The 144,179-nt window shown below is 40.2% G+C and overlaps 7 protein-coding genes across 9 annotated transcripts in view; 3 read left to right on the top strand and 4 right to left on the bottom strand.

Annotated features, from left to right (window-relative positions):
• Window positions 1-7,830, bottom strand: part of LOC124138031 — a 12,800-nt gene extending 4,970 nt beyond the window's left edge. Inside the window, exons 1-3 of the mRNA XM_048397650.1 lie at window positions 7,737-7,830; window positions 5,568-6,821; window positions 4,847-5,043 (exon numbers count right to left, since the gene is read on the bottom strand). Coding sequence (XP_048253607.1) covers window positions 4,847-5,043; window positions 5,568-6,821; window positions 7,737-7,785 — 1,500 coding nt within the window. The 5' untranslated portion in view covers window positions 7,786-7,830. The remainder of the gene's footprint in view (window positions 1-4,846; window positions 5,044-5,567; window positions 6,822-7,736) is intronic.
• A 15,972-nt stretch (window positions 7,831-23,802) lies between these two features.
• On the bottom strand, window positions 23,803-29,017 carry LOC124137955. Its single transcript, XM_046504417.2, has 3 exons — window positions 28,953-29,017; window positions 26,267-26,282; window positions 23,803-24,232 (listed from the first exon to the last, which is right to left on the bottom strand). The coding sequence occupies exons 1-3, from the start codon at window positions 28,955-28,957 to the stop codon at window positions 23,882-23,884; spliced, it is 372 nt and encodes a 123-aa protein (XP_046360373.2). The 5' UTR covers window positions 28,958-29,017; the 3' UTR covers window positions 23,803-23,881.
• A 5,743-nt stretch (window positions 29,018-34,760) lies between these two features.
• On the top strand, window positions 34,761-47,286 carry LOC124137954 (acyl-coenzyme A thioesterase 8-like). The gene is made up of 6 exons (XM_046504416.2): window positions 34,761-34,887; window positions 36,791-36,930; window positions 38,609-38,834; window positions 40,710-40,867; window positions 44,450-44,638; window positions 46,329-47,286. The coding sequence occupies exons 1-6, from the start codon at window positions 34,766-34,768 to the stop codon at window positions 46,436-46,438; spliced, it is 945 nt and encodes a 314-aa protein (XP_046360372.2). The 5' UTR covers window positions 34,761-34,765; the 3' UTR covers window positions 46,439-47,286.
• A 3,675-nt stretch (window positions 47,287-50,961) lies between these two features.
• LOC124137953 (gamma-soluble NSF attachment protein-like) lies at window positions 50,962-62,742 on the bottom strand. The gene is made up of 10 exons (XM_046504415.2): window positions 62,640-62,742; window positions 61,217-61,284; window positions 61,009-61,093; window positions 59,983-60,000; window positions 59,164-59,304; window positions 58,239-58,305; window positions 57,164-57,234; window positions 56,456-56,614; window positions 54,561-54,690; window positions 50,962-54,095 (listed from the first exon to the last, which is right to left on the bottom strand). Exons 1-10 carry the CDS (start codon window positions 62,726-62,728, stop codon window positions 53,970-53,972), a joined length of 954 nt encoding a protein of 317 aa, XP_046360371.2. The 5' UTR covers window positions 62,729-62,742; the 3' UTR covers window positions 50,962-53,969.
• Window positions 62,743-65,121: 2,379 nt separating this feature from the next.
• Window positions 65,122-105,631, top strand: LOC124137951 (importin-4-like). Of its 2 annotated transcripts, XM_046504409.2 has the most exons (30): window positions 65,122-65,194; window positions 67,371-67,457; window positions 68,337-68,422; window positions 68,732-68,773; window positions 69,080-69,212; window positions 70,632-70,768; window positions 72,337-72,379; window positions 73,365-73,430; window positions 74,735-74,836; window positions 75,905-75,988; window positions 78,134-78,268; window positions 79,053-79,094; window positions 80,642-80,695; window positions 81,409-81,518; window positions 82,550-82,658; window positions 83,501-83,639; window positions 84,375-84,488; window positions 84,798-84,914; window positions 86,526-86,649; window positions 86,884-86,995; window positions 87,820-87,935; window positions 89,270-89,347; window positions 90,439-90,602; window positions 91,516-91,709; window positions 92,348-92,518; window positions 93,361-93,569; window positions 94,713-94,845; window positions 95,992-96,096; window positions 96,989-97,058; window positions 98,352-105,631. In XM_046504409.2, the coding sequence occupies exons 1-30, from the start codon at window positions 65,129-65,131 to the stop codon at window positions 98,498-98,500; spliced, it is 3,291 nt and encodes a 1,096-aa protein (XP_046360365.2). In that variant the 5' UTR covers window positions 65,122-65,128; the 3' UTR covers window positions 98,501-105,631. The 2 variants fall into 2 exon arrangements, with proteins under 2 accessions (XP_046360365.2, XP_046360367.2); XM_046504411.2 differs by lacking the exon at window positions 79,053-79,094.
• Window positions 105,632-111,603: 5,972 nt separating this feature from the next.
• Window positions 111,604-124,928, bottom strand: LOC124137952 (F-box/LRR-repeat protein 2-like). 2 transcript variants are annotated; one of them, XM_046504413.2, is made up of 2 exons: window positions 124,787-124,928; window positions 111,604-117,826 (listed from the first exon to the last, which is right to left on the bottom strand). In XM_046504413.2, exons 1-2 carry the CDS (start codon window positions 124,808-124,810, stop codon window positions 115,928-115,930), a joined length of 1,923 nt encoding a protein of 640 aa, XP_046360369.1. In that variant the 5' UTR covers window positions 124,811-124,928; the 3' UTR covers window positions 111,604-115,927. The 2 variants fall into 2 exon arrangements, with proteins under 2 accessions (XP_046360369.1, XP_046360370.1); XM_046504414.2 differs by lacking the exon at window positions 124,787-124,928 and adding an exon at window positions 121,180-121,276.
• A 177-nt stretch (window positions 124,929-125,105) lies between these two features.
• On the top strand, window positions 125,106-143,664 carry LOC124137950 (lon protease homolog 2, peroxisomal-like). The gene is made up of 17 exons (XM_046504408.2): window positions 125,106-125,218; window positions 126,517-126,610; window positions 127,218-127,416; window positions 128,092-128,204; window positions 128,430-128,582; window positions 129,524-129,696; window positions 130,764-130,862; window positions 131,173-131,247; window positions 131,924-132,109; window positions 132,707-132,854; window positions 136,124-136,203; window positions 136,537-136,769; window positions 138,805-139,061; window positions 140,675-140,887; window positions 141,451-141,642; window positions 141,944-142,054; window positions 142,765-143,664. Exons 1-17 carry the CDS (start codon window positions 125,112-125,114, stop codon window positions 142,873-142,875), a joined length of 2,544 nt encoding a protein of 847 aa, XP_046360364.2. The 5' UTR covers window positions 125,106-125,111; the 3' UTR covers window positions 142,876-143,664.
• Window positions 143,665-144,179: the final 515 nt, after the last annotated feature.

Here is a 144,179-nt window from a genome sequence, read left to right as displayed (position 1 = left end):
GGTAAATATGAGAAAATATTAACGGCGTGTAACATTACAGTAACATCATATTCCGATGTACGTTTTATGTACTGCTGCCTGGTTTTCGCCATTCAACTCCACTTCTTAGTAAAAGAAATTATTGTTCGCTTTCTTCTTGCAAGGAACGACCCGACATTGTAAATGTCTTTCAGTATATTTCTATATGATTTAAAACGTGGTCTTATTCCTTTAATATGTGTAAATGCGTCTTTTTGCTTATATCAATAACTGATTAAACAAGCAGTTGTTTCTACCTCCAAAATAGATATGTTGTTTTGTAATAATAACATGTTCGAAAATAACATTTTAAAAAACATTAAAAGTTCTAAAAGCATTAAATCCCAGAACTCTTTAACATAAGAAGATACTAAATATATGTGAGCAATGTTTTTATCGTCTGAATTGCAAAATGAACATAAGTTTCTGTCCATCAAGTTCAACTTTAACACTCCTTTTTTAGTGAATATAATTTTGTGTAGGAATTTGAAAGAAAAATAGTATCTTTTGTTGATTTTCTATATTGTAAAAATGCATATTTCCAATAAACTTGATTGTTAAATCAATAACAAATTTCTGGAAGATTAGATAATGAAACAAGGTTATCATAAAATATCGTTGAACCTTTGCTTGTCTTTGAATAAATCATACCACGGAGGAAAAATGTTTAATTGCATTGTGTTCATATTTTTAGCAATATGTTTCCATGGCCTAGTGATGTTTAAGAGCAAACGGTTCTTGTCTAGTAAAGTTCCTTTTATGCCACACATTACTTTCAGCTCAGATATGGCATAAAGCCTTTAGAGGCACATAAATCTTTTGCATGGCAAATACCCCTTGTATACCAGTTACAAATAATAAAATCCGGAAAGTTACATTTATGATTGTACCACAATGGTTCCATTAAACTGGTCGTTATGTTTATTACGTAGGTTTTTATTAATGTGATCAAATAGTCTAATGTGTCTTTCCAAAATGGGTTGGTGATATGGATTTTTTTGGAATATTAACGCCCAAACGGAAAATATTTTTTAAGGGAAAGCCAGGAAGATGGTAACCTTTTGGTTTAAAGACATATCGTCTTTATATTTTCTAACTAGGTATATTCTTTTTCTTTTGTTTTTCTTTCGTTTTCCTATAAAGCTAAAATTTTCATTACAGTTACTTTCCCTATTAATGCCACTGCTTACTGCTTCATTGGAGACGGTGCTGAGCCGTCTAGAAAGAGTTCGGTGTCATCTGCGTATTGACCTATTCCGCGCTCACTTTCTCCAAGAACTATACATTTTATATTTGTAATATATCTTGTCATTATCCCAAGGATTTCTGCAACAAAATGAAACAAATATGGGGAAATCGGATCCCCTTGTCTACATCCTCCCTCGTCGAAAAATGATGACGTTTTGTATGACACAAGAGGTATAGTTTGAGATACCTGTACATTACTCCCAACACAAACATCAACATCATACCTGTACATTACTCCCCACACAAACATCCACATCATACCTGGAAAGTACTCCCCACACAAACATCCACATCATACCTGTAAAGTACTCCCCACACAAACATCCACATCATACCTGTAAAGTACTCCCCACACAAACATCCACATCATACCTGTAAAGTACTCCCCACACAAACTTCCAGATCATACCTGTAAAGTACTCCCCACACGAACATCCACATCATACCTGTATATTACTCCCAACACAAACATCCACATCATACCTGTAAAGTACTCCCCACACAAACATCCACATCATACCTGTATATTACTCCCCACACGAACATCCACATCACACCTGTATATTTCTCCCCACACGAACATCCACATCATACCTGTATATTCCTCCCAACACAAACATCCACATCATACCTGTACATTACTCCCCACACAAACATCCACATCATACCTGTACATTACTCCCCACACAAACATCCACATCATACCTGTACATTACTCCCCACACAAACATCCACATCATACCTGTACATTACTCCCCACACAAACATCAACATCATACCTGTATATTCCTCCCCACACAAACATCCACATCATACCTGTACATTACTCCCAACACAAACATCCACATCATACCTGTATATTACTCCCCACACAAACATCCACATCATACCTGTATATTACTCCCCACACAAACATCCACATCATACCTGTAAAGTACTCCCCACACAAACATCCACATCATACCTGTAAAGTACTCTCCACACAAACATCCACATCATACCTGTAAATTACTCCCCACACAAACATCCACATCATACCTGTAAAGTACTCCCCACACAAACATCCACATCATACCTGTACATTACTCCCAACACAAACATCCACATCATACCTGTAAAGTACTCCCCACACAAACATCCACATAATACCTGTATATTACTCCCCACACAAACATCCACATCATACCTGTATATTACTCCCCACACAAACATCCACATCATACATGTATAGTACTCCCCACACGAACATCCACATCATACCTGTACATTACTCCCCACACAAACATCCACATCATACCTGTATAGTACTCCCCACACAAACATCCACATCATACCTGTACATTACTCCCCACACGAACATCCACATCATACCTGTACATTACTCCCCACACAAACATCCACATCATACCTGTATATTACTCCCCACACAAACATCCACATCATACCTGTAAAGTACTCCCAACACAAACATCCACATCATACCTGTAAAGTACTCTCCACACAAACATCCACATCATACCTGTAAATTACTCCCCACACAAACATCCACATCATACCTGTACATTACTCCCCACACAAACATCCACATCATACCTGTATATTACTCCCCACACAAACATCCACATCATACCTGTAAAGTACTCCCCACACAAACATCCACATCATACCTGTACATTACTCCCAACACAAACATCCACATCATACCTGTAAAGTACTCCCCACACAAACATCCACATAATACCTGTATATTACTCCCCACACAAACATCCACATCATACCTGTATATTACTCCCCACACAAACATCCACATCATACATGTATAGTACTCCCCACACGAACATCCACATCATACCTGTACATTACTCCCCACACAAACATCCACATCATACCTGTATAGTACTCCCCACACAAACATCCACATCATACCTGTATATTACTCCCCACACAAACATCCACATCATACCTGTATATTACTCCCAACACAAACATCCACATCATACCTGTATATTACTCCCAACACAAACATCCACATCATACCTGTACATTACTCCCCACACGAACATCCACATCACACCTGTATATTACTCCCCACACGAACATCCACATCATACCTGTATATTCCTCCCAACACAAACATCCACATCATACCTGTACATTACTCCCCACACAAACATCCACATCATACCTGTACATTACTCCCCACACAAACATCCACATCATACCTGTACATTACTCCCAACACAAACATCCACATCATACCTGTATAGTACTCCCCACACAAACATCCACATCATACCTGTATATTCCTCCCCACACAAACATCCACATCATACCTGTATATTACTCCCAACACAAACATCCACATCATACATGTATAGTACTCCCCACACGAACATCCACATCATACCTGTACATTACTCCCCACACAAACATCCACATCATACCTGTATATACTCCCCACACAAACATCCACATCATACCTGTAAAGTACTCCCCACACAAACATCCACATCATACCTGTAAAGTACTCTCCACACAAACATCCACATCATACCTGCATATTACTCCCCACACAAACATCCACATCATACCTGTAAAGTACTCCCCACACAAACATCCACATCATACCTGTACATTACTCCCAACACAAACATCCACATCATACCTGTACATTACTCCCCACACAAACATCCACATCATACCTGTATAGTACTCCCAACACAAACATCCACATCATACCTGTATATTACTCCCAACACAAACATCAACATCATACCTGTAAAGTACTCCCAACACAAACATCCACATCATACCTGTAAAGTACTCCCCACACAAACATCCACATCATACCTGTAAAGTACTCCCCACACAAAAATCCACATCATACCTGTATATTACTCACCACACAAACATCCACATCATACCTGTACATTACTCCCCACACAAACATCAACATCATACCTGTAAAGTACTCCCCACACGAACATCTACATCATACCTGTATATTACTCCCAACACAAACATCCACATCATACCTGTAAAGTACTCCCCACACAAACATCCACATCATACCTGTATATTCCTCCCCACACAAACATCCACATCATACCTGTAAAGTACTCCCCACACAAACATCCACATCATACCTGTAAAGTACTCCCCACACAAACATCCACATCATACCTGTAAAGTACTCCCCACACAAACATCCACATCATACCTGTAAATACTCCCCACACAAACATCCACATCATACCTGTAAAGTACTCCCCACACAAACATCCACATCATACCTGTATATTACTCCCCACACAAACATCCACATCATACCTGTAAAGTACTCCCCACACGAACATCCACATCATACCTGTATATTACTCCCTACACAAACATCCACATCATACCTGTACATTACTCCCCACACGAACATCCACATCATACCTGTACATTACTCCCCACACAAACATCCACATCATACCTGTATATTCCTCCCCCCAACAAACATCCACAACATAGCTCTATAGTACTCCCAACACTAAAGATACCACCTGCATGTTACTCCCAACGCTAACACACTCACCTGCATATGCGTATTACAATCAGTGTAGGTGTAGTTGAACACTAGACTATTGCCACTGGACACACCATGACAGATTTGAGTAGACATATAGATGTTTGAGAACGAGTGTCTGCCAAACTTGTCCACAAATGTGTCCTTGTTCACTTCCACCATCCAGCTGTTAGTCTCACAGACCAAAGTAAACGCATCCAGTAGATCTAGATGAGATACAAGACAGGTCTTTGTTAGTTAAAGGGGTATTAATTATTAAGAATATTGTACACAAATATGTAACAGTTATAATTAAAAAATCGGGGGAAATCGGATCAAGATTTGAAGTAGCGAGGATAATTTAAAATTATATAGTCGGATATGCACCTGTAGCAGCCACAACATAATTTTAGAATAAGTATATCACAAATTGGTTTGCATATCTAAAAACAGAATTTGTACTATCATCATATAGTTTATATATCTTCTTGTTTAATGATATGCGTATTTGAATTTGTGATATCATTTATGACTTCATTCATGAATTCTTAATAAAAAAGTATGTGTTGTCAAGTTCTACTTTGCCATATATGGCGGTTTTGTTTGGCGTTTAACACCACATTCAGTAATATTCCAGCTATATGACAGCCTGCCTGTAGATAATCGAGTTTGGAACAGAAAATCCAATGGAATACTTGCGCATAAGCTACGAGAAAATGAAATGAATTGGTTACAGGATTTATTCACTTACTGTTTTCATTAGAGGTACCAGCTGATATTGGGACAGCAAAATATCCATAGCCTTCAGCTGACCCGAGTCCATACACCTGGACGACGAACCTGCACTCAGGTGTAGTATTCAGATGGTTCAGAGAAGCCGGAGCCAGTAATGTTGTAACCGAATACTGATGACCACGAACAGATATGTTCCGCCAGCCACTGTTAATGCTAATTTGATTTATACAGTTGCTGTCTATTATAATACTCAGGCAACGGACGAAGGCGCCATTATAACCTTGGACATCTGGAATTGTATATGCATGTCCGTATCTATTGATGGGTGGTACTATTGAAGAGAAAACTGTATAAGTTGCATCAGATCCTGCGATTCTTTGTACAATAATAGGCTGTGAACTTGTCAGGACAACCACAGCATCAGGATTATAGTCTGTGACATGTGTCTGTCCAGATTGTAGTGAGAATGAATAACTGCTGTTGCCATCAGTCAGAGTAATGGATGTGTTACTCACTGGCGCAATTATTCGAACCTGATACGAGTCGGTGTGATCAAGTGGAGGAATTACATAATCATTTCCTAGAGAACTTACAGGCGGTACTTGGTCTAATACCTTGTCACCATGGTGTTGAGGATAACCAAGGACACCCGAGCCAGAAAATACCGCCACCGGACTTGTACTTAGGACACGTGTTCCATGGTAATCACAGAGATTGCTTGCATTAGCGTTTGGGAAGGCGGCATCGGGTGCAATGTGAAAGACATCCCGCTTGTTTAACAATACTGAAATGTTGTCTCTATTAGCATATATGTTGTTCTCATAACTGAAGAAACAGTTGGATGAGAAGAGCACTGTCACGGCCGTGTTGTCAGAGGCTGCAGCTATGGACAGAGTCGGGTTAAGAGTCACAGAAGGCACGATGTAATCAGTGGAAAGTGATGACACCGGCATGACACCAAAAGCTTCTGAATAACCACTTTCTGTCTTGAACAATACATACAGTTGAACAAAACCTGTACAACTAATTTCAACTGCACTTTTCTGTTTGATCCCAGCTGTACTAACGTTGTTTGTTTCGGGTAATATATAACGGGACCAGCTATTATCAACCTGTATGGTGCTTGAACTTGTGCCAGATGTCACGTTGCAGCTAGTGCCATTATGATTGGCCGTCACATATAGATACCCTCTTTCCAGTCCTGTTGTAGGATTAGTCTGAACTGGGGTGTAACTCAGCAAAAAGGATGTTCCTTCAAATTGTCCTGAGCCTAAAACGGAACAAAGTAGTCAGTACGTTACATGAAACCATTATATAATGATGCATTAACACATACCGATTCCGTTTGAAACCCGATTGTCTTTTATTTATTTTAAAACACGTGTGGTCTCAAATCATATATTTGTATAGTTTGTTCAAATTTAATATGCATACGGTTCTAGTTCTACAATCACAGGGGGCACGGGTGGCCCAGTCGTCTAAGGCGCCGAGAATTCGGTCTGCAGAGTTGCGTTCCCTGGGCACGCCAGTATGATTGTGGGTTCGAATCCCGGTTTGCCCCGATTATGTTTCTAGGTTTGTCAGCACCATACCCGTGCTCGTGGGTTTCACCGAAGTGGTAAACGTCTGAGACCTGCATCACTTCGGGCTTTCCTCCCACATTAAGCTGACACGCCGTGATATAACTGGAATACTGTTAAAAGCGGCGTTAAACACAACTCACTCACTCTAAGATCACACAATACACAATATTCCCAAATCAACCTTTGGATGACCTCGTTAATACATACACGTCAATAAAACATTAAATATTTAGATTGGTAGAGCGTCCGCCTGGACGGGGTTCGATCCCCGACCGCGTCATACCAAAAGTACTTGTTGTTGCCCTGTCTGGCGCTCGGCATTAAGGGGCTAAAACAAGGACTGATCGGCTCGGAGTCAGTATACTGTGTCTGAGTGGTGTATTCATGTTAAACTGCGGCATGGTATCTCAGTGAGCCAGCACTATCAATCGACATCAGTCCGGACTAGTACAAGCAGCCACACAAACACACACACACACACACACACACGTAGATGCACGTGGCTATATAAGTGCAATAATCTTGGACGCGACGTTAAACCCCATTTCACCTCACCTCACCTTTGAGGTTAGTTCCCAAGTCTCAGTACAGTAGACACTCACCTGATGTTACCCCAAAAGCCCCAAACGTAAGCAAAAGTAAAACCAACATGGCTACGTCCTCTGGCGAGACAGACTTAGTGGCAGCTGTACACCTCCGCACCAAACATTTCTATTTGATTAAAATTCTTATCAGAACACATATGTTATTGTCACATTAGAAAACGAGCATCCAAGCACTTTTAGGTGCAAAGGTGATCACGAATAGCATCGTCAAGATTTCTATATATACACGTGATAAAAAACTGTAAATTGTAACCCACAGTTCGGAAAGCTGTAGAAACTCACTTTTAAAGGATCGTGTACCCACTGCTTGGACTGCAAATACTACCTGCCTTCTTCTCTACAGTGATTTCGCAAACTGTTCATAACCAGTCATTTCTTTTGGCAGAGTGAAAGATCGTGATGTGTATAGTCAGCACGTGAAATATAGCAATAATAAGTCGAATTCTTTGCATTCAACACTGATATGATCAACAGTATGGTAGATAACGGTTCCTGTGCCCCATGCCCGTGATCTTATCTTCTGACTTCACGATTGCCCAAATGGATGAAGCAGTATCGGTGAAAAGGTTATCAGACACTTTTCTAATTCACTTCAATGTATATATTTGAAATTAAATTTCAATATATGTTTGATTTTCACTTATATAACCTATGTTACAATTTGCTTGAGTGAAATTGAGCTGTTCAATGATGCTATTTAACGATATAGTTCCTACTGATAATCTGTAAGACATATCCCCGTGTAAAATATTAATTAGGGCTAAAAACGTACCTAAGTCATGCTCCATTTCAGGGACCAGCCGTTTGATATTCGGGTGTGGGGGCTGGTATTTTGTATCGAGGTTTACTAACGTTTCAACTACAGCAACAAAACCAGAAGTCCAAAATACCATTGCCAAAGCAGCAATCAAACCTGAAAGCATGTCTGTCAATCAAAGCGTCACAATGGGTGTGAACGTGACCATGGTAACACAAATTACTTCATCAGAAATCAGCGGCGCACGTGGTCAGTTTCAAAGATATTTGCGAGTTTTTATGTCTGTGAACGGAGATTTCCTTACACTGATTGTGATCACCCGTGAAAATCCGGGCTAGAATATATCTGCAGCAACCCATGCTTGCCATAAGAGGCGACTAACGGGATCAGATGGTCAGGCATGTTGATACAAGTCATCAGATGCAATTGCGTGGATCGATGCTCAATCACTGTATTTTCTGATTTAGACTCGATTATGTACAGACGGATACAGCTGGATAATGATGATCAGTGCGGCGTTAAACAACAAACACACAAACAATCAAACTAATATTTATGGATAAAGCTGACAGTTTGATGTCTCAAGCAAATATTCGGCTTTATTTTTAGATCTATGCATAAAGATTCAGCGTTTCAAAAAACTATCCCCAAGACATCAGGGATGACTTCATGTCAAGGAAGTAATGGCGTAACAAGGCCACAGACTGGCAAAATGGGATCAAACATGAGTCGTATTGTACATAGATCCTTTATAGTGGACACTGGTAGGCGTCGACCAAGAGTGTGACCGTGGGTCTCGAGTCTCGTGAGTCGACTGTCCACCCTTGGTTCCATAATGTGCCTTCCCTTGGCCTTAGTCCCCTTGGTTAACGCCTGTGGCATCGCCATTTCGGCGACCAAGAAGCTTAACTTCTTCACCTGGAGGAAATATATCAAAGTGGCGCGCACCTGACACAAGCGACAGTAACTTTGGTGCAGAACGGTATTCTGTCCCTCTGAGTAAATTAATGTCTTGAGATTGCTTATTAAGACTTCTTCGACCTACGAACTGAAGATACAGCACATGCTGCACATCTCACGGAATTCCGAGTGTATTTCGGGTGTAGTGCAATACTGTTTTCACTTTTCAGTGTGATATATTTGCCAAGATAGCGGATACTCGTTCAATTTTTCTATGACATGACCTGGCCTAATTAAACTGCAAATGAATATGGCAAGCTTGAACCTCTTTGTGAAAAGAAAACAATCCATGAGATAAATCATCGTCTAATATCAATTCTGTATGTATACATTTGGGAAAAATTAAATACAAGTATTGGAAATGGTGCCAAGGTGATTTTTAAGAAATATAACAAAACAAACACACAGTCAAGCATTCAAAATATTATTCGAACACTGATACTGGCCGGAAACAAATATGAGAAAGAGATACATATGTTATTGCTGTTCTGCTTCTTCAAACAATATGTGATAAAAGATCCATGATTTATAAAATGTTGCTACATTACCATTTGTAAAGGCTATATTCTTCTCAATTTTGTATCTCAGACAAACATCTTTTTGAAATATTGCAAAGCAAAGATTTGGTGTGTTTTTTAATCTACAGAAATATATAAAAGATTTAGCTATTAGAATAAGAAGATCAAAAACTTTGTCAGTAACAATATTTTCTTTAACACCAAATAATCCAAGTTCAGCACTTAATTTCATATGATGTACATGGTTACATTTATTTATCCTATCTAAGAAGGTTTTCCTAAATACTTGTACAAGTTCACATTCCAAAAAAAGGTGTACAATAGTTTCATCATAACATTTGCAAAAAGAACAAAGCGTGGTATCAGAAATATTCATTTTAAACATCAAAGAATTAGTTTCAAGTATGCTATGTATGATTCGATACTGAAACCAACGCAATTTCACCTCTTGTGTTGCTTTAAAAGGCTTAATTGAATATTCCATTCAAATTTCCAAACTGTAACTCACACTTTTCCTGGCCTCTTGTTTATATCAACAAATACAAGAATATTATAAATATATTTAGAGCCTGTACTTTTTAATAGCACAGCGATGTTCTTCTACAGATTCAGTAGGGAGTTTAGTCAAATTCAAACTGGTCAAATATCTCTTAATACCACAAACATTACCATAAAAAGCCAAGAAAGATGATTTTATCTTTTACATGTCTTTGAATTCTTCAAAAATTATGAAGTCATGATTATGATTTACAATGTCTGCTATTTGGGTGATACCTTTATCAACCCAATCTTTCAAGAATATTGGTAATTTATTAACTTTGATGTTGCGATTGAGAAAAATAGGTTCAGCTAAAAAACTACTGAAAGTATCTGGTACAATCTTCTTATCAAAATCTACAAAAGCTTCATAACAGTTTTTCCAAAATATATTATAAAACAAACACAGCTTCTTTTCTATAAAACAAGATCCAAACTCTTCGAGGTCATTAACAAAAGGAAATACAGCCTTGTGGCTGTCTTTCCATTTTTTGGTATCTCCACATAATAATCGCCTTATCCAAGTAATCTTAATAGATTTTGTGTTAAAAAATATATTAATCATACCTAACCCTCCCTGTTCAACAGGTTGACAGACCTTTAGTCGTTTAACTATATAAGTTTTTCCGTTCCACGGAAACTTAAATAGCATGTCATTTAATGTTTTGAGAAATATTTGGGAGGGATCTGGGAATGATGATAACAAATAGGTAAGCTTGGATACAAGTAGAGATTTTATAATTACAATTCTGCAAATTGGTGTAATAATTATTTTCATCCATTTCTGAATTATTACTTTCAATTCATACAAGTTATCTTTAAAATTTAAGTCTGACATTTTTTTCAAATCAACTGAGAATTTAATACCTAAAATTCTAAATACTTCTGGGTTCCAGCTTATTGGACAATTCTCCATGTACTTATCTTTACAACCTCTTTTGGAACCAATCCAAATTGCCTGAGATTTATCATAATTAATTTTCAGACGAGAAATATTTGCAAAATAATTAAGTGTTTCAATACTAGCTTCAAAGGAGAACTGACTACCATCTAAATGTAATTCAGTATCATCAGCATATTGATACATAAAAAAATCTTTGTCTTCAATAAAAATACCTTTGATATTAGCATTAGAGCGAATCAAATTCGTCAATATTTCTGCACATAAAATAAATATTAAGGAGACAGTGGGTCACTCTGTCTGCAACCTCTCTGAATATTAAACCAAGAGGACATGTTACCATTTATAGACATAGCACTCTTAATATACACATAAAAAGTAGAAATATATTTTCTTAAATTATCAATGAAAGACCAAGCAATAGAATCAAAGGCTTTTTCAAAGTCAATCAAAAGAAGTAAGCCAGGTATTTTTTTCTTTTCAGTATACGATAACATATCATATATCAAACGAATGTTATCCCCAATATATCGGCCAGACATAAAGCCAGTTTGGTCTTCATTGATAATAAATGGAAGTTTTGCTTTAATTCTATTTGCAATACATGATGAGGCTAATTTATAAGAAACATTAAGTTATGAAATAGGTCTCCAATTTGTCAAAAAACGTTTTGGTTTGTCACCCTTTGGGAAACAAACAACGACCCCCTGTTTTTGAGTAACTGACAATTCTCCTGTCTTTAAGCCATAATTTAGAGATCTCAATAAAATAATTGTCCTATATCTTTCCGAAAGAACTTGAAGAATACTGAAGGAAATCCATCTGAACCTGGGCTTTTTTATTTGGCATGTTTTTTAATGCTATAGCTAATTCTTCTAAAGTAATCATATTCTCCAAATCTTTATTAGCCAATTTGTCTAAAATTGGTAAAGTATTTTTGTCAAGAATAGAGTCTAGATCAAGATCATGTATGCAATCTTCTCTGCTACTATATAAATTTTCATAAAAGTTTGCAGCTTCCGTAATTATTTCAGTACTATCCCTACTAGTAGAGCCAATTTTTAGTTCCAGATTAGTCATTGATTTGCTTACAAAATTCCTTTTTGTCCAAATTACAAAAATAACTACTAATTTTTTCACCTTCCATTATCCATTTAGTTGTAGATCTAATAGCTATACCTGCCATTTTATGTTTCCTTATATCTTCTAACTCATTTCTTTTTTCCTCTAACAATTCATAGGTAATAGTGTGCGAGTTCTCAACAGATTCAATTTCCTCTAATAAATTCTTTTCTTTTTCAATTCTTTCCTTTTTCTTGAAAGTTGAATAGGAAATTGTTTTACCTCGCAATTCCATTAAAAATGTTGAAAAAGATAATTGATCATTAATGTTAAATTGAAGTAAGTGGTTTTCTATATCAACAATATCATCTTGATAGTCCAGAGCATATTGAGTTTTTATTTTCAAAATAGTTTCTTTGACTTCCTTTACATAGTTTTTGTCCGTCAGTAATGATGTATTAAATTTCCAATAAGTAGAACGTTTTGGTTTTTTTTATCTTTGAATGAAATGTCAATATCAATAATAGAGTGATCAGTTCTACATCCTGGTTTAATCCTAGCATTTGTTATAAAAGGGTATAAAGTTTCAGAAATAAAAAAAAATAATCCAATCTTGCTTGCTTTAGTGGTGACATTTTGTGCCAAGTAATTTTCTTACTGTCAGGGTTGAAATCTCGCCAGACATAAAATTTAAGTCTCCAATAAGTTCAGGGTAATCTGTATTTGGGCCATACATATTCACTAATGTTAAACGTCTTTCACAAATTGTAATATCTAAATTCCATATTTCTATTGAATAAAAATGCCACTCATCTAGATTGACTATTTTTAGAGTTAAAAATACAGTCATAACCCCATTGTGCCCTTATAATGGGTTCTTGCTCCTTGGAAAAAGGTGTATCTTGTAAAAGATACAGTGATTATAATTTTGATCGTAAAAAAATGAAGAGATCTTTTCTTTTCTCAGTCTCCTGTCGTCCTCTACAATTTACAGAACAGCAACTAAAACCAATACTAGCCATCATTGAAGGGAAACACTAATTTCCATATCATCAGGACCAGTGAGAGTATTTCACTAAAAATTCTGAAACACACAAACAACATAAAAATAAAATAAAAGGTTAAAAAAAAGGTCCTTTGCAATTCGCCTTGCACACAGTTGTATACTTCAGGTAAGGCAAATTCCCCTCACATTCTGGGGGCTCTGTTTAAGTCTTTAAACATGTGCTTAGTGTGCATGAAGAGGGTGATAAAACTTTCATCACAAAAAACAAAAAAAGACATATTCGACAAACTCGCCTGGTGTCGACAGTTTCCAATCAATGAAATAAAAAAGAATCAGCAGCTGATCAGTGGATTCTTTGACATTTAGGCTCGGTGGTGAAATGTATTCAATATATCCACATATCCTTTGTCAGAATTTTAACATCTTAGAGAGATGCAATTAGACATCAGGTCATGAAATCCGTGTCCTAACATGTAAACACGAGGAAATAAACATATGTCCGCCATTTTGAAGCACATAATGCGCCACGTGATGTGTCACGTGATATGATGTCGCTAAAGTTTCTCGTGGTCTGTCGATAAACATGGGTAGATCATAAGAAATAGTTACAATAAAGTAATAAAGTATTGGCGCACTTACCTAATAACATATGAATTCCCCGAATTGTTCTTGAATGAAACATAAGACATAATCCATACTATGTGAAAGTTGTTGAAGAAGAATCTTTTGAACGAGTGGAATGTAGGTCAAATAGAATAACACATAAAACCTTTTCGCAATCACTGAATATTCTTAGAATCCCCAAAGTCCCATAGATTAATATTCATTTGGCAGGCATGTTGTGTTAACGTTGATATGAGAACAGGATCCTGATCTTCCCCTAGAGTTTTCCAATCTGACCTGATATCTTTTCTGTAGTAAAGAATAACATCCGTCCCCTTCTCGCGAACACGAGTCTGTAGATTGTAGTTTTTACGAGTGATCGCTGATTTTTGTAGTAATCTTCCTCGCAGTTTATTCAAGTCTAACGGTAGATCCGTTCTGATCGAAAGGCAAGCCTCTGATAGGTGTTTTCCTCTGGCGAAAGTAGCCTTGATAATAGCTTCCCTATCCTGCATAAGAACAAACTTAATAATGATTGGATTTGGTTTGTCACTTTCGTGGAATCTCGGTAGAGGATGTATGTTCACAAACTTCATGTTTTCTACAGTCTGTTCATCCAAGTCTAGTTTATCTTTGAATATCCCCCGACAATGCGAATCTAGTGTAGTGATTGTATTTGGCACTCAGTATACTAGAAGATTAGATTTTCTCGAGTAAATTTCTGCTTCTAAAAGTTTCCTTTTCAGCATGTTGATTTGGTGTTTCATACTAACTTCTGTCAAGTCGACTTGTTGTGCGAAGTCATCGATGTGTTTTGACTGAAAATCTGTCGCCGATTCCACACCATCAACTCTTTTCGATAATTCAGATAATTCCGCCGTGGCGGTATCAACTCTACAGCATATTTTATCCGTAATGAGTTTCAGTTCACTTCGAATGAAATCCTTCCATTCGTTATCTACACGTGGTGTGGGCGATGATGGAGCTGAAGCTGGCATCGAAACAGTGTCTTAGCTCTCCAGAATTGCTGACTGTAAATACTGGCTAATAGTGCCCCCAACAGATTCTTCACTCTTAGTTTTTGGTGATCCCTTCTTTGATTTGCCCTTTGAGACCATGATGTTTTGGATAATGTCGGATTTTGACTAGAGCCCCCGCCGATTGCGTCCTCACGCCGCCATTGCCAAACCGGAAGTAGCAACCCGATTCTTTATCTGTCCTCTTAAGACCAGCATAGATTAACTAGGGATCTGTTCAAACCTGGAATCCGAATTGGGACTAGGATTTGGGGTTGTGGGCTCTTTGAGAAACATTATATATATTGTTCCAGGCTGAATAACACTTTTCTATCTGCCATATATGTTATCTACCATATACACCATTCATTTAAACCACTGTGTGGACTTTTTGGCTGTCGTCTTTATTTGTACGCCATTGCTATAAATATTTGAAAAAGAAATGAGTTCATGAACTGTTTTCATTAGAGGTACCAGCTGATATTGGGACAGCAAAATATCCATAGCCTTCAGATAACCCGAGTCCAAATACCTGGACGGCGAACCTGCACTCAGGTGTAGTATTCAGACGGTTCAGAGAAGCCGGAGCCAGTAATGTTGTAACCGAATACTGATGACCACGAACAGATATGTTCCGCCAGGCGCTGCTAATGCTAATTTGATTTGTACAGTTGCTGTCTATTATAATACTCAGGTAGCGGACGAAGGTGCCATTATAACCTTTGACATCTGGAATTGTATATGCATGTCCGTATCTATTGATGGGTGGTACTATTGAAGAGAAAACTGTATAAGTTGCATCAGATCCTGCGATTCTTTGTACAATAATAGGCTGTGAACAACTACAGCATCAGGATTATAGTCTGTGACATGTGTCTGTCCAGATTGTAGTTAGAATGAATAACTGATGTTGCCATCAGTCTGAGTAATTGATGTGTTACTCACTGGCGCAATTATTCGAACCTGATACGAGTCAGTGTGATCAAGTGGAGGAATTACATAATCATTTCCTAGAGAACTTACAGGCGGTACTTGGTTTAATACCTTGTCACCATGGTTTTTAGGATAAGCAATGATACCCAAGCCAGAAAATACAGCCACCGGACTTGTACTTAGGACACGTGTACCATGATAATCACAGTTGTCTGCATATGGGTTTGGGAAGGCTCCATCGGGTGCAAAGACATCCCGCTTGTTTAACAATACTGAAATGTTGTCTCTATTAGCATATATGTTGTTCTCATAACTGAAGGAACAGTTTGATGAGAAGAGCACTGTCACGGCCGGGTTGTCAGAGGCTGCAGCTATCGACAGAGTGGGGTTAAGAGTCACAGAGGGCACGATGTAATCAGTGGACAGTGATGACACCGGCATTACACCAAAGGCGTCTGTAAGACCCCCTCCTACAGTCCTGAACAATACATACAGTTGAACAAAACCTGTACAACTAATGTCAACTGCACTTTCCCTGTCGATACCAGCTGTACTAACGTTGTTTGTTTCCCAGAGTTTATATCGGTACCAAGTACTATCAACCAATAGTGTGCTTGATCCTCAGCCAGATGTCACGTTGCAGCTTGTGCCATTGTGATCGGCTGCCATATATAAATTCCCTTTTTCCAGTCCTTTTGTCGAAGCTGGGGTGTAACTCAGCAAGAAGGATGTTCCTTCAAATTGCCCTCCGCCTTAATAGGAAAAGAAAGAATTAATCAAACATTCAGCTTTCAATGCGACAATTATATATAGATGCATTAACACAATTATAATAAAAATACTATTGTGGAACGAGTTGCAGGCTAGTAGTGGCTACAACCTATTGTTAGCACAATAACCTGGCAGCAGCATGAGGATAGGTCTCAGCACTGGCTGACAAGAGTTTTCTTGTTTCTTTGCAATTTCATCCATGCGGTGAGGTGAAATGCGGTTTAACGTCGCGTTCAAGATAATTTCACTTACATAGCAATAGCCAGGAAGGGTAACAACAAGAGGCATCTTTTAACGTCTTTTGGTATGACACGGCCGGGGATCGAACCCCCGACCTTCCGCTCTCCGGATGTTTCCATCTTATTAGAAAAGGAGACCTACAAGGATCGCCGGCATTATTTGTGAAGAGTCTCCTACTAATTTAAGTTCATTGTCTACTATCAATCCTTTCGACAATCCTGAGTTGGTGTCACTATACATAGCTACTGCTGCGGCCACTCCATACATCACTTCTGACCTGCTGAAGGCACAAGAAATAGGAGAACAATCTTTCAGTGGCTTTCATTCAAGACGTCTTCTTACCATCCCTCCATTTCGGAAACGTCATAATCGGTTGCCAAGAAACAACTTGAAGACCTTCACCAATCAGTCAAAGAAGAAGCGAAAGGTTCAAACTTGTGAAGCTGAAGTAGTGCTCACAGCAGATAGAAATATGTTTGCAGATATGATCATCATAGCACTGAGCTGGCAACTTGATATGAAATCTGTATACAGCCACCCCCTTTGACCTTTATCACTGACACTTGCATGCACTGATGGATCAGTCAGAAAGACAAGTAAATCAACTTGACGAGGTAACAACTGGTGAAAACTGCACCCTTATCAGAAGCTACTACTGAATCATCTTGTACTATGATTGATATAATGGCAATTGTAGAGGGAAATCAAGGGTGACAACAAGACGTTGCAATCAGTTGATGATGACATGTTTGTACAGATTTTGTATGGAGGGGGACAAAAGTCAGCGAACTGATGCAGTGTTGATGTGTACAAAGATGTGTCCATCAAGAATGCAAAGTAAGTCACCGTGGAGCTCGTACATGACCACAGTTTAAGAACATCACACCTTAATTGTCACACGTGAGTAAATGGTAAAAGTTTCTGTCTAGCTCAAGCAACTAGCAGAGTCTAATCAAGTTTCTCGCCATGGAATGGAAGAAATGTACTTGGTTGTTCGTCACATGTGGAGAGGATTGCTTTCAGTTTAGTCCCGAGAGTTGTGACAAAATGTGGGAATTCATCTCAACAATTGAAGAATGCATCAACTGAAGGTTACAAAATCATTATGGTATGTTCTGAGGATACAGATGCATTTCTTCAGAGCCAGAAACAGAGCAAGATTCGTCAGCAATGTGAGGAGGGCACTGGGACAAAACGTATATGAAGCCATGTTTGGACGCCATGCTTTCACAGAATGTGACACCATAAGCTCCTTTGCTGGGAGAGGTAAACAGTCTGCCTTGACATTACTTAAAGATAAAACAAAGTATCAAAGCCTGTTGACCCGTGATGATCCGGGATAGAATAGGTCTTCAGCAACCCATTCTTGCCGTAAAAGGTGACTATGCTTGGCGTAAGAGGCGACTAACGGGATCGGGTCTTTAGGCTCGCTGACTTGGTTGATGTATGTCATCGTGTCCCAACTGCGCGGATCGATGCTCATGATGTCAATCACTGGATCGTCTGGTTTACTGAGAGTCAACTAAGAAACAGCTATATGAAAGAAAGCTGCAGAGATCAGGCCCAACATCCCATCACCTGATGGATTTGGATGGCCTACAGAAAAATACAGAAGATGTATACAACCTCTCAATTGACTGGATGAGTGGTTTTCCCATCACCCATCCAATCCCCTGATGGCTTTGGGTGGACAATACAACAGACAGAAGCTGGATGCAGACTCTCAGTTTGTTAGAAGAGTGGAATTCCATTATCATGAGTGCAAATGATTTCTATTTTCGACTATTGGCGTTTTGATGCGTTGTAGTGGACAAGATCGTGTCCAGACCTTACAAAAAAGGTCTAAACTATATGTTATAATTCCTCAAGCCAAATGAGCATACATATAGCTATACAATCTTCAATTATGTATAAGACATGCAGATGTATGCTTTAATGGACAAAATGGCCGGAGGACTTTCATTTCCAAAGTTTTATATTTGTTACTATTTTTTTACACCCTCAAAGGTCACAGGTCAACCTGTAATTAAACTTCTTTGATAGGCATTTAGAAGTTGGAGTACAAAGTGAGGATAAGAATTTATGGATGAACAACTTGTTTATACAATTTAATATCACTTGCTTGATAATGGTGTTAGAATCGACTCCGAAACGTCGAAATAATAAAGAAGTGGTTTTATGTAATTAAGCTGCCGCAAAAACCTTACTGTCATACCGTAACATGACATTACATGTCTACATTTAAACAATACACTTGGCATATTTTGACAACGTACCTAATTTGGGCCTGACAACATTTCAAGCTAACATACTTGACCTATTGAACGCTCTTCTCCAATAAGAATACAGATTCTTTATCTTTTTAATAAGGATATTTAGAGGATGTAATTATCGTCCCGTGTTGTTGCTTCTATTCGCAATGAAGTATTCAGAAACTTACACTTGTTTAAACACAGTAAAATATAGTCTTTAACAAATGCCATTCATTGGAATTTTTTGTATATATGCACAGGCCGATCAATATGTCAGATATGTTGTAGAAAAGCAATTAAACTACCCCGACAGATCACACCCGATCAACCTTTGAATGACCCCTAATAAATAAAATTTTCGATTTAAGAATGTAGGTTATCACTTCATTCACAGTACAGTAGACTCTCACCGAGACGATTAAGTGGCAACTGTACTACCCCACAAGAAACATGTCTATTTTCTCAACATTCTTATCGGGACACATATGGTATGATCACATGAGAAAACGAGAACGCAGTTTTCGTCTATGCAGTTTCAGATGCATAGGTTATCGCAAATGGAAATGTAAAAGTTGTCTTCATATACACGTGGCATAATTTCGTAAAATGTGAGCCGTCGTCCAAAATTGTATCGAAGATCATCTTTTTTGTGATTATGTGCATCCACTGTTTGGACTGCAAATATTAGCTGTCCTAATGCAGTATGGTGAATTCGCCAAATATTCATAACCAACCTCTTTTCTGCCAGAGTGAAGATCATGATGTGTATAGAGAACATGTGAAATGTTCAGTCAATTTCCTTGCATTCTGCACTGATATGGTCAACACCATGGTAGATAACGGTGCCCATGCACGTTTTCTTCTGACTTCACGATGAAGAAAAATTACCTGGAGCGGTTGCAACCTGATCTCAACCTGATCATTCCAACATCCATCAACTTTGTCCCTTGCTCCTTAACCTACAACCACCGAAAAACAGGCTGTCACTGTCATCAGTGGATGATGATACCCATGCTCGGGTTAGAACATTTAGGCATGAAACTTTATGGATTTAACTTCTTTATCGTGGTAACGACGCTTAGGGCTACTACCAGTCCCGTACAGATCCGGGTTAGAACTTCTCGTATGCTTAAGAGGCGATGAACGGGATCGGGTGGTCAGGCTCGCTGACTTGGTTGATGCATGTCATGTATCCCAATTGCAAAGATCGATGCTCATGATGTCAATAACTGGATTGTCTGGTCCAAATTCGATTTAGTTACAGACCGCCGTCATATAGCTGGAATATTGCTGATTGCGGCGTTAAACAACAAACACAATTACCAGTCGTATGCATTACATCCGCCACATTGGTCAACACCTGACTGGATTAAACCCAGCTCACTCAGCCACACCAACTTAAAATCCTTCTTTGAAAAGCAGACATTCTTTTTCAGATAGTTGAAAGGTTTTGAAGTGTTAAACTGCAAATGTTAATTCAACGGTTTCGAAGTATCCGATAACGAGCTGCAAAGAATTATAATTAGAATCATGATAAGTATTTATATCTTTTACTTATTCAAAAAGAGCTGAGCAACTATCGATTTGTGTTTGCTGTAGCTTACATGGTAAATCTCCAACCCAATTTCATGAGAGACAAAACAGCAAACATTTTTCTCGGAAATCTCCTACAAGACCAGCGTTTGACCAGATGACCTTACGTCATCACTAATTTTCAATGATCCATTCATATAATATTTCACTATTTTGCCTTTTACACTCTATAGAATCTGATTGGGCAGATCGTCAAGATTGAGTATTCTCTGACGTTGATGTGTCGATTTTGATGTATCTGAAGAGACAGCGTTATAATCGACACAGATACTGCCACGCTACATGAACAATATTGTGCAGAAGAGAACTAAATTCATCATTGGAACTAAATATATATCATTGTGGAAGATCGCCTACACATATTTTTAGCAACCCATGTTTGCCGTAAAAGGCGACTATGCTTGTCGTAAGCGGCGACTAACGGGATCGGGTGGTCAGGCTCGCCGACTTGGTTGATGCATGTCATCGTATCCTAATTGCGCGGTTCGATGCTCATGATGTCAATCACTGGATTGTGTGAACCAGACTCGATTATTTACAGATCGTCGTCATATAGCTGGAATATTACTGAGTGCGGCGTTAAACAACAAACAAACTTTATTGCCCCGGTTTGAGAAAGTCTATACAATACATGTGCAGTGCATGTAGGACATGTGCACAGGATGGGAAGGAGGCATCCGGAGAGCCCATGAAGTGTCTACAAATACCCACGATGCCGTGGCAACTGATTCCGTGTGCGACATACGCTTGCGGTCGGAAAGCTCACGTTCAATCTCTAATAAAAGTGAGTAAGTAAGTAAGTAAGGCAACTTATAAGCGGGACTAATTTACCCTGGAACACAAGAACTTCCTGGTGACTGTGTGTGATTTTTCAGATTGATGTAAATCGATCAGTTAGAGGACACTTTCCACCGACTGTGACAGATGAAACAAAGGCTCACTTTGCCAGTTATCGCATACCTAGAGTCTGCCACACAGACAATGGACCCAAATTTATCAGTAAAGACAATGAATGAGTGAGTGAGTGAGTTGGGTTTAACGCCGCTTTTAACAGTATTCCAGTTATATCGCGGCGTGTGGGAAGAAAGCTCGAACTGATGCAGGTCTCAGGCGTTTACCTATTCGATGAAACCCACGAGCACGGGTATGGTGCTGACTAGCCTAGAAACATAATCGGGCGAACCGGGATTCGAACCCAGTTCATAGGTTTCTGGCGTGCCCAGGGGACGCAATCTTGCACTTCGAATTGCGGCGCCTTAGACGACTGGGCCTCCCGTAAGTATGAAGCATTTGCATTGGAATATACCTTCAACACACAAACTCTTTGCCTTATCATTCAAAATGAAACGGGGAAAGCCGGGGCAGCTGTCAAGGTGGCAAAGTCATGATGAAGAAGTCTATTGACAGGGACTTGGCACTTGTGAAGTGTTGGAATACTCCTCCTTCAGGCCACACCCATTTACCTGGTCAACACATGATGAATCGCACAACCAGGACATTACTTTCTACACCAGACCAACTGCTACAGACCCTCACAGTTGACAGTGGAGTGCCTTGCTTAAATCTGCTGTCTGGTTATAAGTGTGTTCAAAGTGAACCGGGGGCTACAGCTGGCCCAGTCGTCTAAGGCGCCGCGATTCGGTGTGCAGAGTTGCGTCTCTTGGGCACGCCAGAAACCTATGATTGTGGGTTCGAATCCTGGTTCGCCCCGAATATGTTTCTAGGTTTGTCAGCACCATACCCGTGCTCGTGGGTTTCGCCGAAGTGGTAAACGTCTGAGACCTGCTTCACTTCGAGCTTTCCTCCCACATTAAGCTGACACGCCGCGATAACTGGAATAATGTTAAAAGCGGCGTTAAACCTAACTCACTCACTCACTGAAAGCGAACCACATCTCCTGCACTGCACATGATTAAGTGCACTTGTGTGTGTAGACGTAGCGCCATGGGCGAACACTTGGTGATTGGGTATGAGGCGCATTATGAATTGATTTACAGTAAACTACGGTTATAACGAACTCAAGGGGACCACCAAGTTTAATTTGTTAACCGTAGTTTGTTATAAGCCTATGTACGGCATATATACAGCACCTGGACAGGACCAAGAAACAGTTATTTATATCCGTCATTTCGTAATAAGCGTGTTCGTTATTAACGTAGTTTACTGTATTGATATGACAAAGTTTGAGCTGGAGTCGTTTCTGTGTAGAAAGGTTATGTTCGATTGTACCAAAGGCCGGGGCTGCTTAAATATTGCTCGACACAGAGGGGAAGTTGACTATTTGTAAGTTCAAGTCATCCCTCTTGTCATACAGTCTTATTGATACTTTATCGTTAATTTTATGCACAAGTTTAAATATAAAAAATGGCTCGGTTTAAATGGTGTCTTTTATTTCCAGGCAAGGTGGGTAAATGAGTGGAAGGGAATTGGCTATTTGACAATTATTGAATTATGTCAGATCATCGATATAGAAACCTAAGTTAAACGTCATTCATATTCAAATACAGAAAGATACAAATCAGCAGAAGGAAAAGGCAGTTGGTGCCCATGAGGATGCCTACGTCTTCCCTAATCCCCCTAATCTAAGATAAGTGTTATCTATAAAACACATGCCCAACACTGTTTTGAGTTCAGAAATAGTATTGTCCGTACGTGAACTACAGCTGTGCAAATATATGACCGTATTAGCAACATGGCGTACATCCTGGACACTTTGAAGTTCTAATCCATGGTTATGGATCCGAGTTATTTGTAGTTCCAAACAGGAGGCGTGTCCATAAAAGTGCCAAAGGCGGTAATTCTTAGAGAAAAGCAGAACACAAAATTGACTAGTTATATAAGTTTACTTCATTTAAACATCTTGTATGTAATTCAAGCATTATTTTTGTTAACGAATAATAACTAGACACAGAAGTAATCACATAATTTTAATTATACTTAAGAACAATGAATTCATGAACAGTTTTAGATTGTTAGTTCTGTTTTTCTTAACTTTAGCATGAACTTCCAGGTTTCATATTGTACACAGGGTGCTTTTTCTGCAGTTGTTTTACACCCTTAATGTAGCGATGTTCATTGCATCTCTGTTTCTTGTTTTTCACCCAGGCCAATTTAATGTATTGTTTCTTGTATCGTTTCGACTTCCCTCTAAGGAACTTGTCAACAGGTTGGGACTTGCCCGAGAAGTGCTGTGTCAGGCGTTTGCGAATGTTTTTCGATCTTCCGACATATATCACTGTTTTGCCCCTCTTAATGGCGTAGATACCCGGCACACGAGAAGGGGGTCGAGACGTCCATGGCAAAGATGTCATCAACAGCTTCAAGCTTCCTTGCAGAATGTTTATCTACAACAAATATATTCATTTTCATGCATAAAACAATTAACTAAAGTGAGTGTGTGAGTGAGTGAGTGAGTGAGTGTGTGTGTGTGTGTGTGTGTGTGTGTGTGTGTGTGTGTGTGTGTGTGTGTGTGTGTGTGTGTGTGTGTGTGTGTGTGTGTGTGTGTGTGTGTGTGTGTGTGTGAACCTAGTAACTAGTTTGATCTTCCAAACGGATCTCCTCCAAACCTGAGTTTTGAAAATTGGTCACTTCTGAACCAAGGTTTTACAGTTTACGTTTTATAAACTTGCTCTTGACATGTGTTTGATGATTGGTTAAAAGTCACATTTTCTTTTACATGAAAATTTCATGATGTCAATCGAACCTGCAACCTCACATATGATGTTAAGTTTCTTAACCACTGTTTACCCACTGAGCTACTGGGGCATGTGATGAGAAGTTGTTCAATTTTTCATGTCATGACTCCGGCTGGTCCATGCTGCACGTGTTTTTATACCGCGACACACTGTATTGTTTCACTATAAGGTATCTAGATGTTTTCTTGTATTTTCTGGTATGTCTTGCATTTAGACGTTTCATAAGTTGGATAAAACACGCCTCCTCGTTTGGGGTGAAAATGTAAAACCTAGCTTGATCTTGGGAAAAGCCGGAGACGTGTTTTGTCCTGTACATTAGAACTGAGTTTGCTCATCCTGAAACTGAACAATTGATAATCAAAACTACGAATTCGTTTCATGTCATGAAGGAGATGTACCAATGCAAAGCATTGCTTGTACATTGAATGTATCAGTTGCCTTTCACTGACAGTTTTTGACACTCCCGCAGCAGTGTGTTTTTCTTACACATAATATAAAAGTGAATACAGTTTTGGTTTCAAACCGCAGAACTCTTCCATCACATTCCCACCAAACTGCCATTTATTATATGTTTGTTTGTTTTTGACGCCGCACTAAGCAATATTCCAGCTATATGACGGCGGTCTGTAAATATTCCAGTGATTGACATCATGAGCATCGATCCACGCAATTGGGATACGATGACCACTTATTATGGAGGGGTGGGGGCAAGGAGGGGTGGTTTTAGCACTGTATCATATTTTGCGTAACATGTTTTCATTCACCCAATACATGCAAGATGTTTCTGAATAGCATCCGACCTCGACAATGTCGGACAACTCTATTTTATGTACGGGGGGTAGTCTCCCAATTTTTACGTCGATTATCTGCACCTTTTCTCCCAATACAGATTGTCTCCCACATTTGGGTGCCGCCATTGCGTTCATCTGCGCCGTCGAGGGGAACAACTCGCAAGACATTTCCCTCTCAAAAACAACATCGTCCAATTTATGACGTCATCAACTTTCGAGTGTAAGTTCGAATCTTCAGCACTGACGTCATGGTAGAACAATGTTTTATCGTGAAATAAACCACGCTTCGTTCTTCATTGTTCTATGCGATTTATCGCGTAGCTATCTTATACATAGTAATATTGGCCAGTGGCACAAAATACAAAACTGTCTGTTTGTCTACCACTAAGGCTACTTAACCACCCCCAGTGGCACATACTTCAAACCGAAGTGACTTTAATATACTATAATCTACAAAATATTGCCAAACAATGACCTTCATAAAAATGAATATACCAAGAAATAATTACCGCAGCATGTATATAAAGTTACATAAAACATTTTTCTTTCACTTTCATTTTGTACAAGAATTATCAACAGCATAACATATTTACGAATAACTGTTTCTAAAATATTTAATTCTAGGATTGCAGGATCAATAATATTATTTGCATAATACATAATTTTCTATTCAAGATTGTTAGGCAGTATAGCGAACTTCAAGCAATTACATCAAGCCAGAAAAGATGTATTATAAAAGCAATTACTATTTCGTTATTTATATATTACATATTTCTTGTCGCTATATGGCTGAAATAATGATGATGCGACGTTAAATTTAACTCACTCACATATTTCTATATTACTCAAACATCGCTGTAAGAAAATGAAATGTTTTAAAATTAAAACTTACCGGAAAACTTGTTTTCCTGTTGAAATAATGAAAGCAGCTCATAAATCATCTTAAATTATTATTATTATTATGTACAGATAAAAATAAAATAATGCATAATAGTGATCCTGGCACAGTCAGGCTTCTTAGGCTCATCATCAGCTCAGGGTCCTTGCCCTCTCTACACGCAGCCCAGACAGCGAATGGGACTTCTCCCAGGAAGCGCTGCCTAGTCAAACCCACCCAGAACTTTTGGGAGAATGTGAAGACTCCCCAACACTGCAGCCTTCTGCATTACCCAGATTGTCAGAAGGGCTGGTAGCAAACCCGTGTACTCGCCCAATGTCTGTCAACAGATTGGGAGGTACCAAACCTAAGGCACCGAGAACAATGGGGAGTCGGACAACTTGGTACTTGGAATGCAAGCGTGACATTACGAAAGCGAGGTCCGCATATTTGCCCTGTTTTTCCCGAATCTTGTAAGTCTTATTAGTGTCAAAAGGGACAGAAAGTTCAATGATATGAGTGATTTCATAGGATCTATAAAAAAGGACAAGATCGTGTGTGTTGGTCTGGATACGTCTGAGGCTGTAAACTGGCCTATTCCAAAGAATTTTGTATTTATCATTTTCGATGACGTCCTCTACATATTCCGTGTCGTACCATGGATGGACCTCTGTGTTAAAACCACAGGCATGGTGAAGGCGGTAATAAAATGATCGAGCCACACCATCATGTCGTTTTTGATACTGTGTTTGTGCCAAAGCTGGGCATCCACTGAAAATGTGTTTAGGAGATTGTGAAGACTCCCCAACAATGCAGCCTTCTGCATTATCCAGATTATCAGAAGGGCTGTATTCCTGGTAGCAAACCCGGGTACTCTCCCAATGTCTGTCAACAGACATTTCGAAAGGAAAGTTTTTCCTGAATCGTGTCAATCAGATTCGGGTCAAACGGGACAGAATTCAATGATAGAAAGGATTTCATAACAATAGAAAAGCGATGAATCGACAAATACAATTCGGAAACATAAGAAATCTCTGCTACAAAACTACAAAGAACAGTTCCTACTATATATACTCTTCAACAAAAAAAGAAACGCAATACGGATATTTTTGGCCATAAAAGCAAAATTAGCGGACCAAGAGGTGTAAATGAAGAGGTTTAATGTGTTAAAGTGTCAGTGACAAATTTTCCGGAACAAAATTATAACAATAAGGATATGCAAACCATTAGTCGGGAAACACGTACGATTCGGAAAAACGCACCCAGTGCATTAACAAAAGGGCCCTGGAGCTGCACGCAGTGCACGTGCAGCAGCACTATGAACGGCATTAAAGTGCAGGGTTTTTGATTACCTGGCATCTGCGTCAGTGACGGTTCAACAACATGCCAAGATTAACAGAAGTACAAAGAAACAAAGTCATAGGTCGGTTGCAGGCTGGGGAATCCCGATCAGCTGTAGCCAGGGTTTTCAATGTAACGCTATGCACCATCACAAGGCTATGGGATTGGTTTCAACAGCATGGGTCAACACGTGATCGGCCAAGGTCGGGACGACAAAGAGTAACCAGCCCCGCCCAAAATCGCTACATCCGACTGCGCCACCTACGCAAAAGGACGACCACAGCCATTTAAACCGCATCCCAAATACCCGGAGTGCGCAGAATCTCCTACCAGGCCCAACCGTTTAAGAGGAGCAGATCTCCGAGCAAGACGTCCTGTTCGACGCGTCATATTGAGTCGACAACATCGTCAACAACGACTGCATTGATGTCGTCAACACAGGGTATGGCCTCAATTGTGATGGAGAGATGTCTGGTTCAGCGACGAATCAAGATTTCTCCTCCGTCGAGGGGATAGAAGAGCACGGGTCTACAGACGTCGGGGAGAACGTTACGCCGGAAACTGCGCACAGGAAGTAGGGGTAGCGTTACGACGTGGGCGGCTATCCCTCATCATGGCATGACAGGTTTGATCCATATCCAGGGCAATCTTACGGCTAAACGATACATCAACGAAATTCTCCTACCACACGTCCTCCCAATTACAGTCAAAACGGTGTATTCAGCGGGACAACGCTCGACCGCATACAGCACGGATCACAAGAGCCTGTCTACACAACAACAACGTTCATGTTCTCCCCAGGCCCTCCAGATCCCCGGATTTGAACCTGATAGAGCACCTGTGGGATGAATTGGATAGATGGCTACGCCGACGTCAACCACAACCCCAGACGTTGCAGCATTTGGCATTTGCGTTGCAGGCCGAGTGGGCTACCATTCCCCAGGATTTGATTCGCATAGCCGTCTCTTCCATGGGCAGGAGATGTCAGGCCGCTATCGATTCCAACAGGGGACATACATGTAAGCGTTATTGATGGTAGCTGACCTTCACCTTGTACTTTTCCTATTTAACGATAACTGAGACGACTACAATCACCAAGTATTTTCTCCACAACATTTTGGCTCAATACCTTTTACAGTTCCTCGTATACATGTATTGTCCTACCTCACACACATCTGGCTTTGCGTTTCTTTTTTTGAAGAGTATATCATGAGCACCTGTTAATACATCAAATCGTGATGATACCAAAAATGAATTAAGAAATGTAATGCCATTGAAACGCATAAAATATAGTCGTTACATGAAACTATTACAAACTGTTTTTGAATAGTCCCTGCTAACAGCGTAAATCAATGCTTACCCCATACTTTCCTGTCTGATGCAAATGTAACGGATTCTCGATACCCTTCAGTATTTATAAAATACTGATATATACTTCTTCGTGATTGGTAGATATTTTAGGCAATTACCTAATCATGGTTTTTCCAGGTTATTTTGGAGTATGAGTCATGAAACTAACCTGGGAAATTCCAGGACCTATACGAAGGTCACAACGACCTGACATGTTATCTCTCTATATTCAATGGTTTAGAAAAATACTGATATATACTTCTTCGTGATTGGTAGATATTTTAGGCAATTACTTAATCATTGTTTTTCCAGGTTATTTTGGAGTATGAGTCATGAAATTAACCTGGGAAATTCAAGGACCTATACGAAGGTCACAACGACCTGACATGTTATCTCTCTATATTCAATGGTTTAGAAAAATACTGATATATACTTCTTCGTGATTTGTAGATATGTTAGGCAATTACTTAATCATGGTTTTCCAGGTTATTTTGGAGTATGAGTCATGAAATTAACCTGGGAAATTCCAGGACCAATACGAAGGTCACAGCGACCTGACATGTTATCTCTCTATATTCAATGGTTTAGGTGTATTGTCCACATACTGATATAAGAGACAGCCATTGGACGTTAATGACTATGAAGAAATGTAGGCAACGTTTTAAATTAGAAGCATGAATTATGCACATAGAGTACTAACCAGTGAGCGAACGACTATTTGATATTCTGGAGAGGGGGGGCTGTGGTCTCGGGGTTTACACAAAAAACGTAGGTCATGGGACAATGGGCTCCTCCTGCCGTATGTCTTCAGGCATAAAAACCCAAATAATCTCTAATGATATATCACTCCTCTTGTATCTGCTTAAATGTACCCAGTGGTTTATTGAAGTAATCACAAACGCAGGTTGACGTTCTAAAGATTGATGAAAGGCCCGGTGGAAATAAATACACAGTTAAGATATGCAATATACCTACAAATACAAATAAAACATTAGCATTATTAACTTATCAGCAAATATCCCAATCGTATGATATGATACTGTGATCAGTAGTAATTAATTAGTTACCTTTAAATATCCAAGGAACCGCCTATTAACATGATTCATTAATAAAGTGCCACATTTGATAGACAAGAAGACTTGTCTTCATGTCAGTTAAGTAAGGGTAAGAATTTATGGATGAACAACTTTTTTATTACAATTAAGAAGATCGACGTTTCGATGTAGGTTCTAACACCGTTATCAAGCAAGTGATATACAGAGTGTGGTTGGCAAGTATATATATACAAGTAGGAGGCAATGTTTATACAGTAGAGTAGATATTGTTATACTGGAGTAGAGAAGCCTGTTATGTACACACAAGGGTAGTGATGACAATCATCGGTGAAGTCAGTGACATATACAAAGGATGAAGCCAGTAATATAAACAACGGGATTGGGGCTGATTATGGCCGGGGGTATGTAATGTCAGTTGACAAACGCAAGTTCTATATAGTGGTGATAATTACATGTATCCATGGTACATTATTTTTGTTTATAACAACAAGAATATATACAATAAAATATAGAAAAATACCACTCAAATGTATTTGACACTGAGCTATTTGTATATAATTTGCCGTGGTGACTTAATTGAACATTAATATACATAATGTCAGCATAATGTAACATTTTACATAACTATGTTAACATTCTTATGTATTTACAATAATCCCTCACCACATCATACATTCATTCATGTATGCTTGGTTAAGTACAAAACTTAGTTAAAGGTAAATAGCTAGCTATAATATGGATACGCATAATAGTATTTACTTACAAAATATGATAAGTAACACATGCACATGAGAATGCTATTTAGAATTAGCTGAGTTTATTTATTTCTACTACACATACCGTTATACACAGTAATAAAGATGAATGGCTAAAAAAGAACACATAAATATACAATTCATAAATGAACTAGCCTGTGATAAATAGAAATATATCCACTGAATATAACACTGACTTACACTCAAGGGAGACTCCATTGAAAATGTGAAAGTGAACTGACGAGTCACATAAGGCACCATGTCACTGAATATACGGAGTTGGGGCAAGACGGTTATATCCCATTAGTTAGACGTCCCATTAGTTAGACGTCCCAATTGTTAGACATTTGTAATAAGGCAAAGAGGGAATATACCTACAGGTGTAATGGATCAGTCCTAATTAGATTAAAGTACTGAGTAGGGATAGGGGACTCACAGTTTAGGGAGTATATATGTTATAATTTCGTTTAATTAACCTAAATTACCTTACTCTCAGCACAGGTTCAATAGGCATGATATTAACTATGTAAACTATGGAGAAGCTTAATTGTCTTACTGTATGATCAGTTGAAGGAGTTGAGTTTAGATTATCTACTCGTCCAACAAATAAAAATGATCTTGGGGTACGTATCATTATCAGTATCGATATGGCTGGTTTAAGGAAAGTAGAGTACATCACCTCTCGGCGTGGAAGTGAGCAGTTGATATTAGATGGATATATTTACAACAGAAACCGCGAGAGGCAAACCTGCACACATTGGAGAAATGTCGTCAAGATGTGCAATGGGAAATGTATGACTGTCGGTGACTTTCTTTGCAATCAGTCGGAACATAACCATCCGCCTGAAGATGAAACCAGAGTGAACTTTGTCAGCAATCTTCGTAAAAGAGCGCGAGAAGAAACCACACAGATGCAGGCATTGTACGAGGAGCAAGATACTCAAGTAGATGAAGCCAACATGCCAGCGATGCCGTCATTTCAGAGCGTGAAAAGTGCACTTTACAGGTAAATATCATCCCGTATTTTTGACTTGGTTAGAATTTACTTTTTTTTTAGGTCCCACATAACTTGTTTTGCTCTTAAACATTTCAAGTTAATGAAATCGTTATCAATATATCATGTAACATATGTGTAACTGTTCCTTTGCTCTTGTTCAGGCGTTACATTCCAGCGTTACCCAGGTCGCGGTCAGCAGTAGACATTGAAGACAAATGGTCAGAGACAACAGATGGACGTTCCTTTCTACTGTTCAGCGACGGCGACGAGATCCTGGCTTTCTTCACTGCAGAACCGATACAAGCCCTCCAGGAAGCTGACACCCTTTACATGGATGGTACCTTCACAGCATGTCCAGGTTTATGGGATTAAGTATACATCATTCATGCCAGAGTTGGCCCCAACACCTTCCCTCTAGTGTTCGCCCTTTTGCCAGATCGCCAATCAACAACCCATGGCCGGCTTTTTCGACAACTGAAGACAGAAGTTCAAGAGCGACTCAACAGACCTCTGTCACCTAGCACACTTGCTCCGTCTGGGATAAATAAACTGTAAAAGTTATTAAATGTAAAGTGTACATTACCAAAAACTGGCACAAAGTGTTGTTACAAACTGTACAAAATTTATCAAATGTAAAGTGTCATTAAATGTTAAGTATAATATTAAAGTATCTATTTAAAGCTGCTTTGCTTTGTTTGTCAGATCTTATCTAGACTATTCCATTTTAAAGTCTGAGGTAACAAGCATAAGGATTAGTGTTGTTATAAGCTGTCTAACTATTGGGACGTCTAACTAATGGGAGGACACCGGCAAGACAATAGAACTCCAGAGAAACAACAGAGCAAGCAATGCGCAATGGTTGCTGTGCTATGATGCATTCATGATGCTCGGGGTGGTCTATTCAAATATTCCAGTGATGGTTAAATGCTCCAGGCGGCGACCTTCGCCAGTCAGCAAGCCCTCCATCCTTGCATATTGCCCCTAACTCACCCAACCATGAGGCTGTTGGTGATGTGTTGAATGTCGTGGAACATCACTTCCATCAGTAGCTGGAACAGCGTCACTGTGACATCCATCTCTTCAACATTGTCTGCTTCAGCTTGGGGGACTAGATCTGGAACAGTGCAATCGTCATTAGTTTCTTGGTCATGGCCTTTGCACATACTTAGGTCTGGGTGATGGAGGCTCCGCTTCGGAAGATGAGTCACTCGATCCTGTCAGGGTCATGAAGAGCGCCGATGGGCAAGAGAAGATTCGTGTGTAAAGTCCGCTGTCGACCTTCACCATTTCTTTTTCCGCACTACAAAGACGGGCATATTTTGACTGGGCTTTCGTATGATGATGTAAAGATCTTCCCATTTATTCGATAGCCTGTGGTCACCTGTGACAATATCTTCTCCAGGACGCGGTCTCCAGTCTGTAGCGTGGCTCCCCTCACTCTGTTGTAGTAGCCTTTTTTTCTGGTGTGAAATCACAGAAATCCTGTCTTCTTTGTCTTCTTGCCAGACTGTAAACATCGTGTCCATTGTCATAAGATAGAATCTTGGTGCTGTGTATCCTCCAATCCTTGTGCGTCAAGGTTCTCTTCCTGGGTAACGTTGGGTGTCCACTTGCCTGTTGTCTCGGGCTGGGATTTTATCGAAAAAGCTAAATTGTACCCGAAAATTCTTGTAAGAATAATTGTGCCTCAGTATATAAAAAGAAATTGCCTTCCACAAATATTACATTGTTGCGAGGTGTTTTTCTTCTAATCTCAATAAAAGAAATCTCAGCCCTCCTTCGGTCCCCTCCCTCGCGCTACGGCAGTTGGCTGTTATTGATATATCATCAGTGACCTAACTAAAATTACCAATTGTGTAATATTTCATGTCCAGTTACAAAATATTTTCTTCATTGTTATCACGTATTTTTTGTGACCCCTATCATGATCTTGTAATTGGGGTCGGGATGGTTAGTTTAAGAATGAACGATTTAACGTTTCATGACGTGAAATATGATTTAAACATCCTCAGTATATGAAAATTTATAATATTATAGAATCGACTAGAATTATTGACTAAACACTTTCCAAGTAGCTGAAAGTCAGGACATTAGATAAGATCCTAGTCATCGGAAAATTCGAGTTCAATGCCTGTGTCATTGTAGTACATGTATTTAAATCAATAACGATAGGTGGAATGACATCCATCAAAACTGTCCAGCTTTTCTTTTGGGGGTTTGGAGAAGGCCCCATTTGGTTAGCCATCTGCAGGTTTTAACGCTTATCAGAGGAGGGAATTCGGAATTAAGTCCTCTGATATCTGTTAGTTGCATGCAACTCTCTTTGTGTAAGAACGAAGAGATATAGAGTGTGTTTCTCTCTATGATTCACGTTTAAGAAAACAATTAATGTACCTAACGAATAATACAACGCGCATCCTGTGTCAACATCTCTCCACGTAACAAAAGATTTCTCGCCTATACCGGCACTGTTGGTATAACCAGAAGTATAGGGTGACCTTGGAGGTGTCATGCATGCAGCAACCATGTCACTGCTGTGAGAGGTAAATCGTCCGTACTTACATTATATACTTTCTACTCCAGGATCATGTCAAGGTTCACATTACATGGTAACAATGAAGAACATATTTTTAATCGGACATTAAATATGACAAAACTGGTATTTTAATTTCGGTTACTGATTATTATTCAATAACAACCAACTATTGTCACGTGATTGTGTTTAATGGAAAATAGTTGTGAACAACCGGGCTCCTGTAGAGGACCAATTTGACTAGCCGGACGGCGCCAACATGATGGTTGACGGCCGGAATGAAAGTAGAAGGGACTGGTAGTTATCAGAGGGTCGGTGGGGTGAGGCTGGTCTTGGGACTGTATCATAATTTGCTGACCCCCAAATACATGTAACATTTTTCATTTTTTCCTGCATCTATGACGCGCAGTGGTACTGACCCATTCCTACTGTATCATACCATGTATCAAACTGGGACGGGTTCTCTACCAGAATGTTAATGTCATGTCCCGTAAATTAGAGTTATTTGCCCTTGATAGCAGAATGGAGGACTCTGAACCCGATTTAGACGATTTCTTAAAGAAATCATTCCTGAACTTGGATAAGATTGACGAAAATATATACAGGTTTGTTTTTAAAAGCTACGCAGCTCTTACGATTTGCTACCTTGGGGGTACGTCTTATATCGGATGTCATTGTCGGATAATCTACCTGGAAATCAGGCCGTCCGTCTTATTTACGAAGTAACCGGTATAATATATAATCAGTGATTAATAGGCGATGTATCAACCTCAGCTGTAAACAACCCAGGATAGCAGTGCAGTGACTAAGTATGAGAGGTGGGTGTGGGTGGGGTGAGGGGAGGTGTGGGTGTGTGCTGATTGCGCCGTTTTCAGTAGATACCGTATTTCCTCGATTAGACGCCTGGATTTCCACTACACGACTCAAATATTGAATTCAGGTCATACATTCTGTCCATTAAAAAGAAGCTGGGGCTCTTTTATAGGCAGGTCTCTAGTAGAGGCTGTGTCCATTATTTGATAAAATTAATTATCCCTTTCACATTCATTAATGATGATCTGGTCGTTCCTGACCAGGGTACCACCAATATTCAGCTGGATCCTTTCATATAATGAATTGTACCCAGATCTTTATGTTTGTACATTTTAATGCCAGATTCTCTCTTTTATTACAAAGGCTCACAGTTTTGTGACATTTCCTGTTCAGTCCAGACAATGATATGGATGACATCCAGTCACGTGATGTGGACTGAACAGGAATTGTTTATTTATTTAATTGTACCTCAGATAGCCTACAATTTGACAGTATACTCGGACCCCATGGTACCGCGGCATTCATCGTATCGCGGCATTTGTGATTTCCGATAGTTCACGCGGGACACGCCTCTTGGCAGCTGTCTATTAATGCTAATCAGTAACCAGGAAGTGCACACTTCGTAAACAATTTCAATTTCCTCTAAATGTTCCGTCTGCTGTAAGTTAGGAGTTATTAATGCGTTGATACATATTTCTGGCATCTTTTGTAATATTGCCTTACCCCCATCTATCAATGGCCAATGATATAACCCGTAGTTCCCCAAGTAAACTTTCTCGATCGACCTGAACTAGATCATCTGCATATTCATGGCGACTAATGAGGTAACGGAAGTTACGTAGTCCGCACATTTTTCCCCGCTCTGTGCCCAGAATCTATTGGGATATCATAAGGGCCATAATTTTAAACTTAGAAATACGTTCTTCACTAGTAACCAAAAGATAAATACATACTTTGGCCATACTAGGAGTGCTTTTTATATATTTATTGTTGACTTTTAACATTTTTCCATTTTGTGACAAATTATTGCCATCTAATTTTTTTTAAACAATCTTAAAATATCATTTCTGATATTTTGATGTTGACTTTTCGGTAAATATGCATTGAATACCTATTGCTGATAACACATTTAGAATTTTACTTGTGCTGTCTTTGCACTTGTCTGGGCAAATCACTGATGTCTGGCAGGATCGTACCAAGTAATTGGTAGAATTATGTCCTCTTTTTGTCCAATTCGGACCTCAATACACAACTTTTCTCTGTACCGCGATACGATGGAGTTCTCTCCCTTGTCAAACAGAGCTCGAGGCCCGGCTTTTACTCGGAGCTACTAATGTAAATAATGAACTTTTATCAGTAAAATATGCATTGTTAGATAAAATAAATGACATCTGATATAGAGAACACGAATAATCATAAAGGTTAGTGAGTGCAATTTGTTCCGTTTAGCGTACATGACAAGTACCGCGATACCCCGAGGTTGCAGGCTACCCAGGTCGAGAATCAACAAGCTACCTGCTCTATGTGTGAAGCCCATTTCTAGTGTCCCCTGCCATATTTCTAAAGGCAGCGTACAACCATACTCACTCACATCATCAAAAGTCATTGCTGGATCCATATTTTGCTTGGTTGTTGCACTGCTGTGACATTATTGACAACATTAACTCACATTGATTCCTTGATTATCTTCAACAGGAGTACGTATCTATTGCACCCCAAGTACACAAAGTCGGTGTTCGGTGGTCAGCTGATTGGTCAAGCGTTGGTAGCGGCTGCTAAGACAGTTCCAGAGTCCCAGTTTGCGCACAGCCTACACTGCTATTTCCTGCAAGGAGGTAATGACCATGGTGATTCTGGGTCAGAAGTGGTCCCCAGCAAGCTATGCTGGTCGTAAGAGGGGACTTTGGATTGGGTGATCAGGCTCAGTGACTTGGCTAATAACATGTCAGTGTACCTCAATGGGGTGGATCGTTGCTCACAATATCAATCACTGGATAGACTGGTTCAGATCTGATTATTAACAGCCTGCTGTAGCTGAGTGTGATGTTAAACAACACGCACACACACACACACACACACACACACACACACACACACACACACATGCACACACACACAGACACACACACACACGTGTCAGGCTGGGGGACGTAGTTGATCAAACACTGTGCTCATGGTATCAGTCATTGTTTTGGGGGGTCCAGACTTGATTATTTATAGGCCACCATCACATATCTGAAATACTCGCTGTATTCAGTTTTAGAATGGGTCCCCAGCAACTAGCAGTATCATAGATTTGGACATTTTAGTGTTGATATTTCGACTCAAAAGTGTCACAATATATCACAACATCGATTAATAAAAAACTTACTGATTCTGTATACATGTGTCGAGATAAAAATGACCTATGTAGACCTATATTAATGAAGTTCATGTTAAATAAGCTTATCCAATAAATGTTGAAGATTTGTTGAATTTTCTGCCTCCTCATCACCATTGTAATCTTAATAAATATAAACATTTCTGTGGCAGTGAAATATTTATTTAGAATCAATATTTTTACATTTGTATCGATACAGTATTGACATTAAGTTTTATTTATCAACATCATGATATTTGGTGACATCCCTACAAAATATGTAAAGCAACTAATAAAGAAAGTAAGAAAACGTACCATTTCGATGTAGTTTCTTCATTATCCATTCTAGCTTGATAGTGCAAGATTCTACATCGAAATGTCACTATATGCAATAAACCAGAAGTTGTTATCCATCAAGTTGTAGGTACCGTATTCGACATAATAAGCGCCCAGGGCGCTCTCAAGGTTAGAAATAGGTGGCTCTTATTAAAATATTATTTTGGTGAAAAACAACAGAGTTGAAAGATCGTAAATTTCGTGGTTTATGCTAACAGCCTGAAATGTTTATATACGACAGATATATTTTTTCCAGAATTTAATTTCCCATAACTATGAATGCATATAACATGCGTATTATACACGAATAAATAAGTCCTGTGTACATTGATCAATCGGAAGGGGTGCTAATTGGGATTGTACGCTAGCCAATATATTAGAAAATATCGCAGTGGGCGCTTATTAGAGCGGGGCGCTTATTACGTCGAATACGGTATTCTTAGTTACTTCTCAACTTCTGGGGGGTACAGGTGGCCCAGTCGTATAAGGCACTGCTATTTGCTGTGCAGAGTTGCGTCCCTTGGGCACACAAGAAACCTATGGTCATGGGTTCGAATCCTGGTTCGCCCCGATTATGTTTCTAGGTTTGTCAGCAGCATACATGTGCTCGTGGCTTCACCAAAGTGGTAAACTTCTGAGACCTGCATCACTTCGGGCTTTCCTCACGCATTAAGCTGACACGCTTTGATATAACTGGAATACTGTTAAAAACTCACTGACTCACTCGTCAACTTCTGGAATGCCAATCAAACAGTTAATAAAGAAAGCATGACATTGGTTGTCTTATCCAGCTGATGTAAACTTTTGATTGACTGTAGGTAGTGGTGATCGCCCTGTTGTGTACTATGTGGACCGTACGCGGGATGGCAAGACATATTGCAGCCGCACAGTGAAGGCCATCCAGAGGGGAAAGGCAGTGCTGACGATGCAGACCTCTTTCAAGAAGGAAGAAACTGACCCCTATCGACATCAGTTCAAGATGCCCAAGACTGTAGGACCCGACAACCTCCTCAACACAATGGACTTGGCCAAGATAGCACTAGAGTAAGTGACATTAAGCAGAACCACTATTTAACTCATAATGATCATTATTTGTAGAACACCTGTCTCCAGTTAGAGTCACTTAGTGATAACTACTGAAAGGCGCTAAGGAAAGAACAGGTCTAACATGTCCTTCAGGTATGTCTGTCTTAAGAAGTCAGTCTTCAGCAGAGCTTTAAAGGAAGATAGTTCTTGAATACATCAGAGATAATTTGGAAGATTGTTCCCCAGTACTGGTCCAGCTTTGGCAAAGGCTTCATCCCCAAAGGTGCTGGTGTGTGATATTGGCACGGACAACACATACTGGCTACCTGATCTTCATGATTAGAATGTGCTCTTTTATGAGGTCAGTGATATATTTGGATGCTAGTGCATGCTGTGCCCATCTTCCCGAGGCAATGAGTTAACTGACTTTTTAAGTCCAGTTTCAACCCTTGCTGAACTGGGCTGGAATTATGGAGTTATGTTTTGGCTCAACTAACAAGTCTATGCATAGTTTAATTAAAATCATGTAACGAAATCAATATCGATTCGTAAACTGCCATGCAGATTTTGGTCAATTGCAGGATTTGCAAAGTATGTGTACTGTCAACTTTGCGTCAACATGTAATTTTTCGAATCTCGTGAAATAAGACCTGTTTTTTTACAATATAGATCTTGATTATCGATCTGATCATCTTCACTGTTAGCTGTCATTTTCTTTGAAGCAAATGCAAGTGATATCAGAAGTGGAACCTGATTGGTCAATAAGAGGGACAGAGAAGGGGAATAACTTGTAATAGCCACTGGTGAAGCTACAATCGAATCCAGAAATTCCGGCCAAGTTCGGCAAAGGTGGAAACTGGACTTTTGTAGTCAGTTATTTTGCCTCTGGAAAATGTGCAGTGCCTGAATCTGAACTGGATTATGCCACCACTTAATGTCGGAGGAAAGCTTGAGCTGACACAAGTCGGATATTTATAACTTTGTTAACTCATGAGCATAAGTTTTGTGGAGACTGACAAAGATTCAAATCCATGCCCTGGAGAGACAATTCTGTTACCCATGCGCCCCATGGCGCTAGCATTAAAAGGTGTGAACATTTTGTCAGTCTCACGTTGGTAGGGATGATGATTCTTTTGAGTAACTGCTGTGATGTGGAACTTTCACACCAATGTTTTTCTTAACAAGTTTCTGTAGCTACCCTTGTGACAAGACCTTCATTTTCCACGTACTCTACCCAAAGATTGATAGGTTATGCAGAGCTCCATATAAGCTTTTGGTGTTTTTTAAATCATTGGGTATCAGTAATTCTATCTGGGTATTCAAATTTCTGTTACCCACTAGTTTTTACACATGTAGGTATTTAAGTTAAATATTTAACAACACTATTCATCTAGTCCCTGGAAACTGGTTTCGTGTGGGTTCGAGAGCTTCATAGGAATCAAAAATACCACGGTACTTCCACAAGAAAGTGTGATGGCAAATGATCATGATGTAACTGTCATCGTGGAGTTTGGCAAGGTTGACAGAATGCGCGTTTATAATTTCAAAATAAGTTGCTGATTTTCTAATTGAATACGCAGGGTTACTTCACAATATTTTGATGATACGCACAAGTTTTATTTTTGTAGCGTATCTGTAATGTTTGTTGTGTATTTGATACGCTTGGATTTTATTTTACTGCATATTTCTGCATTTCTGATGCATATTTTACGCAGATACGCAGCTTATCTGGTTATGTTCAAATATTGAAGAGAAGCTCTCCCCAGCTCCCACTGGGATATTTGTACAAACTGAGTGTTAGATTTTGTCATGGTTCTGCCACATAGCACTATCAGTGGGGATGGGATATCATTGATCTTGTGTTTTTAAATCTATCCATTGTGTTTTCTTCAGGAGCAGAAATTTGCCTGAAAAAAGGAAAACAATGCTAGGCATGTTTCTTGATGAGCCAATGAATGTGGAGGTCAGACCCATCGACCCGATGCACCTGGCCAGGGTCAAGCCTCATGCTCCTCACAGACAGGTCTGGATGCGAGCGTGTGGACATATAGGTAAGGACAGACAAGACTATCATCCATGCTCCTCACAGAAAGGTCTGGATGGGAGTGTGCAGACATATAGGTAAGGACAGACAAGACATCCAAGCTCCTCACAGAAAGGTGTGGATGGGAGTGTGCAGACATATAGGTAAGGACAGACAAGACATCCAAGCTCCTCACAGGTAGGTCTGGATGGGAGGGTGCAGACATATAGGTAAGGACAGACAAGACTATCATCCATGCTCCTCACAGAAAGGTCTGGATGGGAGTGTGCAGACATATAGGTAAGGACAGACAAGACATCCAAGCTCCTCACAGAAAGGTGTGGATGGGAGTGTGCAGACATATAGGTAAGGACAGACAAGACATCCAAGCTCCTCACAGAGAGATCTGGATGGGAGCGTGCAGACATATAGGTAAGGACAGACAAGACATCCAAGCTCCTCACAGAGAGATCTGGATGCGAGTGTGCAAACATATAGGTAAGGATAGACAAGACATCCAAGCTCCTCACAGAGAGGTCTGGATGGGAGTGTGCAGACATATAGGTAAGGACGGACAAGACATCCAAGCTCCTCACAGAGAGGTCTGGATGGGAGTGTGCAGACATATAGGTAAGGACAGACAAGACATCCAAGCTCCTCACAGAGAGATCTGGATGGGAGTGTGCAGACATATAGGTAAGGACAGACAAGACATCCAAGCTCCTCACAGAGAGGTCTGCATGGGAGTGTGCAGACATATAGGTAAGGTCAGACAAGACATCCAAGCTCCTCACAGAGAGGTCTGGATGGGAGTGTGCAAACATATAGGTAAGGACAGACAAGACATCCAAGCTCCTCACAGAAAGGTCTGGATGGGAGTGTGCAGACATATAGGTAAGGACAGACAAGACATCCAAGCTCCTCACAGAGAGATCTGGATGGGAGTGTGCAGACATATAGGTAAGGACAGACAAGACATCCAAGCTCCTCACAGAGAGATCTGGATGGGAGTGTGCAGACATATAGGTAAGGACAGACAAGACATCCAAGCTCCTCACAGAAAGGTCTGGATGGGAGTGTGCAGACATATAGGTAAGGACAGACAAGACATCCAAGCTTCTCACAGAGAGGTCTGGATGGGAGTGTGCAAACATATAGGTAAGGACAGACAAGACATCCAAGCTCCTCACAGAAAGGTCTGGATGGGAGTGTGCAGACATATAGGTAAGGACAGACAAGACATCCAAGCTCCTCACAGAGAGATCTGGATGGGAGTTTGCAGACATATAGGTAAGGACAGACAAGACATCCAAGCTCCTCACAGAGAGGTCTGCATGGGAGTGTGCAGACATATAGGTAAGGTCAGACAAGACATCCAAGCTCCTCACAGAGAGGTCTGGATGGGAGTGTGCAAACATATAGGTAAGGACAGACAAGACATCCAAGCTCCTCACAGAAAGGTCTGGATGGGAGTGTGCAGACATATAGGTAAGGACAGACAAGACATCCAAGCTCCTCACAGAGAGGTCTGGATGGGAGTGTGCAGACATATAGGTAAGGACAGACAAGACATCCAAGCTCCTCACAGAAAGGTCTGGATGGGAGTGTGCAGACATATAGGTAAGGACAGACAAGACATCCAAGCTCCTCACAGAGAGGTCTGGATGGGAGTGTGCAAACATATAGGTAAGGACAGACAAGACATCCAAGCTCCTCACAGAGAGGTCTGGATGGGAGTGTGCAGACATATAGGTAAGGACAGACAAGACATCCAAGCTCCTCACAGAGAGATCTGGATGCGAGTGTGCAAACATATAGGTAAGGACAGACAAGACATCCAAGCTCCTCACAGAGAGGTCTGGATGGGAGTGTGCAAAAATATAGGTAAGGACAGACAAGACATCCAAGCTCCTCACAGAGAGGTCTGGATGGGAGTGTGCAGACATATAGGTAAGGACAGACAAGACATCCAAGCTTCTCACAGAGAGGTCTGGATGGGAGTGTGCAGACATATAGGTAAGGACAGACAAGACATCCAAGCTCCTCACAGAAAGGTCTGGATGGGAGTGTGCAGACATATAGGTAAGGACAGACAAGACATCCAAGCTCCTCACAGAGAGATCTGGATGGGAGTGTGCAGACATATAGGTAAGGACAGACAAGACATCCAAGCTCCTCACAGAGAGATCTGGATGGGAGTGTGCAGACATATAGGTAAGGACGGACAAGACATCCAAGATCCTCACAGAGAGGTCTGGATGGGAGTGTGCAGACATATAGGTAAGGACAGACAAGACATCCAAGCTCCTCAAAGAGAGGTCTGGATGGGAGTGTGCAGACATATAGGTAAGGACAGATAAGACATCCAAGCTCCTCACAGAGAGGTCTGGATGGGAGTGTGCAGACATATAGGTAAGGACAGACAAGACATCCAAGTTTCTCACAGAGAGATCTGGATGCGAGTGTGCAGACATATAGGTAAGGACAGACAAGACATCCAAGCTCCTCACAGAAAGGTCTGGATGGGAGTGTGCAGACATATAGGTAAGGACAGACAAGACATCCAAGCTCCTCACAGAGAGATCTGGATGGGAGTGTGCAGACATATAGGTAAGGACGGACAAGACATCCAAGCTCCTAACAGAGAGATCTGGATGGGAGTGTGCAGACATATAGGTAAGGACAGACAAGACATCCAAACTCCTCACAGAGAGGTCTGGATGGGAGTGTGCAGACATATAGGTAAGGACGGACAAGACATCCAAGCTCCTCACAGAGAGGTCTGGATGCGAGTGTGCAGACATATAGGTAAGGACAGACAAGACATCCAAGCTCCTCACAGAAAGGTCTGGATGGGAGTGTGCAGACATATAGGTAAGGACAGACAAGACATCCAAGCTCCTCACAGAGAGATCTGGATGGGAGTGTGCAGACATATAGGTAAGGACGGACAAGACATCCAAGCTCCTAACAGAGAGATCTGGATGGGAGTGTGCAGACATATAGGTAAGGACGGACAAGACATCCAAGCTCCTAACAGAGAGATCTGGATGGGAGTGTGCAGACATATAGGTAAGGACAGACAAGACATCCAAACTCCTCACAGAGAGGTCTGGATGGGAGTGTGCAGACATATAGGTAAGGACGGACAAGACATCCAAGCTCCTCACAGAGAGGTCTGGATGGGAGTGTGCAGACATATAGGTAAGGACAGACAAGACATCCAAGCTCCTCACAGAGAGATCTGGATGGGAGTGTGCAGACATATAGGTGAGGGCAGACAAGACATCCAAGCTCCTCACAGAGAGGTCTGGATGGGAGTGTGCAGACATATAGGTAAGGACGGACAAGACATCCAAGCTCCTCACAGAGAGGTCTGGATGGGAGTGTGCAGACATATAGGTAAGGACGGACAAGACATCCAAGCTCCTCACAGAGAGGTCTGGATGGGAGTGTGCAGACATATAGGTAAGGACAGACAAGACATCCAAGCTTCTCACAGAGAGATCTGGATGGGAGTGTGCAGACATATAGGTGAGGGCAGATAATTTAACTGTAACTAAGTTCTTTGTTCCGTTCAGTGACATCAGTATATTTCTGTTTATTCCAGGTGATGACATCAACATGCACAAGTGTGCCGCCGCCTACATGTCGGACCTCATGTTGCTAGATGTAGCCCTGATGCCCGCGGAGACGGGAACATCGTTCAGCATTACCTCCCTTGATCACTCCATGTGGTTCCACAACCCCTTCCATGCCAATGAATGGATGCTGTATGAAATGGAGAGTCCTCACTGTGGTAAGGTTAGACAAGGTGGTTACACTTGTCAGTAGGCTCAAGGAAGGCAGTCTCAAAATCCACCAATACTTTTGTAGTGGGTTTTTGATTACCTATTCCACAAATTTTAGGCTGAAAAAAAATAAGTCTTGGTTCTCAGGCACTGCCAACATCATCATAAAGTTCATTGCATGTTTCGTTTTTGTTTCTGTAGCATGGCGTAGAGTCATCCCACAGATGACATCCTTACCTTGTCAGCTTGCTGACGGGGTTAACCTCTCTGGTCATGTGGACAAGGCGTCTGACCTCGGATCAGAAGGTCCGTGGTTCGAATCCCATCACGGGACTCGGAAATTTTATGGCCGCTACATTTCCATTTTCATTTTTTTTTGTGCATTGTGTTTAAGTATTAGGATTTTTATATTTTTTGGAAAATGGAAATGAAAACAAAACGTGCGGCAGACTTTATGATGATGCAGGTAATGCCTGAGAACCAAGACTATTATTTTTTTTTAGCCTTAGATTATTTCTGAAAATATCCTTCTATTTTCGATCCTTTAACACAATGGTTGGGTTCAGTTCTGTTGCTGTGTCTCAAACACTTCAACACACATTATTCTATTAATAGTCATTTGAAAGGTGAGGGGGGTTTTCAAAGCCATTTTACTTTCATTAAGGTGTATCAATTACATAGGCCAAACCCTTTGTACATGATCTTTTTTCTGGTCCTCAAAATTGGCTTTATCTACAGTCATGAGACTACGATCATGAAGCTTTGCAGGAACCATGGGCGTTACCTAAGATGGTTCCTTTCAGATTAAAATTAGTTTCAGGTTCACATTTTTCATAAGAATGATGCCATTGTTTGACAGGTATTTTGAGTTATTTTGTTAACCTGATCACTTAAGAAATTAAAGACCAAGTGCATTTTGTACCAGGGTGCGGATGTACAAAAGTTATCTTTGCGGTAAGGCGATCAAAACTCTTCTACCTTAACATAGACTTACAACAGTGGTAGCGCTAAGGTTGCTTTTCAGAGTGAGTGAGTGAGTGAGTTGGGTTTAACGCCACTTTTAACAGTATTCCAGTTATATCACGGCATGTCAGCTTAATGTGGGAGCTTAAAGTGATGCAGGTCTCAGACGTTTACCACTTTGGTGAAACCCATGAGCATAGGTAAGGTGCTGACAAACCTAGAAACATAATCGGGGTGAACCGGGATTCGAATCCACAATCAGAGATTTCTGGCGTCCCCAAGGGACGCAACTCTGCACAGCGAATCGCGGCGCCTTAGACGACTTGGCCACCCGTGCCCCCTGTTTTTCAGAACAGCACCCATGCAGGGTTGTTGTAACTTGACTTAAAAATAGTGGTGGTACAGGGGACCCCAAATAATAATTAGAGTACCTTGCAGGCAATATGAGGGTTCTGTAAAGTAATGAAATGATGTAGTGTACTTTTCATTTAGATAATTACTTTAGAGCCTGGAATGAATCAATTATCATATGGACAGTGCTCATGATTGATGGATGAAATAAGAGACACCCTTAACTGTGCTGTAGGTACAACGAATATTATTGTGCGTCCCTGGGGATGCAGCATGTTTTGTTTCTACATCCATTCTCTACATTTGTGAGTACTGGATGAACATTTGTGCATTGATAGTTCCTTCTCCACATCATCCAGCATTACATGGCTGTTTGTTCCTCAGGTTCTGGACGATCGCTGTCCCTAGGCAGACTGTGGAGGTCTGACGGGGTGTTGGCCATGTCTATATCCCAAGAAGGTGTAATCAGGACAGTTGCAGATTCCAAACTCTGATTGACCTCAGGATGTGCCAGATATCGCCATCAATGTACAAGTTTTTTTCGTTTCTTGGTTTTCAAGACTGTTCAAGGTCAAATCTAAGGTCACAGTGAAAGGTATCATGGTCACATTTCAAGCAGGTACCTGTCCTTTGATATCGGAATTTATCAGTTTTATTTTTTGTACATACATATACATGTATATATAAACATATGGAGAACAGAACACAGAAGTCCTTTTCATTTAATTTGAGAATTGTTTGTAACATCCTTCACAAAATAATATACATCATGTGAAGCCAGAGATGTTGGTTTCTGTAGCACATCTCCATAAGGGTCGAGAATTATGTTAACTGTACATAATTATAGTATACAGTTTCTGAGTATCCCTGTCATAAGTTACCGGTGGTATAGATGGTGTGTATCTTACCGGTGGTATAGATGGTGTGTATCAGTATGCATGGTATGATGGAAATGTGAAAACTAACGTTGCCATGCCCGGTTGTGTCTGGAAAATGTACGCATGTTTTATTCTGTTGTTGAGTTTAACCATGTTTGTGTACTTATTTTACATGAAGCTGAGCTAGTGTATTGCAAATCAGTGTTTTCTAGATCATGGTACAACAATTTTGGATTGCATTGTTGAATTTGACAAGAAAAGTATAAATATATATATATTATATCAAGTATTAAAAGGGATTATGATGAAATACAGTTATGTTTTTTATGTAGTTGGAATATATATGTATTGTCATAAATAAAAGATATTAACACTGGTAACAAAAATTGAGGGATTTTCAAAAGTAAAAACACCATCATTTTTATGTTTTAATTCAACCAAGATATAAACAAGGTTTATCATGACAAGAGTGAGTGAATGAGTTGATTTTTTACCGCTTTGACCATTATTCCAGTTATATCATGGCATGTCAGCTTAATGTGAGAGCCAAGCCCGAACTAGGCCTCTGGTGAAACCTATGATCCAGGTATGGTGCTGACAAGCCAAGAAACATAATCAGGATCAAATCGTCATTGGTTTCTGGGATGCTCAAGGGACGCAACTCTGCACAACGAACTGCAACGCCTTAAACGACTTGGCCACCTGTGCCCTAAACATAACAAGAACTATTTCAGGTGCAACTACCATGCACTGTTCAATTACTGATGTCAGTTTCTTGTACAACCTCGATTGATTACAGCCTGCTGTCATACAGCTTGAATATTGCTGACTGCGGCTTAATAAAAGAAAAATCCAAGAAACAATTTACACAATAGATTTTGAAAATGATTTATTGATACTACTTTGCAAAATACAAAGTAAAAAGGTTCCATCATTATTATATACAAAACAGTCATAACATGCATATGATGAAAGATGTAATTGACCACTATCGTGGAACATGACGAATCCAGACCACACTATTTCAGGAATACCACCTTGTGTATGTTTACACTTTGGAACATTATCAACTTCGATCTTCCAGGGTGATTCTGGGTTTCCAACAAACTATGCTTGTCATATGAGGTGACGAAGGATTGGATGGTCAGACTCGGTGATTTGTTTGACATGTCCATGTACCCTGACAGTACCTGTTCATATCAATCACAGGTTTGTCTGATCAAGACATGATTATAACAGACCATGTTATATTGAATAACCTGCTCAATGCATCATTATACAATGAACAAATACATTCTAACTTACACAATACAATAAGGGTGCGTGGTATATCGGTAAATTGAGCTTCGTTCTTACCATGATACGTATCACAATATCATTTTTCAATGCTCGGTATACTGGGTGATTTCAAATAGCGATTTTTATCATGTGTTTAGTGTTAACACTTGCCAAATACCCGAAGCGTGCATCAATGCGTATCTATTAACTGAGTAAACATTATGTTGTACCAGTATCTTGTTTTGTTCCATTTATAAACTTCAATTCATACACCGATGTTTCAAATTGCTTCTGAATTCAAAATTTTGAATTATACAGTATATCATGATACACATTGCAATTCGCCCTTGTGCATCGTTAAATATTGTGATGAACTTCAAACCTCCAATACCCATCCCTACTAAACAAGCTAATTAAAATTAGTCCAAGTCTTGAACTTGGTAAGGCCCAAACCAAATTAATTCATGAAGGAAAGATAATTGTCATCAATATATGGAATATGATAATTATTTTGAATACTGCTAGTAGTTCTTATTAAACAAATCAAAAACTGATTTCTGCAAAAGCCAATCACATGCCTGTAAAAGCAGTCAGCTGAGTGAGCAGATAGACTTGAGAAACAATCTGTACATATACAGATGCTAAGAGTGACTGAGTGAGTTGGGTTTAATGCCGCTTTAAACAGTATTCCAGTTATATCACGGTGTGTCAGCTTAATGTGGGAGGAAAGCCCGAAGTGATGCAGGTCTCAGACGTTTACCACTTCGGTGAAATCCACAAGCACTGGTATGGAGATGACAAACCTAGAAACATAATCGGGGCGAACCAGGATTCAAACCCACAATCATAGGTTTCTGGCGTGCCCAAGGGACGCAACTCTGCACAACGAATCGCGGCACCTTAGACAACTGGGCCACCCATGCCCCCCAGATGCTAAGATGGAATCTGCCTGCATCAGAATGGTCTGGATTATCAAGGTTCCACAGTGTGTACACAAGACATATCTAATATTACACAGCTGTCTATGTATTGTGACATTATTAAATCAACTAGAGCTTCACAGTTTATTGCACATGTTACTTATCTATGGACATTAATGAAGGAATCACAAATCGAGTGGTAATTTACAACAGCATTTACATCATTCAAACTCACCATGCTGTCCATCTATATACTTGCTGGGCTATTCTTAAAACAGGCTCTGTCTAACAGTTCATAATAAGGCTAAAATGTGGGATAAAACATTTTGTAGTAAGGTTTAGCAAGATTTATACTTTAAAAGTTCAATTAAGCTGGGGACCGCCACCATGGTGTAGTGGATAGAGCGTCTGTTTGGAGAGTGGGAGGTCAGTGGTTTGACACCCTGGACAAGTCCTACCAAAAGATGTTAAAACATGGTAATGTTGTTACCCTGCCCCGACGTTCAGCATTCCGGGTACAAAACAAAGACTGGTTAGCTCAAGGTCAGTAGACCATGTATGAGTAGGGGATCTTTTTTAAACTGTGGCATGGTATCTCAGTGAGCTATCACTTTAAAACCACTAGAACAAGCAGCCACACCCACATACATGCTCGTCTCTTTATGAGTGCAATAATCTTGAACAATGTTCAAAACCATTTTACCTTGCAATCGCCTCAACTGATTGTCCGGAATTGCATAAGCATCAGTGTGGAAAAATAGCCTGTACCAGTAATATTTCTATAAAATTATTTTTAGGAACTGGCATGAATAGTTTCCAGACTTCTTAGAATGTCAGATTTTCAAACACTGCGTGAACAGTGAGCTAATTATCTCGACAGAGAGAATATCCATGAAGAATGCACCCAAATTTGCACCATAACTTGCTAATATACAATACATGTTTATGTACACATCACAAATAAATAGATTTGATAAATGGTGAACATACATTTTACATGTTTCAAAAAGGAAAAATTGGTATCAGAAACCAAGAAATAGCGCGAACACGTTTCCATTCTTTGTACAAACTTCATAATTAATATCCATAACTTGTTGCATACCATGTATGGTATATATATTTTTTCTGCTCTGTGGACAGACAATTACTATTTGTAAATTCTTAAATTGCATGCATTCAATCTGATTACGTGCATCATCATCATCTTCTGGAAAATGAATATTACAGTCCAAGCTTTGTGTAGTGAGTGAGTGAGTGAGTATGGTTTTACGCCGCTTTTAGCAATATTCCAGCAATATCACGGCAGGGGACACCAGAAATGGGCTTCACACATTGTACCCATGTCGGGAATCGAACCCGGGTATTCAGCGTGATGAGCGAACGTTTTAACCACTAGGCTACCTGACCACACCCCAAGCTTTGTGTATCAATGACACGTTTCAATAGATGGTTATGTTTAACTTTCATGAGTCAGGATGTAAAATATTGCTCGTATCTCTATGCTTAACACAAGGAACAGAGATGGAACTTGTGTTAACAATTTGGGGAAACTGATATGAATATGTGAGTGAGTATGTTTTTATGCCGGTTAAAGCCATGTTGACAATATTCCAGCCTCATCATTACATGGGGACACAAGAAAGGGCTATTTGCAAACCATGATCTTTGACCCTAGGTCGCTATCCCACCTTAACATCAAACAAGTTGAAGGCAAATAGAATCTCTACTTTTAAACTCTGCATTATAATTCTTTCCAGGGTGATGTGAAAATGTGTTTTCACATCGGACAATACAGATACTGTAAACAGTGGCCATTGCAATACATTCACAAAGGATAAACAAAGTTAATGTTATAATTCATGTTTATTAAAACGGTTCGTGAACCACAGCAAGTTCACTGGCTCAAGGTTCATGGGGAACCAATCTGTCATCATGGTCATACTAAACAATATATCAATTGGAGATGCAACAATTGCATCTGTAGAAAACAGGATTACAACACTCACATGAACAAGTCACATTCAAACTGTTATATTTTATTTTAGAAGCAGTAATATTATATATATATATATATATCACAGTTGACTATGCTGCCCTAGTGTAACCCAATAAGAGGAAACGGGCATCTATATTCAACCAGAGTTGACAACAACACTTATAAATAGCCAGCTGGTACTTGACACAGTACTATAAATCCACAGAACATTTCTTCAGTCTTGCATTGTGAATCCAGGCATACAACAGTGAGTCAGTCAGCGATGTGTACAGTTGTATTGCCCATCTGCCTTCATTACATTCATTTCCTCTTTGCCAAAACCTTTGAGTCTTGTAACCTGAACTGGCATCACTTTCAGTAGACAGTAGAGTTCTGTTAGCTATTATTAGACATACCAACTAAAAGATTCACTAGGCATGAGTTTTTAAGCGACTTGGTATACATGGTATAGGGACTTGTGGCCATGGTTGCATATTGAGCATATCTATGTAAAGAATACACATTAGAAAGTACCCAATGCCCATTTTCATTCTGCTTGTCCCCGAAACAATTCTTATCTTTAATATGTGCAAACATTAGTGAGACTGACGAAAGACAGAAGACAGCATAGCCAAATACTTGGCACAGGGATAAACCAAGAATGACTATTGTCAGAATCTTAGGTTTCTAAATAAACCAAATAAAGAAGAGCATCAGAAAGTCTGGTGTTTCGTAATCCCAGTTTCATCACCTCTGTTAATACAATCAGAGCTGTTGGTTGTTGCAAGTGTGACCATTATTTCTCAAAGTCTACATTCACGTGTTACAACTCATACAATTCAAGTCACTTCTATTTGAGCAACTTCACAAAAGCATAGTACCGGTAATTTGATTTGCAACACGTCATCATGTACAGATTGAATATAGTCTCTAAACTGGTCACAGACGGAATGTTTGGAATGATCATAATGATGACATATTTTGTCTCACAGATAAACATTTTGGAATTATTTCGAACAACAATCCAGGAATATGGGTGCCTGCAACTCAAATGATTCCAAGAAATAACACACCCAGCATTCAGATCAAATCAGATAATCTTTGCTGAATTAAAAGTCAAAGCAATACCGGTCAGGGGTGTGGTGACTGATTGAACTGTTTATGCCAATGGCTAGATATATCAACTCTAAGTAACATTAACAATATTTAACATCCATTCTGCACTCTATTGATGGTATGAAAAGACAGAATGAAAGAAAAACCAAGTTAATTATGGCCATCATATTCATTTTTATCCAAAATACATCTTGTTTGAAGAGATATGTTTGTTAAATTATATCCAACAATAATCAGCGGTCTGTCCCTTAACTTTGTCATTTTGTGTCATACAATAAAATCTCTATTGTGGTCAGGTAAACGTATTGTAGCAATTGTCAAGCAAAGGTTGTACCACTATTGCAAAAGTGTAAGCATGTCATAACTATTCCAAAACTATTGCAAAAGCATAATGACCCCAAGAATCCTCTGTCGGTCAGTTCAAACACTTTTCAGCCAACTTTAGTGTTTGGGTATTCAAATTCCACTGTGACATGATTGAAATCATCTACCATCATGATTATGAACAAGTCCAAAGATTTACAAGACAGAGTTGACTTGCTCCATCAAACATTTCTTCAAGCTTCTAGCTAACTTTAGCAGCAAGAGAGTTGAAGCATTGTTAAGCCCTATAAACATTTTGGGATAATATGTACACTTTGGCAAAGCTATCATGCTTTCATTTTGATATATACCCATTGTATACAGATCAATCTTTAATTAATTCATGGGAAGAATAGGAAATTGTTACTGTCTAGAAATTGAAAGTTCGGTCACTGGCAAAGGTCATATTTTAAACACAGCAAAGGCATAGATGAAGAGCACCTCTTACATACCCACTTCATACCACGTTACACTTTACCATGCTCTACAGGGTTTTACACGTATCTTGACCTGCTCAGAGGCCGATATCCGGATAAATCCCTGTCCTATCTACAGTGGCTTAATAATGCTTTTATGTGGGTTTTCTTTGAGTTTTTGGACCTCTTTAACACCTTCAGCTGACATTGTTAGTGGGAACATGTCTGCCAAGTTTCATCTTCACCAGTTAAAAACACTTTCAGAGGAAATACCCTCATAACATAGTGTAGTTGCTACCCACAGTAGATGCTAGTGTGACCATTAACCTTCTAGTGCCTCATTAGCCAGGTTGAATACTCCTGGCTCATTTTGTCTAAAACTGTGCCTATATCCTTAATGCCTCAAAAATAAATATTATATTTTCATCCAAACGTTTCAAAAACCCGAGGTAAGACTATTAATTCATTAAAGGCATTCACTGATTGGTAAATTTCACCAGTTGCAAATTTGTTAAAGCCTTTTGCTGATTGTTGTAATTTCATCAAAGGTTAACAAAACAACACCTACAGCAATTTGATGACAAATCATGTGTAGCAGGGTGTTTTGACAGGTAAAAAGTCACAACTGTTTTTACATGAAAATTCCATCATATGAATCGAACCTGCAACCTCACATATTGTAACGTTTAGTATTTTAACCCATTGCCTTCCCACTGAGCCACCAGGCAGGTGATGAAAGGGTGTTCAATCTTACATGTCAATAACTTAAGTTGTGTCCATGCTGCACTTGGTCTTTCTCTCGACCGCTGTCATCGACTACTGTATTGTTTCCCTATATGGGTAACCCAGTGGGTTTTTTCAATTCTATCTGATATTTCTTGCATTTGGACGGTTCATAAGTTAGTTAAAACACTCCTCTTCCTCAGTTACAACTAAAAACTGGTTATTACTTAATGGGATCCACATTGACCAGAATGACCCCTCAAACAACCAAATAGCTGATAAGTTCTACCTATAGTTGCATTCAATCTTTTAAGCTCTCCTTACAAACATTCCACCCACCCTGCAAATCATTAATACTAACAAAGACCATCAGGAAAAGCCTCTCCCGCACTTTCTTGGCCCGGGCTTTGAAGAGCACTAGAGTTGCCTGTTGGAGACACGGCTCCTCCAGGAATCACTAGGTCTCGCGCCAGTTTGGCAAACTGAAAAATGGAGGAAAAGGAAATAGGTACAAGAGCAACTCATATTTGGAGCAAGCAAACCATTAGGGACTCTTTTACATTAGTCCCCTGTCTTAAACCTGATTATGCTCCCAACAACTGTAAGCTAGCATTGGGTATACTTGGACATAACAAGATTAGCTGCTATCTGTCCCCTACATGACTATACTGATATTTGAACCTTTTTGTGCAGATTGATACAATTTATTATATTAAGCCTACACATCACTAGAAATGGCATTGAAATTATAAGTAGGCAGTTGAAATGTGGGATCAATATAAGTTTTTCTGAAGATCTTCACGAGTTTGTAACCATGGTAACAAAGAAACAAACACGGTTTCTTCGAGCATTGCCATGTACCATGATGTACAGAAATGGCTGCTAGTGTCATGATCATATATATAATTCCTTCAGCAGCTAATGAAATGGTGATAATGTCTACTTACAGCATTATCCAAGTACTTAAAGAGGGGGAGTTTCAATGTCCTCCTCCCCATCTCCTCATCTCCCTGGTCATAGGCTGTCAGTAGGTCCTCCAGTGCTCCTGCTTCTTCACTGCACCCGAATGTTGTCAAACTGGGAAAATACACACACCAATAACTCATGACTAAAGTTATTCATATTTCTTAACATTTGTCACAGTTGTAAATAATTGTTCTTGTAGGAGGAAAAAGGTCCCATCAGTAAAGAATGTTACGTTTCACAGAAAACCACAATATTCCAGCTACATCACAGCAGCCTTGGCCAAAGAAACCAGAAGTTGATGGCATGAACAACAACTCACACTGTCAGGGCACAGTGACACACATCAGCCAAGTCACACATTACATCCACCTGATCCACATCAGTCAGCTCTCAGGACAAGCATGCAATACTGGGGGTGCATTCTGACCAGAATCCCCACAGGTCATATTGTCAGTTGAATGCGTTAAGAAATCTCAGAGGGCATGGGTGGTCCAGTCGCCTGAGGCGATACCATTGGCTGTGCAGAGTTGCATCCTTTGTACACACTTGAAACTTATGACTGAGGGTTCAAATCCTGGTTGGCCCGTTTATATTTCAAGGTTTGTCAGCACCTCACCCATCATGCCCATACTTGTGGGTTTCATCAAAGTGGTAAATGTCTGAGATCCGCATCACTTCGGGCTTTCCTTCCACATTAAGCTGACACACCATCATCATATAACTGGAATACTGTTAAAAGTGTGTTAAACCCCACTCACTCACTCTGTGTGGGTTGGCAGCCATTCCCTTTGGTCAAGTCTATTTGGTATTTTAAACGAAGGAATAAGCCATTTTTAAAAATAATTCTGAAGAAAACGCTTTTTCTAGTGACTTCTAATTTGCATCTATTCATATGCTGCTCCAAGTGTGTCATGTCACAAAAGCTAACAACACTGATACAAGTCAAAGTTAAACATGTGATATGTATCACTTTTGTGCATTATTCACTTCATGCTTTCCTCCAACATAAAATGTAAGTAAAATCATTCATGTTGAAGTAGAAGCATTTTTCATATCATCAAAATTCTAAAACATTTATCAAGTTATTGAACATATTGAATAACTGATTTTTTCTTTGCTGTCAGCTATGATCTACAATGCCTTCAGACTCATCATAGTATTTCAAAACCTGTAACATCTTGATATGTCAAACACAGGTTTTCCAAACAATTTCACACAGACAGAAACCAAGTAAACCAAAACCATGAAATAGCAGCAAACTGACTGACAGAATGAGACACAATGACATAATACACAATCTTGTTAGAATTGGATCTCTTACTCTGATACAATACCTTTCTGTGTTATGATCTGAGGACACAACCATAGAAGGTTGTGTTGGGTGAACCCTAAGCGACCTTTGACTGCCCAATCTTAATGAAGGATGAATGGGTTCTTGAGCCAATCAGATGTCAGCTTTCTAAAATGATTTGCCCCGATTTGTAAAGTTTTATTTTAAAAACAGAAAACCTACGCAGGACACAAACGTGTCTTCAATAGTACACCCATTTGTGTGTAGATGCTACAGAAAGACAGGGTGAACAAAACATCCACTACAACATAATGGCGTGGCCTTCATCATGTACAATCATGAAAGGTTGTTTTAGTTCGTTTTCAAGATACACAAATCTGAAAAGCTGGTCTGAATTTTTCATCCACTCGTGCCAAGAATTTAGAAATCCCAAAGCTGGTTGGCTGATCAGAAAGTCCATCGGCTTCAAACTCCAATGAAGGTATCTTTAGAATTTAACACAGTGAGGTGTAGTATCAGATTGTACTGGGCTTGCATACAACACAGCAATGCCAAGGTGGCCGAACATCGATCAACTGGACTCACGTGAGACAAGACTTGAAGAAGAGGTCAGCAGCCACATAGTCCTCCTGAGTGAGGTGGACCAACACTGTTCCCATGATCACCTTATTCAGCAGTTCAAAGTTCTCACACTCTGTGTAATAGTCTATCTCTTTCTTCATTGTCTTCACTGCGTCTACATACCTGCATACATAGCATAGCAGAAGTAGAGGATTACAAAAATGTATGTTAAACAGAGAGCGACAGAGAGCTTTTATTCCACATTTCAGTTTTATTTCAACTGCCTTTAAACAGTCACGTCTCAGTCAGGCAAAGCAGTGGTTGATGTGATGGGCAATAATCTTGCCATGTGGGTACTAGGACATCCATCCAGCCAGGTAACACACTCTAACCACCTAATTCTTATTTGAGTCAAATCTTGGTACAAGTATGGGTACTGGCGACCTATTCTTTCCCCTACTAGGCTATGCTTAACATTGACTGATGTAAATCCTTACTCTGAAACAGTTTGTAATGATAAAAAAAAAATTTAAAAAGTATTAAAATATTAACACCAATATGACACTTGATAAGAAAATAGCAAAGATTACTCATGTTAATTCGGGGTTAAAAACAGGTCAAATATGAAAACATGTTATCCTGACCTCCCATGGCTCTCCCTGACCAGCCTTTAAACAGTTATTTCATCATTTTATCACTTCTTTTATGGACACAAAAATCCTTGTTTCCTACCTTCTACACCTTATCATGAGCCTTGCAGCTTTTCCAATGTATTCTGCACACTGTCGAGGTCGATCTTCAATCTGGGGAAACATAAATTCAGTTTAGTTCATTCAAGAAAGACCTAAATAAGCTGTAATGTAAAACAGAGAAGTCAATCTGATTCTACTGGCCATTTGCTTACAACTTGTTGAGCTTATCAATGCTTATAGCTCCTTAAAGACATCATTCAAGAAAAAGGACTTTAACACACGTCTACAAAACCGTTCTAAAAGACTTCCTAATCAAAATGAGATAATAATGTTTTTTCTATCATGTTCTATAGCATGGTTAGGTTTCTAGGAGTCAAAAATTTGTTTACAGATTAAATCAAACACATGTTGCTTCATGCAAAGACTTCTGTAAGGTAACACTCTTCTCAATCGGCTTTAATTGGAAAACAACTATTTCATGTTGAAAGTCGTGAACAGACTGATGAATGTGTGTGCCTTACACCATGTACGTACCTTATTTACACATCTAAGTTAATTTTCATGTGAATGCATAGCAAATTACACATACACATGTATGTCTAGATACACATGTGCAAAATTACTTACATGAGTAAATGTGTGCATGCGAACGGGGTAATATGTCACAGTTTCATTGATGATGTCTCATTACATCATATTATCAAGGAGCTTGCACATTTGAATAACAATGACGATGTTGAAATACCCTAACTTAGCCTAAACATGCTGAAGAGGACACATCTGACTTACTCATACTTTCTCTAAATATCCAACATCTAAGCAAACTCGAAAATGCCATGCCTGACTGGAAACATGCATTTACATGATAATCACTAATAATCATGATAATGGTACATAAACTGATGATGTGATAAATGAGTTCTCCAAATCAATTGCTGGGTTACCATTCTGTGATAATCTCTCAGTATGTTCTTGTATCCACATGCTCTCCAAATAATCTTTCAGCAGAAATGGAAACCCTTTCTGTAAATGCACACTTTCTTCACTAAAGGCATGGTTGAAATTCAGACAAGTTTTAGACCTAACTGCCATTATGATTCCAAGTCAAGACTAACCTCAGCAACATCACAGGCCTTTAGGTAGATATCAATGGCTTTCTCAGGCTGGTTCATCTCCACCATTCTGTTTGCATAAACAATGTTGCATGTGTATATGTAACCATGGTAACAACAAGGGGATGTACATGTACATTTAACAACAGGGTGTAAATACATTATATACATGTAACAAGGTGGCAATACAAAAACACCTTGAAACCACTTTCAAACATATAAGGGTGTGTGGTATTATCATGATTATTGGCATATCTGTAAATTGAGGTTCATTCTTTCCACGATATGTATCATAATATCATTTTTTTCTTGCTCGATATATCGGGTGATGTCAAATAATGAGTTTTTAACGTTTTTTTCTTGCTAAATGCCTTCTCTGCCCCGCAGCATGCATCTGGGGCCGCAAGAGGGCACATCAGGTTGTACCAGCATCTTGTTTTGTTCCACCTATGAACTTCAATTAATACCTTAATGTATCAGATTGGTGCTGAATTCAAAATTTATAATTATACAATATTTCATGATACGTGTCACGATACGGCCTTGACCATAGCAAAATATTGTGATACACATTAAACCTCAAAATAACCATCCCCACAAACATACCATAAGCTTGTTCAAAATCCACATACATATCATGATCATGAAAAAAAAGACACCATATAGAAAATACCCCACATGGGTTGGGATGTGAAACAACTTTTGCTAGACCTACATCAACTGAACGCATGCTCCCACTGGACCTAATATGAGGAGACAATTCAACTGCACACTACCAAAGTCACAAAGTGTACCAAAACACCTGGAGGAACTGACGTAGGTTGTCACATAAGATGTCTGCACACACCCCTCTGGATCTGCCAATGTCATACTTGATATTTGGACTTTCTTCAACAAATATTGAGGTTACCACAGAACATATCCTTACTTGGCAGCTTTATCCAGTGTGAGTGCTGCTGTGTCAGGAGTGCCGTGCTCCTGGAACATCACCGCCGCAGTCTGCATTAGGTGGAGACACTGATCTATCTCCTTGTTCTCTTTACAGATCATGGCAGCCTGTTCAAATGACCTGTAACAATAATGTAGGTTTGTTATCATAATGAATGGGATTAAATGTCCTTGTGGCTGCCAACATGGCCAATGAAATTCAATAACATGATTGACGTGATTCATGTTTATTTGTTTCCATCCTGTGTTGAATAATAGCATTTAAATGTTCAAATGACAATGACATAATAATATGCCTGAAGTCCATATATTGTTGATAAAACTTCTAAAGGTAAGTTAGTGGGTGCCTAAATATATTGAGACTGCTAGCCCAAACCTGTCGCCTGAAACTATTTTCAGTAGAAAATATTTTCTTAGTGTAAATCATGTTAATGTTTGAGCTTTTATCTGCATAGCTTAAAAGAATGAAAGAAATTTTAATAGACTCTGGCTTCAGACTAGTGTCTAAAGTAACAGACTGGTAGGGTTAAACATGAACCTGATAAATAATACACCAGATCACATTCATTAAGATGATACAATAATTGAAATCTAATTTCTTTTAAGTTAATGACACTGCAGCAAGAAGGCCTATCTATTGTAAAACTATTTTATACACATAGAAAAGCCACATAGCCATGCCAATCAGATTTCTTCAACTCTGCAACAGTAAAATAAATCCAGATTTGACCAGGTATGGAAAACAACACATGTAGAAACAAATAACCTTTAGTTTATCTGGAAACAAAATAATACTTACTTGGCAGCATGAAATGTTCTGGACAGAATCAAGGAAAAACAATTCTGAACAGATATTGACAATAATCTACCTTTGCTCCTCTCATCATGCACATTCAAATTACTATGGACATAAAAACGGCATACACCTTTGTTTTCATGAGTTTTAGCCATACCAATTTTTTTATATCTCAAAATGAGGCCAAGGAAGATACATGTACATCTTTGTTTACTTAGAAAAGAAAACATAAACTGTAAGAGAGAGATTTTATGGATGTCAACTTCGTTATTATCATGATTATAAGGAACACAACATTTTGGAGTATATGCTTACTCCTTCATTCACCTAATGAAGGTCAAGGGGTATGCATATACAGTCAAACACTGCTGTGTTGAAAATGAAGGGACCTACATAAATACTTCAAGTTATCCGAGGTTTGACACAACCTAAAATGATGCATAAAGAAGGAATACTCAGGGACCTAGCTTTAGTTTTACATTGAGACAAGCGTAAGTTCACCACATCAAAGTTTGACACAACAGTTTTAACTGTACTCCAAAACATTGCGTTCCTTATAATATGGAAGTTGACATTATAAATTCTCGCTGTTATATGAATCACTTCTAAATGCCATTCAAAGACTTAACAAACTGTGTTTCAAAGAATTGGATATCTTCTCTGCTACTCAGTTCAAGTTGTCATATTTTCACATAATATGGTCACCGTTGGATAGCAATACATAGCTATTGTGGAGATTTTTTTTAGCATGATTATGGTGCCTACTCGTATTTTGCAGGCAATTTTAAGGTAAAGCATGTAAATATTACTAAATAAGTACTGTAGTTAAATATTGTGAATATCGTCAACTGTTTCTCACCAGAAAATGATTGACAAAAAGAAGTGATACACGTATCATGCATGTGTCATGTGTGTACCAGCAAATAATTGATATCTTGTAGTTTTATTTAGATTCATATTACCTTTCAAACTGTCAACAGCAATATAGGACCTAACTTATTTATTTACTTTGTGACATTTTAAGGATACGCTCCACTTTGTTGTTGGAGTTCAGCAGTCTTCAGATACATGTCCTTGGCTTCATCATAGGCTTTGGCATTCTTAAAACTTGTTGCTGAAGAGTAAAACACTTAGGTAAATGTTTTGAAAAAAAAGATTGAATAAATTCTCAAACATATGTCAATGAAATTCTGAAAGTTCTATTTATTAAATAATAAACATGCAAAGAATTATTTACCAGCTTTCCTGTATTCGTCTACTGCTCCATCCACATCTGGCTTCCATTTGAACAGAGATGTCTTCATACTGAAATCAGGATTATTTTCATTTAAAGTAAGCAGCCATAGGAAATAATTATTTAATTTTTCCAAATGAACATATGCTTGTTTGGATAACATTACATACATATTAATGAATGAAGAATACAAAAATATACAGGCTATTCAACATTTTCAATACTAACTTGACTAGCCTAATTTATCAGCTGTTTATACGCCTAGGCACAGGTTTCAGAAAATGGAAGATAAGAAGTGGGGAAATTTAAATCAATTTAATTTCTTTAACATCAATAAAACAAAGGGAGTAGTGCACTTTACCGGGCGCACTTTTTCAGATCCAATTAGCGCTGTGGGGGCTCGAACGCGCTTCGCCGGCTCACCGGCTCTGCTAATTAATGCGTTAATTAGCCTACGCTCTACCACTGGACCACAGGCGCTATCACATGTAATCAGTGCTCGTTTAACAGGTCATTAGAATCCCCATTGACATGCATGCGTAATTCAGTAAACAATGAATTGCGCATGCGTGTGACGTCACTGCCCGCTCTCCAATTCATCTTTTCTCGAAACCACACCCGCAATTGTTTATGTCAACATGACCGACCAATGGGATTAACTGGATTAACGCTTGAAAAGGTAAGAATTTATGGCTAACCCTTGCCCAAACCCACTGACCCTAATGACCGAAAAGGGGTTTTGGATCGTAAAGACGTGTAAGTTTCCCTAAGACCGAAAACGGGTGTTGGATCGTAAAGACGTGTAAGTTTCCCTAAGACCGAAAAACGGGTGTTGGATCGTAAAGTTGTGTAAGTTTCCCTAAGACCGAAAACGGGTGTTGGATCGTGAAGCGAGAGTCACCAGAGCGTGAGGCACGGTAACGGTATAACGAGACAGCGGTGGCACTATAGCGCGGTAATTGAGCGGATGGTAGAGCTCGGGCTGCGCCCGGTAAACTGCATTGTTGCCAAAACAAATTCACTATCGTCAAATGAAATAGCCAGTTAGCACATATGGGACATGATAATATTTACGTCCCTACCTCTATCATACAATGACGTGTAGATCTACCGTAAGCAATATTTTCTTTGGCAGTAATGTTGATGATTTTCTTATGTCAACAAATTTTACCATATTGTCACACGGGATAGCCAGCTAGCAGTTGTTAACAAATAGATAACAGTAACATACGTCGCTGTTACTAAGTGAGAAAAGCGGAGTTGATGATGGTCTTATGATGTGAGCGGGTGTTGCTGTGCCATGTCACTTGATGTCAAAGACCGTGTTTGGGTCCATAATTACGGTCTCAGTATCGAACAAATATGACAAGTATAGTTCACAAGCCATATATTTTGATTACACTTCAAATAGGAAACTGTTTTTTACCACTTCTCAGCTAATCGTATGTGTTCCAATCCTTCTGACAGCTTTCTATCACTAAAGCTATGTTGTTTTCCGTGGAAATTGGACGCCATCTTGGCTCGTCTGCTGCAAGGTGCATGTCGCGAGATCACGCGAGATTTTTTTATACATTATAGCCTGCTTCTAAAATTGACGTCACTCTACCGCAGATGCGGTCCTAAAGAGTGAGTGAGTTGTGTTTAACGCCGCTTTTAACAGTATTCCAGTTATATCTCAGCGTGTCAGCTTAATGTGGGAGGAAAGCCCGAAGTGATGCAGGTCTTAGTCGTTTACCACTTCGTTGAAACCCACGAGCACGGGTATGGTGCCGACAAACCTAGAAACATAATCGGGTCGAACTGGGATTCGAATCCACAATCATAGGTTTCTGGCCTGGCCAAGGGACGCAACTCTGTACAGAGAATTGCGGCGCCTTAGGCGACTGGGCCACCCGTCCTTAAAAAGAAAAGATTGGTTTAATAGAGTAATCAGTGGTCGATTAAAAATGAATTAGGAATGAGATCTGAACAAATCTTACAATAAAACCACTCTTAAAGGTTTTTATTGGCATTCTAGAAGGTTTGGTAGAGATGGGGACCACATGGTCTCTGATCAAACTGAATTGATGGCAAGGGAGATTTTGCTGGGAGTCACAAACCTTTGATCAACAGTGATTAGGGAATCGCATCCCGGCTGCCAATGAAGATCTGATATGAAGCAATAGATTTTTTATAAATTAGTATCCGATCAGCTTTTTACTAACTTTCTAAATCTATATATCCTTACAGTACATGTGGCTTCATTGTCTGGATGTTATCTATATTACCTGTTGCTGTTAATGTTAATCTGCTGCTAATTAGAACATATCATGAATATACATCTCATTACTTGGTGGTTGAGTGTAGGGATCAGCTTTGTGTTAGAATCTACATCAAAACGCCGCTAAATGTTACAAACCTGAAGTTATTATCCGCAACTTAAGTGGTACATCTTCTTAAAGCATTCTTGTTCATAATCATGGGAATAAAAATACAATTAATAAAATAATTTCAAATGGTCGAGTGCAACACATCTCACTGGCAGATCAAGATGTCAAAATTATGTTGTCGAAGCAGCCAGCAACGGCGAAAATGGCACCGTAGTATTGATACACCAGCTCATTAGAATCAGAGCTTTTACTACAATATGATACATTAGTGCGTAAAGATCTGACGACACATCCATAGAAGGTTGCATCTGGTGAAACCTAAGCGAAATTGGACCGAACAATCCAAATGAAGGTTGCGTGAGCCAATCAGATATCACCTTTCTGAAATCTTATTTTCGGAAATGTCGATCTTAGTAAAGGAAATCCGCCATAGAACACAAATATATGCCCTCTATAGTACACCCCTTTGAATGCAGATGTCATGGCGCTAAGAAAGTGCAGGATGTATAACTTATACACAACAATATATTAGCCTGGCATTTGGAACTCCCCGATTATATTCGTTTTCGAGACACGGAAATGCATGTCATCGTATCCCAATTGCGTGGATCGATTCTCATGATGTCAATCACTGGATTGTCTAGTCCAGACTCGATTAATAACAGACCGCCGTCATATAGTGCGGCGTTTAACAACAAACAAACAAACAAACAATGCTAGGCAACCGTGATCCTTAGTAGGAGAAGCCAGAGTTAATTTAAGATGGAACCTTGAGGTAAAATCGGGTTTAACGTCGCGTCCAAGATTATTGCACATATAGCGACGTGCATGCACGTTTTTGTGTGTGTGCTTGTACTAGTCCGGACCGATCCCAATTCATAGTGCTAGCCCACTGAGATACCATGCCGCAGTTTAACATGAAAAACAGTATACTGACTCCGATCCGACCAGTCCTTGTTTTAGCCTCTTAATGTCGAGTGCCAGACAACAAGTACCATCTTTTAACGTCTTTTGGTATGAAGCCGGCCGGCATCGAACCCCGGGCCTTCCGCTCTCCGGGCGGACGCCCTACCACTAGACCACGGAGGCGGTTAATGTTGAGAGGCTAAATAGGATATATTATATCAGCTACTGCCCATTCATGCGTTTGTGCGTTCCAGAATGTCAGGAATATAAATTGATATTTATTTTAATACATATACTAAATAATGAATGTTCGACGTTGAAACATGAAACGTTGAATGTAAATATTCCAATCATATATGATCACTAGATTGACTTCGTGCTTTATTCAATCGACTGTACTTCAAACGCCACGGAACATGGATACAATATTGCATTTAATATCACTACATACCTATCGGACATCACAGGATATACCTGCACAATGCAAGTACAATGTCAAAAAATAAATTGGCATAAACCAAAATGTCCTATAACCGTTACTCGTTTCGACCATCCGTACCAATATATTTGAAATAGATCATATTTGGTTTGTCAAGAAAGAACTCTTCATATTGAGAGATAACGAATATCGCTAATAAAGATGGCGGCGCCCTTAGAAGCAATTCTCGCGAAACTTCTCCAACCAGACAATGCTGTTATTCAAGAGGTTCCGTTTTAAATCATAATGTCAATTATCTCACGATCAACGTTGTTGTTTTGTGTATTCGATCCGTTATTTTTGTTCGCCGAATCCTTACACATATCCCGATTTCGATAATTTAAACTGTCTGTACGAAAACACGTGTTGGAATTTGACAGCGCGCCAATTTATAGTGAGTCATCGGCCATGTGCGATGAAATCATTGCATGTTTCCCAAGAATATGACCGTTTAAAAATAATGTCTGTTAGCGAAAGACACGTAAATTGTGGAGGTTAATAAAAGCCATTAGCAATAGTACAAAAATAGCATAAACAGTACCAGATATATAGGAAAATATCAATAGATCTACATGTATACAGTAACTTTACAGTCATACATACATTCGCTACAGTCATACACACAGTCGCTTTTTACCTGTCACTATTCCCTCAAAATGTCTATTTGAATACTTTCAAAGATATATATACTTTCATATCACATTAAACATGTTAAACACATCTACTGTATCTTGATAAAATAAATTAAAATTATCATTAGTGACTTAATTATACCCATAACCGGGATAATGACTTAAAAAGAGATAATTAATTGTCATGATTGTATGGTAATATTTACCTAATTATACATATTTACCTTCATTATTGTTTTAAGAATTAGTGATGGCAGTTGACTTGCCTACATCCTTAACAAAATATTGTCATTGTGCTTTTCAGCTTGATAGAAGAATTGCAGCAAAGCTGTCAGACCTTTGTATCAATAGAGCAGAATATGAACATGATGAGAGTACATGTGTGACAAGTTTCATTATGTCACCTCACATTAAAATACTAACTTCTGATTGGTTAAGCAGCAGGCAATTATTTTCCATGTAGCCCGCTTATGTATCCTCCTGAGAAATCAATCAGAACACACCTTAGGTAACTCTCTTATCTCGCGTAAGTATGGTTAAGTTGAAATGAACTGATGTTTATCCGAATGCATTAAGCAAATGAAAGTGACTTGGTTCGTTTTCGTCGTCTGCTAGCTGTCATTATGGCATTTTACTTGATAAAACTTTGGACATATATTCAGGGCTTGTATGAATGAATGTGGGTGAGATAATTCATTTTCAACCATCCCTGTGTGTGAGACTTGCGGCTTGCTTTCATATACACCCACACCATAATTTACACTGACATTTCGACTACTTCAATGAGACACAATAATCAGCTATCACAGTTGTGCTGTAAGCATTGTTCTCTATGTCGTCATGGTCATCCTTAGAGGAAATGAGGTGAGGTGAAATGGGGTTTAACGTCGCGTCCAAGATTATTGCACTTATAAAGCGACGTGTATGTGTGTGTGTGGCTGCTTGTACTAGTCCGGACTGATGCCGATTTATAGTGCTAGCACACTGAGATACCATGCCACAGTTTAACATGAATACCCCACTCAGACACAGTATACTGACTCCGAGCCGACCAGTCCTTGTTTTAGCCCCTTAATGCCGAGCGCCAGACAGGGTAACAACAAGTACCATCTTTTAACGTCTTTTGGTATGACGCGGTCGGGGATCCAACCCCGGGACCTTCCGCTCTCCGGGCGGACGCTCTACCACTAGACCACGGAGGCGGTCTAGAGGAAATGAAGCAACACAAGCCTCAGTGTTCACAAACAAACACCCGCTGTGTAGTATCCATTATTTGACCACCCTTACCATGCCGACTACCTTGCTTGCAGCTTAGCAGTCAACATGTCGGTGTTCGGCACTAACACTGGTCGACTTTTCTGAGTATAGCTTATTTTCTTCAGGACTAGTAATAGATAAATGGTGATCCACTGGTCTAGTGTTATTTTGGGGATGAACAAAGTAATTTGAGTTTGTAATACTTTTGAAATCTGCGATATATTGACTCTAAACAAATCCAGCAACCAGCAACCTCAACAACCCTTCATTGTACAGTGATTACCATCTTGGCCGGTTTCTTATTGTAATTTTTCAATGAATTAATAACTTTTAAAACCCTTTTTGGTTAGGACCACTGTGTCCAGTGGAGATCCAACAGGACCAGTATATTTTCCTATGTGCTAGTCCTTTGGACCACTGGCAAATTTTGGTTAGTATCAAATACTGCATAATACTTTGTATGAATTGGAGTTGTGATGAAGTTTGACCTCACAGCTGTTGTTTTCTGTTTCCAGGCAACTCAGAGTCTAAGGGAGGCATTTAAGGATCCCTCTGCTCTCGGATCTCTCTGCCAGGTGTTGGCGACATCACAGACACCTCAGGTAAGCTCTTGTGCTGGCATAGTTGGTGTCACGTTAAGACAGGTGTTGGCGACATCACAGACACCTCAGGTAAGCTCTTGTGCTGGCATAGTTGGTGTCACGTTAAGACAGGTGTTGGCGACATCACAGACACCTCAGGTAAGCTCTTGTGCTGGCATAGTTGGCGTCACGTTAAGACAGGTGTTGGCGACATCACAGACACCTCAGGTAAGCTCTTGTGCTGCCATAGTTGGCGTCACGTTAAGACAGGTGTTGGCGACATCACAGACACCTCAGGTAAGCTCTTGTGCTGGCATAGTTGGCGTCACGTTAAGACAGGTGTTGGCGACATCACAGACACCTCAGGTAAGCTCTTGTGATGGCATAGTTGGCGTCACGTTAAGACAGGTGTTGGCGACATCACAGACACCTCAGGTAAGCTCTTGTGATGGCATAGTTGGTGTCACGTTAAGACAGGTGTTGACGACATCACAGACACCTCAGGTAAGCTCTTGTGCTGGCATAGTTGGCGTCATGTTAAGACAGGGTTGAAAAAAACAACATTTTCATGAAGCCAGTGGGTTTTTATTCAGAAACAGTAAGTATTAAATGGCATTGTATCCCAGTTGCTTGGATCAATGCTCATGATGTCAATCACTGGATTGTCTGTTCCATACTTGGTTATTTACTGATCACTGCCATAAAGCTGGAATATTGCTGTTAAAACAAACAAATTGGAATTGATGTCCTGACTATCCTTCCTTGTTGCTGAGGAAGTGAGATTTTGCTTCATGTTAGACTGACCAAGCCTTCTACATTGTACCTGTCCTAACAGAATTCTAGATAAAATGTTTTTTCTACTATTTGCGTTGTTATTTCATTTGGGTATTTCCTTGTCAGATTCGACAATATGCAGCTGTTCTTTTGAGACGAAAAATCCAGAAATCAAAGCAATGGAAGGCATTGACAGAAGATGTTCGCCAAAGGTTAGATTAAGTTTTGTTAAAAATTTGCGGAAGGATGTTACCATTGTTTTTCAAACTTGAAATAAAATTATCTTTCGGGCTAGATTTATTGTCATATTTTTAATTATTTTGTTGTAATTATTTTAAAATGAGCAATGATGATGGGGCTTACTTTTATGTTCTTAATTTGATGGAATTTGTTTGTATTTTCTTTGTATTCTTCAAAACAAATGATCATGCAGGTTTACTTTAAGACTTGGAAATGTGAAGTTATTATGGTAAGTTATTGAGTTTTATGGAACATTACAACCATGTTTCCTTATGTTTCAGTATCCGAGACAACATCCTGCAGCTTCTGGTACAGGAGTCTGAGTAAGTCAACGCCACAGGACTATATCTGTATGGACCCATGAAGATCCGGGGCAGAATAGGTCTTCGGCAATCCATGCTTGTCGTAAAAGGCGACTTTGCTTGCCGTAAGAGGCGACTAACGGGATGCATGTCAACTACTGGATTGTCTGGTCCAGACTTGAGTATTTACAGATCGCCGTCAAATAGCTGGAATATTGCTGTGTGCGGCGTTAAACAACATACATCGATTTGATCGGGGGCATCTTGAATGTTTGATGGGGGGCATCTCACAATAGATTTGATTGTTTATCCAATGGTGTTTTCCAGGAAGGGTGTGCGCAATGCTGTAGCTCAGATTGTGGGCACTGTAGCCAAACATGACCTGGCCACCAACAGCTGGCCCCAGGTGTTCGACTTCATGATCACAACAACAAAGGACCCTGATGTAGCCAAGAGGGAGGTACGAATCACAGGATGCACTTCGTCCATCCATCTTTCCAGTGGCTAAGTCTCACATGAAACATTTACTTTTTAATGTTTGAGGGGGCACTGGTGGCCCAGTCGTCTTAGGCGCCGCGATTCGCTGTGCAGAGTTGCGTCCCTTGGCTTGGGCACGCCAGAAACCTATGATTGTGGGTTCGAATCCCGGTTTGCCCGGGTTACGTTTCTAGGTTTGTCAGCACCATACCCGTGCTCATGGGTTTCACCGAAGTGGTAAACGTCTGAGACCTGCATCACTTCGGGCTTTCCTCCCACATTAAGCTGACATGCCGCAATATAACTGGAATACTGTTAAAAGCGGCGTTAAACCCAACTCACTCACTCACTTTAATGTTTGAACTGACATCTTCACTATGTCACGGGGGGAAATTGGGGGCAGAATAGGTCACAAATACATCCTTCTGTTGTCAGATGTGACTATGTAGGAAACTGATGATTATTAAAACTGTATTTTCTGCTCCAGTCCGTGATCACGTGACAAGGACACGCCTAAGGACAAAATGACTACTGTTGAATGATGTCGATAGGTATATGTATCCACAGTTTCATATACAGTCAAACACTGTTGTGTCGAAGTTGAAGGGACATACGTAGATACTGAGTTTTCGGAGGTTAGACTCACCTGAAAAATGATATGCATGGACCAAACTTTTACTTCGAGACAACCCAAATGTTTCCTCTGAGACAACCCGTGAAGATCCGGGGTAGAATAGGTCTTCAGCAACCCATGCTTGCCGTAAAAGACGACTATACTTGTCGTAAGAGGCAACTAACGGGATCGGATGGTCAGGCTTGCTGACTTGGTTGATGCATGTCATCAATCCCAATTGCGTAGATCAATGCTCATGATATCAATCAGTGGATTGTCTGGTCAAGACTTGATTATTTACAGACCACCGTCATATTGCTGGAATATTGCTGAGTGAGGCGTTTAGTGATTATAATTCTGGATTTGTCGGCCCCATGCTCATGGGTATCACTGGGGCGTTAAACTTGTATCACTTTGGGCTTTCCTCCTACATAAAGCTGACACACAGGTTTATAAATGAAATACAGTTGAAGTGGATTAAGTCCCAATTCTCTCCCTCGCACCATGATGTGTGACAAGGCTGATTGTCACTGTACAGCAATAACAATAATTAATGCTCATGATAACAATCAGGTGGTCGGGTAGCCTAGTGGTTTAAGCGTTTGCTCGTCACGCCTAAGACCTTGGTTCGATTCCCAACATGGGTACGATGTGTGAAGCCCATTTCTGGATGTCCCTTGCCGTGATATTGCTGGAATATTGCTTAAAGCAGCTTAAAACCATACTCAATCAATCATGACAACAGTCAAGGGTTTGATTAGACTTTACACAAAATCACTTGTTTTCCAGCTTGGGGCGTTTGTTCTGTACACTGTTTGTTCTGTGGCTTGTGAGCAGCTCAAGCCACACCTACGGTCCGTCCTGCAGCTCCTCACAGAGCTGATCAACGACTCACAGAGCCGACAGGTGCCCTACTACGCTGTCAGGTAGGGGAGATAATCCATGAAGCATTGCATTTGGGGACTCTCAAAAGTAGATGCTATAGAAAAGATTCACTTGTATGCATGTAAGAAATATTAAGGTGAAAAAGTTAATACACCCGTGGTTATGGTTTATGGTGATTGTGGTCGCTATCCACTGTATATTTTTGCATATATTAAAGTTATCAAATGTTGGTTAAGAATTTTAAATATGCCTTTGTATAGATTTCCAAAAAAGTGTTATAATATGTTATTGTTGTTTGATTCAAATGGTAAAAGAAACTGGGCAACTGGTGTTAGAGAACTCTTATTTGAATCTGGTTTTGGTAATGTTTGGTATGATGACTGAAACAAAGACTAAAAGATATTTATTTACAATCATGGGTTGTTTCATTAGCATTATCAAATAAACACTTTTATTATAAACTTTTTAAATCTTACATTTATAGAGAATGCTATCTCGTTGATATTACCATACCAAAATATAGAAAAGCATTGGCATGGTTTCGTTGCATGTCGCAAGATCTACATATTGAAACAGGCAGATATATAAATACCCCACGAGATTGATTGACAGGCAGGCATGAATACCAGGGGGAGTTCGGGGAAGCATGTCAGATGTAATGTTACATGATCATTGATTCTGATCTGTTTTAATTAATCAGTCATATATGATCTAATGTGATCGGTTATTGATATACTACTCAAAACTAGTTAAACAACGCCACAATTGGAATGCCAGAGTATGTCAAGGCTGTGTGTTGCAATACGAACCTGTCGTGACAGATGAACTGTAGTCATGAGGAAATTGGGTATTCTGTTACTTCTTTTGAGTAGTACCGTATTCGACATAATAAGCGCCCCTCTCTAATAAGTGCCCACGGCGATATTTGCTAATATATTGGCTAAGGAACAATCCCAATTAGCACCCCTTCTGATTGATCAATGTACACAAGACTTATTTATGTGTGTATAACACGCACTCGTGTGTTATATGCACCCTTAATTAATGGCAATTAAATTCTGGAAAAAATATATCTGTCGTACATAAACATTTCAGCTGTCAGCATAAATCACAAAATTTGTCTTTCAACTCTAGTTTTTTCACCAAAATAATATTCTAAGAGCCCCCTATTTCTAATTTTGAGAGTGCCCTGGGCGCTTATTACGTCGAATACGGTATATGTTAAAAATAAATGCAATATTAAGGTCCGGGTGTAGATTCTAACAGTGTAATCAAACAAGTGATCCAGCTGTCCCTTATACAGTTATAGACAGTTTAACATGGACACTTAAGGTAACAGTAAAGTGATGTCATTGGACGGAACTACAGTAAACTACGTTTATAATGAACATGCTTATAACGAACTGACCAAAGTAACAAAATATTTTTTAGTCCCGGACATTTGTTGAAAAATGCTGTATATATGCTTATAATGAAAAACAGTTATTACGAACTAAAATTAGTGGTCCCTTTGAGTTCCTTATGACCGTAGTTTACTGTACTTAATTAATTAAATTTGGTTTTGCTTGTTTCCTTTTACTGTTCATGAGGCATGTGTTCTTGTGTATAGGTCTATGACAGAGTTGGTGTTCTTCGTGGGAGATGACGAGAGTGTAAGTTGAAATATTTCACTCTTGAAATGACAAAATCTTAACTTGTACACATGAGAAATGTAAACATTATTCAAACAAAATTTGTCAAGAAAGTCTTGTCTACTTTCAATTCTTTTCGATTATAAATACATGGATATAACGAAAACGGATGGAGCGAAAAAACGGATAAAACGAACTGTTACAAAATTCCCGATTTATCTCCTATATATTATCATATAAAATTTACGTACATAACGAACTCTCTACAGCGAATTAACATATGTAGTGAATTGATATCTGATTCCTGACAAGCCCAAATACCACTAATTAGTGACGTGTATAGCGAACTGAGAAATCTCACTCGGTGTCAAGTGTCACTGACAATTAGCTATACGCAATCAGCGGCGAATCAACACAATCAGCGTTGATGATTCAACCTTGTTAAACTTGCATTATGTTAGACTTACCTGTACATGTAATTGGACTAATCTTGTCTGTAAGCAGGTAAGACAAATTACGTGTATTGTGTTTTGTTTTATCCGAGATAGTGGACGTTTCCGAGCAAAAACGTATATAACGAACCACGTATATAGCAAACTGATTTCTCCGATCTCTGTAGTTTGTTATACCCATGTTCTACTGTATCTTTGGTGTTGATTATTTCGAAAACATATTTGAGAATTTTATTCCCATCAACATGTTCAACCTTATTGTTTTTTAGATAATTTAGCATAAATAAAAAATGCATCACAGTGTTTATTTGCAGTCGTGTTTAGTATGTAGACAACACTTTGTAAATATTTATGCCTCTAAATTTTCACAGAACATGAATTTTATGTGTAAACAATATTAGATATTTTAAATATATAAGTTTAGGTTCTATATTTTCTTATGTGTTGATGCAGTTATTTACAGGCCACTATGATACAGCAGTTATACAGTTATAGCAGTTTGATTCTTCTGTGGTATCAGAACATTGCTTCATTAACAATTTTCTTTTCTTCAGAAATTTATTCAATCAAGTGTACCTCGCGTTGTTCAGATAGTGAGAGAGCTGGCCCTTCAAGATGAGGCAAGTAACTTGTGCTCCTGTGAAAGATAAGACCCGTGATAAGTTTCCCTGATGTGACAGACCGTGTGATCTTATGTCATCGCAAGTCATCTGCCTGCGTTGGTGTCATCTTCCATAATCTTTTGCCATTTTTCAGGGGAGTGGGGTAGCCTTGTGGTTAAAGCATTCACTTGTCTCGCTGAAGACCCAGGTTCAATTTCCCACATGGGCACAATGTGTGAAGCCCATTTCTGGTGTCCCCCGCTGTGATATTGCTGGAATATTGCTAAAAGCGGCGAACTCACTCACTCACTTTTTACATTTTTCACATATTATCCAAATTAGCTGGATGGATTGAGCTTAAGTTTTGTGTGGATTTAGTGTTTGGGTTCAAATGTTTTCAGGCATGAAAATTACATTTTCAATATGGCCTCCAGGTAGCCATCTTTGATTTAAAAAAATATACTAATCTGAAATCAAAAGGGCCAGAAGCTTGAAACTTAGTAGGTGAGATGGTCACAACATGTACGGGTAGTTCCAAGTGTGTTCAAGGCATCTTCAGTGGAAATCAAATATGGCTGCCAGCAGCAGTATTGGAATAAATTATTGAGTGTCGTCCGTCATTCACATCCCCTCAGAAACCACTGGACCAGTGGGATGAAATTCACATCCTTGTTCCCACCGCAACACCCCAATGTTTTCAAGAAGTTCCAATCTGATTTTGAAAATGGCTGCCACAGTATCCAATGAGAAAGCTATTTTTTTACCATTGCTCAGCCTTTTTTATTCGAAAGGAATAATGTTATGAAATTTGCTGAATGTAAGTTTAGTCGAAGTCAACACATATCTTCCTTTATTGGAATATTTTTAGTTTCTACTTTGATTTGACCTTTGTGTTTGGACCATGCTCTTATTAATTCCCTCTAAATTCATTTTTTGGCTTTGTACACATCTGTACAGTGTAGGACTGAGGAATGTGAACTTTGGCATGTTTTTTTACTTGTGGTTCATATCCAAGTCCTTGTCAAGTTGCTGTCTGTTGACATTGGAACTGTTCACTGCATAACTGTGTGAGTGCTGTTAATATATGAACAACATCATGCCAAACTCAGCACTGTAATCATTTAATGATCCTGTTGAAAAAACAAAATACATGTTCCTCCCCACCGACTTTGCCTACCAACCCAATTCCAAATAACTGGGCCGCTTTGCATGAGATGTTTTTGATAATAGCCTGAAAGTATTCCAGTTGTCAAAGCTTGAAGTAGAATGTTAAATCTTGGCACTAATTACATTGACTACATTATGTTCGTCCATCTCCCCAGGACAAGGCGTGTGAGGTGATGGAGCTGTTTGACGAGCTCCTGGAGACGGAAGTGGCCATTATCATGCCGCATATACGTCTCATCGTCGAGTTTAGCTTGGAGGTGAGTTGTCAGTCATACTGTTGCTAGACGTTTGCCGAATTGTCACTTTACCATGTTTGTGTGTTAATAAATATGCTAACTTACAAAGTGATACCTTTCTCCTATTGCTGTAATTGCTACACGATTGGTTGTTGGTTGGGTAGCCTAGTTGTTAAAGCGTTCACTCATCAAGCCGAAGGCCTGGGTTTGATTCCCCACATGGGTAGAATGTGTGAAGCTCTCTTCTGGTGTCTCTCATAGTGATTTTGGTGGAATATTGCTGAAAGCTGCATAAAACCACGAGTGCTTGCTACACGATTAGTAACATTCCTTTACTAATAAACTAATCAGCACTGCCTAGGATGAAGTTGGTGTATACTTGAAGGGCTAATACAGATCAACTGCAGCAGTGTAAATCTTTTCCACTCTTCAAGAATGTCATCTTCCCGAGGCAAGAGAGTTACCTGACTTAAAAAGTCCAGTTTCCACCCTTGCCAAACTAGGTTGGAATTCATGGGCTCGATCGTAGCGCTACCAGTGGCTGTTACCAGTTATATCCCTTCTAAGCCTCTCCCATGGACCCATCAGATTCCACCTCCCATATCACTTGCATTTGCTTCAAACAAAATGGCGGCATCCAGTCAGGACGATCTGATCGATAAACAAGATCTATATTGTGATAAAACGTGTCTTACATCGCGAAATGCATCAAAACACGTGAGCACCTTGATTAAAAACAAGAAAAGATTTTGAAATTATCTGTTGACAACGAGTTAGCGGTGCACATGATTTGCAAATCCTGCAGTCGACCGAAATCTGCATGACATTTTATGAACCGGATTTCGATTTCGTTGCGCGAATTTGATTGGACTATGCATAGACTCGTTAGTCCAGCCAAAATGTAACTCTATAATACCAGCCTAATTCGGCAAGGGTGGAAGCTGGACTTTTATAATAATCAGTTAACTCTCTTGCCTCGGGAAGATGCAAGAATGTAGAATACAGTTAGATGGTATTCTTACCCGGAATCCACATGTAGTTGTGAAGTACAGATGGGTTGTCTATTTTGTTCAACTTTTTTTTCCCCAGTTAGCAGCAAATGGTGAACTGGGAGACAGCGTCCGGGTCAAGGGCATGTCCTTCATAAGTTCACTCACAAGACTCAAGAAGAAGGTACATATAGCATGAACAGTGTCAAAAATAATATATGGTCATCATAATAGAATGAAACATAAAAGAAGAATTGTCCAGATCAATTTTTCTTGTTTTTGAAATTTTCTTTCTTAAATTTCCAGGATGTAGCAAAAAATAAAAAAAATCATGATTAGTTTCAGGTTAATAGAAGCAAAAAGATGTTCTAAGTAATCATAGTTTTCAATAGTCAGATCCACAAACATCGGTCAAACTTTAAAGTGTGTGCAATCAGAACGCCGTATTTCATGTGTGACCTTGACCTAGGGAATACAAGTTCCTCAGACATTCAGTTGCAAACACAGTCAACGACATGTGACGTCATAAGGTTTGTAGTTCTCTTGAAGATTAATTATTTATATTGATAGTTTAAGCTTAATGGACTGCCTTCGTGGTCTAGTGGTAGAGTGTGCGCCTGGAGAGCGGAAGGTCAGGGTTCGATCCCCAGCCGCGTCATACCAAAAGATGTTAAAAGATGGTACTTGTTTGTTACCCAGTCTGACGCTCGGCATTAAGTAGGTAAAAGAAGGACTGGTCGGCTTGAAGTCAGTTAACTGTTTCTGAGCGGGGTATTCATGTGCTAGCACTATAAATCGGTCCGGACAAGTACAAGCTGTCACACACGCACACACGCACGCACACACACGTTGCTATATAAGTGCAATAATCTTGGACGCAACCTTTAAACCTGATTTCAGCAGCTCAAGCTAAATGACTGATGTACAAAGGAAGGATCCTTTACACCATTACATTGTTCCTGGATGATGTGTCAGATGTGACTGTGTAACCAAGGGCAAAATGGGAGAAGAAAATGGATTTTTGATAATTCAATTTGCCATGGATGTTTGAGAGATTTTTGCCCCATGAGTTCATTGTTCTGAATGGTAGTTACAACAAGGTTGTTGTTTTTGAAATTGCCCATTGACGACATCTTTGGTCTCGGTAACGGATCCCTTGTTCCCCAGGCCATCATGTCTGACTGACTGATCCCTTGTTCTCCAGGCCATCATGTCTGACTGACTGATCCCTTCTTCTCCAGGCCATCATGTCTGACTGACTGATCCCTTGTTCCCCCAGGCCATCATGTCTGACTGACTGATCCCTTGTTCCCCCAGGCCATCATGTCTGACTGACTGATCCCTTGTTCCCCCAGGCCATCATGTCTGACTGACTGATCCCTTGTTCCCCCAGGCCATCATGTCTGACTGACTGATCCCTTGTTCTCCCAGGCCATCATGTCTGACTGACTGATCCCTTGTTCTCCAGGCCATCATGCCTGACTGACTGATCTCTTGTTCCCCAGGCCATCATGTCCGACTGACTGATCCCTTGTTCCCCAGGCCATCATGTCTGACTGACTGATCCCTTGTTCCCCCAGGCCATCATGTCTGACTGACTGATCCCTTGTTCCCCAGGCCATCATGTCTGACTGACTGATCCCTTGTTCCCCCAGGCCATCATGTCTGACTGACTGATCCCTTGTTCTCCAGGCCATCATGTCTGACTGACTGATCCCTTGTTCCCCAGGCCATCATGTCTGACTGACTGATCCCTTGTTCTCCAGGCCATCATGTCTGACTGACTGATCCCTTCTTCTCCAGGCCATCATGTCTGACTGACTGATCCCTTGTTCTCCAGGTCATCATGTCTGACTGACTGATCCCTTGTTCCCCCAGGCCATCATGTCTGACTGACTGATCCCTTGTTCCCCCAGGCCATCATGTCTGACTGACTGATCCCTTGTTCCCCCAGGCCATCATGTCTGACTGACTGATCCCTTGTTCTCCCAGGCCATCATGTCTGACTGACTGATCCCTTGTTCTCCAGGCCATCATGCCTGACTGACTGATCTCTTGTTCCCCAGGCCATCATGTCTGACTGACTGATCCCTTGTTCCCCAGGCCATCATGTCTGACTGACTGATCCCTTGTTCCCCCAGGCCATCATGTCTGACTGACTGATCCCTTGTTCCCCAGGCCATCATGTCTGACTGACTGATCCCTTGTTCCCCCAGGCCATCATGTCTGACTGACTGATCCCTTGTTCTCCAGGCCATCATGTCTGACTGACTGATCCCTTGTTCCCCCAGGCCATCATGTCTGACTGACTGATCCCTTGTTCCCCCAGGCCATCATGAAGCAGAAGCTTGTCCCAACCATCCTCCAGGTGATGTTCACTGTCATGACAACCATCGAGGAGGACGATGACACTGAGGAAGATGAGGATGTGGAGTCACACTCACCTGGACAGTATGCACCACAGGTAAGGTCGTCAGATCAGAGAGGTCACAAAGAATATTCTATTGACAGTGTTCGAAATTAAACATACCAAACAAGAGGTCCTTGTCAAAACCCTAATGGTAAAAGAATCAGGGGTCCCTGGATACAAATACCATAGATGAAGACACTTAATTTCGAACACTGTATTACTATTTCTCTCCCAAGTACAGGCAACATCAATACAATGTCTATCAAGAGAACGCTCGGATATAGTTCTTGGGTCAACTTGGCTCTCAAAAACGTCTTAGCATTATCCCAAGTCTCATGTTTCCATGTTTTGCTCACAGGCCAACTTGTATAATAATAATTATTATGCTATGACTTATTATAATAAATGCTAAAAATAGTTGTATCTGTTCATTGTTGGGGATACTGATCACAAAACTGCCATCTGTATAGATAGTAGACCAGGGTTGACTTGAAGAAAGGTCTTCGCAATACAACTGTTTTTGTGAATGTGTTAGCTTACATTTTTTATTAACAACAAACTTGTTAAGTTGCAAAGATGTTTTACAAGCTGATATTTTCCTTGATAACTTTAGGCTTCATCTATCACACCAGAGTCTCTGGGAACACAGTGTCATAGCAGCAAACGTTTCTGGTGGAATGGTGTTGAAAGAGTTTAGTTAAACTTCACAATAACCTTAACACCAATGTTTGTTTACGATAGTGCTTTGAAATTGTTTTATGCCAGTCAGTAAAACCCATGAGGCATTGTTACAAAGGTCTGTCTGTCTGTCTATCTGTGTGTGTGTGTGTGTGGACAGAGTTCACGCGATGGGGAGAGTCCAAGCAAGGTGGCCTCGCAGGTGAAATGGAAAAGTTATTTTGATGTTATTTTTCTGGCATTTCATTTTCTTTAATGTTGAAACCATGTTTGTTGGCTTTACCAGTTTGTCAGAGGATTATGTGTTCATTAGTTACTACTTATTTGATTGTTTTCAGTCTTTTCATATTTCTCGTGACTAAGCAACAACTGTGTTTGTTCTCTTTATTCTTCTGAACTGTTCATTTGAGGCCATTAATCTAAGGAACCCAACCAGTGATCTAAGGCATCCCACTAGTGATCTAAGGCACCCCAGCTGTGATCTAAGGCACCCCACCAGTGATCTAAGGCATCCCGACAGTGATCTAAGGCATCCCACCAGTGATCTAAGGCACCCCAACAGTGATCTAAAGCACCCAACTAGTGATCTAAGGCATCCCACCAGCGATCTAAGGAAACCACGAGTGATCTAAAGCACCCCGACAGTGATCTAAGGCATCACACCAGCGATCTAAGGAAACCACGAGTGATCTAAGGCATCCCACCAGTGATCTAAGGCACCCCAACAGTGATCTAAGGCATCCCACTAGTGATCTAAGGCACCCCACCAGTGATCTAAGGCACCCCACCAGTGATCTAAGGCATCCCGACAGTGATCTAAGGCATCCCACTAGTGATCTAAGGCAGCCACTAGGGATCTAAGGCATCCCACTACTTATTTAAGGCAGCCAACAGGGATTTAAAGCATCTCACCAGTGATCTAAGGCACCCCACCAGTAATACAAACTCCAGTTGCATCCCTTGGCTGCACCAGGATCTTTTGATCCTGGATTCTAGTTCCAGATGCACTGAATCATATCCGCAGTCTGTCAACTCCATCCTCATCCCTGTGGGTCCCCATCTGTGTCATTCTACACTTTCCTTCCACAGTTAGATGAATGGTGGAATTATAAGGCAGATATAATTCAAAGTGACTTTACATCTACCCGACTGACTCCATAATTGAAGTTGGGCAGATTGAGAATAATAATAATGATGATGATGATGGGCGTGGCATGTTATTATGCTCTAGTAGCTACGGTGCTTGCTCATGCTTATATTGCTGACTGCAGCTTTCAATAAATCTGCTTTCACTCACTTTAAATTGAATATTTGAAAATGGGAGTTTCTTCCTCTTTAACACTTGATGCAGAAGGACACATCTCCAGGGCCCACTTGCACAAAGCGATCTTAGCGCTAAGATGACCATACCTCCCATACTTTAACAGAGTCTTGCGGTAATCTTAGCGCTAAGATGGCTTTGTCCCAGTGTAATTGCTGTCTGTGTTTATATGGTGATGTTAATCACTGAATGCAGGTTGTCGACTGCTATATCAGGCGTCCATGTTGCTCATGTTGATCAGGGGGCGGTCGGGTACCCTAGTGGTTAAAGCGTTCGCTCGTCACGCCGAAGACCCGGGTTCGATTCCCTACATGGGTACAATGTGTGAAGCCAATTTCTGGTGTCCCCCGCCGTGATATTGCTGGAATATTGCTAAAAGCGGCGTAAAACCTCACTCACTCATGTTGATCAGTGTATTTACTGTACAGGTTATCGACACGCTGGCTCTTCATCTTCCTCCAGACAAGCTTGTCCCAGAAGTGGTGAGTAAAACAATTTGCTATCCATGATGTTCAAAATAATCAGGGATGGTTGGGTAGCCTAGTGGTTAAAGCGTTCGCTCGTCACGTCAAAGACCTGGGTTTGATTCCCCACACGGGTACAACGTGTGAAGCCCATTTCTGGTGTCCTCCGCCGTGATATTGCTGGAATATTGCTAAAAGCGGTGTAAAACCATACTCACTGACTAAAAATGATTAAGTTTACCAAAATCCTTACAAGGCACTTTCATCCACTCTAGCACACTGTGGACATATGCAATCTTTTCTTGTTTTGGGAGATGATAGAGACATTGTTGACTTAAGATTTAGCGACAAGCCATGTGTCTGGTAGCTATGGTAACTATACAATAAGTCTTTTGAAAGATGCCTCTAGTTGAGAGTGGTCTTGCCAGTGACAAGCCATGTGTCTGGTAGCTATGGTAACTATACAATAAGTCTTTTGAAAGATGCAGCTAGTTGAGAGTGGTCTGGCCAGCGACAAGCCATGTGTCTGGTAGCTATGGTAACTATACAATATGTCTTATGAAAGATGCCACTAGTTGAGAGTGGTCTGGCCAGTGACAAGCCATGTGTCTGGTAGCTATGGTAACTATACAATATGTCTTATGAAAGATGCCACTAGTTGAGAGTGGTCTGGCCAGTGACAAGCCATTTGTCTGGTAGCTATGGTAACTATACAATATGTCTTATGAAAGATGCCGCTAGTTGAGAGTGGTCTGGCCAGTGACAAGCCAGGGTTCCGGAAGGCTGCATACATCGCTATGGCTGTCATAGCTGAGGGCTGTGCTGACTACATCATGAACAAGTAAGCTACAATACCAACTTGATTTTCATGGCCATGTTACAAGGACAGCTTTACTCCACCCATCTTCCCGAGGCAAGAGAGTTAACTGACCATGCTGACTATAAAAGTCCAGTTTCCACCCTTGCCGAACTAGGCTGGTATTATGCAGTTACATTTTGGCTGGACTAACGAGTCTATGCATAGTCCAATCAAAATCGCACACCGAAATTGAAATCCGGTTCGTAAACTGTCGTGCAGATTTTGGTTGATTGCAGGAGTTGCAAATCATGTGCACCACCAACTCGTTGTCAGCAGATATTTTTAAAATCTTCTCATGATTTTAATCAAGGTGCTCATGTGATTTGATGCATTTCGCGATGTAAGACCCGTTTTATCACAATATAGATATTGATTATCTATCAGATCGTCCCGACCGGGCGCAACCATTTTGTGTGAAGCAAATGCAAGTGATACGAGAGGTGGAATCTGATTGGTCCTTAGGAGAGGCTTAGAAGGGACATAATTGGTAATAACCACGATCGAGCCCAGTAATTCCAGTCTAGTCGGCAAGGGTGGAAACTGGTCTTTTAAAGTCAGTTAACTCTCTTGCCTCGGGAAGATGTACTCCAGGGTGAATACAGGGCATAGAGGTAGCTAGTGATTAATGCAGACTACCGTATTCGACGCAGTAAGCGCTCAGCTCTAATGAGACTTTTTTTAGTGCTTGCAATTAGGCCATTTACAAAAAGGTCCAGTGAACATACTTCACAGGGGCTAATGGCTTGTACACAACTGGACTTGTCATTTTGGTGGTGGATATGAGTATTTCATGCTTGTGATATGTTGCTGTTTGTTAACAAAACAAATAGCAATAATCATGTTAATAATCACGGGTATTTTTAGCAACTGTAGTTTACATTTAGTTGAAAATTGAATTATTTTCCAATGAAACACTCATCTGAATGTTGCTCAATGTGTCCAATTGATTTTTCATGGTTGTATGATCCTCAGGGAGCTGAGAATGAAAACCTTTTTATCATTACCATCTCCAGGCACCTGAATGCCATCCTGCAGTGTGTGTGTAAAGGCCTGAATGATCCCGACCCCATTGTCAGAAACTCAGCACTGTTTGCCCTGGGACAGTTCTCCGAGCATCTACAGGTAACAGTAGCAATACTGATTGGCTGGTTTGGGTCACATGTACTTTAAAGATGTGCGACCCGTAAAGATCTGGGATAGAATAGATCTTCAGCAACCCCTGCTTGCCATAAAAGGCCACTTTGCTTGTCGTAAGTGGCAACTAACGGGATCGGATGGTCAGGCTCCCTGGCTTGATTGATGCATGTCATCAATCCCAATTGCGTGGCTCGATGCTTATGATGTCAATCACTGGATTATCTGGTCCAGACTTGATTATTTACAAACCGCCATCATATAGCTGGAATATTGCTGAGTGCAGTGTTAAACAAAAAAACTAACTAAAAGATGTGCATGGTAGAGACAAAAAATATTAACCTCACAAAAAATGTGTGCATACCAGGATTTCAATTGTTTTATGTTTGGTAATCTAAATTGATTGGTGGTGTAACTGTAAATATTAGTATAATTTATCCCCTCTGAAAATGCAGGTTAGAATTGGTCTCAGTCGGAATTGGGTGGTTGGGCTCGCTGACTTGGTGGAGCTGTCATTGTATTTCAATTGCATAGATTGATGCTCATCATGCTCATGACATCAATCACTGGAATGTGTGGTCCAGACTTACTATTTACAGAGCACTGTCATATAGCTCGAATGTTGCTGAGTGCTGTGTTAAACAACAAACAATTGATTAATAATTGTATGTTTTTTTCTTTTCTTACGTTTTAGTATGCAATTATACATGAGAAATGCAATATATAACTAAAAGATAGCTTTCTGTCCCTTTTGAGCATGGTGATATGAAAGACTGGAGACCTAAGTCTGACAAAAATCAAACATCAAAATGTTTCTTTTCCTATTACAGCCGAACATCAGCAAGTTTGCCTCGGAGTTACTTCCCCTGTTGTTCCAGTATCTAGGGCGGGCTACCCAGGAGGCTGACAAGAACCCTAAGGGTCTCACCAAAAGTTACTACGCTCTGGAAATGTTTATTGAAAATCTAGGTGTGTAAATTGTAGGAGCAGTCTGCGACTTTAGTCTCTAGTCCGAGTCTGGTAATATTCTGTTCAGTGATGTAAGCTTGGCTAAAAATAGTCCATATGATAACGCAAAACTCCTCTGAAAAAGATGCTTAGAGCCATGTTCGGGCGGTAGACTCAAATATTTTTGAACCGACTGTAAAAGGTCATTTTAACTATTGTAGTATTGTGATAGTTAAAAATGCTATTGCGAAGTATTCTGAGCCTCCCTACCTTCAGACAATAATTAATTCCTTACTTCATTGCACATGGTGTCAAGCAAAAAAATATCTTCATGCTATGTTTCAGTAGATAACAAGAGAATATATTTGGCTATTTAAGCGAGGGAAACTCTTATTATAGTCTGGTGTAGATGTAAACTTATGAATTTGCTCTGACTAAAAATCAATGGATAGATATCACACCATTTAATGCGTTCATGCTTTGGTTCAGTAAATAACAAGTGAATATGTTTGGCGATTTAAGGGAGGGAAACTCTTATTATAGTCTGGTGTAGATGTAAAGTTATGAATTTTTTTGACTAAAAGTCAATAGATACATATTATACATGTAGACTAGATTATACATGTTTGTAATTCTTTCACATCTTTCAGAATATTGATTGCCAATTAATCAACATTCACATTCATAAAGGTCATGAGTGGAATTGTCTATCAGTGTCGTATCATTAAAGCAATTGCAACCATTTGTGATTTCCAGAAAAAGAAATCCTTCCATTCCTGCCAAACCTGATGGAGCACCTGTTGATGGTGCTGAAGAGTTCCCCGTCAATGAGAGCCAAGGAGCTGGCCATCAGTGCACTGGGAGCTGCAGGTGAGTCTTTCTCTCCCCCCCACCCCACCCCACCCCACATCATACCCTGTAGATCTCCCCCAGCCCATGTTGGGTCTTATTTCAGCTCTGGGGTGGTCGGGTAGCCTAGTGGTTAAAGCATTCGCTCGTCACGCTGAAGACCCGGGTTCGATTCCCGACATGGGTACAATGTGTGAAGCCCATTTCTGGTGTCCCCCACCATGATATTGCTGGAATATTGCTAAAAGCGGCGTAAAACCATACTCACTCACTCACTTTTACAGCTCTGGTCAGCCAAGGTGACTCATTCACTCAACGTTGTCATTTCAGCTCTGGCCGCTAAGGAAGGTCTGGTGCCATACTTCCAGGAAGTGATGGATCACTTCAAAGTGTACCTCACTGCCGTCGACAACGAGGACATGAGGAAACTACAGATACAGACTATAGGTACGATAGCATAAAGCCTCACGGTTATAGTAGAAGGCTTCTATATAATGTTAGGTTATCGTTATGTACTTTGAACCTGATAGTAAAGTATTTCTACTCGATCTGGACTCCACAGATTACTGCCCTTTAATGATTGAAGTGATCCTAGATAAATAAGGGGATGTGATTTGATTGTATCCCCGTGTCACGGGTTTTTGGACGCTTAAGAAACATTGTAGTTTTCATGCTAATCACAAGAACAACTGTAAAACATCTCACTCATTAATAATAGACAACTTTATCTTAAAAACAAGCCTTTATCTGAGTATTTACAATATGTGTCTGATGCCCAGTGTCTAAAATAACTGCCTGCCAGCCGGTAGCTTCTGTCAGGCTGCATGAAATTGTCTTGCACCTGCCCGACATCGGCAGATAATTTGAAGACTATTTACGTATTCAGTTTTATTATGACTCCTTGTAGATTCTCCAGTAATTGTTTGCATTCTTTCAACTGAATCAAGACGTGATTTGTCTCTAAGATTTTGCGATTTTTCAATATTTATAATGCCTGAAGGGGGCAGGTTATTTTGAATATGGGCTGGCAACACTTTGGGTCACCTCTTGTTGGGTTTTAAGATTATTTCAAACACTGGTGATGTTATAATCGCGAAAGATCGCGATAAACATGGCCGTCTGAAAACGTATGATCTCTGAATGAAAACATATGATCCACGATACATGGATATCCAGTGTATTATCTCTCTATTCTATTTTGAACAGATACCCTGGATACATTAACCACTTCTGTCACTAATTTGGCAGGGGATTTCACTCGTTTTTGAAAAAAAATTGATTTGACAGCTATTTTTAGTGTTGTGCCTTTTGGTCAGGGGGGGAACGGGTGGCCCAGTCGTCTAAGGCGCCGCGATTCGCTGTGCAGAGTTGCGTCCCTTGGGCACGCCAGAAACCTATGATTGTGGGTTCGAATCCCGGTTCGCCCCGATTATGTTTCTAGGTTTGTCAGCACCATACCTGTGCTCGTGGGTTTCACTGAAGTGGTAAACGTCTGAGACCTGCATCACTTCGGGCTTTCCTCCCACATTAAGCTGACACGCCATGATATATACTGGAATACTGTTAAAAGTGGCGTTAAACCCAACTCACTCACTCACTCACTTTTGGTCAGGATTCAGAACAAAGCTATTGTAGTTAGTGGCTCCAGGGTATTTATCCATAAAGAATGGAGATATGATGTTTTTTTGTTTCTTTGTTTGTTGTTTAACGCCGCAATCAGCAATATTCCAGCTATATGACGGCAGTCTGTAAATAATCGAGTCTGGACCAGACAATCCAGTGATTGACATCATGAGCATCGATCCACGCAATTGTGATCGATGACATGCATCAACCAAGTCAGCAAGCCTGACCGCCCAATATCGTTAGTCGCCTTTTACGACAAGCATAGTCGCCTTTTATGGCAAGCATGGGTTGCTGGAGATCTATTCTACCCCGGAATCTTCACGGGTAGGAGATATGATGTACTTGATAAGCTAGGATGCAGATATGATGTACTTGATAAACAAGGATGCATATTTCCTGTCCAGACTCTTTCAATGTTATAATTCCTCTCAGATACCCTTGGAGTGCTTGCGCGGAGTGTCGGTGACGAGACCTTCCTGCCTCTGTGTAAAGAGTGTATACAATTTGGTATCAACCTGCTGGAGAATGCTGATGACCCAGATGTCCGACGTTGTGTGTAAGTAAATACATTAAGTGATGTTTAGAGCAAATGGACAAGATATCACTCTTTAACACACACACACACACACACACACACACACACACACACACACACACTCACACTCACACTCACACTCACACTCACTCACTCACTCACTCACTCACTCACTCACTGCTGTGATATGCATGGAGTATTATAGGTAGTTGTGTACACATTGACTGACAACCTGTTTGACCGTTTTGTCTCTAGCTACAGCCTGTTTGCTGCTGTGTCCAACCTGTTGAAGGAGGAGATGGGCTCCTATCTGGCCAAGATAGTGCACTACATGTTGCTCTCTGTCAAGTCCAATGAGGGCGTTACGGTGAGTTAGTCCTCACACACTCGAATCAATTCAACAATCTCTTTCACAATCCTAATCTCTGAAAGCTTTGTCCAAGGCCAATCATAATCTATTTCAGCTTCATTCTGACCAATCACAATATGACCAATGACAATCTATTACAGCCTCATTCTGATCAATCACAATCTATTACAGCCTCATTCTGACAAATCACAATCTATTACAGCCTCATTCTGATCAATCACATTCTATTACAGCCTCATTCTGACCAATCACAATCTATTACAGCCTCATTCTGACCAATCACAATCTATTACAGCCTCATTCTGATCAATCATAATCTATAACAGCCTTATTTTGACCAATCACAATCTATTACAGCATCCTTCTTACCAATCACGTTCTATTACAGCCTCATTCTGACCAATCACAATCTATTACAGCCTCATTCTGACCAATCACATTCTATTAAAGCCTCATTCTGACCAATCACAATCTATTACAGCCTCATTCTGACCAATCACAAACTATTACAGCCTCATTCTGACCAATCACAAACTATTACAGCATCATTCTGACCAATCACAAACTATTACAGCCTCATTCTGACCAATCACAAACTATTACAGCATCCTTCTGACCAATCACAATCTATTACAGCCTCATTCTGACAATCACAAACTATTACAGCCTCCTTCTGACAAATCACAATCTATAACAGCCTCATTCTGACAAATCACAATCTATAACAGCCTCATTCTGACAAATCACAATCTATTACAGCCTCCTTCTGACAAATCACAATCTATAACAGCCTCATTCTGACAAATCACAATCTATTACAGCCTCATTTCAAAGAGGAGGCAGAGCAAGTGGCCATATTCAATGATGGTGATTTCCAGGATGAAGAAGACATAGGGGATGACGATGAAGAGGATGATGATAATAACAAAATTGATGGGTACGTTGAGTGTGATATCATCTATAAGCCATACAGAAGGTTACAGATTTATGTAACCAGAAAGCCTCTGGGGCCCTAATGCTACTGAAATTTTAAGATGGCACCTTTCAGCCATGAGAGATTAGAGTCCAACATATTTCACTGAATTCTCTATACATTGAAATCTATCCTCGATTATGTTGTGTGTTATATCTTCATTCATTATGATAAATACCCTGGATCCATCTGATACCAAAGCGACCCGTGAAGACCCGGGTTAGAATTGGTCTTCAGCAACCCATGCTTGTCGTAAGAGGCGACTAAGAGGATCGGGTGGTCAGGCTCGCTGACTTGGTTGATGCATGTCATCGTATCCCAATTGCGTAAATTGTTGCTCTTGATACCAATCACTAGATTGTCTGGTCCAGACTCGATTATTTACAGACCGCTGTCTTATGGCAGGAATAATGCTGATTGCGACGTTAAACAAACAACCAAACAAGAAATGATACCGAAGCTTTGTTTCTGAAATGACATCACCATCTCTACCTCTATTATCAATAACATCGCACCGGATTTCTCTTCTCAATGAGTGTAATCTGATTTGATGATTATTTTTAGCAGTGCATCTTCTGAAAAGGTTCTAAACAAAGCCATGGCAGCGAACTGATCCAGGGTATTAATCATCACAGAAGCTATAGTACCCTAGATTATTGAGGATGATATAAAATGACCACTTTGGCTTAACAAAGAATTGGTTCACAGTAATGTTGCTTAAAATACATATTTTTTTAAGGATAGACTTGGAAACTAGTATGTTGGTCCAAGACTAGTGGAAACCTAGAGGAACTTGTTTATTTTCCTCAACTCACTAGTCCGGGATGAGCTGTGGACTAGTAGGCCATCATGAGTCATCGTCTAAGGGCATTCCAGGGTCGAAAAGCTCCCCTTTTCCTCATGCTCATCATAAGGGTTTGAATGATGATGAAGCTGTCAGTCTCTGTGACTTTGTTGATTGGTTGTCATAGTAACCCAGTGGTGACGTGGGATGTTACGTATGTTATCAACTGTGGGTTATCATTGGTGTGATATTGCTGTGATATTGTTGAATATTTGCGTTATACAAAAAATATGCTTTCTGTCACAGGTTTCCCTGGTCCAAGCTCTATTATATATTTAATCTGCCGAGATATAGCTGGAATATTGCTGACTGTGTCTATAAACCAAATGTTTTTAATTCTGTCAGTCACTGGTTTACCTGGTCTGGACTCGATCATCTACAGGACGATGTGACTATTGCTGACTAAGGTAAAACAACATTCTAGTTGAGTATAATGTTAATGTTGTATCCCCAGCATCAGTGTGGAGAACTCCTACCTGGACGAGAAAGAAGACGCGTGCACATCTCTTGGGGAGCTGGCCGTCAACTGTGGGTCAGTATCACCATCCATAGAACTTGTTACATTTGTTTGCATCCTTTGTCTTACTTATCTGATGCAGCCTTCTCAATAGAATTCACATGGCACATCTAGCCTGTTTCATAGTGGAAGTTGTTGCAACTTACAAATACCTTCTCTGACAATATGATCCAGGTAGGGAATAGGCCTTCAGCAACCCCTGCTTGCCGTAAGAGGTGACTACGCTTGTTGAAAGAGGTGACTAATAAGATTGGGAGGTCAGGTTCGCTGACATGGTTGATGACTGTCATCGTATCCAAATTGTGTAGATCGATGCTCATGATGTCAATCACTGGATTGTCTGGTCCAGACTTGATTATTTACTGACTACCTTCATATATCTGGAATATTGCTGAGAGTGGCGTTACACAACAAACAAACATTGAAAACATTTCTGAAAATATTTAAAAGTTTCATTAATTAACATGTGAGGAATGGGAAGGAAGTCTTTCTGCTATATATGCATGTATATTCAGCTCTCTCGCTCTCACCTGCCCTAGGCAATGGCATTAACTGACTATGTGAGTCCTGTTTCCCCTCTTCCCAAACTAGGCTGGAATTTCATCGGTGGCTATGACAAGTTATGTCCCTTCTATGTCCATCCTACTGACCAATCAGATTCCATCTCTCTTCCATCTCTTGCATTTGCTTCAAACAAAATGGCAGTGCCCAGTCAAGACGATCTGATCGATAATCAAGATCTATTTTGTAATAAAACGGGTTTACATCACGAAATGCATAAAACTACCTGAGCATCTGGATTAAAAACTTTTAAAGATTTGGAAAATTTCTGTCGACGCCAAGTTGATGGTACATATGCTTTGTAAATCCTGCAATTGAATGAAATCTGCACTGCAGTTTACAAACCGGTTGTTGATTTGGTTATTTGATTTTTATTGGACTCTGCATAGACTCGTTAGTCCAACCAAAATAGACTCCAAAATTCCGGCCTGGTTTGGCAAGGGTGGTAACTGAACTTATATTGTGAGTTCACTCCCTTGACTCGGGAAAATGTTTCACTCTACGTTGATGTATGTTCTGCCACATGTTCGTATGTTCTGCTACAGGTCTGTGTTCCTGCCCTACCTGGAGACCAGTTACACAGAGGTCCTCGGCCTGATAGAGTTCCCCGCCCCGGGGGTAAAGAAAGGCGCCATCTCCTCCCTGTCTCAGTTTTGTCTGTGTGTCTTCCAGGTGTTCACCGAGACACAGTCACCCGAGACAAAAACAGGTCAGCCTCATGGATTCTCCAGATGCATGTTTGATTGTGTTCTTGTTTTTAAAAGGTCTATCATTATCATTATTTTGATTTTGGCAGAATGATAATGATATTTTGAACCCAGATCTGTCCATGCATGACCATGCTACAGGCATTGTCACATAGATGATTCTCGACGGATCATAGGTTTTTGGATGTCATACGTTTTCGGACGGCCATTTTTATTGCGATTACTCACACAAAGTTGGGGGCGGGTAGCTTCACACAGATATTGGAAATCCTCAGATGATGGCTTGTTTTTGAGAGAAAGTTGTCTTTTAAAAGTGAATGACATGTTTTACAGAGAGAAAACTACAAATGTTTCGAAAACCAATAACACAGGGATATAAACAAGTTACTATTTTCTTACCTGAATTATCACCGATGTTCCTAATGGCGTCAGTATGGGGCTGTTATATCTGTGGAAGGTGCTGTTATTTGCTGAGCAGAGTTCCATCCCATAGTTGTGCTGGGATCCATTGGTCATGGGCTTTGTTCCAATTATGATCCATGGCCTTTAAGGAAACATTAACTGTGCCTCTTCACTTCTCTTCTTAGCGGTGTTTTTAACACTCACTCACTCACTCACTCACTCACAAGTCTCAGACAGGCACAGGTACATCATGCAAGATGCCATTCATGATCACATCCGTGCTGAATAAGGCATAAAACTATGCTCACTCACTGTCGCTCGCTTGCTCTCAGACAGGCACAGGTGCATTCATGGTCACATCTGTGCTGAATAAGGCATAAAACTATACTCACTCACTCACTCACTCACTCACTCACTCACTCACTCACTCACTCACTCACTCACTCACTCACTCACTCACTCACTCACTCACTCACTCACTCACTCACTCACTCACTCACTCACTCTCCCCAGCACTGAGCTCCATGATGCCGGCAGTCATCCAGAAGCTACTGGAGGTAGTCAAGACGGACATGGACCGCACGGTTGTCATGGCGGCAGTGGATGCTCTGCACGACATGCTGGAGAAGATAGGGGAGCCAGTGCTGAGTGAGTCTGGCTCCACTGATGCTATACTCACAACCGTAAAGGAGATCTTTACACACAAGGTAAGTGTGGATGTTTGAGCTTTAATACAGCGATTTGCATTTATCTTAGGAAAAACTTGAAAATCTGGTAGTAGTCAAAGGTTTTGAGTTGCTTGGTCCTGGAGGGATCTGATAGATTTGAACCCAGTCCCAGCCCCATGTTTTTCAGAACTATATCCTTGTTGATTAGTTTTCACAAAGTGGTGTCAATTTGAACTTCCTCAATCATTGAGCTCAAATGCTATGATAAGGCTAAAAATTAATAGCCTGCATCATCATAAAATTCACTGCATGTCAAACGTTCGTCAAATACTGTATTCCAGTATTTTACTCATCAAGGAATACATTTATGTAGGAAGGCCCTTTCCCAGGTTGATTGTACACAACTGTTTATTTGGTTACCTGGTTACAAACTAGTTTGAACTACAAAAAAAAAGACACCGCCCGCCTGCACTCTACCTTCAAAAATCATTGCCTGGGAACCAATTCTTTCTTTTTTGTAAAGCCTAATGGAAAAACTGATGAATTATTTTCTATTCCATCAAACAAACATGAAGAAACACAAAATTGTCATGTTGTTATGAAGAGATCATTTGTGTGATATGTGATTGACCTTGGCCATGACCTTGACCTTGACTATGACCTGTCCTTGACCCCAGCTGGCATGTCAGGATCAGGAGGATGAAGATGATGATGAAACCCAGGCGGAATATGACGGGATGCTGATCGAATCTGCGGGGGATGTGTTGCCGGTGATGGCGAGGCTTCTGGGAGGTCAACAGTTCCTCCCATTCTTCAGCAGCTTCCTCACTGACCTCCTCAAAAGACTGGTAAGTGGGGAGATCAGTGGGTTTGATTAGAGGAGATCACAGGGTTTGATATAGAGGAGATCAGAGGGTTTAATATAGAGGAGATCACAGAGTTTGATACAGGGGAGATCAGAGGGTTTTATATAGAAGTGATTGCAGGGTTTGATGTAGAGCAGATCACAAGGTTTGATGTATTTGAGACTGGCTTTGAAATAGAGGAGATCACAGGGTTTAATATAGAGGAGATCAGATGGTTTGATTAGAGGAGATCACAGGGTTCGATGTATTTGAGACTGGCTTTGAAATAGAGGAGATCACAGGGTTTGATATAGAGGAGATCAGAGGGTTTAATATAGATGTGATTGCAGGGTTTGATGTAGAGCAGATCACAAGGTTTGATGTATTTGAGACTGGCTTTGAAATAGAGGAGATCACAGGGTTTAATATAGAGGAGATCAGAGGGTTTTGATTAGAGGAGATCACAGGGTTCGATGTATTTGAGACTGGCTTTGAAATAGAGGAGATCACAGGGTTTGATATAGAGGAGATCACAGGGTTTAATATAGAGGTGATCAGTGGGTTTGATTAGAGGAGATCACAGGGTTTAATATAGAGGAGATCACAGGGTTTGATGTAGAGCAGATCACAGGGTTCGATGTATTTGAGACTGACTTTGAAATAGAGAAGATCACAGGGTTTGACACAGGGGAGAATACCATTGGAATTAGTTTGGAGTAATCGTCACATACATGTACTTACAATCACAACAATAGTGTGCAAGACAGGAATTAGCACGAGGGAAGGTGAAGCCTTTGAATTGCTCTCTCCAGACTTATCCTCAATATGACCAAATTTTATTGCAGAAAGAGACAAGCTCCACATCAGAAAAGTCGTTTGCAGTCGGGACTCTTGCCGAAACAATCGAAGCATGTGGTCCTACCTCAGTAGCCTTCGTGGACACATTGTATCCAGTGTTCGTGAGGATGATACGTGAGGAGGATGACGAAGTCCGCAGTAACGCGGTGTACGCTCTGGGCGTGCTGGCCATGTACGGGGGAGAGAAGATGCAGGTGTATCCTTGATGTCGGTGTACAGAGGGGCCAGTGGAATATCTCATCTTAAGTATACCACTCAAATGAAGTCAAAGAACACCCCATTCTTTCATATTACAGGGGCCTAGGGTAGCCTAGTGGTTAAAGCATTCGCTCGTCACGCCGAAGACCAAGGTTCGATTCCCGACATGGATACAATGTGTGAAGCCCATTTCTGGTGTCCCCCACCGTGATATTGCTGGAATATTGCTAAAAGCGGCGTAAAGCCATACTCACTTCACTTCGTATTACAATAGTTAATCGGTCTCTTCAGGTCACCCTGACGTACAATATGTCCTTAGCAACCTGTTGGTCATGAGAGGGGACTTAATGGACCAGGGTGCCATTGTACAAAACAACCTTAGCGCTACGACTGTCGTAAGTCTATGTTAAGGTATGGGAGTTACGATCACCTTAGCACTAAGATCGCTTTGTACAACGGCACCCAGGTGGCCAGGCCTGGTGACTTGGTTGATGGTTTTGTCAATGTACCCCGGTGTTGTGGATCGCTGCTCATAAGATCAATCACTGGATTATCCTAATGAACCCCTGATTTTTTCATTACCGTGCCATTACAGATTAACTGGTAATATGGAAAAAAAAGAAAAGTTTTTTAACTTCTTTTGAGTAGTTTGTCTACAGATTGCAGTGACTTATCTAGTAAAGTATGTTTTATGCCAAGGTAGCCCAGAAGCATTTGACAGTGGGATGTTTGTGAAAGAAGGTTCACAATTAGAATAACTGAAGTCGATTTTTTACAGGCCACTGCCATATAACAGGAATATTGATGAGTGCAGCATTAAACAATGAACACTCACTCACACACACGCACCCATGCACACAGGCTCGCACACACACCTACTTGAGAGTGTGGAGTAGTTTGCCTGTCACACTCAAGACCTGGATTCACATCCTACAATTGGTACAATGTGTGAAGCCTGTTTCAGGTGTTTTTCTTCCGTGATTTAGCTGGAATATTGCTATAAATGGCATTAATCCATACTGAGTCACTTATGTCAGTGACATGGCTTCAATGGTTAAAGCTAATAAATCCACAACGTGTAATCGGTCCGAAGCTTCTGCGGGCAATCACCATGACACTTGTGACCTTGACCCCACCCCAGCCAGTACAAGGACATCCTGAAGATGTTGTTTGACATCCTGAACAAGGAGACTAACGGCCGCGTCATGGACAACATCGCTGCTGCCAGCTGCCGCCTCATTATGGCCAACAAGGATCAAGTTCCTCTTGAACATGTAAGTGATCATGGGACAGTTTAACATGGAGAATAAGAGATTTACATAATCCCTGGGCAAAAGAAAGTATACTCTTGAAAATTAGATTTGACAAAAGAATTTCAAACTTGATCAAAACGATACCAGGCTAACAACTGCAAAATTAAGGTCCAAAACACAACTATGATACCTGTTTCAAATACCTGACCATGTTTGATTCAACCATGTTTTTTTTCAAATACCTGACCATGTTTGATTCAACCATGTTTTTTTTCAAATACCTGACCATGTTTGATTCAACCATGTTTTTTTTCAAATACCTGACCATGTTTGATTCAACCATGTCATGGAATAACGATAATTAAATAACTGTTTGTTGTTTGCTTCACTTTTAGCCACCATTAGACATGGGTGTATGCTTTCTTACGTCCTGCAGTTTAGATAAGACAAATTGGATTGACTGATGTTATCTGTGTCTGTTTGGGGCAACACATTCCAGTTATAGGAAGTGGGCATGGTAGGTAGGTAGGGAGGGAGTTTTGTTTGTCTTTTTAATACTGCCCATGAAACAACTACGGACAAAGACACTGACATGATTTGTGAGGCACATATAATTATATTTATATGAAAATTAAGCTGGTGAAAAAACATTTTCATTTGGAGCTATTTTGCAGGCTTGGTCAGATTGCCCAAAACAATGATAGTATAGGTCCATCATTATTCATTGCTCTGGGATCATCATTTCATTTTGTGAAGTCATGTATGATGTATTCTTGGCACAGCATCACTAAAGGCCCTCCACCTTACTGCCTACTGACTAAAGGCCCTCCACCTTACTGACTAAAGGCCCTACATCCTACTGACTAAAGGCCTCACGCATCTTACTGTCTACTGACTAAAGGCCCTCCACCTTACTGCCTACTGACTAAAGGCCCTCAACCTAACTGTCTCCTGACTAAAGGCCCCCCACCTTACTGCCTACTGACTAAAGGCCCTCCACCTTACTGCCTACTGACTAAAGGCCCTCCACCTCACTGCCTACTGACTAAATGGCCCTGCACCTCACTGCCTACTGACTAAATGGCCCTGCACCTCACTGCCTACTGACTAAAGGCCCTCCATCTCACTGCCTACTGACCTATGATTGGTCACCCTGTGTGTCTCCAGGTGGTGCCGGTGATCGTGCAGTGTCTGCCGCTCAAGGAGGACATGGAGGAGTGGACCACCATCTTCACCTGCCTGCTGCAGCTCTACAGCCACGGCAGCGAACATGTCAGTGCTGCCTTCTGTTTCTCACTGTCTCACGTCATGCTTAGCTCACCTGATAGTCTTCTCCTACCCCCTCCTGTTTATGTTTACATTTTGATAAAATGATGTAGAATGAAAACAAGATCATATTTGATGTTTCCAGCAATAGTCTGTGCGAAAACTGCTCCCAGCCCATTCATGGCAGCCATATTGAAAATGTCATTTTGACCCATGACACTCTTGTTTTTATCTTTATGTCTCGTGTACGAAGACAGTACTTTATAGTTGCAGTAACATTTCTTTTGAATATTTTGAACTTGTGTAAAACAATGATTTTAATTGTTCTATATGTCATCAATGTCATCAATGGTATTTCAGGATGCTTGCCGTAAAAGGTGACTATGCTTGATGTAAAAGGCGATTAACGGGATCGGGTGGTCAGGCTCGCTAACTTGGTTGATGCATGTTATCGATCCCAATTGCGTGGATCGATGCTCATGATATCAATCACTAGATTGTCTGGTCCAGACTTGATTATTTACAGACCGCCGTCATATAGCTGGAATATTGCTGAGTGCGGCGTTAAACAACAAACCAACCAAAACCAATGGTATTTTAGGACATTCAGGTGAGCTACAGAGCATCATGGCTCTTCTTTTCATGTTTTGCGATTTTTGCGATAATGAAATTTTTTTACGAAAAGGTAAAGATGAAAATCTATTGTTTGGTCCAAGTGGCGATAACTTGGGTTGTTCTCTCCCTTGGTTTTAGTGAGCATTTTCCTGATATTCAAATGGTTCTGTCATAAATTATCCAAGATGTTTAATAGTTGTAACACATTGCAAGTCAGACACCCACAGTTACAAAATTGTCTCAATTGTTTTCAAACATTTTATCTTTGATGTTTATTCCACAGGTGATAAAGCTCCTTCCACAAATACTGAAGTTGATCGCCAGCATACTCGGTTCAGACACTGTCAAACAAGGTGAGACATGCTTTAATTTTGAAATATTCATGTCAATTGGTGTAAATATTCGATTCTGTGACATGGCTGGAATAATAATAATAATAATAATCATCATCATCATCATCATCATCGGGGGCGGTCGGGTAGCCTAGTGGTTAAAGCGTTCGCTCGTCACGCTGAAGACCCGGGTTAGATTCCCGACATGGGTACAATGTGTGAAGCCCATTTCTGCTGTCCCCCGCCTTGATATTGCTGGAATATTGCTAAAAGCGGCGTAAAACCATATTCACTCACTCACTCATCATCATCATCATCATCATCCACTTATAACGCACATAATAAGGCAACAATAATAGTATTTCGGTCAATGGATCAGTGTGCACTCTCAGTTTCCTTCTCATCTCCCTGGGGAGTATACAACCTGAGCTGCCTGTGAGGCGCTAGGTAACAGTCACTATCTTATCCTACCTGGTACCCATTCACTGCTGGGTGAATGTGACTGACCGAGGTGTAAAACAAAACCACAAAATGTTGCTCATGCTTTCAGTCACTTGTTTGCTGGATCAATTATCGATTATTAAAAAAGAGCTGGGATGATACACCAGCTGCGAGATCTGATACATATCACGATACATGCATGCGCTCTTCTCTGTGATGCATAGCCATCTTTTTCATAGACAGCATGGCCAAATACCGGGCACACTAACGATTTACAGTTGGTAATGTCAAGTATGGCGCAATGGATGAAAATATTTACGTTTTCACTACTCATTTTCACTACTAATTAGGGTTTGGTGTAATGTTTATCAAAGAATACATTTAAGGTAAGGATTGTTACTTTTTACTTCGTGTGCGATTGTGATCGATACTTATATTGAGAAGTTAAAAATCGTGATTCACTGCTGCATCAGTGAATCGTCCCACTACTATTGTTTACAGGCTGCCGTGATATAGGTGGAGTGAGTTGTGTTTAACACCGCTTTTAACAGTATTCCAGTTATATCGCTGCGTGTCAGCTTAATGTGGGGGGAAAGCCCGAAGTGATGCAGGTCTCAGACATTTACCACTTCGGTGAAACCCACGAGCACAGGTATGGTGCTGACAAACCTGGAAACATATTCGGGGCGAACTGGGATTCGAACCCACAATCATAAGTTTCTGGTGTGCCCAAGGGACGCAACTCTGCACAGCGAATCACGGCGCCTTAGACGACTGGGCCAGCTGTAGCCCGTGCCCCCTATATAGGTGGAACATTGCTGACTGTGGCGTACAACATTCACCCACTCACTAACTCGTCTCTTTCATCCCCAGACATCCAGCAACTGTTGGTACAGTTTGTCCAGACCGTGGCTTCAGCCTACCCTGCTGTATTCACTGAGGTCAAGACCAGTGTTGGACCAGAGCAAGCCAACAAACTTGACATGTGTGTTGCCATGGTAGCAGGATCACCAACAGGATGAAAGCCATCTTGTTTCAAAACTTTTATTCCCGCTCAAGCCTTGTGCCTATGCAGTTCCTATTTTAGTCTTGGAAAACATTCATAACTTGTCTATGATACGGCTAGCATCTGAAATATTGTTGAACAGCCGCTGTGGTTGTTGGGAGAGAGTTGTGTGGTGCTTCAAGCTGCTTGTAATATCCGGCCAGTTTTTGTTATGGCCTTGTAAGCATGTTGAAATATCAACCTTTGCCGTGACGTCAAGTGATAATGAATTGTTATTACCTTGTGAAAGTCAGTGATGATGTTCGTGAAACCATGACAATCTTCTAGTCAAGATCACTGTATTAAGTTGAAAATGATATATTAACGGTATTTTTTCTTTCCGCTTAACATTTAGTAATTTGGTAGAAACCATTTTGTGTTACATCATGGAGAAAAGTTATGTTTTAAGTTCTTGTAGATATATATGTGACCTAAAATTGCTGAGTGTCTGTGATAAGAAGTCTCAGACACTGTATAACGTGACAATCTGTTGTGAACCAAACCATGGGAACACCTGAGGTAGCAGTGTATATGGTTGTTTTTACCTGTGGCTATTTTTCGGTTTAGTTTATGAGACATTGACAATAGGAAATAAAATTAAAATTGTAATCATCACTCTGGTGATGTTTTATTGCAAATTTCATATTTTCATCGACCAATTATTTTTGTTCTGTTCGTTCACCTGAGAGATGGTAGTGTTTGCCTGCGCACAACACACCAAATAGCAATTTTTCCAAAACTTGTACCCATGACTGTGGGGTGCGCATTATTCTCAAGTGTCCCTGACATTTCACAACTAGATTAACAAAATATTGAAGTTTCTTTATATTTGGCTAAAGCTTGAACATTATGACAGCAGCAATGCATGATTTGTAGCGTGTCTGTGTTACTGAACATAATCCAAAACCACGTCTATTTGACATATCTGTACGAGCCTAACCCATGGTTTCCATACAGTGACAACTATAATCTGATCAAGTAGAGGCTTTGATCTGTATGCAGTTGGTTATGCATGTTCATCCGGCTATATTAAGAAGATATGTTGGTGAAAAGTTAAACTGAAAACACTTGAAGACCAAATACAACACGGATGTTTTTGTTTGCTTATCAAACATCAGAGAATTAACTTTTCTTCTGCTTTTAGACCAGGGCCCACTTGCACAAAGTGATCTTAGCTCCTATACATTCATATAGGCTTACGATAGTCTTAGCGCTAAGATCGTTTTGTGAAGGTGGGCCCAGAAGTGCAAATTCTGAACTTGCCAGCTCACTTTTCATCCAATTGAATGAGAAGCAGTGTGTTGCTTTACCATGTTTACAGAAAAACAGTTGGAGTCTTAGGGAGCACTCCAAAAGTTCAATGTTGGATCAATATTTGAGTTTAGGGAGGGGGTGGGGAGGGGAGATGGGTAAACAGGTTCTCCATCCGACAAAATCTCAGGCTTGTTACAGTTGATACATTTTCACACTAAATATCAGCTAGAATAGTTATCTTTGAAAGGGATCAGCTACTCCGCTAAGGTAAATGAGTTCAGTGGCCTGTATATGTTAACTCAAAAGCTCTACCGGGGTGTTCGCATAGGCTTGTGGTTAAAGCGATCGCTTGTCTAGACGAAGACCCGGGTTTGATTCCAGACATGGGTACAATGTGTGAAGCCTGTTTCTGGTCCAGTCGTGATATTGCTGGATATTGCTAAAAGCAGCATAAACTATTCTCAATCACTCACTCAAAAGCTCTACCGCACCCACATTTATAAGAATATTGAGCATTAGGGGTCACTTGGCACATGCTGTTAGGAGTTCTTGGTAACACATCTGGTCTTTGGGGATGTCATTAAGTTCACAATTGGGGATCTTGAAACCTATTTCCCATACTCTTAACTTTCCTATTGGTCCTTTAATGGTAACAAATAGAAGATACATGGTTGTACATGATTCCGGATATTGGGACCGGGAAATATTCCAATCTATCCATTCCATGATCTGTTGATTGTGTTTTGTCCTGTTCAGTATTCAGGTGTCCGGGACCCTGTCTGACTGGTTCTGTGCTGATGTTCCGTATCCACCCAGGCAACAGAAGTCAAGTAGAAATCTGGGTTATCATACAACCAACATGGTGCTTAAATATCAAAAAATAATTTCAAAAGGTCAACAATTTGATCAATCAAACAGTCAATACTGTCAAACAATTAGACAGTACAGTATTCACAGTGTAACTGACTGTTATAATTAACAGAGGCTCATATGACTGTCCTGCATTAGAACCAGTCACAACTTTAGACTGGTTTTATTGGCAGCTCGGGATCGGATGGTCAGGCTCGCTGACTTGGTTCATGCATATCATTGATCCCAATTGCGTGGATCTATGCTCATGATATTAATCACTGGATTGTCTGGTCCAGACTAGATTATTTACAGACCGCCGTCATATAGCTGGAATATTGCTGAGTGCGGTGTTAAACAGCAAACAAACCAAAATCATTATCAGCTGCCTGTCTTCTGTGAAGTAGACTAGGCAACTGTCTGTATGCAGCTAATGTTGGAACCAGTCGTCTGGGCAACTGTCTGTATGCAGCTAATGTTGGAACCAGTCGTCTGGGCAACTGTCTGTATGCAGCTAATGTTGGAACCAGTCGTCTGGGCAACTGTCTGTATGCAGCTAATGTTGGAACCAGTCGTCTGGGTAACTGTCTGTATGTAAAGCGGGTACTAGTAGACAGGGTAACTGTATGTAACTGATGCTGTACTGGTTTTGTGCAAAATGTTGAATATATTTGTTCTCTACTGACTGCAGTATTAAACCCTATAATCATATACTCAACTTTAGATTCGGATAATGACATACGGAAGCTAATTGGCCAATAACTTACAAATTAATCAATCAAAATATCCCTATCAATATCAGTAATGTGTAAGACTTTCTTAATACACCCTCTTCATCTTTTTGCTTATTTCTAGAACTAGTCCTGCTAGTAGCATCGTGACTTACATTTTGGCGTTCCTTTAGAATTCAGCACCACAAACTTCACAAACATATCACAATTACTATCTTCCCGAGGCAAGGGAGTTAAATGACTGTAAAAGTCTGGTTTCCACCCTTACCTAACTAGGCTGGAATTTCCACCAGTGGCTATTATGAGTTATGTCCCTTCTGTGTCTCTCCTATTGACCAATCAGATTCCACCTCTCATATCACTTGCATTTGCTTCAAACAAAATGGTGGTGCCTAGTCAAGGCGATCTGATCAGTAATACAAATCGTTTTTGTAATATAAAGGATCTTTCTTTGCAAAGTGCATCCAGTCACGTGAGTGCCTTGATTAAAAACATTTGGAAAATATCTGTTGATGCCAAGCTGGCATTACACATGCATGGCAGTTTATGAACCAGATGTCAATTTCATAACGCAGTTTCCATTGGTCTATGCATAGACTCTTTAGTCCAGCCAAAATATGACTCCATAATTGCAGCCTAGTTTGGTGGAAACTGGATTTTTATAGCCAGTTAACTCTCTTGCCTTGGGATGATGCACAATTACCCTATAATGTAACTTTTGAAATGTTGCCAGATATAGTGGCGAAACAATGCCCTGTGAAATCAGGCTAGCAACAGTCTCGTATGAGATCTTTTCAGTAATGTATCATTTCTACACGCCATGTCATTGAATAAGAGAGTCCAACAGATTCCCTCAAAATCTGGTTACTTTTCTCACTGGCGTGCGACCTATGGCAAAGAATGTCCTAATGGGCAGTTGTGGTACTGAATTGTAAAGCTGCTCCAAAATATTAAATCAACAACGTATGTATGCTCTTAAGCTTGCCAAGGGTAGTAGATTTTAGGGAGATGTTGGGAGCATGACCAGGTTCCCTGTAGTGGGTGTTGGTTTGTTCAGATTGTTGTTTGGTGATTGTTGAAATGCTGTACAGTTAGACAATTTGATTAATGTAAATGTTCTTATTCAGTTTTCTTTGAAATCTTGCAAAATCATTAGTTGTAGGTTGTTAAAGTGTTCACCATGTTTATTTGCAGTGTTTTTAAGTCAATTTGCCCTCCTGACTGACATTTTGATGGATGTTTGACAGAAAATAGTTCCGGGCCCGACAACAACTAATTTAAAGATGCCTGAACTATTTTCATCAAGACATCCATGCTATGTTAACAATTTCAGATTAATATGAAAGAAATGAATTTTACCAGGAACTATATTCATTGTATGAAATTTCCTCTGTTGGCAGAGATGTCTGCTTATCATGTTTATGGACAAATAGATCATGATAATTGATACTGTTAGTGATGAGAATTGCATTGATGACCAAGGGACTGACCATTGTATGTTGAAGGGGATGGTGCTGAAGGCTGTAGTTCTTTACACATGTATTTGTCGACGGAGACACAATTTGTTTTTTATTCCTAAGGCTAAACAAAATAATAGTCTTGGTTTTCAGACACTGCCCACACCATCATAATGTCTGCCACATGTTTCATATGAATTCCATTTTCAAAAAAAAATCAAAATATCCTAATCCTTAAAAACAATGTGATCCAATATAGCATGCAGTTACTTCCTAGTTTAAACCAAAAAAAACACGGCCCGCCCACACTATTTTTCAAAAGTCGATGCCGGAGAACTAATTCTTTTCTTTTTTTTTAAGCCTACAAGATATGTTTTCATCTGTTGTTTATTTTCGTGCAGAAATGGAACACATTTACTTTTCACCAGTTTCTGACTGCCATTCCCCTTGAAGATAAGTCGTCAGTCCTTCAGAATGTTGAACTGTACTTCTCTGCATGTACTTAAGAGTATGTCATTGATTATGATATAGCGCTGAGACATTATTTCGTGATGATAAATTGGGAAAAAAAGAACCTTGTCAAAATGTAATGAACAACAACCAAATTTTCAGAGTTATTCATTGCTGTTTTCTGGCATTGTTGTTGTTTTGTATTTTATGAGAATGTTACCATGGTTACAGTGCAATATTTTCTTTTTCACATTGGATTTCTCCATTTCGACTTTGCCATGAATGTGAATTAATTGCCTTTAAAGTGTTCAGAACTTTTTCTTGAATGTTGTAAACTATCTGTAGCATGAAAGACGACCAGTCATTCCCTTTGATGACACGACAAGGCTTCATAATATTACAATTGTCAACTTTCCGTGTGTCATATCACAACCTTTCTATAGAAATGGGGGGACATTCGTCTTTTGCGCCACAATTCGTTGTAGGGAGTTGTGTCCCTTAAACCTATGATCGTGGGTTTGAATCCCGCGAATCCCCAATTGTTTCCTGGTTTGCCAGCACCATTCCTGTGGGTTTCAGTGGTAAACATCTGAGACACAATTTGCTGTGCAGGATTAAGTGAGAAGAGGTTCAAATCCTGGATTCTCTCCGATTGTGGACTTTGGATTAGCGCTGAAACATGTTGATTTAACAGAAATACTGTTCAAAATGGTGTTGAGCCCATGAGGCGCACTCATTCACACAAGAATGAATAAATAGTTAACATTTCATTGGCTATCCAAGCAAGTATTTTTGCATTTATTTTTTGATAGAGAGAAAAAACATAGGCCACACCTAGCTGTTTTCTGTTTAGTGATTGGCTGATAACAGAATGGGCAGTTTTTTTCCCTGTTGCATTATTCCGCTAAACAAAGTCACCGATTTTGTAGTGTTGCCTACAGGGTTTTTTTCTGTTGCAGATTTACACAGTATGCCAATCTCAATGAAATCAGACCTTCATTCTTGCTACTGCTATCAGATCTGATTAATGAGATTGCACACCGTTTTTAACATTGATACCTGCATAAACGTAAAAATATCGATGTCAATATTTCTTTTAAAAATAGTTCTTTCTAGTTTGTAAGTATTGATAACTAGGTTGTTACATGGACGCCGAACATGAACTTTCAGCGGGTAAAACTCTGTACCGCTGATAGTAGCTCACTCACAGTGCCTGGGCTTGTGGGCAGCATGTTGGGCAGAAACCATACTCACTCACTCACTCACAGACTACACATGGCCCCAATGGCAGAAGAGGTCACTATGAAGTATTATCTCTCCTGATACAGCTATGTGACAGTCTCTGGCCCAGTTTCCACAAAGTGCAACTATTGTAGCTCTTAAACCGTAGCAGACCATAGATCCGGGGTGGAATAGGTCTTCAGCAACCCATGCTTGCCGTAAAAGGCGACTATGCTTGTTGTAAGAGGCGACATGGTTGATACATGTCATCGTATCCCAATTGCATGGATCGATGCTCATGATGTCAATCACTGTATTATCTGGTCCAGACTCGATTATTTACTTCTGAATATTGCTGAGTGTGACGTTAAACAACAAACAAACAAAGAAAACAAACTTAAACTGTAGCACAGACTGGCAATAGTCATTGTGCTAATATTGCTGTGCAGCCCTTTAGTGTGTGGTTAACAGACATCCTGTACACACCTGTACGGGCAGAAACCATACTCACTCACTCACTCACAGACTACACATGGCCCCAATGGCAGAAGAGGTCACTATGAAGTATTATCTCTCCTGATACAGCTATGTGACAGTCTCTGGCCCAGTTTCCACAAAGTGCAACTATTGTAGCTCTTAAACCATAGCAGACCATAGATCCGGGGTGGAATAGGTCTTCAGCAACCCATGCTTGCCGTAAAAGGCGACTATGCTTGTTGTAAGAGGCGACTTGGTTGATACATGTCATCGTATCCCAATTGCATGGATCGATGCTCATGATGTCAATCACTGTATTATCTGGTCCAGACTCGATTATTTACTTCTGAATATTGCTGAATGTGACGTTAAACAACAACAAACAAACAAACAAACAAAACAAACTTAAACTGTAGCACAGACTGGCAATAGTCATTGTGCTAATATTGCTGTGCAGCCCTTTAGTGTGTGGTTAACAGACATCCTGTACACACCTGTACGTGCACATCCTTGTATGATGCATGCTGAACCTGTGTAGGTGCATGATACTTGGAAAGAAACGTGAGAGATTATTACGGCTTAGTTGTCCTGTTTTCATGCTAGAGTTTGTTACATCCAAAGAGAAAGTTCTGAAAACTATTTTCAGTCAATAAATTGTGATGAAGCTGAGGAATTTGTTCTTTTCTGTTTTTGTTATTTGTCAGCTGTGAAATCTGTTGACTCCCGAACACACATGATCGTACATCACCACACGGTGTGTGTGTGAGGTGTGGGGGTGGGGGTGGGGGTGGGTGGTATAGTCATCTGGTCTGTCTGTCCGACCGTCCATACATAATTCATTTCCGGAGAATAACTAGAAAACCTTGAAAGATTTTTCATCCAAACTTGGTACATGTATTAAACAGGGGCTGAAGTGGTGCCTTTTGCTATTTAGGAATTTTGAAAGTTGTAATTTTTTCCTGTTTCAATGGCAACAAGTTTGACGTCAACAGACTGTATGTCTAAAACTAAAAAGTGTTTGTTCATGACACTTTGCCTACACATAGACCAGGTTGTCAAATAGTGCCTTTTGCTATTTATTGATTTTTATAATTTTTATTTTAGATTATCCTTGGCAACAAGTTTGACACTGTTCATATTGGTGCATAGCTGACATAGAAATACAAAGTTCAGAATCCCAATTCCATGGTATTGTTTTGATAGCTCAATGACTACTCTTGTATACGAACAAACAGATTGGACTTAAAGTAACAGTCAGATTATTTATTCTTTTGAATTTGTGGGTGCTGGTGGGATTTGTCATCTTCTGATGTCTGTAAATAATCAAGTCTGGCCAGATAATCCAGTGATCGACATCATGAGCACCGATCTACGCAAATCGGATACGATAACATGCATCAGCCGTGTCATGGCCTGACCACCTGATCAAGTTGGTGGTCACTTATGGCAAGCATGGGTTGCTGAAGATCAATTCTAATTCGGATCTTCACAGGTTGTAAAATATTAATAAACAAGCATGAAATACTCATATCCCATATATGACATGTCCAGTTGTGTGCAATGCATTAGCTCCTGTGAACTATGTTCACTGGGCCTTTTTGTAAATGGCCTAATTGCAGCACTAACAAGTCCAACTTGTTGCAATGGAAACGTAAAAAATAAAAATTTATAAAATTCCTAAATAGCAAAAGGCACCAGTTCAGTATGTGTCTGGTAAACATGCAAAGTTTTGTAAGAAATTATTTAACGGTTTTTGAGTTACACTCCGGAAACGAACAGCACCCTTATAGAACATAAATCCAACTTGTTGCCATGGAAACGTAAAAAATAAAAAATTATAAAATTCCTAAATAGCAAAAGGCACCAGTTCAGCATGAGTCTGATAGACATGCAAAGTTTCTGAGAGAAATATTTAACGGTTTCTGAGTTATGCTCCGGAAACGATTTCGGGACGCACACACACACGGACGGAACCCATTCCTATATCCCCCGCCAACTTCGTTTGGGCGGGGGATAATTACTTGAAATTTCTGTGCAGGATGTTTAAAGCTGAACTAGACCAGGGCTATCAGTGCAAGGTTATGCCTACATGTGAACACAAGTATCTTCACTACATGGGTCGAGGAAAGAGTCGGTCTGCCAGGCTGTTCAGCTGCGTCACTGATGATAACAGCTAATATGGCCGTGTCTTGTCCACGTGATGCTGGGCAATACACACTAAGGAACTTTGTTTTCCTTATCACAAATGTTGTGTTTGAGTGCATGACATGGTTATTCTTTTATCTTTCGAGTTTTTTGAAACCTTTGAAAAACATTTGTTCTTCAGATAGGTCCATATTCTAGGACATAAATATCCTAGATATTCTGTTAAAAGTTATATTTATCCTTAGGACATCCAGGGGTTGTTTCGTGTTTCGTTAATTCGTGTTGTTTCGGAAGTACTCAGATGAATCTCTTGAAATAGGTCAAATAACCATTTTCTAGTATGCAGCCACTGGTAATACCCTAAGGAACTCAATAATGTACTTGGAACTTGGGGGAAACGTTCTGTGCACACTTCAGCCAGCTTAAATGTATGTGTGTGGACTTCTTTCTTTTTTATTATTATTCTTTGTCCAACGCCGCACTCAGCAATATTCCAGTTATATGACAGTGGTCTGTAAATAATCAAATCTAGACCAAACAATCCAGTGATTGACATGAGCATCAATCCACGCAATTGGGATACGATGACATGCATCAACCAAGTCAGTGAGCCTGACCACCCGATCCCGTTAGTTGCCCCTTACCACAAGCATAGGCACCATTTACGCCAAGCATGGATTGCTGAAGACCTATCCTAACCGAGATCTTCCATTATATGTACCTGTAATTGGTAACCATAACCTAGTGAGGTGTTCTGCGGGTATGGCTACATGACACAGTCTACATGTACCAGGAGCCTTCTAGTCATTAATGTTGTCAGCCAACTGAATCCCAAGGGCAAACAGGAGGTAATCACGCACAAGACCAATTACCTTCAATAAGTTAGTCCTAGCTTCCCCCAGGACAGAATAACGATTGATGTTGAAGACTTTCCCTTCACTTCCAAGTCCACTTCATTTACATAATCAATTGTGTAATCATGCTGGCTGGAGTGAATGAGTGACCCATCACCATTTTAATAAATACTTAAATTATGTAAAGTGCCTAATCATGTTAATAAGAGGGAAAAAACAACTCATTGTCACTTTTGGTGAAACCACCAAGTACGAGTGTGGCACTGACAAACCTTAGATCATTAATGGGGTGAATATGGGATCTTTACCCACTATCAGCTGATCCTGACACACCCAGGGGACACAACTGTCCATAGAAACTTGTGGCACCTTAGCCCACATCTTATTTGTTATAAAAATAAATGTCATCGTTTGATGTCTGGTTCCATGTCAGTGTTGAATATCTGTATTTACAGACTGACTGCTGTGCACAGCACGCAGGTCACAAATCAGTTAAGTTAAGCAATGTTGGCCATGAAGAGTATTTGGATGGGTCTTCGAGTTCGGCAGCTTGAATCCTGATAGTTTCTAGGGCGTCAATCCTGCCCAACACTGAAGCACATTAACACATTGGTGTCTCCTTAGGCAAGTGACTTTGTTCAAAATATGCCTCTGTTGACTCAGCAGTGAATGGGTACCCGCCCGGCGGGATGAGATGGTATTGTGACTCGTAATATTGTGGCGTTGATGGGCAGTATGGGTTGCAAACTCCTCAGGGAGTAGATAAATAAAAAAAATTTTAGTGCACGCTGATTCATTGGCCGGGGTAATGATGGTGTTAGCGTTTTGAGCATGCTTCGACAGATGGACAATAGTGCATTAAACATACCGTATTCGACGTAATAAGCGCCCAGGGCGCTCTCAAAATAAGAAATAGGGGGCTCTTATTAGAATGGTATTTTTGTGGAAAAAACAGTTGAAAGATAAATTTTGTGGTTTATGCTGACAGCCTGAAATATACTAGCCACATAAAGAAACTGTGCACGGAGAAAATATATTCTGGATTGAAATACAACACAGCAAGATCAAAATGATGCAGACGCCGTAGCAGCTGAATGATCGGACCATAAGAATATGTCAACGGGACCTGAACAACATCTGTTACGATGACGTCAGAAGATCAAAATGGAGTAGGGGGTCAAACGACAAAGTCACAAAGTCAATAACGGGTATGACCACCCTGTGCGTGAATCACAGCAGTGCATTGGCGACGCATGGAGTCCACCAAATGGGCATGGAAGGCCTGGGGAATGGCCTGCCATATCCTCCTCAAATCCTGTGCCAAGTCAGGGACGTTATCTGGAGGATGTGGAAGACGACGCAGACGGCGCTCCATTTCATCCAACACATGCTCTATTGGGGAGTGATCTGGAGAATTTGCAGGCCATGGCAGTAACATGACATTGTTATGGTGGAGGAAATCCATTGCGACCCTAGCCGTGTGAGGACGAGCATTGTCCTGTTGAAATGTCAATCCCGGGCCATGACGTTGCAGGAAAGGAATGACCACAGGCCTCAGAATCTGATCTCTGTAGCCAACACCGGTGAGATTGCCCTGAACAACCACCAAAGGGGTTCGGTGCCGTGCTGTTATCCAACCCCAAATCATCACAGAGCCACCTCCAAAACGATTCCTCTCCATAATACAGTTGCGTGCATAACGTTCTCCCAAACGCCGGTAGACACGTTGGCGCCCGTCACTGTGGGAAATGTTGAACCTCGATTCATCTGTAAAGACAACATTTCTCCACCATATTCGAGGTTGGCGAACATGATTTCGACACCATCTTAGACGGTTGACGCGATGACGGTGTGTCAGGATGGGACGTATGGCAGGGCGTCGTGGTCGAATCCCGTACTGACCTAAACGATTCCTGACAGTGTTGGGATGGATACGGCGCAGTCCATGAATTGTCTGGGACGTTGTTACTGCCGTTTGGAACCTGTGTCGGAGATGTGTAACTCGAATCCATCTGTCCTGTCTTGGCGTCGTTACTCGGGGACGTCCTGAACGTGGGTGGTCGGCAACGTCATTTGTGTTCTGATAACGCCTCACCAATGCCGATATCGTGTTACGATGGCATTGGAAATGTGTTGCCACCTGTTGTTGCCTCATTCCCGCTTGGATCATTCCAATGGCTTCATGACGCTGTGCAGCTGTCAATCTTGGCATGATTTGCTTGTGATATGCTTGTGTCTGCGCCTGAGGAGTTTTGAATTTTTGAATGACCACAGATCATGCTTTCCAAAGTGACAGCGAATTTTGAGTTGCACATGCTGTGTACAGCTGCACAGGATGCACGTGCGGTAACACATTGCACGTCAATAGGCCCCCATCAATGACGTCATATCGCATTGCACGTGCATGAGCGTTTGAATGTCTCCAATAATTGCTGTGTTCAAACCAATATTTCATATGTGGACGGTGTGCCCTTATATCTATATTTTCTCCGTGCACAGTTTCTTTATGTGGCTAGTATATTTTTCCAGAATTTAATTGCCTATAATTAAGGGTGCATATAACACACGAGTGCGTATTATACACAAATAAATAAGTCTTGTGTACATTGCTCAATCAGAAGAGGTGCTAATTGGGATTGTTCACTAGCCAATATATTAACAAATATCGCCGTGGGTGCTTATTACCTCGAATACGGTATCCATTTATTATTATTATTATTATTATTATTATTATTATTATCATCTGGGATTAGAACCCCTGTGCTGGTTCTGGTTTAGAAGAGGTGAATAGAAATATCAATCACTGGTTTGTGTAGTCCAGACAAACACATCTCATTTAGCTGTTAACTTGAAAAAACAACAACAATAAATCAATTGATAATTACATTTATTTCTAACATTTTGATTTGATTTCTTTCTTTAGAATTTTTAAATGTACAATATATTTAAATTACATATTAAATAATGATCTATGCACAATGGCTGTCATAATATAGTAATATAGGGTTCTGTCAAGTCATGATAAAAGTAATAACAAATAATATTACCCGGTGCTTTCCTTTTTCTTTTTCCATGTATTGTATTGTGGTAGTGCTGCAGACGGAAGACATCAATAGGAATAAACATAAATCTTGTAAGGTTACATATCATATTTTATCTGTAAGTATATCATGTATATATACAAGATACTATAACCAGGGTTTTAGAATATGTTTTGAATAAAATTATTTGTAGTATCTGTGTATCTCTACAAATATAAAGAGGAAATGAAACACAAGAATAAATATACTTTGAGTATGCATATGACCTGCAACATCTTCTTCATGAATATGTATCCTCTCTCAGGTAATTAATACCGTTTTCGCTGTTTTTAAGCACCCTGCTCCTGACCAACTTCCACAACAATCATCATGATCATCAATGGAAAGTTCAACATCTATTGAAATGGGGTTTCACAAAAGACCAAAAACTTGAACTCTTCGTAACTCTTGTTTTTTCATGAGATATAAGGAAATAAAGATATATTGCCTTCACAAGGCAATCAATCTCATTAAAATTACATCCTACTGCTCGCTACAAAGATCTGATTTCAATGAGATTGCAATACAATAAGCACCACAATAAGTAAGAATAAGATATATGAATGAACAACTTCTTTATTACTATTAGCGATGTTTCAGTGCAGGTTGTAACACCACATTGACAAGACTTTAGTGTATAAAACCACTATCTCCTTAACAACTGTTATATTTACATAGCATCTTGAACAAAGCCCGACAGATATATACATGTGTACATACAATAAAACAGTTATATACATTTATACTGTGTCACCATCTAAGATGTACCACAGTCAAGGAGGTCGTGGCAATACCGGTAATCTATCTCCGAGACAAAGACTAATACACAGAGAGCAAATCTCATTCCAATAATGTAAATATACCTAATCTAATATAATTTGTAGTAAATTGGATTAATATGAAATTAATATAATTAGAACAACAATTATGCCAATTTAAAGTGTTCAAGTATTTTCTCAAACAAGTTTTCACATTCAAGCACATCAAATCTGACTACCACCATGCCCAGATGTTACTGACTGGATGCTCTTGAGGTCATTGATGGGTTACAGCTGGGGACATCAGTCACGATTTGGAATTTGGAATGTATTTGATTTAAACAAGTTAATCAGAGGTGTCAAATCACAATAACAACCTAAGATTGAAACATTACAAGACACAGTTGATGGTGTGATAGACTACTGGAAAAGTCAGTATCCAAAATGTCTTGTTAACCTTCAACAAATATAAGAACAGAGATTAGTGTGATATTATGAAAGAATAAATGAACGATTTACTGGGATTTTTTTTGACATAGCTTAAGTCTGTTACATCACAACATGTGAGCTTTATGTGAGAGGAAAGGCCAACGTGACAATACCCATAGAACAAATCTGGGTCGACAATCGTAGGATTGAGCTTGTCTGATGGAATTGGAACTCTGCACAACACATTGCACTGGGCAACACAACTGGGCCCCCTAGAACCAACTGACACCATACTTGGATTATGCAGGTAATGACTCCACAACATCAAAACCATCTTCCCGAGTCAAGGGCATTAACTGACTATAAAAGTCCAGTTCCCACCCTTGCCGAACTAGGCTGGTATTCCGGAGTTAAATTTTGGCTGGACTAACGAGTCTGTGCATAGTCCAATCAAAATCGCCAAACAAACTACATGGATTTCAACGTGCAGATTTCGGTCAACTGCAGGATTTGCAAAGCATGTGTACTGTCAACTGGACGTAGACAAATATTTTGAGAATCTTTTCACGTTTTCAATCAAGGTGCTCAAGTGAGACCTGTTTTATTTCAATACAGATTTTGATTATCGATCAGATCGTTTTGATTGGGAGCCGCCATTTTGTTTGAAGTAAATGCAAGTGATATGAGTGATGGAATCTGATTGGTCAATAGGAGGGACATAGAAGGGGCCTAACTCGTAATAGCCACGAAAGACCCTGGAAAATCCAGCGTAGTTCGGCAAGGTCGGGAACTGGACTCTTGTAGATGCATCAAAACATTACATAATAAACATACTGCCACTTTGTTCATATGGGCTAAAAAAGTCATTGATCACAGTGTTTGTTATGTAAAAAAATACATAGAGGGTGACAGGATTCACCGATGCAGTGAAATATTCAACTATATATGCTACACACAGTCTTATCTCTGTACATATTGTTTCCCATTCTGTGAACAAAGAAATGTGATTATGCACATTATGCTAGTGTATTGTCTTAGTTCTACAACAGTAGAAGTGGGACGATTCACCGATGCAGTGAAATATTCAACTATATATGCTACACACAGTCTTATCTCTGTACATATTGTTTCCCATTCTGTGAACAAAGAAATGTGATTATGCACACAATGCTAGTGTATTGTCTTAGTTCTACAACAGTAGAAGTGGGACGATACTCTGATGCATCAGTGGATCACGTTTTTTAATTCTCAATACAAGTATCGATCACAGCCGCACACTAAGTAAAAAGCATCGATTCTTTCCTTGAATGTATTCTTTAATAAATGTTACACCAAACGCTATTTACTGGTGAAAATTTAAATATTTTCAGCCATTGTGCCATACTTGACACTGCCAACTGTAAATCGTTAGTGTGCCAGGTATTTGACCATCTGGCCTATGTAAAAGATGGCCTACACACCACATTTAAGAGCACATGCATGTATTGTGATATGTATCAGATCGCACAGCTGGTGTATCGTCCCAGCCCTACACAACAGCATCACACCACAGAAACTCGATGATAGCGTGTATAACATAATATATGCGTATAGAAAAAGAATCACTCTATGTATATAGAGGGGTGGGATTTTTTTTCTATACGCATATATTATGTTATACACGCTATCATCGAGTTCCTGTGCATCACACAGTGTTGTTATTCTTGGATAAAATAGCACATGAAGATATATTCATCATAATATGCAGCATCTAAAGTTCATGGATTTAGCATGTCAGGTTCCGGTATTCATTCATCATCATCACATCATCACAGTCACCGTCATCATCAGAGTCATGTCATCATTATCTTCCCATCATCATCACATCATCATAGTCATCATCATTGTTATGTCACTATTATCATCCCATCATCATCCCATCATCTCATCATAGTCATCATCAGCTTTGTCATTATTATCATCCCATCATCATATCATATCATCATCGTCATCATCAGTGTCTTGGCATCATTATCGTCCCATCATCATCCCTTCATCATAGTCATTGTCATCATCAGCGTTATGTCATCATAATTGTCCCATCATCTTCACATCAGCAGCAAGGTGTAAACAGTGGTAAAATACAGATATATCACAGTAAATACGGCAAAATAACAAAAAATATTCATGAATAACCATCACATCATGCTTCTCACACGTCATTGTGTATCACAATATGCATCCTACAAACTGTCACTTGGTTCACTGGAAGATTAGATAACCATGAATTAGAATCAGGATCCAGACACTTGATAAAACTCTAGCCAAGCAAAATTTAAGAATTCTATTAATTTAACACGTTCAATGTATTACTTAGGAAAATACACCACATTTCAAGTACTACTTTAACAAATATGAGATAAACGATCCCGTTTCAATAATATTGGAAACAAAACAATTCAAGCACCTGTCATTTAATACATCCTCACAACTTTCTTGAAGACCTGGGTTAGAATAGGTCTTCATCAACCAATGCTAAGAGGCGACTCACAGGATTGGGTGGTCAAGCTTGGCATGTCATCGTAACCTAATTGTGTGGATTGATGCTCATTATATCAATAACAGGACTGTCTGGTCCAGATTCAATTGTTTACTGACGACCATCATTAGCTGGAATATTGCTGAATGCCTCGTAAAACAACAAACAAACAAACAAAACTCATTGATGCCACAGTTGCTGAGGCTACATCACGCAAGCTCACAACTGGATTTCTATTGGTTCCTGATATGCCACACAATACAATGATACTTCCTAAACAGTCCCATATATCACAGTGGTAGTGTGTATGTTGGTGTATATACTGGCATTGTCGCACTGTTTACCATAACTCATATATCAGTTTATTACCCAAAGGGTTAGAAATAACACAAGTTCATAAAAATGGTATCTGCACAAGTGCAAATATCATTTCACGAGCACTAGTGTTTTGTTTACGTTACCCTGACATCATTATTGACACCATTCAAATCATATTGTGTAAGGTCGGAATGACGTCACACTAAACACGACGCCATAGCTGAAGATTGTTGACGTCACTTGACAATTGAGGTTTTCTTTTACAGTGGTCATGATAATTGCATTTTTCAAAAGGGGAGCTCAAAAAGAATAAGTTATAATGTGTAATAAAGAAATTAATACACTTCCATGTGTGTCATACTGATTTTACAAAACCATTAGGAATTCATGTATTACCCTCACACTTGCTCGGGAAATACAATAATTCTGACACTTGTTTTGTAAAATCATGCTCATATAACAATCTATAATATACAGCTACGTTTGATTAATGTCCAATAGCAAATCTTCATCATGTTTGCGACTAGTGTGCCAGGTGACTTGGGTCAATGGCCCTTGAAAACAACAAGTAACCCTTGATTTATTGACAATATGGTTCTGATGCACTAAATAGTTTATCAATGTCCTACTCATAAGTACTAATATCAATCCGAAGCCCTGTGTGACAGAGAAGTGTGTCAGAGATGTTGCATAAACAGCAACACATAAATTAAGAACAGTCAATGCATCACCACTACAATATGCTTTCAGAGTCTCTTGTCATATGAAATATAATCATCCAAAAGCATAAAAACTCTCGCAGCTTAGGAATAAGACAATCATCAGACAATGAACATGCTGCAGTCAGTTCCTGATATCCCCTGCTAGCGTGTGCCAGTGCCTCCCACCAGCCTCTTGTGCACTGTATGCAGGCCTGTCATGCTGACCTCCAGCTTGTCCACAGCCTCGGAGGTCATTCCACTACAGTAGGATACATCAAGATGACGCAGACGCTGACAGTTGGTCTGGACATAGTACAGAGTGTGATTGGTCAGTCTGTCGCAGCTAGACACGTCCAGGTGGGCCAATCGGGGACATTTACTTGTCAGAGCCTCTACAGCTGCATCAGTGATTTTGATGCATTGGTTCAGGTGGACATCCTCCAGGCTTGGATTGTTACGGGCGATGGCGAAAATACTCTCATTGGTCATCCCATGTACCATGCCAAGTGATAAGCTTCTAAGTTCCTTGAATTTTATTGCTTCTTTAAGACCAAAATCTGTGAATTTGGAACACGATGAGAGGTCCAAGGTTCGGAGACCAGACAGGTTGCTGAGGCTGTAGAGATCTCCCCCATTCTTCACCATGGCCTCTAGATCTCCGACTGACATCTTCTTATCCTTCCCACCACTCCCAGATGGTTTCTTGAAAATGTTGGACCCTTGTTCTGAATGTCTGCGAGTGCAGCGGCATTGTCCATTATGGCCATCAAGAACATGGGTCTCATATTTTGAGTCGTCCAGTTCATCAAGTCCCAGCAGTCCTTTGTCTGATAACTCCTTACACCAAGCAAGACGTAAGAATCGTAGATACTTCAGCCTCTTGGCGATTGCGTGGACACTGATGTCGGTGATGTTGAACAGAGAGCCAAGGTCAAGGTGAACCAAACTGGGCACAGCTTTAGTGAGTTCGACAACAAAGTAGTCAGTCAGGGTAGAGCAGCAGCTGAGGTTGAGATGGGTGAGTTTACTCTGTATCCCACTACACAGCCCCTGAATCATTCCCTTGCTGAACAGCTCGTAACACTCTGACAGCTCCAGACTTTCCAGGAGGGGCATGTACTTGAACAGTTTAACAGAATTGTCTGTGATCTGCCTGCATTTGTTGGCCTTCAGTGATCTCAGCTGGGTCAGGTTGGTTGCTATGGCAGCGATGCCACTATCAGTGATTTCAGTGCAAATGCTGATGTCAAGCTTCTGTAGACTCTTCTGTTGGCGACAAAACTGACCAAGGCCAGAGTCGGTGATCTCCCTACAACCAACAAGGATAAGTTCCTCTAAAGCAATGTTTTGACATCTGGCTAACTCGGAGAGGTGGCAATTGGCGATGGTGGTCCGGCTTAGGTTCAGTGATTTGAGTTTCGGCCCTTGTCTGTCAACAAAATCCAGGATTGTGTGAAATGTGAGAACAGCAGAGTTGGTCCCGACCTTAATTCCTGGAGGGTAGTAGGTTCCACTGTTGAAAGTTATCTGAGCATGAGCCAGAGACAGTTCCTCAACATTTTGACACACTGATAGAATTCTATTAAAGCTTACATCAGACAGAAATCTAATTGATGCCAAGCTCAACTTTTTGACATGCTGCAGAGACTCTTTGAGACCCGAAACATCTGACTTGCGGTCCAGGAGATTGCCTGACATAAACAAAGAATTGCAGCTAGTCAGGTCGAGAACTGTCAGATTCTTGCACAGCGCAAGAAGCTTCACGAATGTTCCTTCGGTTATGTTGCAGCCCTTGAGAGACAGGCTCAGCAGGCATTCACTGAGGTATTCAAAGGACTTCACCATCTCATTTATAGAAGCGGTAGAGTTGTCCACGTGGTTCACAACAAGGTGGGTGAGTTTTCTCCTTATTAGGCCATTAGTTACATCACTGGCTAGGGATTTGACCACCACGTCTCTCTGTAGAGCTGGATCCATGGATGCCTCGTACCATGCTGTGTTGACCAGAGCTGCCTCCTTGCGGTCAGACACACTGAGGAAGCTCAGCATGTGGGAGACTACCTGCAGAGAGAAGCAACAGGTTAGTGTATAATGACGTCTTAAGAAAACACCTACTCAGAGTTACATAGGAAGATGACAGGAATATTAAAAATGTTACCCATTAATAGGATACAAGCCTGAGTCAGTTTGTCTTATGTTAAGACAAAACTTTTGAATTCCTAAATCTAGCCAATATATAAATATATATATGTCACAAACTTTTGAATTCCTACATCTAGCCAATATATATATATATATATCACAAATTTTGAATTCCCACATCTAGCCAATATATATATATATGGCACAAACTTTTGAAATCCCACATCTAGCCAATAGATATCACAAACTTTTGAATTCCCACATCTAGCCAATATATATATATGTCACAAACTTTTGAATTCCCACATCTAGCCAATATATATATATGTCACAAACTTTTAAATTCCCACATCTAGCCAATATATATTATATGTCACAAACTTTTGAATTCCCATATCTAGCCAATATATATATGTCACAAACTTTTGAATTCCCATATCTAGCCAATATATATGTCACAAACTTTTGAATTCCCACATCTAGCCAATATATATATGTCACAAACTTTTGAATTCCCATATCTAGCCAATATCATGAATATATATGTCACAAACTTTTGATTTCCTACATCTAGCCAATATATATATATATATATATATATATATATATCACAAATTTTGAATTCCCACATCTAGCCAATATATATATATGTCACAAACTTTTGAAATCCCACATCTAGCCAATAGATATCACAAACTTTTGAATTCCAACATCTAGCCAATATATATATGTCACAAACTTTTGAATTACCATATCTAGCCAATATATATGTCACAAACTTTTGAATTCCCACATCTACCGGTAGCCAATATATATATATATATCACAAACTTTTGAATTCCTACATCTAGCCAGTATATATACAGTAAACTACGTTTGTAACGAACATGCTTATAACAAACTGACGGATATATATAACAAACTTATTTTAAGTCCTGGCCATTTGCTGTATATATATGCTGTATATATGTTTATAGCGAACTACGGTTATAACGAACGAAAATTGGTGGTCCCTTTGAGTTCGTTATAACCGTAGTTTACTGTTTGTCGCAAACTTTTAAGTCCAAAGATATGCAGCATAAAGATTACATCCAAAAAACCCGCAAGTATTGCTTCTGTTTAATGATAAATATTTTCAGAAGTTTTCCATAACACAAATAATATTACATTGACAAATCTAATTCTCTTATTCTGATTTTAAACCAAACGTCATAGATTCCACTAAACAATGAATCATAATATCTCAAAGTGTGAGACAACAGCCTGGCCACTTAATTCGTTGAAGTTTGTTGAAAATATATAAGTGCAAAAGATATTCTGCGACGTGGTCTTATATTGAAGTTGCAAAACTTATTGAACGCCCATCGGATCAATTAATATTTTGTAAACAAAACCCCCTACAAAGGACAATGACTCTCTGTAGCCCAGCTTGGGAGTCATAATGAACCTCAGTTTTAAGAGTCTAGGGCAAACTCTGCGCATATAAATAAGAAAAACAATTCTCAAGAACATGAAAAGAAGAAGAGTCTCACGTTGGTAGATTGAAAATTGTTTTCATGCTTAATCATTAAGCAAAAAGTATGGTCTGAGAGAGCTTAGTAAAGTTCACTAGGCCAGAAGAACAACTACTAGACACAGGCTTCAGCCCAGCGGCAGAGTTGCAGTATGGGATGGTCAGCTTTGCTGACTGTGACAGGTCCAACGCCCCAGATTCAAAACTGACGAGTCATCATTGTGGTCATTGGCCATATGGGCTGTGTTGTAGTTTGTCGGAGATGTTTGTGTATGAGTCAGTGACATGAGTTACACAAATTAACCCCTGGATAATACACTAACGTGTACACATACCACATCATTATTATATGATTACAAAATGCTGGGATTAAATTAGACTTATTTATTTACTTCCTCAGTAGAAAGGCTTGATTTGACCAAAGTGATAGATCTGAACATGATTTTAACAAACGTGGATAAAACATATTTACTTTTATCATGTTTACCTATGGTTATAACAAACTATTTAAAAATACCAACAGTTTTACTTTATATTACACTACTCAACATTTGCTAAGGACCACAACGAACAACTAAGGATACAACGAACTGTTAAAAAATCCCCGATTTATCTCCCATTCATTATCATATAAAATTTACGTACATAACCAACTCCCTACAGCGAACTATCGTATATAGCGATGTAACACATTCTGCAAGGGGAATTAATGGCTATTGTGAATTGGTTTTTCACCTCAAAGACAAGGAAATTGACGTCTCCAGTACCTGTGGTACGTAAGGCTGCTTAAACTCTTTCTACTGAAAAATCTAGTGCTGCAATATTTGTTTATTAGATTGCCAAGCTCATGTTACTATTTACAAAAATATCCAATTGTTTAATCAGTGTTAATACTACTGAGACTGTGAATGAAACGTAGCACAACATTAATACGAAGAGTAGGGGAATCTGTTCTGTTTGTTGTTTAACGATGCACTCAGCAATATTCCAGCTCTATCATGCTCTATGACGGAAGTCTGTAAAGAATCAAGTCTGGACCAGACAACCTAGTGACTGATATCATGAGCATCGATCCATGCAACTGGGATACAATGACATGCATCAATCAAGTCATCAATGAGCAGATCCAGAAGGGAGGGTTCAGACCTCCCCTTTTGAAAACCAAATGTAGTATGTTGTAGACAATGAGTTGCTGAAGACCTAATTTTCATGGCTAATGGAAGAATCTAAAATGGTGGACAATGTTTTGGGAGTGACATACTACAGATTTAATGACAGTTTTTGTAACAGTCCCAGTTTGAGTTGTTAGATTACCATCTTTAACTGTAGACATCTAAACACAATAAACTTATTTATCACACATATCAAAACATGTCGGTAGCAGGATCACTCTGGGTACATGAAAGTCACGTGACATGACACAAGTTAACCTCAGCTCTATCGTACAGCTGTCTTCTATCAATTTTGAATTTGGTTTAATTCTTTTACGTTTTTATATTAAAAAATTTGGGTAAGATAAATCTGTTGTAGAAGGATCACTCTGGGTACATGGAGTCCCTTGTTAGTTTTATACCACTGGTCTCCGTCTCAGGACACATAAAACCCTATGTATCCCTCGTGATGCAGCTGCAACTTATAATATTCCCATGATCACATGTACAAATACTATAATCATAATAATAAATAACAAATATAGTTTTCACCAGACTTACATATTAATTTAGAAAAAGTTACACTCTAAACTATTTGTTTCGCATACCTTTGACATGATAAAAAGTTGGTAGAGACTGCCGTGGACCTGTGGGCTACTGTTAGGGTCTCTCAGTGATCACTGTCACATGTAGATAAGCCAAGGTGGATATTTTTAGAGACACGAGTGATAATATCAACACTGTTCTATCAAGAAATGAAATAGTTCTGTAACTAGGCCAGAGAAGATACCATCATTGAAATGCGTCTTATGATTCTTTATGAGTTCATAATGATTTTGCAAGAATGTAATGATATTTTTCCGAAAGAGATGTGTAGACACAGGAGGGAAAGAAAAGAAGAATAAAAAGAAGTATTTTGAAGTGTTCAACTTCAAGTGAAACAATCTCAAATTCTTAACAAAATGCAAATTTCCATTATCATCACTGTATTTCACTGGAAGTTGGTCAAACTTTCATTTTTCTTTTTGAACGTTCTTCAGATAATCAAATGAAGAAATTTCACAACAAAAAAACCCGTCTCATTTTGAATTACAAGTTCCATATTAAAAAAGCAGACTGTCGCATGTTTCAAACTGAAAGTTACCAAAACAAGCAAATAACTAAATTATCAACATTATTTCCAGGATCCTGTTTCTTTGTATGAACGTTCTATAAAAAACAAACCTCGATCTGTGTTTGCTTTTTCAAGAGCAGTGAACGACAGATTTCCTACATGACATTTTTAAACTACTTTTACACAAGTAACTTGACACAATGCAAGAAGAAATCAAAATGTACAAAAATCGATGTGATTTTGGTTCTTTTTTGTCCACCAGTCTTTGTGCAAGTTTATCACCATTACAAGTATTTTGGCAATAGGATCAAGAAACACTCAATCTGATTGTTGGGCATGTTGGGTAGGGAATTAGCCAATGGCTCTAAGACTTTCATATTCATAATGGTAATGAATTGAATTTTGGGTAGCCTACCTTTCTTGATGTACAAAAACATCAGGGTGAATACCGGTAGTATATTTTTCCAGCAAGAATGCAAGTTGTGTTGTTTATTTACTCAATTTGGTATAAACTCGACCAGTGGGTAGTGGGTCTGGCCTAAGTTTTCTTTAAAACATAACCTTGTCCTCTACTGATAAATATACAAACACTAAACAAGCTAAATATGATTTGACTTCTCTAACTACTAGTGTTACCATGACTACTGGATATCCATCACTTGTTTATGACATAGATATGATAAAAACTTGATTTTCACCATGTTTTTGCACAACTTCAGTGTAGAACTATGATTCCGTTTTCTTCTTAATTATCAAAAATGTTTAAATCATCATAATGCTGAACAGCCTCAGCTGAAATTTTGAGTTGATGTTTGTTACTATATATGCATAAGCGGGTTCAACTTTGCTCAAAGCATAAAAAGTGCAACTTCAATATGGCAGCCAGGTAATGATTAAGCCACCTTTGATTAAAAAAACCCTTAAAACATCTTCTTGCACTGTAAGATCATCATCATGACATCATGATTATCTCCTAAGAAACCACTGGACCAATGAAGATGAAACTTCACCATTAGTTCCCATGCAATGTTTCCACTAAGGGGCTGACCAATTGGCGCAATTTTAGTGAAAAAATAAATTGTACCCCCAAATCCTTGAAAAAAATAATTATAGTATGCTTCGTTGTGTTGGAAAAATAAAAGAAATTGTCTGCCACAAAAATTACATTGTTGCAAAAAATATATTGGCTGACAAAAAGTGAGCAGGACTTACTAATATCCCTGACTTCGACTCCAACATATTTTCTCAGAAAATCAACTTATTGCAATCAAACTTTGCACTGCACCTCCCCCATTGGTATAGAAACTGTACCCACAATTGGAAAAGAATCCATGAATTAAATTTTTCAGTTAAGTTATAGGTTGCACAAATATTTCAGTAATAAAATTCTAAGTAAACAAATGAAAAATAGCTGTATTTTTTCAGAAAACCCAAATATTGAAAACAAACTTTGCACTGCACCTCTCCTGTTGGTATAGAATCCGTACCCCCAATTGGAAATGAATCCATGAAGTAGTTTTAAAGTCATAGGTTGCACAAATGCGGAAGTAATAAATTCTAAGTTCAAAACATGATAAAAATTCAGAAAATATACATATCAAAATTAAACTTTGTTAGTGCACCTCTTCTATGAACTGCCCCCTAAAATTGAAAAGAATCCATGCCGTAGTTTTCTAGTTATAGGTGGCACAAACGATTCATTTAAAAAAAAAAAAAAATAAGTAGGAAAATGAAAAATAACTGTATTTTTGCAGCAAATCCAAACATTGAAATCAAACTTTGCACTGTACCTTTCCTGTTAGAATAGAAAGTGTTCACCATGGCTGAAAAAAATATATCCATTAGTTTTTTAGTCCTTTTAGGTTGGGGGTATAAATATATCTGGTTTTGCAGCTGTAGCTGAAATAATATCTGGTCTCAATACAAAACACCCTGTTGTTTCAGCACTGTTTTCAGTTGTTCAGGGCACTGTGGCATCTACACCCAAAAAGGAGTACCACTGCAGGAATATCTGTGTTTAGTGGGGGTCTAATTGTGTTAAAAAAACCTTCCAAAAACGAGGTGATAAAGACATGAAGCTTAAATGTTTTCGAAAGCTGACACAGAGAAGTATCATATCTATCATGTCTATGTTAAAGAAATTACTTTAAATGTAATTGACCTCTCCCTACCGCAAAGTGATTACCTTACAAGTTACCAAGGCCCTATTATAATCTAGATCACACTTCCATTCACCCTGTGGGGATAGCTATGTCGCCAGCAACCTATCCCGTTCGTAAGAGGCAACCAAACGGATTGAAACGTCAGGCTCGATGACTTGGCTGATTTTGTGCCATCTTACCCTGAGGGGTAATTGCTGGTCATAAGAAGGGACTAAATTCAGAACCCCTGGAGATTCGGGGTTAGAAATGGTCCTGAACATCATATGCTGGTCATAAGAGATGACTTAATAGATCGGGTGGTCGGACTCTGTGACTTGGTTGATGGCGTGTCAGTGTGCCCCAACTCTGTGGACTGTCGCTTATATCAATCACAGGATTCTGTCTGGTCTAGACTCGATTATTTACCGGCCACCATAATATATAGCTTGAGTACTGCTGTTTGTGTCGTTAAAGTGCCTTTAGCATGTTCAGCAAACACATACAGCACATACTTCATCACCTTTCTCCATCACCTGTCTCATGCAATTCAAAATGCTTGATGGCCTTTGTTGCTTATAATCTAGACGATTATGACTGGACATATCTTCAGTTAGATGTTTATTACACAACTGTTCATCAGGCTATATCCTGTTCAAACCATGTGACAAATGAGATGATTTGAAAAATACAAGCATTTGATCTTTTGCAAAGGAAAAGATACGGTGTCAAAATGGTATCTAATTATCTATGATCTAGCTAGAGTGTTGCACAGGAACTCGTTATTGGTCAGTAAAAAAAAACCAAAACTCCCCTGCAAAATTTTTTAAGGGGGTATTTGTTCTTATTTACTGACCAATAACGCCTTCCTGTGGAGTGTTGTCATTCACATCACAAGTTGTCATGTCATTCTCGAAATCAAGGTTACAGACATAATACACACTAGCACCGTTAACTACTCACCTCTGTCGGTAGTTTTGATGCCATATTTTATGCAACGTTGATGAAAGACGCCGTCTACTGGTTATATCCGTGTTGCGTAAACGACCGTGACCCCAAATGACATCACTACGTGAGGCAGCTGACTTGGTGCGGCCATTTTGTTTACAAGAAGTGTCATGTGATTTACCGTTGCATAAGCAAAGATAAATTTGTATAGAAACAGTAAAACTTAATATGATTCTGCGTCAAAGTAAAAAATAATGTTAAATCAGCAATATCATATCATTATTCTCATATGTAGAAAAGTATAATAAAACTTTTGAGGTCAAAGATCATCTTGGACAAAATGGCGTCCTCCATAGCCATACCGAGACGGGTGCCTCTACTCTTAGTAGCAGAAAATGTATTACTACCAGGTTCCTCGATGCGAATTCCAGTCAGAAGCATCAGGAAGTACGTTTCTTTGAAATGCACACGTTGTCTTCGTTTGTTTTCAACGGCATGTTTCATGATCACGTTCACAACTGTGTCAGTACGTTTGCTGTTAATGTTATTGTCACGTGACAGGTGCCTGTCAGCTGGGTCCAAATACCTTGTCATTATGTAAAGAAAAGCGAAACCCTAATGAATCCACATGTATCCATTTTAATATTTTAATAGAGACGTTTAGCAAACACTCACGTCTATATTTATTGTATTTAATAAGGCTTCAGATAAATGAAATAAACAACTTATTATCATGATTATAGACCCTAAATTAAGTTATCTTGATCCAGAAACATCGAGATAGTAAACTGAAGCCCGAGGCTCTGGTCTATGGACTAGATCTAGGTGTCTGTTGTTGTTTTTATGATAAACAATAAGAATTAATATTTAATATAATTGTACTTCTTGCAAGTCAGTTCAAATAATTTGGAGCCATTTATTAAATGCATTCGCTGAGTGTGCTCAAAGACGTATATATAAATATATATTTGGTGTGATGCATTTTTCATCTATCAAAATGAATATTACTTTTGAACATAATGTTGTGACTGTTGTGATATTATGTGGGATTAAGGGGATGGACAGTCATGATTTTCACTGAACCTTCTTTCAAAAGATGTATAAGCACCAACATGAACTATGTGCTTCAACTTTCAAATTAGAGTCTTAATTTTGGCTCCTGAACATTTTTCTATTCTGCACCAAAGTAATGGAACTTCATTCAAACTTGAAAACCCAATTCTTCAGGAAAGTGTGCTACACAAATCTTATGTTTGTTTGCTGTTTAACACCGCACTCAGCAATATTCCAGCTATATGAAGACAGTCTGTAAATAGTCGAGTCTGGACCAGACAACCCAGTGACTGACATCATGAGCATCAATCTATGCAATTGGGATACAATGTCATGCATCAACCAAGTCAGCGCACCTGACCACCCAATCCCTTTAGTCTCCACTTACAACATGCAGTTGCTTCTTATGACAAGCGTGGGTTGCTGAAGACCTATTCTATTCCTGATTTTCACAGGTCTAAATGTTATGTAGTGCTATGAGCAACTATACTGACTAGATGGATGTTAACACATAACATGTGGACTATTATTATTTTTTTAAAGATCTAATTTAAAAAATATATAATACTATATGTCAGAGGATATTGGAAGTTGAATGTAACCATGTGCTGAATACTCATGAACATTAGGAAAATATATACATGCTTTTTTACCAAGGTTAATAGTTTAGTCACGGTTGTACTTTATTTTAGTATGACTATGGTGAAGAGCCGTCTCCTTGGACGAAATACACTAAGCAGTACTGTCATTGGCGTCATTCCTAAGGATCCATCTAAGGATGATGAGGTAACTTGGCATCACTTATTTAATCATCATCGGTAGGAAATAATCTTTTTCTTTTTGCGTTTTGAATAATTTTGTTAAATACATGTATAAAGTAGAGGACAGGGTTTAGAAATTTGTTTTGAGTCATGTGACATGGTGAATATTTATAAAAAAAAGATGCCTCTCTCCAACAAATGCTCCAAAGTAGATATTATCCATTTATTTATGATTATTAGGAACAGTGTTAGTGAAATCGATTGATATGAAAGGATATGACTAAATTTTCTCACTGTGTAAAGTTTGGTACAATACATCTGTATTCAGTCTTCAGCATGTTTAGGATAAAACTTGATTGTAAACCTACAATTCATTTTTTCTATTGTTTTGTTGGCAATAATAATGAAGATGATATGAAATTTCATAAATTAGGGGTCATTGTGAGATTCATGAAGTAAAGAACAAACATTTTTAGTCTGATGTAAGAAATATTTCCAGTGATGTGTTGATCATGGTCACTCTGATGATGTGGTTGTTGTATGCCTTTCATTTTAATATATGAATATAATAACCATCCTTATGTTATTAATCAAACTGACACTTTTCAATTTTCTCTGAATTAAATTTGTAGGATGATGAGTTAACAGCACTCCATTCAATAGGCACAGCTGCTGTTGTTGTTCAGATAACTGGTACCAACTGGCCAAGACCAGCATACACATTACTTGTTACTGGATTGTGCCGGTTTAAGGTGGAATCAATACTTCAGGAAACACCCTATCCTATTGCCATGGTTACACAGTTGGACAAACTTTCTGACAATGACCGAGGTAAGTTTCAATAGTGACACCAACATGGTCTAAGGTTTGGGTCTTAGAAGTTGGAATTATTTGTTTAATAGGAAGTTTGTGAGACAACAGCTGACAAGTGACATATATTTACAACTTATACACTTCTGTCCTCTGGGATTTATCTAAACCTGCACAGAGGCCAAAATTTGGTGCTAAATCTGCAACAAATGTCAGTGAAAATTACCAAATGGTAATACATCATTTCCCAATTCATGTTAATATCATTATAACTAAAAAAAGTGGCTTGGTCAAAGTGACTTCTATTTCACTAATAACAGGACAATTAAATAGGAAGAGCCTTTGATGCAATGTTTCAATGCAATGTTTCAATACAATATTTCAATGCAATGTTGAAATACCTCTGAAACTTAAGAAAATAAGAAATACCAATTTTGAACGATATAACAGTTTGTTCCCATTTTGCCTGCCAAGGGAAGATTGGATTCCTAGATAAATCCATGGTCCTGAAAATGTTTTCAAACCATGGATCAACTGAGACTTGGCAAAATCCTCTCAATGAATGCAAGAGCTGTACACTAAAAGTTCAACATTCTAGGCAGATTCACATTTGACCCAGCTAAATGCTCATTTGGGTGTTTCACAAATATGCCAACTCGATCATATGTGTATTATGTCTAATTTTTTTTATTGAAGACGATATGGATGAAAATCAAGAGCTCACTGCATTAGCGGAGAATTTCCGTGACCAGGCTGCCAAACTTGTAGAGATGCTCGATATCTCAATCCCAGTTGTTGCCAAGTTGAAGGTAACCATAGTAACATTCGTGTTCAGAAGAGTTTAACAAATTTGTAGATGCTGAATAATGATTCCTCTTGGATTTAGTATCACAAACTTTGCTCTTCACATTCCCTGTGGTGGTGCCAGAATCCTATTTGCCTACTGAAGGATTCACTGTTACATGGATATATTGTATGTCTCTTTCTATTTGTGTAGCAGTCATAACTCTTTACTTGATTTTAATCCTTGGCAGAAAATGCTTGAAAATCTGCCGAGTCAGCATCTTCCGGACGTGTGTGCAGCCATTGTGAAAGCTTCCTACACGGAGAAGATTCAGGTGCTGGATGCCGTGGACCTGACGGACAGGTTCAAGAAGGCTCTTCCCCTGCTGATGAGGCAGATTGAGGTACTTCTAGAGGCAGCATAGAGGATTCAATACATAGAGCTAGAGGGGCGGTCGGGTAGCCTAGTGGTTAAAGCGCTCGCTCGTCACGCTGAAGACCCGGGTTCGATTCCCGAAAGGGGTACAACGTGTGAAGCCCATTTATGGTGTCCCCCGCTGTGATATTGCTGGAATATTGCCAAAAGCGGCGTAAAACCATATCACTCAGTCACTCACATAGAGCTAGTACATGAGAGTCTTTCAGATACCAGTGTTCTTACAAGGAATGATACAAGCACACCTGTGTATTTGTAAGAGTGAATATTATCCTACCCTATTTTTTATCCCATGGATAAAATTCTCTAGTGTCAGGATGATTCTCCCTAGTGAATTTGAACTGATACCAGTGTGGCACTAAGGTAGGATACTATACTCTAGAGTAAAACTTCCCCCGGGATGATATTTAGGTAGGATATAATCCTTGCTTACATATTAACTGTCTGTTCCAAATGTTTTTGAATCTGCTAGCATGGACTTGTCATATGACATCCATACTTTGAAACTAAAGCTAGTCCGCTCGCCTAAGACTTCTAACTTGTACTGAGGCACCCGAAGATGGTAGTCCCCATGGATTAGTAGCGTTTGAAGGCTATAACTCTTAACCAGTTCTCAATGTTTCAATTTTGCTATGGATTGGAACTGAATTAAACTGACAGAAAATGTAAACATAGTAACCATTGTTGTCGTGGTCAATCAGGACCAGCTACAAACTCTGAGAACTACGGAAATTAAGGTTTACAAGTCTAAAAAAACAACAAATTTTTATGGCTGTACATTATTTCTAGTGTTAATCTATGGAGTTAATTTGCAAAGGTTACTAGATTAAAAGAAATTGTACTAGTCCCTGGCTTTGGACTAGTGGCTAAAGTTGCAGGATGTATAAATCTCTATTTATCTACTACTAGGGTCTAAAGCTTCTTCAGCGGGCGCGGAAGGATGGCAAGGTGGAAATTGTGACGCGGAAGGAAGGGTCAAGGCCAACCAACATGCGGAGTCTGTTCCGGAAGCTCAGCACAGACTTGGAGGAGGAGGATGGAGACAACGAGTCGGATGACCTGGACCTGGAGCAGAAGATAAAGTATGCTCTGTGACCAGCTTGTTGTTGTTGTAGATCACTGCCATGATAGAGGGGTAGACTGTGTCCCCAGAAGATAAAGTACACTCAGTGACCAGCTTGTTGTAGTGGTAGATCACTGCCATGATAGAGGGGTAGACTGTGTCCCCAGAAGATAAAGTACACTCAGTGACCAGCTTGTTGTAGTGGTAGATCACTGCCATGATAGAGGGGTAGACTGTGTCCCCAGAAGATAAAGTACACTCAGTGACCAGCTTGTTGTAGTGGTAGATCACTGCCATGATAGAGGGGTAGACTGTGTCCCCAGAAGATAAAGTACACTCAGTGACCAGCTTGTTGTAGTGGTAGATCACTGCCATGATAGAGGGGTAGACTGTGACCCCAGAAGATAAAGTACACTCAGTCATCAGGCTGTTGTAGTGGTAGATCACTGCCAGTGGGTGGAATGTGTCCCCAGCATCCAATTACAAGTCATAAGAGGGGATAAATTGGGAACTTGTGGGAATTCTGGTTAGAATTGTTAAATCTTTGCCCCGGTCGGTCTATGCAAATGTTTGACAAAAAATGGTATTGTGTAGGCCATGCTGTATGCTGTCCATGATGAAACTGATACCTTGCCTTCATGATATGCTAGTGTGTTAAAGTCAATAATTCATGTATTTTATTTAAATCATACCACGGATAGCCTAGCTTTACTGCCAGTTTATTCAACCTTGATAGAAGATCCTGGTTGGAATTGGTCTTCAGCAACCCATGCTTGTCCTAAGAGGACTAACGGGATCGGGTGGTCAGGCTTGCAGACTTGTCATCATATGCCAGCTGCATAGATCGATGCTCATGATGTCAATCACTGGATTGTCTGGTCCAGACTTAATTTTTTACAGACTGCTGTCATATAGCTGTAATATTGGTGAATGCAGCGTTAAACAAGAAACAAACTGTCAATAATCCTAATACATGTGAATAGCAAACATGGTGTCATCAGACAACTCTTTAGCTAGGCAGTTTGAAACTAGAGGATTCTCAGATTTTTCTGAGACTACTGCAGCTACATGTTTCTGTTATGGCAGAGCGGCCAACATGCCCGAGCAGGCGCACAAGGCGTCGATGAAGGAACTGAAGAGGCTGAAGAAGATGCCGCAGCACATGCCGGAACATGCAATGATCAGGTAACTCGCCAGGATCACTGTTGCATTCCATTTTTCAACCGATCCTTGAACAATATGATCTGATCAAGTACTAGGGAGATTATTTTTAATGGTTTCGGGCAGTGGGGTAGCCTTGTGGGTAAAGTGTTTGCTCATCTGGCTGAAGACCTGGGTTCGAATACCAGCATGGGTACAGTGTGTGAAGCCTGTTCTGCTGTCCCCTGCCCTGATATTGCTGGAATATTGCTTAAAGCGAAAACTTACCTTTTCAGAGTTGCAAGTGAGCAATTCGGCTGCGTAATGACATGTGACTGAGTGTTGTGTGTTGCAGGAACTACCTAGAGTTGATGGTGGAGCTACCGTGGTCCCGGCAGAGCAAGGACGCTCTGGACATCTTGCAGGCCAGGTGAGTCATGTGACATGTGGTGTAGGCAGTGGTAACAGTTACAGTGACGCCAGTCCCAACCCTCTTTGTATGGAAAACACACCTTTGGGATGATGACAATTGGGAACAATTGGGACCCACCAGGAGAAAAGGGACCCTATGGGTGCTAGGATACAATTGTGCTGCAACGTCATAAAGACGTTTGATGTCAACTTACTTCAGTGAAGATCGATATGTGTGATGACTTATTTCTCTGTTATCGATATGAATTGAAGCCTGTGAATTGTATTTTTGTGTTCTGATGATGCTGTAGTTTTATAATATAATGAAAAGTCAAAATGTGACTTTTCACCCATAAGGTCCCTTATCTCATGGTTGGTCCCAATTTATGATTAATGGGACATTACTGTGTACCTGTATCATCTTCAGTGGCAGAGATTAGTGACGTGATTTGATTGTGACATCATGGTGACCGATGACATCACAATGACCTGCAAAGCATTGTGATGCAATTTCATTGTAAAGATACCTCGTAGGAGATATTGATTGATATCACCCAAGCAATATCTCCTATGAAAGCCAGTTTTCTATGATAAATAAAGGTCATATACCAAAACAGAAGTGGACTCCTAGACTTTAACTGTATAGAGTGTAATAGTTCCATCAGACTTCTACCACTGATGACATGTCCTCACAGGAAGGACCTGGATGAGGACCACTATGGCCTGGACAAGTTGAAGAAACGTGTCCTGGAATACCTGGCAGTCCGCCAGCTCAAGAACTCCCTCAAAGGTCCCATCCTTTGTTTCGTTGGTCCCCCAGGGGTGGGGAAGACCAGTGTGGGACGGTCAATAGCCAGCACACTGGGGAGAGAATTTCATAGGTAACTCAACCAGGACCTACATAGTTGCTTGTTGTTAGTTTGTTGTTGGTTTGTGGTTTTACGCCTCACTCAGCAATATTCCAGCTATATGACGGCGGTCTGTAAATAATGGACTCTGGACCAGACAATCCATTGATTTATATCATGAGCATCTATCCACGCAATTGGGATCGATAAAATGTTTCAACCAAGTCATGAGCCTGACCACCTCATTCCATTAGTCGCCTTTTACGACAAGCATAGTCGCCTTTTATGGCAAGCGTGGGTTGCTGAAGACCTATTCTAACCCAGATCTTCACGGGTCAGGACCTACATAGAGTACGGTTTACATAGCCTGAGAGATTGTTGGACTGCATCAAGTCTTATATCCTTTTCCTCGTTAGTAATTACATTTATCATGCATTGATAATGTCTTTGTGTTTTTCTTTAGTATTGTAGGACTAACTGGATTACTTTTCATGTGTTTATGTTATGTTTACTGAAGAAAGTTTTGTATTTGTAAATGTTTTTTAACCAATCAGATTTTGTATAGGCTATGTGATACACGAACTAAACAGGCTTTTTCTGATAGTTTTGTGAATTCTGTTTGTCCACTAGGATAGCACTTGGGGGAGTGTGTGACCAGTCGGACATCCGGGGGCATCGGCGGACCTACATCGGCTCCATGCCTGGTCGCATCATTCAGGGGCTGAAGCTGGTCAATACCCACAACCCTGTCTTCCTGCTGGACGAGATTGATAAACTGGTATGTGCAGGCATTATAATTCTTTCTCAATGTGTAATAAAGTCAGCTGTGACAAAGCGTATCGCCCTATTGAAGTATAAAGTGCTGATAAGAGGGAAGAGTACTTTGAAGACTGGAAAAAAAATTATATTACACTGAGTATCTCAGGAAAATGAAAGATTACAGTAAGGCTTAATGAATGAGTTTGTCTTCACAGAGACATATTTTAAATGCTTTTATGGATAAAGAAATATAGAGCTTAAATGTTTGTGCAAATTAAACTTGCATAAATAACTAGTAATATTGCTTTCTTCCTGTAAGGATTCAGGGTCAAATAGATCACCATTAAAGTACCCTGATGGGGGTGGAATATCTGATGGGGATGGATAACTCTGATGGGGGTGGATAACTCTGATGGGGGTGGATAACTCTGATGGGGGTGGATAACTCTGATGGGGGTGGAGTATCTGATGGGGATGGATAACTCTGATGGGGGTGGATAACTCTGATGGGGGTGGATAACTCTGATGGGGGTGGATAACTCTGATGGGGGTGGAGTATCTGATGGGGGTGGAATATCTGATGGGGATGGATAACTCTGATGGGGGTGGATAACTCTGATGGGGGTGGAGTATCTGATGGGGGTGGAGTATCTGATGGGGGTGGATAACTCTGATGGGGGTGGATAACTCTGATGGGGGTTGATAACACTGATGGGGGTGGAGTATCTGATGGGGGTGGATAACTCTGATGGGGGTGGAGTATCTGATGGGGGTGGATAACTCTGATGGGGGTGGATAACTCTGATGGGGGTGGAGTATCTGATGGGGGTGGATAACTCTGATGGGGGTGGATAACTCTGATGGGGGTGGAGTATCTGATGGGGGTGGATAACTCTGATTGGGGTGGATAACTCTGATGGGGATGGATAACTCTGATGGGGGTGGATAACTCTGATGGGGGTGGAGTATCTGATGGGGGTGGATAACTCTGATGGGGTGGAGTATCTGATGGGGATGGATAACTCTGATGGGGGTGGATAACTCTGATGGGGATGGATAACTCTGATGGGGGTGGATAACTCTGATGGGGATGGAGTATCTGATGGGGGTGGATAACTCTGATGGGGGTGGATAACTCTGATGGGGGTGGATAACTCTGATGGGGATGGATAACTCTGATGGGGGTGGATAACTCTGATGGGGATGGAGTATCTGATGGGGGTGGATAACTCTGATGGGGATGGATAACTCTGATGGGGGTGGATAACTCTGATGGGGGTGGAGTATCTGATGGGGGTGGAGTATCTGATGGGGGTGGAGTATCTGATGGGGATGGATAACTCTGATGGGGGTGGATAACTCTGATGGGGGTGGATAACTCTGATGGGGATGGATAACTCTGATGGGGTTGGATAACTCTGATGGGGGTGGATAACTCTGATGGGGGTGGATAACTCTGATGGGGGTGGATAACTCTGATTGGGGTGGATAACTCTGATGGGGGTGGAGTATCTGATGGGGATGGATAACTCTGATTGGGGTGGATAACTCTGATGGGGATGGATAACTCTGATGGGGGTGGATAACTCTGATGGGGGTGGAGTATCTGATGGGGGTGGAATATCTGATGGGGATGGATAACTCTGATGGGGGTGGATAACTCTGATGGGGGTGGAGTATCTGATGGGGGTGGAGTATCTGATGGGGGTGGATAACTCTGATGGGGGTGGAGTATCTGATGGGGGTGGATAACTCTGATGGGGATGGATAACTCTGATGGGGATGGATAACTCTGATGGGGGTGGAGTATCTGATGGGGATGGATAACTCTGATGGGGGTGGATAACTCTGATGGGGATGGATAACTCTGATGGGGGTGGAGTATCTGATGGGGATGGATAACTCTGATGGGGATGGATAACTCTGATGGGGGTGGATAACTCTGATGGGGGTGGATAACTCTGATGGGGGTGGAGTATCTGATGGGGGTGGAGTATCTGATGGGGATGGATAACTCTGATGGGGATGGATAACTCTGATGGGGGTGGATAACTCTGATGGGGGTGGATAACTCTGATGGGGGTGGATAACTCTGATGGGGGTGGAGTATCTGATGGGGATGGATAACTCTGATGGGGATGGATAACTCTGATGGGGGTGGATAACTCTGATGGGGATGGATAACTCTGATGGGGATGGATAACTCTGATGGGGGTGGAGTATCTGATGGGTCCGGAGTATCTGATGGGGGTGGCATATTGGATGGGGGTGGAGTACCCTGATAGGGGTTGAGTATCTGATGGAGATGGAGTACATGATGGGGTTGGAGTACTCTGATGGGGGTGGAGTATCTGATAGTGGTGGAGTATGTGATGGGGATGGGGTACTCTGATGGGGGTGGAGTATCTGATGGGGGTGGAGTATCTGATGGGGGTGGAGTACTTGATGGGGGTGGAGTATGTGATGGGGGTGGAGTATCTGATGGGGGTGGAGTATCTGATGGGGGTGGAGTATGTGATGGGGGTGGAGTATCTGATGGGGGTGGAGTACTTGATGGGGGTGGAGTACGTGATGGGGGTGTAGTACTGGATGGGGGTGGAGTACCCTGATGGGGGTGGAGTATGTGATGGGGGTGGAGTATCTGATGGGGGTGGAGTATGTGATGGGGATGGAGTACTTGATGGGGGTGGAGTATCTGATGGGGGTGGAGTATCTGATGGGGGTGAAGTATCTGATGGGGGTGGAGTATCTGATGGGGGTGAAGTACCCTGATGGGGGTGGAGTATGTGATGGGGGTGGAGTATCTGATGGGGGTGGAGTACCCTGATGGGGGTGGAGTACTTGATGGGGGTGGAGTATCTGATGGGGGTGGAGTACCCTGATGGGGGTGAAGTACCCTGATGGGGGTGAAGTACCCTGATGGGGGTGGAGTACCCTGATGGGGGTGGAGTACCCTGATGGGGGTGGAGTATCTGATGGGGGTGGAGTATCTGATGGGGATGGAGTAGAAGAAGTTTATTTCAGTATAAAGGCCACAGGCCCAAGTACAATATAGATACATGTATTATATACAAAGTGGTGATACAATATCAAGAGGTACTGAGTGCAGTTTAAGTACAAATTGTAATTATAAAATCTGATGGGGGTCGAACACCTTATTGGGAATGGATCATTGCCTGGCCCAGACTAGATTATATACAGGTCCCTGTGATGGAGCTGGAATATTGCTGATTGTGACTTAAAACAACCCCTCCTCACTCACTAACTCACCCACTGTTTGTGTTGCAGAGCAAGAGTCTCCATGGTGACCCTGCCGCTGCTCTGCTGGAAGTCCTGGACCCGGAACAGAACAACAACTTCGTGGATCAGTATCTTTGTACAATAAAAGGGAGATAACCGTTATATGCAGATGTCCTTGAGGATTTTATATGCAGAAATGGGCTAGCCAGAGGTTTCATATGTCAAAATTTCTGTGCATCAGATTCACAGTAACTGCCCAAACTCATGTTTATCGACATGCTCCGTCAGTATCAGACTCCGTCAAAAACTTGTCAAAATGACTCCTCTTGGATCCACAAACATATAACCTTGCTGCCTTTCAAGATTTGGTGTCGCCTTGTGATGTCCCATACCCACAAACTTATATAAAACCATAGTGATTTGTTTCATAATCATAGCACATTGTTCCTCAACAAGTTCAGCTATCTGAATGTTCCATTTGACCTATCCCAAGTGCTGTTCATCGCGACCGCCAACAACATGTCGACCATCCCGCCAGCCCTGCTGGACCGCATGGAGCTGATCCAGATCCCAGGCTACACCCAGGAGGAGAAGGTCAACATCGGCGTGCGCCATCTCATGCCCAAACAACTCAAGGAACATGGACTGAGCGTGGAGCAGATCCAGATCCCTGAGGATTCCATTAAAGTTCTGGGTGAGCATACTTGATGGGAAGTGTTTTGATGAGTGTGCTGGGTTTAACTTCGAAAAGTATTTGTGTTATGTCATCCCAGCTCATGTTGGCAAAAAACAGCCTCAGTCATAGATATATAAACCTTTAAAAAACTGGTATACTCCCCTGGGAGTTAAGAATGATAACTGGAATGCAAACAGATCCACTGGGAACAAATAAAACTGCATTTGAGCAGAAACTAGTACCTGGACACCTGCGGTATAATAATAATAATAACAACAACAACAACAATAGATGGATAAAAACAACAACAACAATAGATGGATACCAACAACAACAACAATAGATGGATACCAACAACAACAACAATAGATGGATACCAACAACAACAACAACAACAACAATAGATGGATACCAACAACAACAACAACAATAGATGGATACCAACAACAACAACAACAACAACAATAGATGGATACCAACAACAACAACAACAATAGATGGATACCAACAACAACAACAACAACAACAATAGATGGATACCAACAACAACAACAATAGATGGATACCAACAACAACAATAGATGGATACCAACAACAACAACAACAACAATAGATGGATACCAACAACAACAACAACAATAGATGGATACCAACAACAACAACAACAATAGATGGATACCAACAACAACAACAACAACAATAGATGGATACCAACAACAACAACAATAGATGGATACCAACAACAACAACAATAGATGGATACCAACAACAACACCAACAATAGATGGATACCAACAACAACAACAACAACAACAGATGGATACCAGTTTGTTTTTTAGCCCCCACCCAAACAAAGTTTCGCAGGGGCATATAGAAATGGTCTCTGTCACATTTCGTTTCAAAGCAGTACTCAGAAACCATACAACATTTCTTATGCTTGAGAGACAACCAAATGGATGGGTTGGTCAGGATTGGTGACTTGATTGATTGTGTGACATTGTTCTCTGACAGTGTGTGACATTTCTCAAAATGCAGTGTTTATTAAAAACCAGCACAGTATTATACATCATTCAAGAATTGTTTAATGTTTTCAATGTTATGTCATTCAGTTGTATTTAGAGTTTTGATTTTTTTTGTAACATTGCTATCAAATGGACAGCTTTTAATTGTCTATTGAAAAGTACCTTGGACGGCATTGAAAGCGTTTTATAGACTAGGGGGAATCATTTGGTTTAGTCATCAATCTGAAGTCCGTTGTACTCACAAGCTTTATGACTGACCATTTTTTATATACTGGTAATAAGGTATGTGACATACTTTTTGTGATTTTATGCACATATTTCTAAAGGGCAGGGGAGGAAAATGTTTTTGCCTTGTTTGTTTTCAAAGCTAGACTCGGTATTACGTTAACTATGTGATGATATCCTGTATATAATCAAATCATGACAGACCAGTGATTGATGTCACTACTGGGGAGCTATTCTAAGCTGGGGAAGTGTTCCATGTTTGGGAACTATTCTATGTAAGAATCCCCACAAGGAACAGCAGAGTATAGTGCTGACAGGCTGGATCATGATTGTGGTGAATCTGAGATTCAAACCCATGACCAGGTGGGCCCTTACACAGCTAAGGGAAGCAACTCAAAGTGTTTTATGTAATTATGGTGAAGAAAATAAGTACTTGTGCAGTGTTGGGTGTATATTAGGAAGTGCTGTGTGTGAACGGTGATCTGACTTTTGATTTTGGTATTTTGAAGTTATGTCCTTTAATAATTATTGATTAAACATTGATTAACATGATTAACTTCAAGAACACTTAAGCATGCTGATTGACCCTTTCTTGAACTCAGCATGTTGATTTAGGATGAAATAATTTGGAATATGTAGTCTTAAATGTAAAACATTTGAAAATGTTGAGATGTCATTGTCTGGCCCACACCCAGTTATTAAGAGGCTGACATAATGTTCATGAATATGGCATAAAACATCCAACAAAACTAATTACTGAAGTTTGAGGAGCTCGTATTGTTGTATGCTAATGCTTGTCTTGTCAGTGTCCAAGTACACCCGTGAGGCGGGAGTGCGTACCCTGGAGCGGAGAATTGCGGCCATATGCCGGGCCGTGGCGGTGCGGGTTGCGGAGGGCGTGTCCAGAGCTCGGCGTGAGAAGTTGGAGGCCACCCAGGGGGACAAGAAGAATATTCCCTCCGAGATTCTGTCGGAGAAGGACTCCCACGAGGCCTCCACACTCGCCCACCCTCCCGAAATGCCGATAGTCATTGATGAAGCTGCCATTGAGGACATCCTAGGGGTATGTGGCTGCAACTGGAATATATGCTTTAGGGGACGTTCACACAGAAACATGTAAAGACAACAATTCCTCAGCAGAATGTAATTTGAAATTGAAATTTTGAATTTGAAAATGATTAAAACCTTCAGAAAATCTATAGGGTCCATATTTTGTCCAATTCATCGAAAAGAAGAGTTTAAAGTTGTCACAATATGATGAATAAGAAAGGACTTGATCACAGCAACATTTGTTACGAGTAAATATGTTTATATTACTTATCAACATGATCAGTAAGAGTAATATACCTCGTGTAATTGTGTACATCCATCAGACAGCGGAAAGCAAACATAACATATTGCACGTTACATAAATGACGTTTATGTACTGACAAAAGAAACGTGAATACCATACATGTTGGTTAAGTAATGGAGAAACCATGAAAGTTGGAATGGTTTGTCCAACTTATAAACCTCTATCCATTAATCTATGTAATTTTTGGAGCTTATATTTACGCGGTATACGGGTCTCAAATAAGCGCGGTATAACGAGACACGCTTTATAACAGTTCTTACCGCGGGCCGCTGCGCGGACTGCACATGCAGAAGAGGGCTGTACGTGCAGAAAGAACAGCGTGCGTCATACCTCATGGCATTGTGTCATTGACTGTTCACAAGAGAGGATGTCTGACGATGACGATATTTTCCTTACTCAAAGTAAGTTAATTGATGAAAATTCTGCAGAAAAGGATGAGGATGACTTTTGTTTCCGTTTTGGTGACCCTTTGTCAGATGATGAAGTTGCTAAAAATTGCTCCCCAGGTTTTACAATTGCAATTGTAAAACCTGGGGAGCAATTGTAAAACCTGCTGAGTGGTCTTACTACAAAAGAAAGGTCGTCTGGGAGATGGTTACAACACCATGATAGGTTTATAATACATGAAGAATTACACATTCAAGAGACACACATGTTCGATAGGGAAACGAAAATACTGGTAAGTTGTGTGACAAGATTCTTATACCCATGTGCATTTGCTGTGTACTTGGACATTAAGTAGTATTTTGTGAGCACCTTCTGTATGGTAAATTTATTGAATCCTAGTGTTTAGCCTAGAATTGATTGTTAACAGGCTGTGGTGACGTCAGTTAAATGCTGACAGTGGTATTAAACAACACTCTTTTGAAGCCTTGGCCCGTGAAGACGCCGGGGTAGAATAGGTCTTCAGCAACCCATACTTGCCGTAAAAGGTGACTATGCTTGTCGTAAAAGGCGACTAACCGGATCGGGTGGTCAGGCTCGCTGACTTGGTTGATGCATGTCATCGATCCCAATTGCGTGGATCGATGCTCATGATATTAATCACTGGATTGTCTGGTCCAGACTCGATTATTTACAGACCGCCGTCATATAGCTGGGACATTGCTGAGTGCGGCGCTAAAAAACAAACCATGATATTAATCACTGGGTTGTCTGGTCCAGACACAGGATTATTTACAGACCGCCGTCATATAGCTGGGACATTGCTGAGTGCGGCGCTAAAAAACAAACCAACCATCAACTTTTGAAGCCTTGTGTGAACTATTTAGATTTCACTGTGAAACAGGAAAGATGTATTGTTGACTCCTTGTATGTTGCAGCCTCCAATGTATGAGAGGGAGATGTCGGAGCGCCTGGGCCAGCCGGGTGTAGCTGTGGGGCTGGCCTGGACCGCCATGGGGGGAGAGATCATGTTTGTGGAGGCTACCCGCATGGAGGGAGAAGGGAAGATAACTCTGACAGGACAACTGGGAGATGTGATGAAGGAGTCTGCCAACCTGGCTCTCAATTGGGTCAGGGCCAATGCCAAGAGGGTAAGTTTTTTTGTTTGTTTTTTGTTTAATGCCACATTCAGCTATATTCCAGCTATATGATGGCTTTCTGTAAATAATTGAGTCAGGACCAGACAATCCAGTGATTGACATCATGAGCATCGATCTACACAATTGGGATACGATGACGTGCAAGTTAGCGAGCCTGACCACCCGATCCCGTAAGTCGCCTCTTACGACAAGCATAGTCGCCTTTTACGGCAAGCATGGGTTGCTTAAGACCTATTCTACCCGAGATCTTCACAGGTTACGAGGGTAAGTAGTCTATCAGCTCCTGCAGCTAAGTAAGCCATCAGCTCCTGCTTGGTGATCATGCAGCATGTATCTGTGTCCAGGTGACCTGGTTGAGTGTAGAGTTGCCTCCCTCTGCCATGCCAGGATCTGCAGATAAAGGATTGGTTCTCAGTGCAATGACCCTGCTTGTGAGTTTCACCAGAGTGGAAGGCATCTACAATTTATGCCAATTTGGACTTGTCTCCCACATTTAGCTGACATTATTATTTTAGACAAATTTGCGTTTTTAAAAGATCAAATCTTTTTTCCAGCTGAACATGAAGTCTGACCTTCTGGACAACACTGACCTTCACATTCATTTCCCTGCTGGGGCTGTTGGAAAAGATGGACCATCTGCTGGTGTTACCATAGCAACTGTCTTGGTGTCACTCTTCAGTGAGCGATGTGTTCGCTCTGACACAGCCATGACAGGGGAGATCACTCTCAGAGGACTTGTTTTGCCAGTAGGTTTTGTAGATTTTAGACATTAAACAATACTGTTGAACTGTTTACCACCTTGTTTCTAATAAATTACTCTAACAAAATGCATAATTCCTCATTCTCCTTCATGTAGCTCATCTTTAAAATATAATGATTAATGGAAATCTTAATGAAAAGTTCTTAGAGATCGTCCTAAAATTTTTTAAACTTTTCTTTTGGTTTTATGAGGAGGGCATATTAAAGATTGCTCACAACTTATAACAAGCTGTTTTGATTCCTTAGTAAAGCTAAACAGTTCACCAAAACCTTATGTCTTACTACCAGGTTGGCGGTATAAAGGAGAAAGTTTTGTCAGCACATAGGGCAGGAATTAGACGCGTGATCATGCCCCGCAGGAACGAGAAGGACTTGCAGGATATCCCTTCTAACATTCTGGTAGGTCACACAACAGTGGCCGATGGCAGGGACAAGGGGGATTTGCAGGATATCCCCACATACAATCTTGTACATGCCAACTAGGACAATAATCTGATTGTTCATCATACAGGACATCTGAATAAGAAGTGCCTGACGTTGAGGGGAATAAAGCAGGGTTTAATTTCGAAGGCTGTTTGATGTATCTGACCCAAAGAGTGGAATCTCATTCCTTACAAACCCAAGATACATACGTAGTTTAATAGCTTGTGACCTTGTGGTCAGAAGTAGTTTGGCCAACACCAGATGCCAGGCCATCATGTCTTTCTTTAAAACTCAGTGTATTGAACTGACAATCATTGTCATAAAATCATGTGACCGCCTCCATGGTCTAGTGTTGGAGCGCCGCCCGGAGAGTGACATACCAATAGACACTAAAAGATGGTACTTGTTACCCTGTCTGGCACTCGGCATTAAGGGGCTAAAACAAGGACTGGTCGGCTCGGAGTCAGTATACTGTGTCTGAGTGGGGTATTCATGTTAAACTGCGGCATGGTATCTCAGTGAGTTGGCACTATAAATCAGCATCAGTGCGGACTAGTACAAGCAATCACACACACACACATGTGCATGCACATCGCTATATAAGTGCAATAATCTTGGACGCGACATTAAACCCAATTTCACCTCTAGAAATCATGTTGAATATTATTGTCTATTTGTTTTTCCAGAAAGATCTATCTATTGTCTTGGCAAGTAAACTGGAAGATGTCCTTAATGCAGCCTTTGACAGCGGCTTCCCATCCCTCATGCCTTCCCCACAGGAAGTCAGCAAGCTGTAGCGACCTTGACCCTGCAGAATGACCTTGACCTTGCCTTGGCCAACCATGGATCTTTCTTTACCATCTGGTATTCACTTAACAGATTAAATTTGATGCTTTAATTTATGGAATGGATGATTCCTTCAGGTTTATGAAAATTGTATTGATATGAAGGTGAATATAAACGTTGCTCCTTGTCGCATCAGTATATTATCTGAATAATGCAGCCTGGTATCACGGAAATGCAGCCAATGAATATTGATGAACCTGGAGTGTGTGTTGCTGAGGTTTCTGATAGAAGTTGTCTTGGGTGGAGTGAGTGAATGTTGTTTAATGCCACAGTCTGTAATAATCCATCTGTATCAAGGTCTGTAAGTTATCATGTGTGGAGAAAGGGAGTGAGTGAGTGAGTTTGGTTTTACGCCGCTTTTAGCAATATTCCAGCAACATCATGGCGGGGGACACCAGAAATGGGCTTCACACATTGTACCCATGTCGGGAATCGAACCCGGGTCTTCGGCGTGACGAGTGAACGCTTTAACCACCAGGCTACCCGACCGCCCCTGGGGAAAGGGAGACCAGATCTATGTCAGACAGCATTATCAGCCAGGTTACAGATTGTCACCAGACACCCTTCATTTGGTAGACTTTGTTACTATTTGTTATCTTAAGAAGTTCTGTTGGAGATCTATTCTGCCCTGGAGTACCCTTGATTGGTTGGTTTGTTGTTTAACGCCGCACTCAGCAATATTCCAGCTCTATGACGGCGGTCTGTAAATAATTGAGTCTGGACCAGACAATCCAGTGATTTATATCATGAACATCGATCCATGCAATTGGGATCGATGACATGCATCAACCAAGTCAGCGAGGCTGACCACTCCATCCCGTTAGTCGCCTTTTACGACAAGCATAGTCACCTTATGGCAAGCATGGTTTGCTGAAGACCTATTCTACCCCGGATCTTCACGGGTCAGTTCCCATGAAGTCATTGGGATAGCCAATGCTAATGTCTGGGTGGAGTCAGTGTGGCTGGAGTCACAACTCTTGCTGTGAACAAGCTGATTTCAAGCATTGTAGGGGGCACTGTTGGCCTAGTGGTCTAAGGCGCTGCGATTCGCTGTGCAGAGTTGTGTCCCCTGGACACGCCAGAAACCTATGATTGTGGGTTCGAATCCCGGTTCACCCCGATTATGTTTCTAGGTTTGTCAGCACTATGCCCGTGCTCTTGCCGTGATATAACTGGAATACTGTTAAAAGCGGCGTTAAACCCAACTCACTCACTCAAGCATTGTACGAAGTGGTAAACGTCTGAGCCCTGCATC

Source organism: Haliotis rufescens, unplaced genomic scaffold (genome assembly GCF_023055435.1).
Source record: "Haliotis rufescens isolate VD_foot unplaced genomic scaffold, xgHalRufe1.0.p SCAF_17, whole genome shotgun sequence".
NCBI lineage: Eukaryota > Metazoa > Mollusca > Gastropoda > Lepetellida > Haliotidae > Haliotis > Haliotis rufescens.
This window is presented reverse-complemented; position numbering and strand designations above follow the sequence as displayed.

Excerpts from the sequence above, each read along its gene's own strand:
- LOC124137950 (XM_046504408.2), top strand. The coding sequence starts at position 125,112 with ATGGCGTCCTCCATAGCCATACCGAGACGGGTGCCTCTACTCTTAGTA. Across the intron at positions 127,417-128,091 it reads ACTTTCTGACAATGACCGAG|ACGATATGGATGAAAATCAA; the intron begins GTAAGTTTCAAT and ends TTTTTATTGAAG. Across the intron at positions 128,205-128,429 it reads CAGTTGTTGCCAAGTTGAAG|AAAATGCTTGAAAATCTGCC; the intron begins GTAACCATAGTA and ends AATCCTTGGCAG.
- LOC124137954 (XM_046504416.2), top strand. The coding sequence starts at position 34,766 with ATGTCCCGTAAATTAGAGTTATTTGCCCTTGATAGCAGAATGGAGGAC. Across the intron at positions 34,888-36,790 it reads ATTGACGAAAATATATACAG|GAGTACGTATCTATTGCACC; the intron begins GTTTGTTTTTAA and ends TATCTTCAACAG. Across the intron at positions 38,835-40,709 it reads TTGGCCAAGATAGCACTAGA|GAGCAGAAATTTGCCTGAAA; the intron begins GTAAGTGACATT and ends TGTTTTCTTCAG.
- LOC124137953 (XM_046504415.2), bottom strand. The coding sequence starts at position 62,728 with ATGGCGTCCAATTTCCACGGAAAACAACATAGCTTTAGTGATAGAAAG. Across the intron at positions 61,285-62,639 it reads ATACGATTAGCTGAGAAGTG|TATGAAGACATCTCTGTTCA; the intron begins GTAAAAAACAGT and ends TCCTGATTTCAG. Across the intron at positions 61,094-61,216 it reads AGACGAATACAGGAAAGCTG|CAACAAGTTTTAAGAATGCC; the intron begins GTAAATAATTCT and ends TTTACTCTTCAG.
- LOC124137951 (XM_046504409.2), top strand. The coding sequence starts at position 65,129 with ATGGCGGCGCCCTTAGAAGCAATTCTCGCGAAACTTCTCCAACCAGAC. Across the intron at positions 84,915-86,525 it reads ACTACAGATACAGACTATAG|ATACCCTTGGAGTGCTTGCG; the intron begins GTACGATAGCAT and ends AATTCCTCTCAG. Across the intron at positions 97,059-98,351 it reads TTCAGACACTGTCAAACAAG|ACATCCAGCAACTGTTGGTA; the intron begins GTGAGACATGCT and ends TTTCATCCCCAG.
- LOC124137952 (XM_046504413.2), bottom strand. The coding sequence starts at position 124,810 with ATGGCATCAAAACTACCGACAGAG. Across the intron at positions 117,827-124,786 it reads CATCAAAACTACCGACAGAG|GTAGTCTCCCACATGCTGAG; the intron begins GTGAGTAGTTAA and ends TTCTCTCTGCAG.